The sequence below is a fragment of the Lactuca saligna genome, chromosome 4, assembly GCF_052625555.1.
Source record: "Lactuca saligna cultivar CGN05327 chromosome 4, ASM5262555v1, whole genome shotgun sequence".
Taxonomy (NCBI): domain Eukaryota; kingdom Viridiplantae; phylum Streptophyta; class Magnoliopsida; order Asterales; family Asteraceae; genus Lactuca; species Lactuca saligna.
In genome coordinates, this window is record NC_136420.1 from 264,388,983 (window position 1) to 264,533,161 (window position 144,179).

At 36.4% G+C, this 144,179-nt stretch overlaps 7 protein-coding genes and 1 long non-coding RNA gene across 8 annotated transcripts; 5 read left to right on the plus strand and 3 right to left on the minus strand.

The window, feature by feature from the left end:
- The first annotated feature begins 36,263 nt into the window (after positions 1-36,263).
- Positions 36,264-40,389, plus strand: MRL7-L (Thioredoxin superfamily protein). The gene is made up of 6 exons (XM_078992267.1): positions 36,264-36,452; positions 37,767-37,946; positions 38,210-38,706; positions 38,788-38,869; positions 38,977-39,088; positions 40,078-40,389. The coding sequence occupies exons 2-6, from the start codon at positions 37,821-37,823 to the stop codon at positions 40,206-40,208; spliced, it is 948 nt and encodes a 315-aa protein (XP_078848393.1). The 5' UTR covers positions 36,264-36,452; positions 37,767-37,820; the 3' UTR covers positions 40,209-40,389.
- Positions 40,390-42,918: 2,529 nt separating this feature from the next.
- AAT (aspartate aminotransferase) lies at positions 42,919-47,220 on the minus strand. The gene is made up of 10 exons (XM_078992268.1): positions 46,997-47,220; positions 46,072-46,309; positions 45,881-45,974; positions 45,686-45,789; positions 45,120-45,368; positions 44,845-44,958; positions 44,650-44,733; positions 43,861-44,031; positions 43,484-43,597; positions 42,919-43,275 (listed from the first exon to the last, which is right to left on the minus strand). Exons 1-10 carry the CDS (start codon positions 47,143-47,145, stop codon positions 43,147-43,149), a joined length of 1,446 nt encoding a protein of 481 aa, XP_078848394.1. The 5' UTR covers positions 47,146-47,220; the 3' UTR covers positions 42,919-43,146.
- Positions 47,221-48,944: 1,724 nt separating this feature from the next.
- LOC145043572 (Ribosomal L29 family protein) lies at positions 48,945-50,593 on the minus strand. Its single transcript, XM_078992269.1, has 2 exons — positions 50,205-50,593; positions 48,945-49,245 (listed from the first exon to the last, which is right to left on the minus strand). The coding sequence occupies exons 1-2, from the start codon at positions 50,529-50,531 to the stop codon at positions 49,066-49,068; spliced, it is 507 nt and encodes a 168-aa protein (XP_078848395.1). The 5' UTR covers positions 50,532-50,593; the 3' UTR covers positions 48,945-49,065.
- Positions 50,594-54,494: 3,901 nt separating this feature from the next.
- LOC145043574 (Eukaryotic aspartyl protease family protein) lies at positions 54,495-58,903 on the plus strand. The gene is made up of 10 exons (XM_078992270.1): positions 54,495-55,093; positions 55,714-55,831; positions 55,942-56,183; positions 56,328-56,555; positions 56,803-56,941; positions 57,033-57,103; positions 57,189-57,288; positions 57,777-57,840; positions 57,991-58,062; positions 58,459-58,903. The coding sequence occupies exons 1-10, from the start codon at positions 54,774-54,776 to the stop codon at positions 58,710-58,712; spliced, it is 1,608 nt and encodes a 535-aa protein (XP_078848396.1). The 5' UTR covers positions 54,495-54,773; the 3' UTR covers positions 58,713-58,903.
- A 3,942-nt stretch (positions 58,904-62,845) lies between these two features.
- Positions 62,846-69,812, minus strand: LOC145043575 (uncharacterized). The gene is made up of 5 exons (XM_078992271.1): positions 69,666-69,812; positions 68,828-69,560; positions 68,625-68,678; positions 68,362-68,546; positions 62,846-63,078 (listed from the first exon to the last, which is right to left on the minus strand). Exons 2-5 carry the CDS (start codon positions 69,444-69,446, stop codon positions 63,013-63,015), a joined length of 924 nt encoding a protein of 307 aa, XP_078848397.1. The 5' UTR covers positions 69,447-69,560; positions 69,666-69,812; the 3' UTR covers positions 62,846-63,012.
- A 14,398-nt stretch (positions 69,813-84,210) lies between these two features.
- Positions 84,211-86,425, plus strand: LOC145043576 (large ribosomal subunit protein uL4). The gene is made up of 2 exons (XM_078992272.1): positions 84,211-85,380; positions 86,122-86,425. Exons 1-2 carry the CDS (start codon positions 84,283-84,285, stop codon positions 86,233-86,235), a joined length of 1,212 nt encoding a protein of 403 aa, XP_078848398.1. The 5' UTR covers positions 84,211-84,282; the 3' UTR covers positions 86,236-86,425.
- Positions 86,426-90,177: 3,752 nt separating this feature from the next.
- Positions 90,178-92,802, plus strand: LOC145039116 (uncharacterized). The gene is made up of 3 exons (XR_013679740.1): positions 90,178-90,646; positions 90,760-90,848; positions 92,632-92,802. It is a non-coding gene; the product is annotated as an uncharacterized LOC145039116 (long non-coding RNA).
- Positions 92,803-115,082: 22,280 nt separating this feature from the next.
- On the plus strand, positions 115,083-119,418 carry ACX2 (acyl-CoA oxidase 2). The gene is made up of 7 exons (XM_078992274.1): positions 115,083-115,727; positions 116,166-116,281; positions 116,496-117,370; positions 118,246-118,425; positions 118,517-118,683; positions 118,773-118,896; positions 119,041-119,418. The coding sequence occupies exons 1-7, from the start codon at positions 115,273-115,275 to the stop codon at positions 119,200-119,202; spliced, it is 2,079 nt and encodes a 692-aa protein (XP_078848400.1). The 5' UTR covers positions 115,083-115,272; the 3' UTR covers positions 119,203-119,418.
- Positions 119,419-144,179: the final 24,761 nt, after the last annotated feature.

The window sequence follows — 144,179 nt, forward strand, 5'->3', positions numbered from 1 at the left end:
GCTGGTGAGTTCATAAGTATTTAGTGACAATGTTTATATGAAATAGAATGAAAATGGTTTGTACATGTTTAAAAGTTCCTAGAGAATCCTATATTTTCTACTATAGTAGATGGTAGTTTGATTGTTCCAAAACTATAATGCAATAGTTCTTTTCATGCTTAAAATAGTAGGTTTATGTATAAATTGTTTAAGGAAATTGAAAAACCCTGTAAATCAATGTGTTTTTAATACTCCATGTGAGTCTTGTAACCATACTATTTGACCAGGATGCCTATAACAATGTTCTTCAGGCGTTGGAAAGTTATGACGTTTGTCACCCCAGGCTTGTTGGCCTAGCTGTAGCTAACAGCTTAGGTATGGAATTGTCAATCCCATATAGATCTATACACAAGTATCACGCCCCCCTACAAGGGATTATGGTATATAATACATGACTTAAAATGCATACTCGAAAGTATGTGAAATGTCTCACAAAACTTAGTATAAAACAGAATTACGTATGAAAATATCCGTTTGTTCTTGCATATGAAAATATCTCTTTGATATAGTGTTTCTAGTATGTAAATGTTCATGATTTTCTCATAAACTATACCTATTATAACATTTAAACTGATATAAATGATCACATATACTTAAAGTATAAATAAAGTGTTTGATTCGTATATATATATATATATATATATATATATATATAAACATGTTTTATTTCCGAAAGACAAGATGTTATCGAGAATATATATTGCATACGAAAGTTCTCATGTAGTAGTTATGAATCACATATGATTACTAGATAAAAAGTTTATATAGTGAAACTTTAGGTTACACACAATAATAACCGTGTGTTTACTTGCATTCACCCCCCCCCCCCCCCGCCACCTTTAAAAGTATATAAAAAGCATTTATCAAACATTTAAAAGCGTAGTTTATAGGGGTATGAACTCACTTGATAGATCGAAGAAGGTGAGATGAAAACCGAGCAGAACTTTGACTTGAGAAAGTGGATTTTCTCGGGATTCTCGGGAATCTCGGGAGCGTAAACTTCCTTCGGGGCTTGGGTATGAAATTCGGAGCTTTGGGATATTACTTTCATGCAAAATGAAGTAAAAACGCAAGAAAAAGGTGAGAAAATGAGCAATTTACCCAGAACCCTCGCATCCCTTTATAGGGGCTGGGAACCGCCTCGGTACACTGGGCGTACGGGGCGTACCTGTGCATCATGCGTGACTGCATCATCGACTACTTGACTTCGGACGGTACAAGACATAGGGGAGTAGAGGGGTGAAGTGGAAGTTCCGAGGCCTAGTCCTCGTGTCCGTTGGGCGTAACTTGGATTGGCCCGGTGACTCCTCCTTCGGATTATACCGAACTTTTATTTAAATTTATATTTTAATTATTTAGTAAATTTAAAAATTCATATCTTCTTCATACGAACTCCGTTTTTGACGTTCCTTATATCCACACGTAGGTGAGACTACGCTCTACAACTTTCGTTTAGACTCCATCGGCAAATTTTGAAATTATTTTTATTATTTATTTTTAAAAGGTCGGGGTAGGAAAAGTTCGATAGAAATCCATAACTTCTTTATCCGATGTCTGTTTTTGCCAGACTTTTTACCGTTAAAATACCATTGTCGAGACATTCGATTCTTATTTAGGTCATTCCGGCCAAAAGTCGCTCGCTCTCTGTTTCGAGTTTTTAGTTGTCTACCGCTATACCGAACTTGGAAAAATCATAACTTCCTCATACGAAGTCCAATTTAGACGTTCTTTTTATGTACGCTCACGGTTTAATGATATCTAACATAGTAGGTGACCAAATAGAGACTTTTGTACATTTTATTTGCAAAGTTAATTTCATTATTTTTCAAAAGTGGTTACAATACTTGACTTTTTAGGTCATTACATAGAGTCAAAATTTCGGGTTGTCACAACAACCCACTCTCAACAACATCACACCCCCTTCCTGTTTCAAAGTCAAAGAATGTTTTGGACCATGATTTTGGACTCCTTCCCAAAAGATGCACATATGCAGCAGGGCTAATCATTTGAATCTCTTTCATTGCAGTGTTGAAAAGATGTTCAGTAGATTCCTTACAAGCCTTCCAAAACAATGCATCATATTGCTCCATAGGAAATTTCTTCTTAAAGTTGGAAAGAACATGCATGGCACGTTGCCTATGTTTTATGTCTGGGAATAAATCCTTAGCTGCCTCAGTTATCCCCTACAATTACATCATAAGGAGATTAAGAAAATAATCATAAAAACTAAATCATATCATAATGAACACAAACATACTTTATGTTCATCTGACATAAATGTCTTACCATACCCAGACTTAAGATGTAAATCGTCTTGTAGATTTTATAGAAACCATTTCTAATTGTCTTTATTTTCCACATATGCCATAGCCCAAGCTATTGGGTAGATATGATTGTTTCTATCCCTCCCAACAACAAATAATAACAAATCAGTACACATTCCTTTTAAAAAAACACACATCCAAGTTTATAATCCTTCTAGATCCACCTATCCAACCCTGCTTTACTGCATCAAAACACACACACACACGTATATATATATATATATATATATATATATATATATATATATATATCCTGCTAGAGTACGTTATCCCATCTGGCATAGAGATTATTAACAACTTGACTGTTGACCCTGGATTAGGCCTTCTTATCTCATCACCATAGGACCACAACTTTGCATAATTTTCAACTATGGTACCTACAATAATAGACATTGCATGTCGCTTAGCTCTCCTATATTGTCCCATACTAACCTCTATGCCAAATTTATTCTTTACTTCCTCTTTTAGCATTCTAACATTGAGTTTCTCATTCTCAAGAATTTCCTTTGTGAAATGACTACCAATCCATCTATAACTAACAATTAACCCTATCTTAAAATTTATTTGTAACACCCATGAATTTTACGCCAAATTTAAACTTTTCAAACACACATAAAACCAAATAGTAATTGTTTACAAAAGTGTTTTCAATTCATTATTCAACCAGAGTGTCCCAAAAGCCAGATCATAAGGATGAGGAGCTGTACGGTCACGTCTTCGCCTTGCCATGATCTCCTCCTGAAGTACCTGAAACAATAAACTAAAAACTGTAAGCCCGAGGGCTTAGTGAATTACCCCCAAAATACCAATACCACACTGAAATACCAAATCTTTATCCATAATTCAACAACATGAATACTAGGCCGTTGGCCTGACTGGACCGCCCTACAGGACCTACAGTCTACTGAATCTTCACCGAGCCTTCGGCATGACTGGACCGCCATGTGGGCCTACAGTCTTCCTGGACCGCTCATAAGGTATGTTGGCCTTCAGCACAAAGCAGGACCGTCTCAACCCAAATCAACGAGAAAACAATCATTTGCGCAAAACTAACATATACTGGCATATATATAAGCATCAAACATAGCTAACTCACTGATAAGCAATCATAGCAATCTCTCATGACTAGATTACAGACCTAGCAGGCCACCAACATTCTGATCCCTAAGGATCATAGAAGCATAACATATTTTCTATCTTGGTTCCAATCTATCAGATCATAGCAGGCCACTAACATTCTGATCCCTAAGGATCATAGAAGCATAACATATTGTCTATATTGGTTCCAATCTATCAGATCATAACCATATATATATATAAATATATATATATATATATATATATCATAACGATAACAACTAAAGGGTCGGCCTTGGTGCCTTACACCCTTTTGATATAGTGAGGATAACTCACCTCGCAGATGTCGACTCGGTAGATAAATCCCAACTCTCGGATCACTTGCCAAAGACTCCTCCACATATTACCATAGTACGAGCATACTCATAAATCCTCAACCTCACAAGTACTCCATAAAACAACCAGTCAACCCCCGGTCAAAGTCAAAGTCCTCTGTCAAGGTCAACAATCCATGTTGACCTTAACTCGTCGAGCACCCACAGCTACTCGTCGAGTTCCTTGAAGCACTGTCCAACCCGCCGAGTCATTGAGGTGACTCGTCGAGTTCATCCGATTCTGGATCACACTTTTAAGCCACCCGTTGAGTTTCCTTCTTGCAACTCAATGGATATACACGCATACATATCCTGGAGAAAACTCATCCAACTCGTCGAGTTGTTCATACAACTCGCCGAGTCTATGACAATCTTCATCGGACTCGCTGAGTTGCTCATCCAACTCGTCGAGTTCAAGGTCATCATCATACGACTCGCCGAGTCAACTTTGTGACTCACCGAGTTCCTTCAGTCCTTAAGCCATACAGACTCATTTAAGCCATGCAATGGCTCCAAATTACAGATTCAAGCTTCTAGAGCATGCTTTTCACGTAAAGTTGCAAACTTTACGTATATGCATGGCTAAAAAGGCTATTAATGGCAATTCTAAGATCTCAATGGGGTTTCATGCACAAGGACGGTTACAATCAACCCCACACCCACAACTTTATGACTCTAGGACTTAGGAAGGGTCCAGATCTGAAGTTACAACTTTAGATCTAGCCCATAGCTCCCCATATCAACTCAAAATACATAAAACCCTAAAACCCAACCAAAAGAAAAGAGATCTAGAAGGAAAGTGAAGTAAAGATTGCAATTTAATACCTCCAGAAGATGCTAACTAAGGTAAGTTCTGCTTCCCACACCTTCCTTGATTCAACTCCTTTGCTCTTCAAGCTTTTCCCTCCTAGACAACCTTCTTTCCAAGGCTTAAATCACACTAAGAAGAGTACCACAGGAATTAGGGTTTCACTGAGCTTCTCAAAGAATGTAAAGAGGCCAAAGGAGGCTGAGGCTCCTTTAAATAGGGTGCAAAACCCCATGATTTAGGGGTTCATCTGCCAGCTCCTACTCGTCGAGTCCCTTCATGGAATCGACGAGTAGGTCACTAAACATGCGATCCCACCCTGCTGCTACTCGACGCGTAGTACAACCAAATCGTCGAGTAGGACTTAAAACCAAAGAACCTTTTCCTTAATCAATACTGAGAATCGGGGCGTTATAATTCTCCCCCACTTGAATTAGACTTCGCCCTCGAAGTCCGTTGGGGCAAACAATGTCGGGTAATTGTAATGCCCTGTTCCTGGTACATATTTATTTTAATTAAATGTTTCTTTTGGAAGAGCCACTCGGCGAGTTGTAGCCCTAACTCGCCGAGTAGATGTCGAGTTAGATGCGGGCTTTAAGTGATCTACTCTGCGAGTCCATGCCTGGACTCGGCGAGTAGGCCATTCAGGAGGAAACCCTAATCCTTAGGGTTTGCAACCTATTTAAACATACTTATAGCTCTATCTCAGCCTCCATCACCCTTAGAGCTTTACTTATCGAAACCCTAGCCTCCATTGATAAGTTTGAGTGATTGTTGCCTTGTGAAGGGACTTTTGGTGCACATTGGAGCAAGTGGAAGAAGGGAGAGGTTAAATAGGTCAAGGAAGGGGACTTAGATCCAGAATACATTCGTTTGTGGCCATCCATTCTGGTAATAAAGTTTCCATCTTGATTATTGATCTATTAGATCTTATTTGTCCGTAAATTGTTGCTTTTAAGCCTTAAAACCCCAAATCCTTTGTAGAGAAACCTTATGGTTGGGTTATACTTCAGATATGGACTCTCATTACCTTCTAGAAGTGTTAAGTTTCAGTCATATTCGTGATTAAGGTCCCTCTTGAGCTTAGAACCCCATTAAGAGCTTAGTTTGGACATTTGAAGCCCCTAAAGCTATGCATGCACGTAACGTTTGCAACTTTACATGATAAGCATGCCCTAGAAGCCTAGATCTGTGGTTTGGAGCCGTTGCATGGCTCAAATCAAGTATGTATGGAAAAAGGACTTAATGAACTCGGTGATTAGAATGTTAGACTCGGCGAGTCCTATGAAGATAGTCGTGAACTCGGCGAGTTGGATGAGCAACTCGGTGAGTCCGATGAAGATTGCCTTAGACTCGACGAGTTGTTCTTCAACTCAGTGAGTCGGATGAACTTGGACTCAGTATGTGTGCATCGAAGAAGAACGCGTCGAGTCTTCTCTAAGCTCGACGAGTAGAAACGAGTATAAAACTAGAACAGATGGAAGGGACTTGGCGAGTTGGCGAGCCAACTCGGCAAGTCCGATCAACCAGGAAGTTGACTTTTACCGGGAAGTTGACTTTGAACAGGGGTAAAATAGTCATTTTACCCTAAGATTAGTTATCAGTATTTGACTTAGTGTTTATGGAAATTGTAGCCGGGGAGTTCCGGAGCAGCCGTCAGACAGTTTCAGATTTAGCATCTCGACGGTTAGCGTTATGAGGTGAGTTTCCTTCCAGTAGGAACGGGTCTAAGGCCACAATATCGGCCCGTTTAATTAGTAGTAGTTTCCGGACCTCGGTCCGATGCAGTAGTTAGAATGTTTGATGCCTTCGTGGCTCAGACAGGTTTTATGTGTTATGTGTTCCGGGCTACGACCCGATGTAGTATGCAATTTATGTGTTCATGCTAGTTGATATGTTTACGCTATACTATGTTATGCCCAGTTATTTTTCGAACTTCGGTCCGATGCAGTTAGTTCCGGACTTCGGTCTGATGCAGGCAACAAGGTCCCAGTCAGTTATGAACTTCGGTCTGATGCAGTTAGTCCTGGACTTAGGTCTGATGCAGAGGGCAAGGCCCTGGTTAGCTCTGGACTTCGGTCCGATGCAGTTTCCGGACTTCGGTCTAATGCAGTGGGCAAGGCACAGTATGTGTTATATGTTAATGTATGGTATGTGGTAGTTTGGGGGAGCTCACTAAGCTTTGTTCTTACAATTTCAGTTTTGGTTTCAGGTACTTCCGCAAGTAAAGGGAAGAGCTCGGGTTGATGGCATCGCACACACCACAGCTTCAGTTTATCCTGGGAGTTGTTTTAGCTTTTCATAGATGTGGTTTGATACAGTCTTGATACAGTTTCCTCGTGATACTTTACTATGGTTTTGAGATATTGACATATGAGTTTTATTTTATGATATTGACATGATCTTTTTAGTAATTATTAAACAAAAAATTTTGGGTCGTATTTTAGGATGTCACAGTAATGCTCGCGCATCTCCGCCTCAAGCTCCCATGTCCACTCGGATCCCTTCCGATGTTCCCACTGCACTTTCACCAAAGGTATTTCTTTGTTCCGCAAAATCTTCTTCTTCTTTTCTAATATGTCAACAAGCCTATCCACATAGTTCAGGCACTCATCGAACTGAATATCATCCAGCGATACCACTGCCTCGTAGTCCATAATACACTTCCACAATTGCAAAACATGGAATGTGCTATGGATCCAGCTAAGCTCCTACGGGAGCTCCAACCTAAAAGCCACCTTGCCAACCCTGGAAATGATCCTGAACAGCCAAATGAAGCGAGGACCCAATTTTCCCCTCTTCCTGAAACGGATCACACCCTTCCAGGGTGAGACTTTCAGAAATACCATGTCACCCACCTAAAATTCCAACTCAGATCGGACTGCAAAAGCTGTCTAATCTGTTGTATCTTTTCGGTAGTCTGTAGAACTACCTCTATCCGCCCTGTTACCCTGTGCCCAATCCCACCCCAGCAGAATGGGGTTCTACACTTCCGACTATACAACAACTCGAAAGGCGGGGTGTCGATACTGGAATGATAGTTGTTGTTGTAGGCGAACTCTACAAGTGGTAGGTGGGAATACCAACTCCCACCAAAATCAATAACGCACGCCCTCAACATATCTTCGAGGGTCTGGATGGTCCGCTTACTCTGCCCATCTATATATGGATGGAAAGTTGTACTAAAATGCAGTCGCGTACCTAGTTCCTCATGGAACTTCTGCCAAAAACGGGAAGTAAACCTGACATCCTGATCAGAAACGATAGAAACTGGAACCCCGTGGCGAGAGACAATCTCGCTGACATACATGTCGGCCAATTTCTCTGCCGACGAATTCTCCTGTATGGCCAAGAAATGGGCACTCTTGGTCAACCGACCCACGATGACCCAAATAGCATCAAACCCCTTCGTCGTCCTTGGCAACTTTGTAATGAAATCCATCATGATCTGCTCCCATTTCCACATGGGAATCTCCAGAGGCTGCAGCTTTCCATGCAGCCTCTGATGCTCGACCTTGACCATCCTACATGTCAAGCACCTCTCAACATACCCAATGATTTCTCGCTTCATTCAGGGCCACCAATAACTCAAACTCAAATCACGATACATCTTGGTGGCCCCCGGGTGAATAGAAAAACAAGACTTATGATCCTCCTCCATCACTGTCTGTCGAACCCCTCCAGACGTCGGAACCTATACCCGACCGCATCGGGTCAATAACCAGCGGCTATCCTGAAAAAACCAGGCGCTCTCTCCCTTAATTCTCTCCAACTTCCAGTTCTCAGGTCTCATGCTCTCAACCTGAGCATCCCTAATCAAGCTCACAAGCGGGGAATCCACCGCTATCCTCATACACCTTGTTGGGGTAGAAGACCCATCTGACTTGCGAATCAAGGCATCCGCAACCACATTCGCTTTACCAGGATGGTAAAGGATCTCACAATCATAGTCCTTGACCACATCTAACCACCTACGCTACCTCATATTCAGGTTCGGCTGATACATGATGTGTCTCAAACTCTTGTGATTCGTATATATAGTACATCAGACCCCGTACAGATAATGCCTACAAATCTTAAGAGCGAAAACCACCGCTCCCAACTCAATATTGTGTGTAGGGTATCTTGTCTCATGCGGCTTCAGCTGTCGCGATGCATAGGCTACCGCCCGTCTTTTCTGCATGAGGACTTCCCTTAAGCCCGTGATGGACACATCACAAAACACTACAAAGTCCTCGACTCCCTCGGGGAGTGTCAACACTGGCGCCTCACATAAGCACTGTCGGAGGGTCTCAAACGCCCTCTGCTACTCAGGGCCCCATCGGAAATCCACCCCCTTCCTCATAAGACGAGTGAGGGGTACTGCGATCTTGGAGAAATCTCGAATAAATCTCCAGTAGTACCCTGCTAAGCCCAAGCTACTCCTGATATCTGAGGGAGATCTCACAGTCTCCCACTGCATAACCGCCTCCACCTTGGCCGGATCGACCAAAATCCCCTCCTGATTAACGAGATGTTCGAGGAACTGAACCTCTTGTAACCAAAACTCACACTTAGAGAACTTGGCATACAGTTGTTCTCACCGCAAGACCTCCAGAAGCTCCTTGAGATGCTCCTCGTGCTGCTCTCGGGTCTTGGAATACACCAATATATCGTCTATGAACACAATGACCGAGCAATCGAGCATCGGTCTGCAGACCCGGTTTATCAAATCCATGAACACTTCCGACGTGTTGGTGAGCCCAAATGGCATCACCATGAACTCGTAATGACCATAATGAGTCTAAAACACGGTCTTCTCCACGTCTTCCTCCCTCACCCTGACTTGGTGATAACCTGAACTCAAATCAATCTTGGAATACCAAGATGCACCCTGCAGCTGAATGAAAAGATCATCTATCCTCGGGAGTGGATAACGGTTCTTCATCGTTAACTTGTTCAACTCCCTATATTCAATGCACATCCTGTACGAACCGTCATTCTTCCTGACAAAAAGGATCGGTGCTCCCCATGGTGAACTACTCGGACGAATAAACTGCTTACCCAGCAGCTCTTGCAACTGATATGATAGCTCCTGCATCTCAGGCAGTGCCAAACGGTTTGGCGCCCTAGCAATAGGGGCCGCACCCGGAACTAGATCAATCCTGAACTCAACCTGCCTCTCCGAAGGCAGTCCAGGTAACTCCTCCGGAAACACATAAGCAAACTCTCTAACTACCGGGACCTCTGAAACTGAGGGTTGATCCCTAACCCGCACATCCACCACATACGCTAAATAACCAACACACCCATGTTGTATATACTGTTGAGCCTTGGCCGCCGAACAAAACCCTGATCTCATCCTGGTGCCTTCAACATATACCACCAGTTCTCCCCCACTTGGAGTTCGAACTACCACTCGCTGCCCCTCACAGTCGATCATGGCACCAAATCGACTGAGCCAATCCATCCCTACGATCACGCACACTTCCCCCATGGGAATAGCAATCAAATCTATCAGGAAGGGCACCCCGAAAATCTCCAACTCGCATTCTCGGTGGACCGAAGAACTAGAAACCCCGTGCTCGTTGGCGATCGAAACTTGCAACGGGCACTCAAGGTCATCTACTAGCACACTAAACCCTCTAGTGAAAGTCTGAGATACGAACGACCAACTCTCCCCCGAGTCAAATAATACCAAATCAGGCAAAGAATTCACTAAAAATGTACCAAATCATAGGTACAACCAATGAGCGTATCAGAAATACAATAACTGAGACAGAGAACAGAAACGTACCAGCAACCACATCTGGTGCTGCCTTGGCCTCTTCGGTCGTGAGCTGGAAAGCGCAACCCTGAGCCTTCGGAGGCTCCGCCTTGACTGGCCTCCCACCTCCAATCCTCACAGTAGCTGGTGCGGGACCCTGCACCGTCTTGGCGGCGAGCTGCGAACAGTTGGTCTTCACATGACCAACCTGATGACAATGGTAACAAATCCTCATATCTGCTGGAGGGGCGGACTGACGATAGTCCCTGGCATAATGCCCCTCCTTGCCCCATTTGTGGCACCCACCTCCTGCTCGACAAACCCCATAATGACCCCTGCCACACTTTCCACAAGTGTGGCTCTGCTAACCCCCGGTCCGAGTATCAGCGGTCTTAGACCGCTTAGGCGTCGGCTGAGACTGTGTCGGTGCCTGATGCTGCTCCTTCAGCTACAGCTCTAACTCCAACTCACGCCGCCTCATGGCTTCCTAAAGATCCAAGAGGGTATCACAACACTATGTAGGCACGAACTGCCAAATATCAGTCTTGAGCATATTCAGAGAACGGGTCATCTGAGACTGCTCTGAAGCAAACTCCGGGCAAAACATCGCCCTCTTCGTGAACATACGAGTAATCTCCATCACAGACTCCCCATCCTGCCTCAAAGTCAAGAACTCCTAAGCAAGCTTCTCCCGCTCCACACGTGGAACGTAGTGGGTGCGGAACATATCCCGGAACTGCTCAAAAGTAATCGCAGCTCGTTGATCATCAATATACGACCCTGACGTAAATCTACACCAGTCTTTTGCCCCAAGCCTCAGTTGGTTCAGGGCACACCTGACCTTCTGGTCAACAGGACATGAACACGTGAAGAAACATCCTTCCACGTCAGATAACCACCTCATAGCGCTAATCACATCTTGTGTGCCATCAAACGTCGGGGGCTTTGTATTATCAAAGTCCCGATACTGGAAAGCCCTGTTGGCTCCTCCTCTAACCCCCGTCGTGGTTACAACCGAAGTGGATGCAGCGACAGCTCTCTCTGCTAGACCTGCATATCGCTCATCAAAGTACTCGACCATCGCGGTCTTAATCGATCCAAACATCTCTGGAAGCTGCCCTCGGAACGCTGCAGCAATCTCGTTGTGCAAATCTCCCGGATCCTGGCATCCAACTCCTTGGTCCCTATCTGTACCACGAGTTTAGGTGCTACCGGCACCTCCAACCCTCTGTCTCCCGACCCCGATCTGGATCCAGAAGCAACACGTCTTGACACCACCATACTGAAAAAAATATACAAGTCATCAGATAAATAACATAATATCGGGAGACTAAAACCCACAAATCCTAGGGGTTATGATTTCCTTGCTATGCGTATGGGTCCTATGCTTTCAGTAGTACGAACCCATACTACCTTCCACGCCTACCCATATTTGTCTCAAGTATCACCACAACGCCCTAACAATATTATCAACATAGAAATGCGCTCAACACTCACTTCTAGAGGAATATCAACTATCTCGCATCTAGTCTCACCACTTCTCATGACTCACACATCCATGAAACTTCCATCATCCCCTGCAGCGCTAGTGCATGCTAGCTGCACATAACGCTGGACCCAAAAGACTTTCGAATACCCAATCCTACTCGAAGGCCGAATCAACATTCTCATGCTACAAGGTCTTTATTATGCACAATTGTGATGCATACACTAAACATCTACAGTTATGATGTCAATTCCATATACAAGAAACCCTAGGCTAATATCTATCATGCGATTCCTGAAGATCCCTAACCTAGCACTAGCATGCTATTCTAACATATTAAAATATCAAATAACTGTATGGTATTTTGGGGTTCACTTACAAGCCCCGAGTGATCGTACCCTCTCCATCCTCCATCCTTTACTTTTGAAAACCATTTTAGAATTTATTTCAAAAATTTCCTTGATTTTGAGACTGGGTTCACACGTGTGTTTCCCCCAATTCACTTAAACCAAGGCTCTGATACCAACTTGTAACACCCATGAATTTTACACCAAATTTAAACTTTTCAAACATACATAAAACCAAATAGTAATTGTTTACAAAAGTGTTTTCAATTCATTATTCAATCAGAGTGTCGCAAAATCCAGATCATAAGGATGATGAGCGGTACGGTCATGCCTTTGCCTTGCCATGATCTCCTCCTGAAGTACCTGAAACAATAAACTACAAACTGTAAGCCCGATGGCTTAGTGAATTACCCCCAAAATACCAATACCACACTGAAATTCCAAATCTATAACCATAACTCAACAACATGCATACTGGGCCGTTGGCCTGACTGGACCGCACTACAGGGCCTACAATCTACTGAATCTTCACCGAGCCTTCGACATGACTGGACCGCCGCACAGGCCTACAGTCTTCCCGGACCGCTCATAAGGTATGTTGGCCTTCAGCAAAAAGCAGGACCGCCTCAACCCAAATCAACGAGCAAACAATCATGTGTGCAAAACTAACAAATACTGACATATATATATATATATATATATATATATATCATAACGATAACAACTAAAGGGTCGACCTTGGTGCCTTAGACCCTTTTGATATAGTGAGGATAACTCACTTCGCAGATGTCGACTCGGCAGATAAATCCCAACTCTCGGATCACTCGCCAAAGACTCCTCCACCTATTACCATAGTACGAGCATACTCATAAATCCTCAACCTTGCAAGTACTCCATAAAAAAACCAGTCACCTCTACGACAAAGTCAAAGTCCTCTGTCAAGGTCAACAATCCATGTTGACCTTAACTCGCCGAGCACCCTCAGCTACTCGCCGAGTTCCTTGAAGCACTATCCAACTCACCGAGTCATCAAGGTGACTCGTCGAGTTCCTCCGATTCTCGATCACACTTCTAAGCCACCCGTCGAGTTTCCTTCTTGCAACTCGACGGATACACACGCATACATATCCTGGAGAAAACTCATCCGACTTGCCGAGTTGTTCATACAACTCGTCGAGTCTATGAAAATCTTCATCAGACTCGCCGAGTTGCTCATCCAACTCGTTGAGTTCAAGGCCATCTTAATACGAATCGCCGAGTCAACTTTGCGACTCACCGAGTTCCTTCATCCCTTAAGCCATACAGACTCATTTTAGCCATGCAATGGCTCCAAATTACAGATCCAAGCTTCTAGAGCATGCTTTTCACGTAAAGTTGCAAACTTTACGTATATGCATGGCTAAAAAGGCTCTTAATCGCAATTCTAAGCTCTTAATGGGGTTTCATGCACAAGGAGGGTTTCAATCACCCCCACACCCGCAACTTTATGACTCTTGGACTTAGGATGGGTCCAGATCTGAAGTTACAACTTCAGGTTTAGCCCATAGCTCCCCATATCAACTCAAAATACCTAAAACTCAACCAAAAGAAAAGAGATCTAGAAGGATACGGAAGTAAAGATTGCAACTTGATACCTCCAGAAGATGCTAGCTGAGGTAAGTTTTGCTTCCCACACCTTCCTTGCTTCAATTCCTTTGCTCTTCAAGCTTTTCCCTCCTAGCCAGCCTTCTTTCCAATGCTTAAATCACACCAAGAAGAGTACCACACGAATTAGGGTTTCACTGAGCTTCTCAAAGACTGTAAAGGGGACAAAGGAGGCTGAGGCTCCTTTAAATAGGGTGCAAAACCCCGAAATTTAGGATTTCATCTGCTAGCTCCTACTCATCGAGTCCCTTCACGGACTTGGCTAGTAGTTCACTAAACATGCGATCCCACCCCGCTGCTATTCAACGATTAGCGCAACCAACTCGTTGAGTAGGACTTAAAACCAAAGAACCTTTATTTAATGAGTACATGAGAATCGGGGCGTTACATTATTGCACAATTATGCTCATTGATAAGGGACTTGATTTGGAATGAGTGCTCCTCGTGCATCTATGAAGCCTAGAGCCTAAAGCTGCATTCACCACCACAACACTTAACCAATAACCTTTTACTGTCATTCTTTTCATAATACAGTTGATACCGATTAATTATAACATAATTACAAAGCGTGAATTTCAATTGTTTAGGGTTGGTAAACCTCATACCTAGAATTGGCAACTGCTTCTTCCAAGGTATGTCTTCATTGAACACTGGTTTTCCTTTCACATCTGGGACGTTATCATCTTCATCATCTTGTGGGTTTTCACCTTCTGTCACATCCTCATTTTCATTTTGCTGACTTTCTCCTTCATAGTTTATTTCTTCCATGTTGCTCTACTGTGGACTCATGAACTCATTTGGTTCAATACCATCCTCCCTTTCCATTAACATGTTTGACATAACAGAACAATGATCCTCAATTTCATTTTCCTTGGTTGCGTGCAGAGTAGTACCAAAATGGTCCATGTAAACATGCAGTTGTACTCCACACTTATAAGCAATGTTTATAAACTCTTAATTTTGAAGTTCATTACAAATCAAGGTTAAACCTTTTGGGATTTCTAAATCAGGTTGACAATAATAAAGCTTCTCACACTTCTATTATGGGAAGCACTCAAGAAAAACCACAAATTCATTATAAGACATATCAACAAAATCGATATTCTTGAACACATGATGAATATAATTAGAGAATATGACATTTTACCCTAAATTGCCCCCATTTTATGTTCACACTGAATGGAGAAGGCTTAAGGCACACCGAAAATTCGGGTAAGAAGAGATCATCGAACAACATAGGGGCTTCGGGTAGCGGTTCACAAACAGAAAATGTGTCATACATCTGAATTTGATTTTTTTATAAATATAATTGTATACTACTTCTAAGTTTGAAGGTGATAAAATACTAACAAGAAAACTAAGGATAAGATCATTTACAACAATGTTAATAGGAAATTCGTCTCAGTTAGAGAGAAATTTTAGGGTAATTAACTAAACTAACTATGATGTAATGTGTATTTAAAAATAAATAACCATTTTTTTTGGCAAAATAACCGAGAAGACCAGAACGGATCCGAAATAAAGCATTCCAGACGAACAAAAAACACTTTTAATGAAAAAATCGTACTATTCAAATTTTGGAATAAAAAACTCTTTAACTTCAAGAACAAGTTTGAAATCCGATGAATAGCTCTGGAATTTCTGAAACATCCCAAAACTATAGTCCAAAATTTTAGTTTTAATTTTATAAATAAAACCATAGTAATCCATATCATCTCATAAAAACATAACTGATAATATCTCAAAACATCATATCAAAGCATTGTATCAAAATCACATGTCCAAATATCAAAGAAAATTATCCCAGGCTAAACGATGTGGTGTGTGCGATACAGTCATCCCGAGTTCTTCCCCTTACTAGCGGAAGTACCTGAAACCAAAACAGAAAACTGTAAGCATGAAGCTTAGTGAGTCTCCCCAAACTACGATATATCATGCACATAATCACATAATAACATACATTGGGCCTTGCCCGCTACATCGGGCCCCGCCCAACATCAGACCATAGTCCGGCATCGGGCCCCGCCCGACATCCGACCAAATTCCGGTATACATATAACATATCAACAAAGCATATAATATAAACACATAAAATAAGCATATAAACATTCCTCGGGCTTGACCTGACATCGGACCGAAGCCTGGAACATATAAACATAACATATAAACTAAACATTCATCGGACTTGCCCTGACATCGGACCGAAGCCCGGAACATATAAACAAACACATGCAAGAATCACGAAAACATCAAGCATACAATCATTCCTCAGGCTTTCCCCAACATCAAACCGAAGTTTGAAAACATATAACCTACATCGGACTATCCCCGACGAAGTTTGACATATGCTAACATACATAAACGAGCCGGCATTGGTGCCTTCGACCCGTTCCTACTAGAGAAAAACTCACCTCACAAAGCTGGCTATTAAACCTCTTGGTTGGGCCTATCGAAAAAACCCAAAACCCTTTCTACCCATCCGACCCATCCCGAATCCGGGTGGAATGGGACGGGTAGAACGGGTAACGGGTATGAACATTCGGGTAATAGGTTAAACCGATAATAATAAAGGTCGGGTTTTAGGTATGAATATTTATTTTCGGGTATACCCGAATTCGTTTTTTAGATAATACAAAATATCCAATACAGTTACGTACGTACACTTCAAATAAAACAAAACTCTTCATTTCCTTCTTATGAATGACAGCTCGACAGTCGACACAAACTTGCAAAGGGAATACGACGCTGAAGAAAAAGAAAAACTTCGAGCTTTTATTAAAAAACGTTGGTAGGATTTTTTTTGACCACCGATACTTGGACTTCTACACAACAATGAAGTTATATATGTCTCACCGCCTACTTTATAGAGAATGAATGGAAATTGAAAAAAAAAAGTGTTCAGTTTTTGTCCTCAAGAGAGTCACCGTGTGGTTGATATTGGATTAGTGCAAGTGCTAATGACATGGAAATTGAGTATATATGTACTTGTTAATTATATTGAGTATTTTCCTACCCAATTCTTTATTAAACCAACCAACATGTAAAAAAAATATCAATAAGTGTCATTTAAGAAATTTTCGGGTATACCCGATAATTACCCGATCCGACCTCAAACCCGAATACCTGAAACCTGAAAACCTAAATTACAATATAGGTCGAGTATCAGGTATTATTTTCTTAAGGAAATACCCGTTCTACCCGAAACCCGAAAATTTTACCCGTTCGACACACCTACTCTCGGTAAGGAATCTCTATCGGTTGCTCCCGCGACTCCTCGACTATCATTATCACAATAACACTTAGTCAAAATCAAATAATCCTTCTTAGGGTAAAATTACTATTTTAACCCTGGTCAAAGTCAACATTCTAGGTTGACTCAGCCCGTCGAGTTGACCCATCAACTCGCCGAGTTCCATAAATCAGAAGCCCTAAAATTGTGATCCAACTCGTCGAATCATTCTCCTGAATCGCTGAGTTCCCTTGCTACTCATAGTCATGATAACGCGAGTCAACTCGTCAACTCCCTCCTCAGACTCATCAAGTTCTACCTGGTACAAAATCAGGACAAATCAAATTAACTGGTCGAGTTCCTCTATGGACTCGACGAGTTCCTCAGTCTGTTTGGGCCATCTTAATGGATTAAGCCCCTACTCTTTAGATCTAAGCTTCATGCTTCTCACATACACTAAAAATGTCCTTTTTAAGGGTAAAATTTCCAACTTTACCCATTAATACCTTTACTTAATGGTTTTAGCTAAAACCCTAACTCTTTAGGACCTAAATCTTGACCCAAAAGCCATAATACTTCATACTAAAGCAATACAACTTAGATCTAGGCCCTAGACACCATATGAATACGTAAAGTCCCTGAATTTCCCTCCATGCATGGCCTTTTGGAGCTTAAAAGGCCAAAATGATGCCTTAAAGCTTTCATGGGGCTTCCATGGCCATAAAGTTTGCACCTTTATGTCATGAAACCCCTTTTAGACCCCATATCTGGAAGAGAGATCGCTTGGGACGTCCAAGTCTCAAAAGCTAGCAATCTTGGGCCAAAACATGGAGAAATCACTCCAAAACTAGATCTAAACATTAAATAGACAATATAGGAGCTTTTATACCTCTAATGAAACAGAAATGGAGCTCAACTTCTGGATCCACTCTTCTCCTTCACTTCCTTGCTCCTTCTTCAAGTCTCTTCTTCTTCAAAACCTCAAGAAAGCACCAAGAATGGCTCAAAACTATCAAAAACGCATTAGGTTTTTGTTCATAGGGTTTGAGAAGATAGAGGCTGCAAATGACACCAGCCTTTGGAGGTTAAGGTATTTAAATAGGGCGCCAAACCCTAAAAAGTAGGGTTTTATGGTAGCCCTACTCGTCGAGTTGAGGCTCTCAAGTCGTCGAGTAGGCTTCAAATCTCGCGTCCAAATTCCATTCCTACTCGACGCATTTTGTGACAATAGTCAATTTCGGGTCAAGTTAAAGTTAAACAAAGTCAACAAGTCAAACCGGATGACTCAATTAGCCCTTGTATATTAGGGTTTACATTGTGTATTTACTAAACAACCCGCTATTTTAATGAGAAAACATCAACTGGAAAATTCGTATGTTTGAATTTCTATAGCCATGATAATACTAAACATTGAACCAAAGCGATAAAACACTATTACACGCTCATCGGGAGTGTGTAGGACACTAAAACATGGCTTAATGGGGTCTACGGACCTTGCATTGCGAAGCCGGACACTCAAAAATGTTACAAACGAAAACTTCCACAATCGTATTCACTCTATCTCTCTCTATTTCAAATCTCTCCCAAATCTCTATCAAAAGTTCCTGTAACTTTTCATAGTCTTTCGGGCCATCCCGACCCTTAACCGGGTCAAAAATGGCTTGAAACGGGGTAAAAACAAGAAAAACAGCCTTAAGGAACCAAAACTCCTCTTAGGGCCGAACCCTCTTAGTAGCCGAAACCCTGGGACTGAGATCCTAGCAGCCGAAACCAAGACCTCTGGAGCCGAGAGCTAGCTGAAACCGAGACATGTTGAGGACCGAACCTACCGAGGACCGAAACCCGCCTGAACCGAACCTCGCGCCTTCAGCTCCCCCCTTCGTACCTTTGGTTCCTTATTTCCCTTCTCTCGATCCACCTTCTACTTTCGGTTCCCATACTCAACCGAACCACACTTTCGGTTCTAAGGTTCTCAAAAGCCGAGACCTCGCTATTTCGGCCAGAATTTTGGATTTTTGCCTTTTTGCCCAATTTTCAATATTTTTAGCATTTTAAGCCCGTTTTTCATCATTTTAAAGCAGGATTTTCACCCAAAACTTTATTTTAACATATTAAGACCCATATGTCTTAATTATTCACGTTATTAATGCAAATCTTATCCAAGATTTAGTGGTTGGAGTATTAAAGGTGGAGTGTTAACTTTTCTTTTAGCTTATGACACAAGCAACCCCTCACACCTACTCCTTGACCAACCACACTCCTTCTACCATGCCTAGGTCATGTCAATGTACTTTTTCATCATTTCCAACCTTTTCCCACATTATTAGAGCTGGAACATCACTCCACACTCATCACTTCACTCATTTCTCTCATTTTACCAAAAGATCAAACACAACTTTCCTCTCACTTTCTCTCTCTAAAAAAATTTGAGATTCAAGGCTGATCATCAAGCTTTCTTACACTCTTGGTAAGTTTAATTCATCCTCCTTGTTATAATTACACTTCATTTTACTCAAATCATCGATTGCTTACACAAACTCCTTCATTATTGTGTTAGATTCTTGAATCTGCAAAGTAATCCTTCAAGTGTTCTTGAGTTAAACACTTCTGTTCTCCAACATACATCCACCAAAATCATTCAATGTGAGTTCATAACCCTATATTTTCATATTTTATTAAGTTTTAAGGGGGTGTGGGTGGGGGAATACAAGTTAAATCACCAAGAACACAACTAAATGCTTCTAACAGCTTTCATCAGAAAAGTTGGACTCTATTCACGGACTGTTAGGTCAACTAAAACATTTTACTTTTCAAAACTGTATATTTTGCAAGTACTTCAAGTCCTTAGCTTTAAAATGGATACTTGCACATCTCCATACGATTTTTCTACAATTTATGGTGATATTTACAAAACTACCAATCATTTCAAGATCCAATCTGGACCAGTCTGTGTTTATGGATGTTTTCACCTAAGTTGGAGGTCACTACAAATCATGGGAAAATTTATGAACAAACTAGACTCATTTTCCAAAATCCAAGAATTTACAGATTCTGATTTGGATCTATTATGAATTTTTTATAAATTTTCTAAGAACAGTAATGGAATATGTTAATAACAGAAAAATACTAACAATTTCATTTCACCTTGTAACATGTCGAGCAAGGTGTACATCTTTATGTGAATATATGTTATTGTAAGTAAATGACATTTTGTCTTGGTATATAGACATACATTAGTTTATAAATAGATTTTGATACATATATAAAAGATAACAAATTGTTATAATCAAAGTACATCCATTTCATATGAACATTTGAATAAACTATGTTAAAGATAGTTTACGTACATTACCACTACTACCCTTGTTTTGATAAACTATAATAGGTATAGTTTATGATACATTACATAACACTTTCATACAAAAATGGTACATTTATACAAAAAGGGATTTTCATTACATTACACATAAATTCGTTAATGACTTTGTGAGACATTCGCTTCACATTTACCAATAAGTCATGTATTGTAACCAGAGTCTCTCCTGGAGGGAGAGTGTGATAGTTGTATATAGATCTATATTGGGATTGACAAACCCACACCTTAACTGCATGCAACAGTTATACTGGCAGGTCTGGGGTGACAAATGTCATAACATTTCTGACGCCTGAAGAACGTCGTTTCAGGCCAATTAGGTCATAGCATGGTTATAATAACTCACAGAAAGTATTAACAAACATACAAATTTACGGGAATTTCATTGAATTCAAACGCGTTTATGTCGACTTAAACTTACATTATTTTCTATAAGTAAGAAAGGTTACTTATACATTTCTGTCTTTGGATATAAGACTACATTACACATTATAAGGAAAATATCGGATTTTTCTGGAAAAAACATGACATTTACAAGAGAAAGGCTTTTATCAAGTTTTAAAACAAAAGCTTATGAACTCACCAACCTTTGTATTGACACTTTTCAAACAACGTGTATTCTCAAGAAATCATTAAACATGTATCAAAGTGCATTTTAAGGATGAGACGTTAAGGCGTCAACATTTCATATTTTGTCAACATATTGTAATTGATTTGGAAACATGTAATTCATACAATAATGTAACTCTTTCAATTATATATATATATATATATATATATATATATATATATATATATATATGTATGTATGTATATATATATATATATATATATATATGTTGGTTGTGTTTGCTTGAATTAATATTGTCATTGTGGTTATGATACTATACATGAAGTCCTCCACCCCCGGACGTTTCCACCATCCTTGGTTTGGGGGTGTGACAGCAACCAACATATATATATATATATATATATATATATATATATATATATATATATATATGAAAGAGTTATATCATTGTATGAATTACATGTTTCCAAATCAATTACAATATGTTGGTTGTGTTTGCTTGAATTACTATTGTCATTGTGGTTATGATACAATACATTAAGTCCTCCACCCCCGGACGTTTCCGCCATCCTTGGTTTGGGGGTGTGACAAGTTTGGGGCCTCCAACTTGTCGAGTTCCGGTACAAAAATGAATAAATTGATTTAAAATACATACCAGGAACCGGGCGTAACACTTTCGATATATATATATATATATATATATATATATATATATATATATATATATATATATATATATATATATATATATATATATGGTGGTTGTCGAGGCCAACAAAATTAATACCCTTAATATTACACACTAAAATAGTGTATAGTGGTAAAGGGATCGTATCCACGGAGATTAGTTCAATTTGTTACTTCTATGATAATCTTGGTGTACAAACACTTGTAAAACTAAAATAAAATAAAATTTGGGGATTTTGATCTTTTAAGATGTTTAAAATAAAACTAGAATTACATTAACATTTAAAAACACAATTCAACAAAAGAAAACTTTGATGTAAAATCAATAAGATAAAGATGGTTGACTTTAGACTTTCTTTAGTTGAACATTTGGTTAAATCATCATGAGAATACCAAGGTGCAATACTTGTGTTTATAATCTAACTTAGCTATAGCAATTTATAAGCATAACTTGCCTCAACTCTTCTTTTGTATTAAAATGACTAAAGAAGCTCATATCACATTTCCTAAATAAAAGTCACAAAACTAATGAAGCATGTAATTTTGTGAAAATCAATTAGCATTAGGTTTTAAGAGTCACCAAATCCAAAGAGTAATCTATTGCTTTCATTACCACTATGGAGAAAATATTTTCTTAGTCTAAATGTAATGAAAACAAACATTTAAACTAATTGTTGCTTGTTAAATTAAAGACCCATTACTTAGCCAATAATTTAACCAACAAAAATAACATTCATATATCAATATTCATGACTAGAGATATATAAACATGAAGGAAGTTTTTATAGAAAATATAATCATAGATGTTCAACACAAGTTCCTGGAGTTCTTCAAAATAACCAAAACATTTAAGCAATTACATCCAAGTCAACCAAATGAAAATCTAGCCAAGCATGGCTAAGATTAAACAAAAACAAGAGGGATTAGAGATACCAAACATTGTTCAAGATGAATGATGAAAGAAATCGACCAATCTTCTAATCTTCTAAGAGAGTAAAATGTGTGTATTTCTCCAAGTGTTCATAATGAAAAATCCTCTCAAAACTTCAGTAAAAGTGGTCAAAAATCGGATCCAAAAGTTGCCCAAAAGTATTCCACCAACTTTCCCCAAATAGAGGCAAAAGGCTAAAATTCGGATTCTTCACAGTGCGATCCACACGGACCATTTGTAAATCCACGTGGACCGCGTGGATTCTGCTGAATGGGCTTTTTGGCCCATTTGATTGGCCTTCTAGATTACTCTTCTTATCCATTATCCAGCCCTTTTGTGCAAGTTCTGATAGCCCAATTATGTCTTCCAAACTCTTCCAAGATGCTCCAATGCTCCTTTAATCTTCTATAGCTCGAATTCTCATCGTCCTGCCCGAAATTTAAGTCTGGCGCGCTTCTTGCTTATATTGACACCAAGCCCAATTGCACCACTTCAAGTCCATGAACAATTGCAAGCCTCCAATAGTCGCGCGTTCCTTCCAAAACCTCTAATGAAAAATAGTCTTCAATAAATCCTGCAAATAAGCTTAAAAGACTGGAAAGCACCCGGTAAAGGAGAAAAATAACAAAAAGAGAAAATATGCATGAAGATTAACTAAAATGAGATGGAATGTGCTAAAATAAACTATAAAAAGAAGTAATAAAAACGAAACTATCAAATCACCCCAAGCTTAAACCTTACTTGTCCTCAAGTAAGACAAGACTAAAATGAACTTAGGATGAACTATATCTAAAAAGAAAAAAGAATGAGCATCTTAAGCAGAAATTCACAACACGCCTTTAATATAAAAACATATAATCCATTTTTAGAGATAAGAATCACTTTGAGGGACGAGCATTTGTTACCTTTCTAGCAAGGGATACATGTTGATCGAGATGCAAAACGAGCATGCATACTTCACTAGTATGGTTTATGTGACATTGTTTCGTGGTCCGATCTAGCCCACTAGCCATAAGAAAGTGTCCTTCGGTTAGAATGTTCCGCACTCCTCACAACTTCAACCCAACGCCAAGAAATAAAACCTAGCAAAAAGATAAGTCGGGTAAAAAATGGCAAGAAATGAGCTATGTACAAAGGTTGGGAAATCATCATCATCTAGAAGAATAAGTGTTTCCACCAAAACAAGATCATGTAAAGCAAAGAATCGAGCACGTTATGAGAAAAGGCATCATCACAGTTGCCAACAAAAATGATATCTAACTAGAAGAACATCAAACTAGAAACTAATTACATGAGCTAGAGTCCGAAAAATGGCTAAACATCTACAAAAGCAAACAAATGGATACAACTTCGTGCCCCCCCCCCCTTTTTTTATTATTTTTTTTAGACAACAAAACCCCAAAGACATGTTACAAATACAACAACTTAATACACAAAGAGGAAAGCGCTAAAACAATATATAATTACATTCGCATTTTATGATTGCAATAATATCTGACTTTTTAAACTCATTTTTTTGTTTTTGTTTTTTTTTTTAATATATTATCTTCTAAAGACTAGAACCAACAAACATAAGGTTCAAATTTCACGAGAGATCCAAAATTTGACTTCTCCAAACAACTTGGATATATACGATATTTCACGCACACAAACTACAAACTAGACTTTATTAAAAAAAAATTCGAATAACACTTTTTTTTAAACAATTTACTTTTGACTCACAAAACAAAACTAGAAAAGGGGTAGTTGTCTCTTTTTTTTAGGCTCACTTTTTTGGTTTACCACAGGAGTTTTACAAGTATAGCCTGAAAGTAAAAATACAAAACTATATACAACTATAAGTAGAATCTAAGTCTAACCCAAACAAGAGGCCAAATGAGTAAAACTATACTAAGGTTAATTCGAGATCGAGCGGAAAAATGTGTCTAAATCATAGATATGATGTGAATTGTAGCTGTTAGACACTAAAGATCTCAAAATAGCAAAATCTATCTTTTATTCCTTTCTTTGGGGTTGGATTGTGGCTTGCAAGGAAAATTCGGGTGAGGGACTGGTCGGCACGGGGCTTGTTGTCCCCCTACTTATGCCACACTTGACATGGGTCGATTCATATGCACAACTACTTGCACTCTCTCCCCACGTATATATAAGAGAAGAAGAAACAACTGAAAGTCCCCAAGAGCGATTCTTATTTGTTGTAGCACCTGGTTCCTGGTATGTAAATCTTATTTGAGTATTTCCTATTTTAGCCTTGGACTCGGCGAGTCATAGGTCTGACTCGCCGAGTAGGGACGAGACCCAGGACACGTTTAAGTTGGCAACTCGGCGAGTCCATATCCTGGACTCGGCGAGTCACCACTGTTGGATGAAACCCTAAGTTTCAGGGGTTTGCACCCTATTTAAACCTCATATCCGCCCCTTGCCAGCCCCCATTCACCCCCAGAGCTCCCAACCCTCGTCCTAAGCTTGTTCCTTGAGAGTTTGAGGATCTTGTGTGTATTCTTGAAGGTTTTGAGGCAAGAAGGGGAAGAAGATCAAGAGGAAGGAGAGCCATCCAAGCATCATTGTGTTTTTCAGCTGTTTCATTGAGGTATATCTCATTTTCCCCCTGTTTCTATGCTTAAGATTTCATTTAAGACACTCTTGAGCAATTCCCCAAGCTTGTTTGTGCATAATGTTTTGTAATAAGTGGATTGGCCTTTAGATCTAGGCAAGATTGAGCTCCAGGAGCTCAGATCTGTTAGCTTTATGGACCCATGTGGCTTGTTCATCCTAGATCTACCCTTTTGAGGCATTTTGAACCCTAAAATCCATATTGGTGAATATCTACACATAAAGTTGGAAACTTTACGTGTGATTCGTGTCTTAGAAGCCCAGATCTATGAATGGCATGGACTGAAATCGAACAAATCGGTGTATTTAATGGATGCATGGCGACGACTCTACGAGTCGTTCATGTGACTCGGCGAGTCTGCTCGCGAGTCACCGAATTGGTCCCTTTATGCTGTATCGAGTTTGAGTAGTGAGTCACAAGGGGTGACTCGGTGAGTTGGAAGCTGAAATCACCCATGGTAGGACTCGGCGAGTCATGGCCTGGCTCGGCGAGTCTAAGCATGAGTGTTCATTGGATGAAGATGAACTCGACGAGTTGTTCATACAACTCGGCGAGTAGGACGAAGAACTTCAATGTCAGTTTAGAAGAAGAACTCGTCGAGTCATAGCCTAACTCGACGAGTAGAATCAGGGACTCAGGACAATCGTCTAGATAGGGACTCGGCGAGTTGGAGAGCCAACTCGGCGAGTCGGGTCAACTGAAAGTTGACTCTGATTTTGACTTAGGGCTAGACCAGGGGTAAAATGGTCATTTTACCCAAAGGACAGTTAGCAGTGTGTGATTGAGTATGTTGTGGGAATTGCAGTCGAAGGAGTTCCGGAGCAGCAGCAGCGGTCAGTTAGTTCCCGATCAGTTCAACAGCTACTTTGAGGTGAGTTGCCTTCCAGTAGCGGTGGGTCTAAGGCCACAATGTCGGCCCACTATTAGGAGAAGTGTGATTAGATGATTATCTTTGTGATATTCATCTAGGGTTGCTAGACTATGTGATATATGTGTTATGTGGTAGTAGTAGGGGGTGAAATAGTCCCCAGTATCCGGTCGAAAGGACCGAAGGGGAGGCCAGCACCCAGATATGCTAGGCAGTATCCAGTCGAAAGGGCCGAAGGGGAGGCCAGCACCCAGATATGCTAGGCAGTATCCGGTCGAGAGGACCGAAGGGGTAGGTCGGGCACCCAGATATGCCTGACAAATTTACGTATGTTATGTGATTATGTGGTATGTGGTACAGTGGGGGAACTCACTAAGCTTTGTGCTTACGTTTTACAGTTTTGTTTTCAAGTACCTCTTCTTCGAAGGGGGAGGAGCTGGCGCGGTAGCGGCACATCATGCACACACTCTGGTTTCCGCATTTACGAGATTCACTGGGAGTTGTACTCTAATATTTTGATGGGTTGTATGGTTTGGCTTTTAAACATGGTTTGCGTTGTGTTGTGGTTTGATCAAACAATGTTTCAATTATTAATGTTTTCTAAAGTAAGGTTTAAAACAAAATTTTTGGACATGAAAATTGGGTCGTTACATTTGTTATGTGAGTTTCCAAAAGAATTGTATTTAAGGTGTGTCGTGTCTTTCAAGTAAATATGTTCGGAGATGAGAATAAAGAGATAACAAAAGTGCATGAATGCTATAGCCTAGGCTAATTTTTATGCAAAAAAAAAAAATCTTTTTGGAGTTTTATATAATAAAAAAATGAATGCAATTTAAGGATAAAATGCGATGCAACCTAATTAAAATGCATGAGAAATCAAAAAGAAAATGGAATACCCCACCCCAAGCTTAGAAATAAGCATTATCCTCAATGCTTGGGGCGAGGTGAAAGTACCTAAACCGGGGGATCGAGAGGAGGATACGGGTATTGATTAATGGTATCTTGAGGGAGAAAGAATGCATAGAGAGAGAGGGAAACAACCGGCATGCTAATGAAGAAGAGGGGTTGCATGTTACTTAAGTTATTTGGTCAAAAAGTCAATAGAAATCAAAGCTGGTCAAAGCTGGTCAACGAATCCACGCAGACAACTTCTGAAGTACACACGGACCATTTGTAGTACATGCGGACAAGGCATCGGGTACACGCGGTCCGTTTGTATAAACACGCGGACGACCCCTCGAGTACACGCGACCATGTAAAATGTTATGTAAACCTCTAAATTTGAAGATGGACGCGGACGTTTTTGGGGACCACACACGGACCATTTGTTTATTAACGTGGGCTCATCCCCGAGTATGCGCGGACCGCGTGTGTCCTGCTGTAACTTCTCAATTTAACCCTTTGACCAAAACGAATAACGAGGCTTAAAATCTAACACTCTTTTACTGCAAGAAGGAAGAAGAAGAAATGTAAAATACAAAAAGGATTTATCTAATACATTTATTCGGAATTATAAAAGATGAAAACACAATGTTTTCCAAAAATGCCCTTCTTTAACGTCTTTGGCGAGACGTACTTCCCTCTCAATTTCGGTATACCAGGGCATCCAAATGGATGACATCTAGGACATTTGCATTAAAACCTTCATAGAAAGGTTTCAAACAATGCCCATTGACTTTGAAGATTTTCCCCATGTCGAAATTTTTTAATTCCCACACCTCCATTATGACTCTTTTCTTGTATTTGACTTTCTTTTTATGGGAGAACCATACCGGACTTAGACCTTTGATAATATAAATCATCCAACCGTATTCTTTCTTGTACTTGTTTAGTAAGGTGACCAACTCTTCCCTCTTTGACATGGTGGTTGAGTAGGTGACCGGTTGGGTGCCTTCTTTATCGGGATACGTATCCTTTGAAGGGTCCGACATCTTTAGCTTTACCAACTCTTGTGGTTGTTCTACCACTAGAGTTAGTTTCTCAATGGTACCAGTTGGCTCAACCTCTCTTTCATTAACACCCAACACTTCCTCTATAACTTCATTGTCAACTTTCTCAATGTCTTCTTCATCCTTGACAACCTCTTCCACTTCTACTTCTTCTTCCTCTTCTCCATATGAAACTCTTGATCCATCAAAACTTTTCTCATCTTTCAAAGGAATGGTACATGTGTTATGCCATTGGATCTCTTCAGATGGTAGTTTGTCTTGAGCTTCCATTATACTTATTGTTTGAGCGAGTTGTGTTATTTGTTGCTCCAAGCTCTTGAGGCTAGCTTGCGTTGTTTCCTGGAAATTTTGGGTAAAAGTGGCAATGCTCTTCACAATCTCCTCTAAGGACATGCTTGGCAGTTCAGGTTGTTGAGGAAGTGGAGGACATGGGTGTTGGAATTGTGGAGTTGGTTGGTCTTGGTCATTTCTCCAAGCCTCGTATGGGCTTTGGTATTGGTTGTATTCCCAAGCTTGGTTATGGTCCCACCATTGATCATGTTGAGGTTGATCATAACTCCATTGGTTTGAGCAGTAGTAGCTTCCCTTATCTTGTACTTCTTCCCATTCTCCTTGTAAATATGGAAACATGTCGGAATGATGTCCATTTTGGGCGCAATTATCGCGAGCAAGAGTTGTGGGTTGCACACTTTGGTCACTTCCAATCATCATAACTAAGTGAGCTAGCTCGAAAAGTTGGTCTTTAATACAAGGATTGTTCATTTCCAAACCATATATTTTTTTTTCAATTTTTGAGTTTTAAACTAGAGTACCTACACAATGAGATCTAGGCATAGAGAAACAAACTGATTAAATATAAACCAATCCCCAACAATGGTGCCAAAATGTGGTGGTTGTCGAGGCCAACAAAATTAATACCCTAAATATTACACACTAAAATAGTGTATAGTGGTAAAGGGATCGTATCCACGAAGATTAGTTCAATTTGTTACTTCTATGATAATCTTGGTGTACAAACACTTGTAAAACTAAAATAAAATAAAATTGGGGGATTTTGATCTTTTAAAATGTTTAAAATAAAACTAGAACTACATAAACATTTAAAAAGACAATTCAACAAAAGAAAACTTTGATGTAAAATCAATAAGATAAAAATGGTTGACTCTAGACTTTCTTTACTTGAATATTTGGTTAAATCATCATGAGAATACCAAGGTGCAATACTTGTGTTTATAATCTAACTTGGCTATAGCAATTTATAAGCATAACTTGCCTCAAATCTTCTTTTGTATTAAAATGACTAGAGAAGCTCATAGCACATTTCCTAAATCAAAGTCACAAAACTAATGAAGCATGTAATTTTGTGAAAATCAATTAGCATTAGGTTTTAAGGGTCACCAAATCCAAAGAGTAATCTATTGCTTTCATTACCACTATGGAGAAAATATTTTCTTAGTCTAAATGAAATGAAAACAAACATTTAAACTAATTGTTGCTTGTTAAATTGAAGACCCATTACTTAGCCAAGAATTTAACCAACAAAAATAACATTCATATATCAATATTCATGACTAGAGATATATAAACATGAAGGAAGTTTTCATAGAAAATATAATCATAGATGTTCAACACAAGTTCATGGAGTTCTTCAAAATAACCAAAACATTTAAGCAATTACATCCAAGTCAACCAAATGAAAATCTAGCCAAGCATGGCTAAGATTAAACAAAAACAAGAGGGATTAGAGATACCAAACATTGTTCAAGATGAAAGATGAAAGAAATCCACCAATCTTCTAATCTTCTAAGAGAGTAAAATGTGTGTATTTCTCCAAGTGTTCATAATGAAAAATCCTCTCAAAACTTCAGTAAAAGTGGTCAAAAATCAGATCCAAAAGTTGCCCAAAAGTATTCCACCAACTTTCCCCAAATAGAGGCAAAAGCTAAAATTCGGATTCTTCACAGTGCGATCCACACGAACCATTTGTAAATCCACGCGGGCCACGTGGATTCTGCTGAATGGGCTTTTTGGCCCATTTGATTGGCCTTCTAGATTACTCTTCTCATCCATTGTCCAGCCCGTTTGTGCAAGTTCTGATAGCCCAGTTATGTCTTCCAAACTCTTCCAAGATTCTCCAATGCTCCTTTAATCTTCTATAGCTCGAATTCTCGTCGTCCCGCCCGAAATTTAAGTCTGACGCGCTTCTTGCTTATATTGACACCAAGCCCAATTGCACCACTTCAAGTCCATGAACAAACTGCAAGCCTCCAATAGTCCCGCACTCCTTCCAAAACCTCCAATGAAAAATAGTCTTCGATAAATCCTGCAAATAAGCTCAACAAACTGGAAAGCACCCGGTAAAGGAGAAAAATAACAAAAAGAGAAAATAGGCATGAAGATTAACTAAAATGAGATGGAATGTGCTAAAATAAACTATAAAAAGAAGTAATAAAAACGAAACTATCAATATATATATATATATATATATATATATATATATATATATATATATATATATGTTTTTTGTTTTAGACTAAAATCTAACAAAAAGTTAAACAAATATAGTAAATAGAAAGTACTAGGGCTTAAAACCTATACATTTGTTTGAAAAATGGTGATATTAAACCATTCTAAATAGACATTTCAAACATAATTAAAGAGATTTATTTAAAAAAAATGTTTTGTACATAAAAAAAATCTAAAATTTAAAGAACTAACATGAAATAAGTTATTAGGAAGAAAACGATTAATTTTTAAAAACTGAAAAAGTAATTATTTCTTCAAAGAGTTGTTTAGTGAATTTTCCGAATTTTGAAGCCTTCAATATTATAGGGAGTATAAATTTTTTTTTAAAAATATATAGATTAAGCTAATGGTCTACCAAAGTTACATATAGAGTGTAAAATCACAGCTCATTTACTGAAACTGCATGTCACTACTGTAACATCTTGTTTAGAGAGGTTTCTTAGTTTGGGATTATGGATAATAAATGGATCAAGTAAAGACCTTGGTCTTTAAGGGAATACAGTTTAGACCCTATTAGATGTGGATAATGTGACCCAAGCTCTTGGTTTGTTTTTTGTAATCAAATGGTAAAATGGGAAAAGTGATGTTTTGGACTTCTTTCATGAATTAAGGATTTTCGTTCAATATGTTTTAAGTCAAAAGTAGTTAGATAAGCTTGTGGAACTCTTCAATACCTTTATGTGCATATAAAGAATGCCGAAAACAAAGTCGAAATGAAAAAAGTTATGGTTGTTTGAAGTTGAAGTGGGAATTGGGGATTTTTGTATTACGCAGGGTGTAACATGGGTTTAATCGCAGAGAGTCATTTATGATTATGCGGGGTGTAATCTGGGCAGATCAAAACCCTAAATATTCGACTTCGAGCCCTATTTAAGGGCTCGAACTTATGGGAAACCCTCTCATGTCCAGCCTCTATTACCTAAGATCATTCCTTAAGAAACCCTATGTGACAACCCGCAAAATTTCTATCCTGTACAGTCAAGCACTTCATTAAAAGTCAAACTCATTTTGTTATCTTTTAGCACAATTAGGAGTTTATTTGAGCGTTCTGAGCCTTGTACACTTAAGGGATAAGTGTCGGGGTTTATCTGCTGAAGTTATAGCTCAAAGATCCAACCTTAAACACCTTTACAAGGAGTTCACGACCACCACATTGGATTTTACGGCCGTAAACTCCATGTGGGCCGTAAAACCCACCCTTATATGATGATATGTGGCCATTGGTTCATTTCCTTCTTTCCCTTGGTTGATTTCCTCCCAAATCCTCTCAAGTATCATCTCGATCTTCATCCCCGATCTTCAAATCTTGTAAGTTCCTTGCCCTAACTAGTTGATATCTTACATAAACTAGTGATCTTACATGATTTCATCCATGAAATCATTCCATTTGTGTAGATCTTCAAGTTTCACCAAGAACACACACTAGTGTTCTTGGCCAAAAATGACCATTCAAACTCCTAGATCATAAGTACTCTTGTTCTAACTTGTTGTACACTAGGTTTAACATGTTTAGGCCTTAGAAAACACAAAGAAACACTAGATCAAAGGAGTTTACGGCCAAGACATGTTCTTGGGCCGTAAACCCCTATAAGTGGTGTAAATGGCACCCTAACACCTTACCAAGCATTGGAACTTAGTATAGAACCACACACCATTGAACTAGGGACTTCAAGAAACGAATTGGTACTTCATACCATGAGTTTACGGCCGTAAACTCATGGTGAAGTGGTCCCCAAGCCGTGAACACATGTAAGGGTCATTCTTGGACCTTAAACTCACCTAGCCTCTTGTTTAAGCCTTGGAACACTTAACCACTTAAGACATAATAGCTTTAAGCCTCAATTGGAGACCCATTTGAGAGTTTACGTCCAGGAGTAAACTCCCTTGGGCCGTAAACTCCAACAAGTATGTTCCATTGACCATAAACTCAAATACAAAGCCTTATACTCCTTTGTTGCAACTTAATAGCCTCCTAACACTTTGACCAAAGTGTTTTCCACACATTATAATGTTTATACTTGTCTAATTAGTGTTATAATCACTAATTGTATATATACATATGTATTTATATGTTATTAGGATCATTGTGTGGGTTTAAGTCTTCACTTGACACCAAGCACTTGTCCGACACTTCCATCCGATCCACTCACTGCAGGTGAGTTCATACCCCTTAATTAACCTTTTAAATGTTTTTAAATGTTTATAAATGCTTTATAAGAGGGGGGAATACAAGTTGAATCATGCTAGTTATTATATCAAGCACATGTGATTAATAACTAGCATACAAATGGATTTACTATACGTTTAGCTGTTTTACCAAACATATCACTTCAAATGACTTTCTCAAACGTTTTACATGCTTAAAACTCTTTATCAAACTGTCTTATCAAACAAACTACTTTCAAATCGTGTTATAAACTGACATCAAGTCATCATTTTCTTAGTTATTAAATCTTTCAAAGGTTTTACAAAACTTTTTTTATACTTATATATTTTCAAATGCATGCATATATATGTATAGTTATATATGTAATGTTTAAAGGACTCAGGACAGCTAGCTCGCTTTATTTCCTTTTCCTCGTTGGGATGTGGCCTTAGAGCACCGGTTATTCGTCCGAATGTCATCTAAATATTAGTTATATATCATGTATACATATATAGACATAAAAGTTTCATCAGTCAGTTAAGTACCTTTGGGTAGCAAAGACATACTTTCGGTTATACACGTACATTAATAGTAACTATAATAGGTATAGTTTGGAGATACTACTTACTATTCTAAGTACAAGGAATCACACAAGAGTCAGTTCATTCATGAGTCTATACTAATACATTACATACTATATGAATAGATATGATTACATACGTTTACATAAATACGTTTACATAAATATGTTTACATAAATACGCTTACATAGATACGTTTACATAGATACGCTTTCATGAATCCGTTTACATAAATACGTTTACATAAATACGCTTACATAGATACGTTTACATAGATACGCTTACATGAATACATTTACATTAATACGTTTAATAGATACTATTACATAGAATCTATTACAAACGTTTCGGGACTTACCATTCCACACCCAAAGCTGTTAGCTACAATAGGGAAAATGATCATCGACGGGTGTCTACGGTTGTACTGTTCGGCGAGTTTTCACGCCGTGAATATCCTAGTACAAAAGGATACAATTTTAGTTATTATATTATTTTCCTTCTTACGAGGTAGGATATGTTTGATATGGATAGACTATGTTCCCTATTGCCTTTATATTGTGACTCATACGCATAAACGATGAGGTAGACTATAGTTTTATAATAATAGTTAAACTGGGAAAAACCGTCACATTTACAGTGATGCTTACTTACAAAACAATTGGGTCTTGGTAGAAGACTACTTTCAAAACAGTCGGGTCTTGGTAGAAGACTACTTTTATACTAATAAGAAATATGGGATTTTCTAGGGTTGTCAAACGCTTATAGTTACTTACAAACATGTTAATTGATACAAACTTTTCTTCAAACATTTACAAGTTTTTCTTTACAGTTTTACAATTCAAAGACACATTAATACTTATGAATTCACCAGCTTTATTGCTGATCTATGCTTTCAAAATAACTTGTATTCTCATGTCACAAATAGATAGGTACGACGACCAGGTTTTGTGAAGACGGAGCAGTCAAGACTCGTCTTTTATTTTGAACATTCATTACGTTGTTTTATACTATGAAAGAGCACACATGTATTTAAAATTATACTATTAATGCAATGGATGATGTTGCTGCTTGTTTGCTACTTTACATTGTTGTAATACATTACATGACGTTCTCCGCCCCAGAACGTTTCCGCTGTTCTCGGCTTTAGGGTGTGACACCCTATTCTCATCTCACTTGTTTTGAGCCATGCCATCATTTATGAACTTATTTCTCCATTGGAAGGTTTAATCTTGAAAAGAAAGGTGGTGACAAAGATTATAGAAAAAGAGTTCAAGTATAGATCCAACAAGATTACATCATTCATGGACCATTGTGAGTAAAAAGCTTTTAACTTGCTCATTGGTTTTATAATTCTAGTTATTTGTCAAATTTGACACTTTTTGGTCATTTTAGTGCTTAAAGTTTTGATCTTGAAAATTTTTGACCTTATTATGGATAAATTTGAAAACTCTATCCATCTACACATCATATTGATTCAAATTTGAAGGTTGGAGACTTGGACTTAATGGATTAAATTGAGAAAAAAGCATTTTTTGTCCCTTTGAGACTTAAAGACTAGATCTTGGTTGTTTGGACCATCCTAATGGATAAAGTATAAGAATCAGATCTGAGCTTTGAGTGAAAGGTCTTAATGTATTAAGTGCTTAAAATGAAGTTTTGCATCTGGAGGCATACGTACGGCATACTTAAGGTTTCGCAACACATAGCCTAGTTGGACCCCGTATTTTGAAGTAAGGCTCTACACCATGAGCATAGTTGGAGTACGCAACACATAGGTTAACGAAAGTTGACCTTGACTTTTTGACATGTTGACTTTTGGTCAATTGTTAGGGTAGGTATTAAGAAGGGCAAAATGGTTTTTTCCTTAGAAGATTTAGTCTTAGTCTAAGCCTCTAAGGACTTGTCGGTTTGAAGTTTTTACGTTGGTTTTGACTTAAGGATGTTTTGGTGAATTGTAGTGTAAGGAGTTTGAGGGTCAGCAACTTTAGCTCGTGTTTTCTCTTTGATAGTTGATTGAGGTGAGTCTCTTCACTATACTCGGGGGGTCAAAGACACCAATGCCGACCTACTAGATTATGCTTGTAGGATGATAATTGTCTTTGTGAAACTTGTTGATATGTATGTATGTGTTTGTTGTCTTTGTGACTCTTGTTGATATGATTGTATGCTTAGATGTAGGAGGTGAAATAGACTAGTATCGGTTGAAAGATACCAAAGGAGTTAAAAGAGACTAATGGGTGAAATAGATCTGTACCAGTTGAAAGATACCGAAGGAGTTGAAATAGACTCAGAGGTGAAATAGGCATGTACAAGTTGAAAGATACCGAAGGAATTGGAATAGACTCGGGGGTGAAATAAACCCATACCGGTTGAAAGATACTGAAGGTGTTGGAATAGACTCAAGGGTGAAATAGACTCTTACCGGTTGAAAGATACATAAGGAGTTGGAATAGACTCGGGGGTGAAATAGACCCGTACTGGTTGAAAGATAGATACCAAATGAGTTTGAATAGACTCGGGGGTGAAATAGACCCAGTTAGCTTCGTGTTGATATGTATGTATGGCATGAAGTATTTTGAGGAACTTACTAAGTTTTATGTTTAAAATGTTTCATGTACTTCTGGTAAGGGTTCAGCCTGATCGCACTGCATCACATGAAGATTTATTTCACACTGAATGTTTACGAATTACTCGGATGCTTTGTGAATACTTGACTTTGATCGTTTGGAAAAATAAATGAATAGCTTTAGCTTATTTAAAATGAAATTTTTACTTGGTATTTTTGGAATGTTACAACGACCTATGATTTGGTTGATTAAAATTAAAATTTTGTTAATTTTTTATAAAAAAAATTAGGAAATATTACTATTTATTTAAAAAAAAAAAAAAAAAAAACCATTAAAATAGATCCGCAGATGTCAATTCCTTTCACCGCCTCTTCCTGCGTCTTTCTTCTGACGGAGGTAACGGCTGTTTCTTTCTTTTCGGGTTTTCTTTACCCTTTGCCATTGTTTACCCTCATAAATGATAAACCCTTATCGCCATAAATCTTGAAGCTTTCCATCTCCACGCCCAATAACCCACGCTCAACTCAAATAGCACACTAGTGACTTCCCTCTTCAGTTTACGCAGGTAAACATCGACCCACCTTTTCTTCCCCTTCGCTGCCTATCTACACTTTTAGGTTTTCTTTTCTTTAAATCTGTTTTTGCTAAGAATTCCCTTTTCTTTTGTCGTTCAACTTACAGTCGATACTGTTTGGGTTTAATTGTTAGTAGTACTTTTTTATTATTTACTTTTTAGTGCATTTTACAACCCATCGCTATAATTGGTTGGAATTTTTTCAAGTAGAATGTCTAATGAGAAATAGTTTACAAGTATAATGTTGTGTTAGGCATCAAAACCCTCAGAGCAATCATCAGACTCTACAATTTTACATAATTATCATAATCACATATCAAAAAGGGTTAATATTGGTATAAAATAACAGCATACTTTTCAACTTTTCTTATTTAGGCTACACACAAACTAACTGTACTTTCAAAAACTATACCAATACACAAATAAATAATTCTGACATCAAAGGAAAAAAACTTTTCAACTCAGGTGACAATGCAAACTCTCTCTATACAAATTAAAACAAGGTAAAGTAACCAAAAAAAAAAATGAAATCGTTACAACCTACAAGAATTTGAATGTATCTTATGAACATGACATCAAATGATGATACAACATGTCAATATCTTCAAACCATAATAGTATCAAACCAATATGGCAATATCCAAACCCTAATTGGCCAGAATTGGTTTTGCTTTTTCCTTGATAAGTTTTATATAATTAAGAATGAAATATATGAAAATGCACCTGAGAAACTTGCATAAATGTTAGGGCTGCAACATCCATGAATAGAAAACCATCTAAAATTTCTTTATTTAATTTATTTTCTTTGATTGATATGATGCTATACTTTCTTTTTGGGTAAATAATAATTTTTAGAGTTGCGTTTTTATATATTGATTTATGAAATTCAATAAGAAATTGAACAAAAAAAGGTCTTAGTAGGTCAACCCAATAATACATCTCTAACCCATAACCAAGTGCCCATTTGAACACTTGACCCATTTTCCATTTCATCAATTCAATCCAATCCAAACCCTCCATTTTGCCACATGTGCTAAAAAAGAGACGAAAACGACTATTTCAGGCCAAAAAAACATAATAAGTTCTTAATTAACTGAACTTGTAGATTAATGAATAGTTCAGGGACCAAATTTGTAATACTTGAAATAATAGTGAACATTTCACAATTCACAATCCAAATTATCGTTTCCTCTCGATTTTCTTGATTATAGATGAACTGTTCTCAACTCCGCTAGGGTTTCGGGCATGGTTTCCATTCAGATTATATAATTAACTAAATTTTATTTTCTTTGATTATTTCTCTAGGGTTTCAATTCAAAACACTGGAATCGGGAATTGGGAATTGGAAACATCGTGGAAATGTCTTTATTAACTATGCTTCCATTTTCTCAACCTTTATTTGCAAAGGAGAATGTATTAAAAGCTTCTATTTCATTCCACAAGATGCCTTTTACAACCATTCATTTGCCAAAGTCGGTGTTTCAGGTATAATTCTACTAGTTTTTTTTTTTTTTTTTTTTTTTTTTATTGAATTTACTTGTTAAGTGCTTAAATTATGCTAATAAACCCTACTATGATCTATTATATAGGGCAAAATGCAAGATATAATATCAACTTACGTTTTTATCTAGTTTGTTTATTATAGAACCCTATATTCATTAGCATCCTACTTTTGTTTCTTTCTATTAAGACACATCGATTTATTGCATTTAAACTTATAATAAATCACAAATGCCTTGCAATAACAGACACAAAGAAGTTTTTTAAGAGCTTCCAAAGTCGAAATTCTGGATTGTGATGATGATAAAAAGAAAGAATCCACAAAATCAAGCAAGATTGATGATGATGATGATGATAGTGATTTTGAAATGGATGAAGATGAAAGGATAGAATTCAGGAAAAAGATAAGACAAATGATCGAAATGAACCCTGAAGTCAAAGACGTTGACCCTGAAGAAAAGAAAAAAATGATGGAAAAACTTTTATCTGATTATCCACTTGTTGTAGATGAAGAGGATCCAGATTGGCCTGAAGATGCAGAAGGAAGGGGTTTTAATTTCAGTCAGTTTTTTGATAAAATGACAATTAAAAACGTGAAAAAAGATGATGAAGATTATGATAGTGATGGTGAAGTTAATTGGCAAGATATTAGGGCTATTAAAGACATTAAATCTGAAGAATGGGAGGACACTGTGTTTCAAGATCTTAGCCCCTTGATTGTTCTTGTTCATAATCGTTATAGAAGGTTACCTAATCTATCTAATTATAGCTTTTTTTAAAATCATTTTTATTTACCTTTTTAAATCATTTTTATCTTTTTTTTCAGACCAAAAGAAAATGAAATGGCCCGTGATCAGTTGGAAAAAGCAATACAAATTATATGGGATTGTAGAATACCTTCACCAAGGGTAACCAAAATTTCATCATTTTCACTGATATGTGTGTATATTAATTAACCTTTATTGTTTGTTTTAACTTTTAACTTTTAACTTTTTAACTTTTTAACTTTTAACAGTGTGTTGCGATCGATGCTGTTGTGGAGTGTGACTTAGTGTCAACACTTGGAGTTTCTGTTTTTCCTGAGCTCATATTTACAAAAGTTGGAAAGATTTTACACCGTGAAAAAGGTATAAAGATTTGTTGATTATAGCATCCTACTTTTATTTATTTTTTCTTGCATTTAGATGTGGGCCCATGCTAAAAACTGACTTTAATATAAAATCACAAAACAAGAATAGAATTAAACAAAGACTCACTGTATTTACCAAAGATACAAAAAATACCTTCTCCCTTCCCCTCTACCTCCTTAAGTACTACTCTGTTGCAACAAACTAAATAAGTAAGATACCTAAATTACCCCTCTACTGATAAGATGCTCATGATTTGCTGAGTTTCCTGTTTTACCCCTTTTTGATTACGTGGCTGAAGTAGATGCCCACAACACAAAGATATAAAGTATTGTAAATATGGGTTAAATGAAAAAATAGCCATGTATTTTCCTTTTTTTTTTAATAATAACATTTTACTTACATTTCTTCTTATTATATCATCGTGCTTTAAATTGTTAACTTTTACACTAGTTACCCTGTAAATTGCTATTTCTTGCGTTTAGAGTCCTTTAAGAAAATGACAAACAATTTCATGTCAGAGTAAATTACATTACTGGTCCCTAAGTCTAGTTGATTTTTGCTCATTTGGTCCCAATAAGTTTTCTCTTGCAGTTTTGGTCCTTATCTGAGTTTTTTGTAATGTTTTGGTACATGTTTTTAGTAAAGGTCCCTAAATATAGCCGATTTTTGCAAATTTAGTCCCAAAAATATTGTCACGTTACTTGGAACCGGAACCAAAATCGTTACAATTACAAAAGCCTCAAATAAGGACCAAAATTGCAAAAGAAAACTATCTAGGGACCAAAATCGCAAAAATTGGCTACACTCGGGGACCAAAAATGCAACTTACTCTATGTCAAATTAAATGTTGTGGTTTTGATGGGATATTAAACATGTCCAAAATTATTAGTTTTGGGCTGAAAAGCGAGATCAATGGACAAAAGATGCTTTTGACGAAAATTACAGATTTGCCCCTACTAATTTATTGTTGTTTTGTTAATTTTCAGAAATTCGAACAGCGGATGAATTGTCAAAAATGATGGCCTTCTTTTACTATGGAGCAGCAAAGCCCCCTTGCCTTGGTAATGACCTTGTGATGACCAATGACGCAATCCCTGGTTTCACTACCAAGAAATAGATGTACAATCATGCTACAATGACTTGTACTTCGTGCATGAAAAGTTGTATATTCTTCTAGATTTGTAATAGACCTAACAATATATAAGAAATTTTGGCAAAATAGATCTTATTAGCAAACTCTATTGTGTAACACTTCATTTTTCTTATTCAATTCATTAAGAGGGTATCATATATGTGCATTTCAAAAGTGATTATGTATGACAAAATTGATTATACTCATTTGATTCAGTGTTGTTGTATCATTCAGAATCTCTTAATCATTCAGAGGCTGTCAAACAAACCCAACTGTTCCCTTTCCAAACAAAACAAACCCAAGTGATATTCTTATATTTTGTAGAAGTATTTGTATGTTGCATATGACAATTTATTTTCTCTTAACTATAATTTTGTTATAAATCTCTAAGTAGTCCCATAATCAGTTAATAGAAATATAACTATTACCATTTTGACTTGGATCAATAAGTTCCTTGTGTTACTTATGAGTTAAAAGATTGTATTATACAAGGTAAAATTGTAACAATCTCAAAATTTTATCATGGTACAATGCAACAATCACAAAGTTCTATCACAACAATTACCTAAGAAAAATAGAATTTTCCATAAAAGTTACAAAATACCCATTATGAACATCACTTAGAGTATGTGAAAATGACAAGTTTACCCCTAACATGAGCACAAGGTGTGGGAGGGATGTTAAAGTAATTTAAGGTGAGATTTAAACCGATAGCAAGGATTTGAGCCACTGTGACAATTGATAAAGGTCTCACCATCAGGATTCATAGAGACAAAGTCACCGGAGTCAAGGATAGAGGAACTGCTCTAAGCCATCAGCATAAAACACTCAATTTTCATTCATTATCGTCTGTTGATTAAAATGATGAAAGCTGGCGAAAATTCTAGAAAAAAAAGGAAAATAAATAATTCGTTGTGGAAAACTGTTTTCAGTTTTCTTAGAAAAGTTTTCAACAAAAGGAGTTGGAGTTTTTAGTTTCAGTTTTCAGTGGAAAATTTTGAAAATGCATTTGATTAAAACATTTTTTTAGTTTTCCAACTTGTTTTCATTTATCTAGAAAACGATTTTAGAAAATAGAGTTAAGTTTTCATTTTCAGTTTTAGAAAACGTGTTTGGTCGAAACCGGTGAAGTTTTCATTTTCCATTTTAGAAATTTAGAAAACTTTGAAAATTATAAAAATCACTTTTCTAATTTACATACAATTTGGTAAGTAGAAAATTTTCATTTTCTTGGAATTTTTTTGAAAATTGAATCAGTCAAATGTGTTTTCAAAATTTTCATTTTCATTTGAAAATTTTCATGGAAAGTCGGAAAATTTTCCACAACCAAACAAAACCTTAAGGGTGCGTTTGGTTCTGGAAATTTTAACAAGAAAAACGGAAATTTTGAAAATGCGTTTGGTTCGTTCAGTTTTCCGAAGTTTTCTAAGAAAATGAAAATTTTCAGTTTTTCAAATTGTATGTAAATTAGAAAAGCGAGTTTCACAGTTTTCCAAATTTCTAAGATGGAAAATTAAAACTTCACCGCTTTCAACCAAACACATTTTCTAAAATTTTCATTGAAACTAAAAATGAAAACTTAACTCTATTTTCTGAAAACATTTTCTTAGAAAATGAAAATAGATTTCTACAACGAAACGCACCCTAAGTTTTATTTTCCATTTTAAAAAAATAAGAAAACGGTTTGGTTATGTATTACTCATCAGTTTTCATTTTCCAGTTTGTTATTTAAAATAGGGTTTAAATTGTTTTTTGAAAAAGAAATTAAAATAGGGTTTAAATTGTTTTTTGAAAAAGAAACAGTTTTCCAACAAACCCGAAAAAAAAAAGTAATAAAACGGTAACGAACTATGAATTTTATTTTTCTAGGCAGGTAACATTCAAATATTACACATTTTTAAAAACAATTTATAAAAAACCTTTAAAAAGGTTGTAAAATAGTATATTTGTAAAAAAACAATTTTGGGGTGTATTTATAAATTAAAACGTTTGGACCATATTAGTAACAAAATTTAACATTTAGACAAAATTTGTAACAAATTTTAAAATCTATGGCAAAAGTGTAAAATTAGAATGTGACCTGTATAGATAAACAATAACTCATAGTTATTACATTTTTTTTCGGGTTTGTTGGCAACTTAAGAAAATAGTTTCTTTTACAAAAACAATTTAAAATCTATTTAAAATAACAAACCGAAAAAATGAAAACCAATGGAATATACATAACCAAATACGTTTTTTTATTTTCTAAAATGAAAAATAAAAATTCTTGAGTAAGTTTTAACCAAACACATCTTTAAAAATTTTCGTCGAAAACTAAAAATAAAAAATTCAACTCCTTTTTTTAACTACTTTTCAAAAAGAACTGAAACAATTTTCCACATTCAAACACAGCTTAGAGTGCGTTTGGTTGTGGAAAAATTTCTCATTCTTCCATGAAAATTTCGAAAAGGTTTTTGTAGATTTAGATTTCAAAAAAATTCCAAGAAAATGAAATTTTTGTTTTCCAAAATTATATGTAAATTAGATAAGTGATTTTTACAGTTTTCCAAAGTTTTCTAAATTTCTAAAATAAAAAATGAAAACTCCACCGGTTTTAACCAAATGTATTTTCTAAAATTTTCATTGAAAACTCAACTCTATTTTTAGAAAATATTTTCTAGAAAAATGAAATCAATTTCTACAACCAAACGCATTTTACATTTTAAAACGAAATTATCAACTTTATTCTTTGTCGCTTGCAAGTTAATAGCTTATATTATACATGGTACAACGTAAAAATCACAAAATTTTATCATACCAATCACCTAAGAAAAATACAAATTTTCATGCAAATTACGAAAACACCCATTATGAATGCAAAAGCAACAAATTTGCCCCTGACTTGCAAATAAAGGCAAAGATTTAAACTGATAGCGGGGATTTAAGACTTGAGAGTGAGAACAGCCTTCTTGATTCTCTCAAAAGCTGCTTGTAAGGTGGAGAGAGATGCTGCATATGAGATCCTGATACACGTGTCATCCCCAAATGCATCTCCAGGGACAAGGGCAACCTGGGAAATTCAATATGTCCGTTTCACCTTAAAACTCAATTTAAATAATAATTTCAATTTATTGCAAACTGACTGGGACTGAGATTCATGTCAATAGATCAGGGACCTTTGATAGTGCAAAAGACATGAATGTCCTCATCCTCAAGTGTTGAAAATAGCCCTTAAGAAGGTGTTTTTGGTAAATTATTATTATTATTATTAATATTACCTGGCCCTTTTCAAGCAAATACCGACACAAAGATTCAGAATCATTAATCAAACCAAAGCCATCCACCTCATTACCATAGTAATAGCTGAAATCAAGAAACAAGTAGAAAGCACCCTGCAAAGTAATGTTATTGTTATGTACTTTTTACATGCTTAAAAAAAAAACAAACAAATTAGATGAGGAGATTTACAAATATTTCACAAAGATGAAGATGGATTAGTTGTTAATTTCTAAACAAAGCTTTTGAAAAGTTGTCAATGATTGGAGAGGATTTAAGTTAACAGCATTTTGTTTGATAAGGTCAGTGGAAAGATGACATGGCAAAACTAAAAAGATACACATTAAGTCAATGATTTGAGATGCTCTTAATCTTATACCTGAGGTTCAGATATTTTGACACCATTTAATTCCCCGAAAGCTTTGACCAAAAAATCTCTTCGTTCACGAAATGCTTTGACCATTTGTGAAACTGCTTCTCCACCTGCATGTCCCATTCCTAAAGCAGCCACAGCCGCTTTTTGAGCTATACTACTCGCACCTGAAGTTGACTGAGTCGACCAAGCAGAGGGGTAAAATGGTCATTTTCTCTTTCTCACATTCAGACAGTTCATTTGGTCCAGAAAAGAAACAGTCTTCGTTCATACATCATTTCCTCAAAATATAAGGGTAAAATGGTCATTCACTCTCTCGTTCAGACAAAAAGAAACAAATGTTCTTCGTTTATAGAATACTTCCTCCAGACACAAGGATAAAATGGTCATTTATTCTCATTGAGACAGTTCATTCGATCCAAAAAAAAAAATCTACTCTTTGTTCATACGTATAGCGCTTCCTCCAGACAGAAGGGTAAACCGGTCATTGACTCAGTTCATTCAGTCCAAACAAGAAACACTCTTTATTAATACAGCACTTCATCCAGACAGAAGGATAATATTGTCATTCACTCATAAAAAGTAAGTCCTTGTTCATACAGCACACAGTTCATTCGGTCCATTAAAAAAAAAAAAACTCTTTGTTCATACAGCATGTCCTCCAAACATAAGGGTGAAATCGTCATTTACTCTCATTCAGTCCAAAAAGAAACAGCTTTTGTTCTTACAACATTTCCTCTAGATAATCTTTGATTATGTTTCAGATTATAGAAATGGAAATGTATAAATATTTACCTGACTTTGAATTTTGTTACAAGCAGCAACAAAGTGTTTAGGACCAGCTATATATCCAAGCCTCCATCCAGTCATTGCAAAAGCCTACAACAAATAAATATGCACACTAAATGAGCCATACCTTATTTATCATATGCATATACATATATCAGTATATGTATATGTATATGTATATGTGTATATATATATATATACCTTAGAGAACCCATTGACTGTTAGTGTCCTTTCCCACATGCCAGGCAAAGATGCAAAGCTTGTGTGGACAGCTGGCGAGTATATTATATGCTCATATATTTCATCAGAGAGCACCTGAAAAGAAACCAATAAAAACTTAAGGTTCACAATATTTAAAATTAAACCTGTGTTTGTTACACACTAGGACTGATGTCAAGAGCCCTACAAAGCTTGTCTAGTGATATAGTCTAGTCCTGTGTAGCAAATTCAGGCTGAGGGTAATTTGGTCATTTTACCAGGAGTCTTGGATGCTTTGCAACAACTTGAGCAATCTGTTCAAGAAGTTTCTTAGGATAAACAGAGCCTGTTGGGTTAGATGGAGAGCAAAGAATAAGCAGTCTTGACTTCTCTGTAAGCTTGGATTCAAGAAGCTTTGGATCTAAGAGAAAATTTTCAGAGATGCTTGCAGGAAGAATGACAGGTGTCGCATCAGCCAACCTTGCCATTTCTGGGTAACTCACCCAAAAGGGAGCTGGAATTATAACCTGAAAAATTAGAAAGCTTGTAAGATAAAGGGGTAGATGCAAGAACATTCTAATTTGAAAAAACTATCCAATTATAGGAATCCAAAAATTGCTTTTATTTTGTATGACATTGGTATAATTGGTAGATTTTTCATAGTTCAATGTTGTAAATGCATTATGGAACAATAATATTCTACCCTTTGGATAAAATCCATTATGATTTATGAAACTATGCCTTTTAAGTTGTGTAAATAATCTCACAACGACTACAAACAAGTAGTTTATTTACATAATCTTATAAAAAAAAATTATATAGCAAAAAGTAAATAGCACTTAACCTCATCTCCTGGGGAACAAACAGCAAGGATTGCTTGTAGTATACTCTGTTTTGCCCCATTACTAACCACAACCTGATCAGGTGTGTAGGAAATATCATTCTCATCTGCAATAATAAATGAAGGAAAATACTTAAGAATTATGAAGTATATGTCCATATCCACCCTTAAGTTGTGTTTCTTACATTTAAAACTTACCCTTTAGTTTCTTGCATATTGCTGTTCGTAGTTCTAGGGTACCTGCATTTGGAGTATATCTTGTGTAACCTTCACGAATTGCATTTATTCCAGCCTATTTATAATGAAAAAGATATAAAGATTTAAACTTTATAGCAATGTAAGGAGTAGATTGGATAAATAATTGACAGATATATCATTGAGTGAGCTACCTCAGCAATAACAGCTGGAGTGTCAAAATCAGGTTCTCCAGCAGCTAAACGAATGACAGGAACACCAGCTTCAACAAGTGCAGTTGCTTGGTCAGTTATAGCCACTGTTTTTGAAGGCTTTACAGAGTTGACTCTAGGGCTCAGACTTGTATCAAGTTCCATTTGTTCAGAGTTGCTTTCTACTATTACTGCTGAACAGATTTTAGAGGTCTTATGCCTTCTTTTAGTCTCCAAAGATCTACTCAAAAATACAAATAGAACCAAAAAATATACAAATAAGTTGGAATAATATCGCCATCTGTTTATAGCATTAAGTTTAGCACCTAAATGAAGGTTTTCTATAGTAATTTATGCAACCTGAATCATGATTTTCGATAACAGCAATTCAAGCACAGTGATTGATATGTTTCTGGTTATAAATGTAAAATTTGAATCCTTCGAGAGAGCTAGTAGCAGATTAAGCAGTTTCCAGGAATCTGATCATCAGATTTGATGAATGATGCCTTAAACTATGTGTTTCGAGCAAAACGCTCATCCGTATACGGGATGTGGGACTACGACTACGAAATTGGAGCTTTAAAATCCAAATCAGAAGCATAAATTCAAGGTTTAAGATAGGTATTACAGCAGATTCGGAGCTTTGCATACATTAATGGGAGGTTTTTTAAAGCGATAAGCCCTGCTTCTCTATTGTATAGCAAACCGGAATGCCCTTTTGTTAAAGATAAAATGCAGTCTATTCAAATTATCCAAAAATATGCGATCAACTAACAAATTCGTTTCCCGAACAAACCAAAAATATGTATCCGAGTGATTAAACAACCTAACTGAGATACTTCCAATTGCAACACAAATTTTAGTACGTTAAAATGCCAATTCAAAGCAAAATTATAACAGTATCAAGTGAATACCAATAGCAACATACTTGATTGACAAATTGGTGTTCAGCTGAGAAGAAAACGAGATTGATGTTGATCTGTTGGAGCTCAGTGAATCAAACCCGAGTCTGAGAGAATGATCTTTGCAGGAGGCAGTAGAGCATGTGGAAGAAATGCCAGAAATTTGAGCAGACATGGTTGAGCCAAATTTGTGTTTGGGATCCGATGGCGACTCATCCAGGAAATTTATAAAGAAAGAGTTGATGGGGGGTTTGGTGATATAGGTGGTAGGTGGGTTGTTGCACTCTTAGGGGTTGTTGGAACTTGGAAATTACAATGCCTTTTTTCTTTTTTGTAACTTAACAATGTTTTTTGTATACGAAATTTATTATATGCAAAGTTAATAATTTTCTTTTCTTTTTACATGCTCTACTTTTTAATTTTATATTTTTTTTGTCCAAAATTTAAATTTTATTACGATTTTTTGGTTAAATAACTTACTATTTTTTATAACTACATAACTCATTTATGCATTTTCCTTTATGTCTCGTGATATCATTTATCTACTCATTTCAATATCACACTAACATGTTTCATTAGCTAAATATGTACCATCAAAGAAATATGTGCATTTTTTTCCATACTTTGATTATGTTTGAGGATCTTTTAAATCTTTAAAACCACTTTCTATTTTGATACTTCTTGAAATTTTTTATGTGGGCATCATACTTTTTGTAGGGTGTTTACTTGCATATTAGGACATCTTTCATGTAATTTTCATATCATAATATGTTTATAAGTTCATAAGAACGCTTAGATTGCCAAAAGTTTCATATTTTTATACTTTATATTCAATTTGGAAAATTATACAAACTATTTTTTTAGGTCTTAAATATGAAAAATCATACTTTAATGCCATTTCTTTATTACTTTTCATAGGTTCTTAACATGTTTCCTACTACATTTTATACTTTTTTTGAAGAGCACCAACTAGCTAGAAAACAAAACAATCCGAGGACATCTTTGAGCATTGGGTTTTGTAGCCACAAAGTCCAAATTATAATAACTTATTTTATACTACATTTATACTAACTTTAGGCCCATACTTTAAACTCATTTTATACCAAGTAAATATGTACATATAGTCATATAGAGCTAGTTTGATCCTTTTTCCATCTTAAATGATACCTTTACTTACAAGACCTAACTTTAATCATTCTTTCATTCTTGTGTATTTATATACTAATTTCTAATAAGCATGTTTTCATTATCATCTTATCATTTACATGTTGAATGTATTTCTAGCTCATGTTGACTTTAATAGAAAAATCAATCTTGTGGATTCTATATTACTTATCTTTCTACAATTCTTGTGATTTTTGACCTTCTTATGGTGTAATTTCTTGAATAAAACACAATTCAACATGCATTAACAATTTGAAATCCCTAACCTATCTAACCAAAACAGGAAAGAAGTTGTAGAATTCCATGTCTAATCAACTATCTTCATAATTTTTTTGACAACCGAAGTTCCTAAAATAAAATGAAATTTTGAAATAGAAATTGAATTTTTTGTATTTGGCAATCAAACACATCATAAAAATCATAAAATAGAATGGAATTTTGAATTCAAATGTCGAATTCTACTTATAAAAATCAAGATCTTGTAAAGTTGAAGCATTTTCCCATAAAAGTTTGAAACAAATAGTAGGGCATTCTAGAAAAAAAAAAAAATCTAAATTGATTACCGAATAATAAGTTTCAAATTCATTGCATTTTTTTAATGCCAAAACTTTAATATGCAAAGCTAACACGCCCTTCTTGTTTTTTCTATTTTTTCTTTTTTTTTTTAGCATTATTGGCAACTTACCCATACTTTGTCACATGAATACTTTTTTCGCAAAAAGATAAACTTGAATCTAAAATTTTATATTAGATTCGCAAGACAAGATTTTCTTTTCTTATCCCCTTTGTACTCATCATCAATATAGGCGCTAACACCAAAATATATCCACTTCAATTCCAAAAAAACTCATAAATTTTGAAATTCATAACAAAATTACACATTTATCAAATTAAAACTAAGGAAACACAATGAGATTTTAACTACTTAGGTTCATGCTGATGCAGACTCCTTAGCTTCTTCAGCTGCCTCTTCTTCCTGTAACTTGAGAAGAGATGGAGGTGGTCTTGGCACAATGCTTTTTCTCCATTGCCTGTCAAGCTTCCTTGACTGCCTCTTCCCAACACCATCATCAATTTCTCTTTCTCTTTTAACAGTCAGCATCCGAGCAACCTTCCACCATATAAATTTCAAATAAATAAACAAACAAATATACTTAAAAGCCACTTATTTAGTTTCGTCAATGACCACTTTAACCTGCTATACTATGTTATAGCAGGTTAAAGTGGTCATAATAGAAAATTTTGTCAAAATTTTCTATTATGGTCGACATAGAAAAATTTGCAAAACGTAGGTCTTTCATTGACGAAACTGAAATATAGTGGCTTCTAGCATTCTACTTTCATTTATTTTAATTACAACATTGTATTTTTATAGCAACGTCATTTAAATATAAATATTGATATTTCATTGCTATAATTGAATATAATTTTTTTTTAAGTATAATGTCCTAATAAGAAAAAATATATAAAGTACTAATGCTACAACTAGGTAACTTTTTCAAAGTACATTGTACATTGTTGTAACAGATACTGTATTACATTACACCAATAAATGAATGTATGATTGATATTTCTTGCATTTAACTCTTTGTTTTTTCCATTCATTTCTGGAAATGTGCTTCCATTTTTCCAAAAATAATTTTTAAACATCATTTATCCTGATATCGCTTTGGCCTCTTTTTTTCTTTTTCCTATTAAACAAAGTGTTGTTTGAATAAGTGAAGTTTAAAGAACCCGTTATTAACATCTGTAGATCCATTCATAAGGTAACAGGAGCATAAACAATCGGGTTATCCACGCCAAAATTCCAGGTTATGATCGGTCTTTTGGGAGAGAATACATGGGCATCAATTCAAATCGACCATTATAAACATTCTAACAATTCCCAATTCGTAAAAGAAAATCACAGTATAATAATTTCAAATTTTGACTTCAAACCATGAAATGTAGCTCTAATAATGGAACAAAACCCCAAGTTTGTTCAAACAATTGGTCAGGAATGAGAAGAAAATTCTCAGGTATTTAAAAAGAACCCTAAAATTCAATATACGAAGCTGAAAATTATCATACCCTTTTTCGCATCCGACGGAACTCGCTGGACTTGAACTCGTTCCTAGCAGACCTCTGAAGACGGAGCATAAACAGCTCTCCTTTAAGATCAACGATTTCGTCGTTGATTTCTTCAGTGGTTTTAGCTCTGATTTCTTTTAATTCTTCTTCTTTTTTGGCCATCATTACAACGGATTGGCGCGGAGTTGTTGTTGCTCGAACGGCAGTCGAGGGGAGAACGTGAGCAATTCGTATGCCATTGAAGGAAGATTTGGTTGAAGAAGTGAAGGTGGTTTTGGGAGTAGCTGTAATGGCGGAAGTAGAAGAAGCAATGGAGAGTGTGAGCATCTTGTTGCTGTGGTTATGGAACCAGTCTCCTTTGCACGATGGATTGTTGGAGATAAGGATATTGGGATATAGCAGTCCACTTATGGATCGGATCGGGTCGGGTCCATATACTTGGTTGTTTTTCCTTTTAGGTAATTTCATTTTCTATAATTTGATTATTTTAATTAAGAGATTTAGAAAATTATAACTCGTTTCATCAAAATTCATTAAAATAATCAAAATATAAAGTATTTTATTATGAAATGATTATGTTTTAAAAAGTATGTTTGAATAATTATATATTGTATAAAATTAATTTCACAAAATTACTTTAATGAGTAACCACCATTATAACAAAATATGATTACCTGCTTTTATAGCATTTATCAAAATGTTACTGTTGTTAGTCTTGTTATAGTTTTTTTTTTTTCCTTCCTTTTTTGGTCAATATAATTTTTAAGGAGAAAATGATTTTCTCAAAACAAAAAAACATAAAATTGACATATATATATATATATATATATATATATATATATATATATATACCCGGTTAAAAACAACTACGATGTAGATATGTCAAAATTTTGTGTTTATGATCCAAAGTCATTTTTCATGATGAGGTTATGTTTCAATGAATCATTTTCGATGTTCAAAATCTCATTTTCATTTCTTTTGTGTGATGTTAAAGAAATGTACTCATTCTAAGTCATTTCTTCCCGATAAATCTAGCTCTTTATATTTATGAAATGAAAATTTCATATGAACATTTGTTTTGATCTTTTGTTACTTAAAATGCTTCTAAAGCTTATTTGTTCTTGGCTATTATGGTCATACAAGTGTTTTCTTACAACTATTTATACTTATGTCAAGTTGCAAATTTGTATGAAAATGAAGCCACCTACAAAGCTTGTTAAAAGAGACCATTCGATATGAAACCTCTCATTTTCACAACAAAAAAATTTCATTTTTATTTAAATAAAACTTCCCAATTATAATTCCATTATAAAGAAAAACGTTTATTTCGGATACATTTATTAAAAATCAGAGTAATAGTAAAACGCGAGAATCTTCATGTTTGTGACGAAGAATGTGTATAGACATGCCTTCGCCTTCTCATGATGCCCGATGATACCTGAAACAATAATATTTTATATAAATTAAGTGCTGTCCGAGTGACGAGTCACCACCTAATCAGGTGAGTGTATGGTCTCTTTCATCTTACACATAGATATGAAGTATTTTATATAAGTTATGTGTTATGTGTGTATACTGTTTGAATACTTGTTGTTTGTGCTCGGTGAAAGATTTTTATACATGTTTTAAACTGTATATGTATTTTATATCTACAAAATGTGTTGGGTAAAACATGGGTAGATAAAATAGTTGATGCGAAATAAAATGATAAGAGATAGGTGATGATAATTAGGTGAGGATAGTTAGGTGATGATGAATCGGTGATGTAGGATGAAAGATACTATAACCTTGTCCGACAATTTCGAGAAGTAGTCATCTATCAGAGTATAGATGGCGACCACGGACTAATATAGACAACCCCGTGGAAACACCAGTAGGCTCATAACCTGTAGGTGATGAATTACGAGTTCAGACGATGTTGTAACTACACATTCATGTGATGATACTCTAACCCCTTACTATGAATTACGAGTTCAGGCGATGTTGTAACTACGTATTCATGCGATGATACCCTAACCCTTGTTGGGCACATATTGAGGGAGTAATCCCTGAATCAATATTGTCTATGCGATGTAGGCGATGATCCTTAGAGAGAGTCCTTAGGAACAAACATATAAGGAAATGCGATGTAAGGAGATGAGAGGTAAATATGATGTAGGAGACGACCCTTAGGATAAATCCTTAGGGAAGGTACTTAGGAATAAAGAAGATAATGGGGATGGGTAATTGGGTTAATTGTTTGATGATTGAAAATAATAATTATATTATTGTGGGTTGAAAACCCTATGTACTCACCAGGTTTCCCAACCTGACCTACTCCAGTTTATTTATATCACAGGTGTTGTTATGAAGTCACATTACACTGAGAGATTAAAGAGATGTAGATCACTAGTGTAAATAAATGTAAGTTCTGTTTATGCTTATGTTTTTGTATTGACAAAGACATCCCAAACGTTTTAAAATAAATAAAATACGTTTCTTCAAAAATGTTTTGATAACGTATTTAACATGTTTTTTTCTGGGAACAAATTCCGCAACATTTTTATGAAAAGAAGTACTCTGATTTTTACAAAGCATAAACAAAATCAGTTTTTTCTGGTCGTGAAAATGGGGATGTCACAATAATGGTCCCAACAAACAAGATGTAGTAGTCTTCAAGTTTCAAAGGGACCCAAAAAGTGCATCTTTTCAACTTAATCCATTAAGTTCGTCTCTTTAACTTTCAGATCTAAATCAAAGTGATGTTTAGATGGATAAAGTTTCTGACTTTATCCATAACAAGGTCACATACTTTCAAGATCTAAATTTTTATGCATTTAAAGTGACCAAAAGCTCATAACACCCAAATCTAGCTAGATCTAACAATTTCATCATAAAGATTCAAACTTTATGCCTCTAAAAGAAAGATCAAGGTGAATAAAGTCTAGATCTACAAGCTCCAATACAACCAACACTTCTTCAATGAGTTCCTTCTTCTCCAAGGTGCACCAAGAACACTCCAAAGCACTTAAAAACACCTTTTTTGCTCACAAGGGTCAATCTAGGGTTATGGTTTCATGGGAGGGTGTTGGAGAGGTGAAGGCTGAGAATGGAATGAATTTAAAGGAGTTAAGGAGCTAAAATGGGCCCAACCACGAAAATAGGGTTTGGGCACTGATCGTGTACGCCCATCATACTCCATTTATTCCCATCATACTAGGGATGCCCTAGTATGCCCGACGTATACGTTGAGTACGTCCAACGTACGTGGCTCAACCCAAACCGCCCTAACTTCAAACAACCATAACTTCTTCGTTCCAACTCCGTTTTCGACGTTCTTTACATCTACATAAAGGTGTTCAAGAGCTCTACAATATTATCTAAACATCTTGGACTAGAAACTTCTCGAACAAAAATCCATATTTCTCGTAAGAACCCAGCCTATGACTTTTTCCTTTCTACCTTTTGGCCTAGTACACAATTCATGGGTAAAATCTCTTAACTATCATTACCTCCTTCCACAAGGACTAAACTTTGCCTCCTTAAGGCCCAAAATCTCACAAAATCGACTTCCGGTCCATGGCTCAGAAATGGAAGGAAACAAGATGTTACATTTATTTTTTTGCCAGATTCGAGTTAGGAAGTGCAAATTCGAGTTGGAAGGAAACAATCACAAAGAATCTCGTTATCTGTTATGAAGATTGATGAAACTAAAACTGAAGCCGAATACATCTTCTGCTTGAAGAAAACGAGAACACCAATATTATTCGAACGATTCATGAATTAAGTTACTAATATACGTGAGGGGCGAGCCACGTTGGATGCCATGAGCAAAACCTAAAAAAACTTATCATAAAGATTGAATGTGTACAAAACATTAATGATTAAATGTGTACAAACTGAAAATAGAAGGTGCTACTATATATACCCCCTCAGTCACATAAATCATTAAATCATAGGAGTACATTAATACTATTACACTCACATAGGTTGTACATTAAGTAATTTATGGGTACATATAGAATTTTCCAAAAATACATTGTTAAATCATTTTTCCGATTTAACTTGAAATAACCGATTATAAAACTGAATGTATAAAAAACAAATTAAATGGTTAAATATAGAAAAACAAATTCAATGACTAAATATATAAAAAATAAAAAATATATTATTCAATTAAATTAGTTTTTTTTAATATGTTACACTCTATTAAATTAGTATTATTTTTTAAAAATATATTACTCTATTAAATAAACAATAAGTTATCAAAAAAGAGAAGACACATATTTAAATCGGACCGCAATCATGATATTTTTTCTCCTGGTGTGCGCATTGCGCCTCTCGTTTCATTCCAACTTTATTTTCGCTTTCTGTCACTACTGAACAGTGAACAGCCACAATCTCCACTGCTACGCTTGCTTCCATTCATATGTGCACATACATGTCTGCTTAGCGCTCTCTCTCTCTCTCTCTCTCAAACACACACATACTACTGTGCTCTACTGCTACAGCCCTAGATCTCATCCCTTCCGTTCGCTGCTGCATTGCATTTACTTCGATTCAACTTGCCTTACACTGATATACATCGCCATGGAAGTAGCTCGAGCTTTTTTGGTTGCTGTATCCATGGCGGTGGTGCTTCTGTTAGTGCAATGTAGCTTTTCGGCCCAAGCACATGTGATATACTCTTCCAGAATGATTCATCGGTATTCTGATGAAATGAAAGCTCTTAGGGTTTCGAGGGAAGGACATACGGTGGAGGATTGGCCGGAGAAGGGAAGCTTGGGTTACCTCCGCCGGCTTATTAAGAGAGATGTTGAAAGGCAGACGATGAACGTTGGGTCTCAGCATCAACTCCTGTTTCCATCTGCCGGCAGCAAGACAATGTCCGGCGGAAACGAACTTGGATGGTTAATTCTCTTACTTTTTCATGTTAATCTATTGAGCTACTTTCTGTACACTAGCTGCTGATAGCTGGATCAATTAATACAGTTAGAATCATGAGGGTTCACTCCGTAAAAAACTTTTCTTTGTCTGTCGCTATCTGCTCGTCCGCTTGTAAGAATTATTACACAAGTGGATTCAAGATATATATGTCTCAATCTATTTGTTTAACAAATAATTTCCTATTAGTTTGATAAAATTGCTTTTCCAAAAAGCGTTTCATTCTCTTTATGAGAATTGAATTTTGTGAATACAATAATACCAAACATGTAGGGTTAGCTCGAATTAGAAGTAGGCCAAGATCTTACAATAAATAAGATACTATAATTCCATGTCCCAGTCATTAAATCAGGGATATTATCAAGCCAATGGTCAAGAAAATCCATTTTGCCTAAAGAATTATACATTTTAGCGAATTGATTACATTTCCCATGTGTGAGCCCTAACTCAATCTCACTGATAACGATGATATAGAGATCACTTGTGAAGCTTATTTCATCCCAATGTTCTTTTGTTTAGTTCCTGTTATGGCATCATTCTGCCAGTTTTTTCTTGGCTATTTCCCCTGAGCTTGCATCTTTCACAGGTTGCATTATACTTGGATTGCTATAGGGATGCCTAGTGTTTCCTTCCTTGTTGCACTTGATACTGGAAGTGATCTTCTATGGCTTCCATGTGATTGCGTGCAGTGTGCTCCACTTTCAGTAAGATACTATGGTAGTCAGTAAATGACAAAACATGGCTACAGTTTAGCACTTATTCAAATTGATTGAATTGCAGGTGCTCCCTGGTATTTGGGGCATCTATTATGCAGGATTCAGATCAGAATGAATACAATCCATCTCACTCAAACACAAGCAAAAGCATAACATGCAGCCATCAATTGTGTGAATTGGGTCCAACTTGCCAAAATCCTAAGCAGCCATGTCCTTACACTGTTAAGTATGCCTCTACAGATACTTCCAGTTCTGGATCACTCGTTGAAGACATTTTGCATCTTGCATCAGATGGTGTTAATGCATCTAACACCTATGTTAGGGCTCCAGTTATTATAGGGTATGTTCTTTGACTCTTTGTTTCTTCTTCAACTTTCACATCATAGATTATAGATATAAATATCTTTACCAATTCCAAAAGGGTTAAATGGAAGAAACAGCAAATATACCATCAAGACTTAGTTTTGGTAGTTATTAAATGCAGATGTGGTAGGAGCCAAAGTGGTGGTTACTTGGACGGAATTGCCCCTGATGGTGTCCTTGGGCTTGGGCTTGGTGAAGTTTCAATTCCAACCCTCCTTTCCAAATCAGGAGTCACAAAAAATGCTTTCTCTTTATGTTTTGGTGAGACAGGTTCTGGGAATATATATTTTGGGGATCAAGGACCACCTACCCAAAAAACCACTCCATTTTTGCCCATTGATGGAAAATAGTAAGCCACTTTTTATCTTTTCTCTTTCAAATTTCAAAACTTATCTAATTCTATAAATGTAACACCCCAATCCCACAGTTGTTACAGATCATCTGAATCAACTTAAATCCATGGTGGAAGTTAGGGTTGTTTCTTTTTGACTTAATAAGCTTAATAGGTTAAGCACTTAATCAAGACAGTTATATATTGCTTTTTCTGTTTGACTTTAAAGTTGATGAATTTTGTTAAAAAAATTATATATATGCAGCATTGCTTACATCATTGGAGTAGAGAAGGTCTGTATCAGTGCTACATGTCTTGATGAAACAAACTTCAATGCTCAATTTGATAGTGGGACAACTTTCACATCCCTTCCAGATGATATATATAAAGCAGTTGTTAAAGAGGTAGGCTTTTGAATAACTCAATTATAAAGTTCAGTTGGAAATTTTTAATTTTAGTTTGTGACTTTTTTGTGTTTTTTATTTTTTTATATAGTTTGACAGACAAGCAAATGCCACAAGAGTTGATTTTGAAGACCTACCCTTTGAATACTGTTACAAGTCCAGGTATTTTCTGAAGAAAGAGAATACTTTTTTTTTTTTTTTTTTTTTTTTAAATTTTGTATTCATTTTGTTTTTGGTGTTAAAATAGTTCGCAGGAGTTGCCTGATACTCCATTGATGACTATTAAGTTTGCAGTCAACAATAGCTTTGTGGTTCGTGATCCACTTTTTCTTATAAATGATAGTCAGGTTGGTATTCCAAAAAGATAATTGTTGATTACTTTTTTTAAGGATGGAATGGAATCCGTGAATCCATGGTGTAATGGAATGAGTCAGTGAGTTGTTACATTCCATGATCATGTAGGGTTGACCTGTAGGAATGTAATGGATTTTCATATGTAGATATACAAGATATAACATTAATCTATATTCTACACATTATTTTTATGACAAAATTACACAAATGGTCCTTGTGGTTGGTAGAAAATACCACTGCATGTCTTTTTTGAGGGATTTTTAACATGATTGGTCCTTTTCATGTTTAAAATGCACCTGATGGGTTGTTTTCTGCCAACCACAAGGACTATTTGTGTAATTTTGAATAATTGCATCACTAGAACAATGGATAGTTATTCAGAAGCATATGAATCCCAAAATAATGTATATATGTAACGTAGAAATATTTATATTTTATATTTATATGTTGTAAAATATTTTTAATAACATTTGTTTTGCAGGGAGGAGTTGCAGGGTTTTGTTTAGCTATACAATCATCGCCTTATGAAATGGGACTTATTGGACGTAAGCATTCTGAATTTCTTTTTCACTTAATAGTAAAAAATGACTTAATAAAAAAAGTTTCGTGGCTTTTTTACAAATTTGCCCTCATTTCTTCATTTCGGTTTATATAATATTCTTTTTTTTTTAATCCATCCAATTCTGTGTGTGCAGAGAACTTCATGCAAGGATATCGGTTGGCTTTTAATAGGGAGAATCTTACACTTGGGTGGTCACGTTCAAAATGTGAGTACTCCAAATCCAAACTCCAACTACATTTTGAATTATAAATTATGAATTATATAAGCAAAAGTACATCACTTCACTTATATTAATTAATGGAAATTGAAAAACGGAATGCTAAATATTTATAAAGCAGATGAAATCGGAATTATAAGATTACAAAATATTTTAAACATAGAATACTAAACAAAAAAAGTATATATTTTAAACAAATGGAATAGTTTAATATTTAAATTTTAAATTATAAATTATAAACAAATGGAATACTAAATATCTACAGAAAACAAACAAAATTACAATATATTATTATAATACAGGCAAAATATGTTTTACTTAATTAATCCTCAAGTAGATAGATTATTACATGAATATATGAATTTTGGGTCATCTTATTCTTAGGTCAACCTCTAAAAGACGAGAAAGCTTCCGGAAGCAATGCCAATGCCACGTCACCAATTTCACTGCCAACAACCGAACAACAAAGGACCCCAAACGCCCAGGCAGTTGCCCCTGCTGTTGCCGGAAGAACACCTTCGAAATCATCAGCCACCTTAATTCTCTCAAATTCATCATGTTTTTTATGGAATTTACTGCCTCTTCTTCTTTTACTGCTATTTCATCAGTCACCTTCCCTTCACCTCTGTAAATACTAAACGTCACTCCTCCTTTTAGGTTTTTTTAGGAGTCTTATGTTGTTGTTAGATCAGTGGTGTTTCTGTGTAAGTGTGTGTGTGTGTCAATCATGGACTTTTGACTTGGTATGGCTCTTTTTGGACATGGGTATATTGTAATATGATGAGTAACTACTGGTTTATATAATCAACCAATTATGGCTTCTCATTTACATCCACATCCACATCATATGTACTCTATGAAATGCAACATTTTGCTTCCCAAACGTACTTGCATCTTCTCCAACTGTAAGTTAAAGTCAACAACTGGATTTAAATCAAGGTCCATCATGGTGTGCACATAGAATTCGTTATTTTCTGAGAAAGAATTATGAAAGTAGTAACAAACCTAAATTTCACCTACAAGAACTTCTTGAAATAGGATTAAATGACAGGCATAGAGAATCCTTCCAACCTTGTAATTTAACTGATTTGGCTGATTTTTGGTGGAATGAGAGCACTAACCCTATCAATGAACTTAATACATGCCTTGACCAATCGTTAGAATCTTGAAATCATGACTACAACTAACCTAACTGCCAAGATACGGACGGATGGAGAAAGAAGTGCTTTACCCTAATTGCCAGTCGGGTCTAATGGTCTTTCCATTTGCTTAAGTCTGTTTGGATTCGGGGTTTCTCCAGTTCGGTTTTGTTTTTCCCATTTTGATTTCACTCCTTTGGATTAGGTTGTAGGTATGAGTAAGTTGATTTTATAAAAGGTTGAGTTAGGTGATTACATAAATGCCCGATTTAGGTTAGAGTTGGGTGGTTCGTAAATGAGAGTCACCATTTTACCTATAAAAAGGTCATGGTTTGGTTAGTGTTATCACACACTCACACTTAAAAAGGGTTCTGAAAGTAATGGTTGCAGTCCCAAACGATGTAGTAGTTGTTTTGTCAAACCCTCGACATGCACGTGTCTGAAAAACTTTTTAAGTTGATTGAAATGGTTGATGGGCCATAGAAAGTGCATTGCAAAAAATGTGGCGACCCCATGCCTTTGGATCGGTTTTGGACCGTTTTTGAATATTTTTGGGACAACTTCATGGAAAGAACAATCATAATTAGGATTGGCTAAGGACCGACAATAGGCTGGAAATGATAAATGTACCCGAATCGTTGGTATGGACTGACTAAGGACTTACCGATTTGCTCCCTATGCAAAACAACGTGGACCGGTCAGGACCGATTCATTTGTGCACATCTAGTTTTACCGTTGGAGTTTTGAATGGATCGCTGAGATGGTTTTTATTTATAGATAAAAGATAAAGAATGTTAGAACTTTTTAAGCTTTATTTTAGGGTTGATAACATAAAAGACCCCACATATTATATAATTTTTTATGGATTAGACCTTAATCCCCCCCCCCCCCCCCCCCCCCCTCTCCCAAACAAACAAAACAAAACAAAACAAAAAAAAAACTTTGCATTTTTCTATTTTTTTTTCTCGATTTGACATTTTTAATAGGTTTACCAATTTTTTTTTTCTAGATAAATTTTTTTTTCAAAAAACCCTCACATTTGTGTAACATCCCAAAATACGACCCAAAAATTTCTTTTAAAACATTACTAAAACCATATTTATAAAAACCCGTATCATAAGTCATAACATAATTTTCGAGTATTAATTCAAAACATAATCTTATTATCAGAGTAAAACATTCTCAGACGAACTGACTATGGTGTGTGCACTGCAACCTCTTCGAGCTCCTCTTTTGAAAACTGAGTATCTAAAACCAAAGACTGAAACTGTAAGCACGAAGCTTAGTGAGCTCCCCCAAACTACCACATACCATAAAATAACATATAAACACATATTGGGCCTTGCCCACTGCATCGGACCGAAGTCCAGAAACTGCATCGGACCGAAGTCCGGAACTAACCAGGGCCTTGCCCTCTGCATCAAACCAAAGTCTGGAACTAAACAGGGCTTAGCCCTCTGCATCGGACCGAAGTCTGGAAACTGCATCGGACCGAAGTCCGAAACTGATTGGGACCTTGTCTCCTGCATCGAACCGAAGTCCGGAACTAACTACATCAGACCGAAATCCGGAACTGACTGGGACCTTGTCCCCTACATCGGACCGAAGTCCGGAAACTGACTGAGCATAACATAGCATAGCATAAACATATCAACTAGCATGAACACATAAACTGCATACTGCATCGAGCCGTAGCCCATAACACAAAACACATAAATGCTGTCTGAGCCACGAAGGCATCAAATATACTAACTACTGCATCGGACCGAAGTCCGAAAACTACTGCTAGCTAAACGGGCCGGCATTGTGGCCTTAGACCCGTTCCCACTGGAAGGAAACTCACCTGAACTATTGAGCTGTGCTGATAACCCTCTGGCTGCTAACCGACAACCCTCTGAGGCGCTGCTCCTCTAGCTCTCCGAGCTACCAATAACAATATAACACTTAGTCTGACAGTCCTCCAAAAGTCAACTAAGTCAACTCTTGACAAAGTCAACCTTCCAGGTCAACCCTACTCGCCGAGTCTGCCTACTGACTTGCCGAGTTCATACGCTCAAAATCCTTTCATTCGCGACTCGACTCGTCGAGTCTACCGATTTCCGAGTCCTGTCCAGTCCACCTCACTGATCCGAGTCTTAACTCGAAGGGTTTGGGGTTTCACGACTTGACTCGCCGTGTACAAGGCAGTCTTCAACAGACTCGCCGAGTTGTTCTTCCAACTCGTCGAGTTCCTGCCTATCTTCATCCAACTCGCCGAGTCCACCCATGTGACTCGCTGAGTTACTAAGCGATTTAAGTCTGGTATCTAGCCCGACTCGTTGAGTCTTCTCCCAGACTCGCCGAGTCCCTACGTGTATTCTCATAATCTCGAGTCACAGAGCTACTCCTTTGCTCCAAGCAATAGATCTGGGTTCCTAGAGTCCATTAGCAACTTAAAGTTGCTACCTTTACGTGCTTCTTGTCTCATAATACCAAAACCAAGCTAGAAAGGAACTTAACTCATGGGGAATGGCTTTTGCATAGCAACTAACAGGGCTTTCTGCATCTTTGATCCAAATAGAGCTCAAATCTGGAGTTTCAACTCCAGATCTAACTTGTGCACCAATTTCTCATCACATACTCTCAAAGAAACCCTAAAACTCCATGAAAGACAGATCTAGAAAGGAGAAAGCCAAGGATAACGATTCATTACCTCCAAATGCTCTAAAAAGTACCAACTCTGGATCCAAAGCCTCCTCTTGCACCACTATGAATCTCTTATCTTCCAAGCTTCAAATTACTTCACCAAGAGTAGATCTTGCTCCAAAAACGGTTATGGTGACTAGGGTTTGGGGTTCTGGACTATAGGGGCCGCAAATGAGCCCTAGGGAAGAGAATAAGATGCTTAAATAGGGTACCAAATCCCGGAATTAGGGTTTCCCAACCCAAACCAGACTCACCGAGTCCACTTTCCGACTCGCCGAGTCGGTCACTTACTTTACACCCAGATCCCGCTCCGACTCGCTGAGTTCTTCCTTGGACTTGACGAGTCGACCCCTTAAACTTATGGTTTTCCTTTCTTTTCTTTGCCTTTCTGATTTCGGGTGTTACAACTTGACTACTTTTTCTTTTGGATCACAACTTTCATGTTTTTCTTGTTTTTGTTGCTTATGGTGTCTTTGATAATTTTTAATATTAAAACTTAGTGAAATGTTAAATTTAAGAATATCAATAATAACTTGGATAATTCTAGAATCATGTTTTGTATATATACTTTCCAAACTGTGTGATTTCGACCTTGTGGTATCACAAAATCAGATTTTGGATAATCCAAGAGCAATCGATTTGAATTCAGGCTTTTTTTAAATCCGAAACACAAAACATAACGGTTGTATTGTGTTTTCGAAGAGATAGTTTGCATGCAAAGATAAGAATATGAATTCTAGTTATAAACTTGATAACCCTGCAAATACCATCTTCCATTTTATACTTGGAAGTGGGCACAAACATGGACTTTGTGTGTTTTTATCTTTATAAATGTAAGACAAAAATCTTCAAATGTTGATCGTATATGTTGAATCTTCATTTTTATTCCTCTTCATACAAATGTTAATTTTTATTCCTTTTCATGAAATGAGGAAAGCACAAAAGACTTATGAACATTTGTGAACCATTGATCCAATTCATATGAAGACATCCATAAATAAAAAAGTTTGGGAAACTAAACCACAAGGGACTTGCACAATCTTACCTTACAAATTGTTTTGAATACTAAAAACTATTACAACAATTCAAACAAGATTTGAACACACGAGGAGGACTAATGTTCCTCTGAATCACCCTTGCAATCATCTCTCAGTTCTCTAAGTATTGATAAGCTTGTTTCCTGCCATAATAAGTTCAAAACAAATACTACATATTAAAGGGATTTCACTCAAAAATCAGAATTTTAGGACTACATATTTCATGCATTTAGCCCTTCCTTATATTCTGCTATAAAAACTATTTATTTCCTTGGCAAAAAGTAAATGTGAACAAACACAATTTCCATATTAATGGTGAAGTTCCTTTTCTTGGAAACTAACATGAACCTTTTACCCATATTAATAATTACATATTTGTGAAGGAAGTGACTATGATCCACAAGAGTGAAGCTTATTTCAGAAATTTAACTAACAATCAAATATAGAGTATTTTACCAAACTATCTGGCAAGCGAAATAAATGTATGCAGTCTTTTGATCCCATCAAGATTATTATGTACACAGTATTTGTTATTATTCTTTCTTTTATCGTATTCCACTTGTTCATTACAAAAAATGACTTAAAATACATACGTATAACAAAAATTTTGAAATGGGTATGAATCTTCATTACAAGAATGAAATTAATGTGAAGATCGCTGTTTAGAATTTAGCTTATACAGGTTGCATTATTATGATGATTTTACATATTTGAAAACCTAACATGCATTAGATTGGTAGAATGGTTTAGAATGTGAAGGAATCATAATATGTCATGTGTTTGGTTGGCAGGAAATGGAATCGAATTCAATAAATAAACTGTATAATTTTGTTAATGTATTTTTATTTATTGTAGACATATATAATCGGCTTTCTGTATTCATTTAATTATGTTCGTATTTTAATCTTCTGCTTGGTTTTCTCATCTTTGCATCCATTGTTGCAGATACATATCAAGAAATATTAATTTTAGATTTGACTTCTTATATTCTGTTATGAGGTGTTTCATGTTATGATGTGTGGTTTCCCTGGATTCTACTGTTTCGATCATACCCTCAAATTGTGGCAACAAGGAAGTAATTTTTCTCATGTGAAACTTTTATGTAAGTTGTATCTTAAATTATTATCTAACCTAAACCAAATTAACAAGGAATGTTACCAAATTGCCCCCTTGCTAATTTTTTATTACATTTATGATACTTCTACTTATTTCTCTTAGAGCTACTAAGCACAAGCAAAGCCCTTGTAAATTTACTATTACAAATTATAGAATAAATTACTGAAATCGTCCCTATGGTTTGGTAAAAACTGCATGTTTGGTCCCTAACAATATTTTTGCACTCAGATTGTCCCTGGGGTTTGATTTTGTTGTGTTTTCCGTCCCTTACATACATAAAGTTAGGGACTAAACATGCAATTTTGACCAAACCACAGGGATGAAAAACGCAACAAAATCAAACCATAGGAATGATCCGAGTGCAAAAAAAAGGTTAGAGACCAAACGTGTAATTTCGATGAAACCATAACGACGATTTCAGTAATTTACTCTAAATTATAGTAATATGTTATTGTCAACTATTTAGTTAATTGATGTTTAATATTTTATTTTTTAATAAGATATATAATTTTTATATTTATTTTTAATTCACCCTCGGGCTTACGCCTCATGAGAAGTGAAAACACCTCGAGGCTCGATTATGTTCTTTTAAACCTTGATCAAGACTACTTTTATCTATAGTTAAAGTCCATTCAAGTGTCAAGAAAAAAGGGTTTCCTTTAAAAAGTTTGGACAAGATCCAACTTGTTTCGTTTGATAGATATGTTTGTTGATGATGTTCCTTGTTCTAATGACCAATACTTTGTCCCCAAGTATGATTATTTATGAGAAGCAAGAATAGGATGGTTGATGAGGTTACTAAGATGAACTTGAAGCCACCGGAGCCCATGGATTCTAAGGACAAGATAAAGAGGCTACCTCAAAGAATTTGGATGCTATACACCATTTTTAAATATTTTATCCACCTTGAGCACAAGATGTTCTTCAAGGACTGGATATTGCTATATATCCACTAAGTTGATGTTTTTTTTGCCAAAAGAGTTTCTTGACCTCTTATCGGGACCAATAGCAATCCAATCACAAAATCTGTCAATCCCGAATTGTTGAAATTTCGATCCTATGGAACGCGATTTCAATCAAATGAATCCAACGACCCACCAACTCTAAAGGAGGTGGAAAAGGTATATAAACTCTTTGTGCAATAAGGGATTTCAATCGAAGGATGATAAGCCCCTCGAAGTTGACATAGTTGGTGTATCAGAGAGTAAACACAAGGGGGTCAAAGAAATGGGTGTGTAAGCATTGCAACTAGATGTTTACCAACTCTTATACTATAACTCATGTACACTTTTTTAGTGCTGCAATAAGGAAAGCACCAGAAATCAAAAGGTGTCCTGCTATACTCAAGGATCGAGTTAAATATCAAAGCTTGTTAAACAAAGTAAAAGCTATCAAATCAAAAGGTTTTTCTAAACCTTTAAAAAACTCTATAATTAACAAAAAAAATATACCTCTAATTCTAAAAAGCACCCAACGATTCTTTTACTTGTAATGGAAAGAAACAAAGTTGATATAAAGTTCTACATAATCCTCAGTTTCAAGAGATGATCACAACCATAAACAAGGCACATATTAGCTACAAGGCTCCTTCATATGATAAGGCTCGAACCATTTTGCTTAACAAGTGTGTGAGAGATATGGAAAAGGGGCCGACTTCAATGAAGTGAAGGATACATGGTATACACAAGGGGTTTCTATTTTGTAGGATGGCTAGTCCAACGTTAAACATCGACAATTAATCAATGTTATTACTGTCAAGAGCCGTGGTGCCATGTTTATGTATGCAGATGACTTTTCTAGTGTAGAGAAGACAAGAACAGGAATTACAAACTTCTTGCTTGGAGCCATTGAAACCATAGGAAGTAATGTTCTTCAAGTTGTAACTAACAATGTAGCAAACTATAAGGTTGTTGGAAAAGAGATGGAAAAGGTATATAAACATCTGGTCTCCTTGTTGTGTCCTTACTTTGAATTTAGTTTTTAAAGATCTTGCAATTGAATGTTTTTCGCTAATGGACACATATAGGAAAGGGAAAAAAACTGTTAAGTATTTTCTTAATCACACCCATGCATTGACTATTTTTAGAGATAACTCACAAGTGGAATTGGTAAAAGTAGCTGAAACTAGATTTGCATCTCATTATATTTTGCTCAAAAGGTTATGGAATTTTAAAGTCTCTTGCTACTGCAATTGTCCTTAATTCATGGAAATAGTGGCTAAAAAATGGTGATGAAAACACTAGGAAAAATAGATTATTAGTTGTTGATACAGTTAAAAGTGAAAACTTTTGGGATAATGTGGAAAGTATTCTTGCTATTACAAAACCAATATACTTAATGGTTAAATTTTGTGATGGTGAGGGATCAAAGATGGGAGAAATTTACGAGAAAATGGATGCTAGGATAGATTAAGGATGTCATGGTGAATCATTGTTATGTTGAATATTATCCTCGAGTGGAGAAGAGCTCCAAATCTTGATAAGGAAGTTGTGATTGGTGTAATGGAATCTTTTAAGAGGATCACGGAAAGTGAAGAAGATGAGGGTGTTATACGTAAGCAATTTGTTACTTTTCACATGAAAAAAAGGCCTTTATTCAATGGCAGCAATTCACATGGATGCGGTGACCATGGATGCCAATGATTGGTGGTCAAGTTACATGTCAGAAACTCCCAAACTTGTTGTTATAGCAAAGAAAGTTTTATTGCAACCTATTAGTAGTTCCTTAACTGGGCCACACAAGAATCAAGATTCTCCGAAAGTTATGTTGATAAATTGGTGTTTATACATTCGAATATTCGTCTCGAATCAAGATTCTCTAAAAGTTACACATCCGGGCCACACAAGAAGTGGGATGTAAATCCCGAAAACACTAACTTAGAAGAGTCAAGTACACAGCTTAAAGAAATGAAATGGGAAGATCTAGAAGTATGTAGTATTTTAGCTTTATGTTTTGTACTTTTGTTAGTTTGACATTTGTGTTTTGCCATGAAGTATGTAGTATACTTTTTATATTTATAGTATTATATATTTTAGTAGTATATGGTATATCGTACAACATTACCCTCGTTCCGAATTTTATAGACTATCGATCCTCAATCCCGTTTTCGTTCCACGTACAAAAACAATCCCATTTTCATGTAGCTATGGTTTGTTTTTTTAGAAGAATGTAGACATAAAAAGGTCTACACATCCTCTTCTTAGAGGAAAAGGTCCAACCACTTGTCACCTCTTCATACCTCTTTTAAGCTTAAAAAACTCCTAGGTTGAAGGGAAAAAAACCCAGCTTAATTCTTCACATTTTAAAACCACAAATGACAAAAAAAAAAAAAAAGTTATACTTGGCTTTTGATTCTTAAAACTATACGGTACTTTTTAGTATAGGTTCTTCCAAAGTTTGGATCATTTTTTATTAAAGATGTAATATTTTAACTATTTTTCATATTGGATCCAAAAAAGTTTTACAATCGTTATTTTGCCATGTTATAAACTTTAAAAAATAATTTTGCAAATGTTTTTATATAAAATTTTGTAAGAAGTAAGATCCAAGTTTTATAATTTTTTTATAAGACCTTTTTACAAATAAACATTACCATTGCATGAATTATATTTCTCAATTATATTTTTGTGTTGCATAAAATTTCTAAAAAAAAATTGTATGAATTATATTTCAATGTTGTAAAACTAGAATTAGTTAAATTTTAGTGTTGAAAAACTCTTTTAGGTTTAAAAAATCAATTCATTTATATTTCAATTTATTTTAGCAATTTGCAAACTTTTAAAAAACAAACAATCTTCTTTAGCAGATGTCTGCAAATGTGGTCCGCAAACTACAAACGTTTTATCTCTTAAAAAACAAACACCTAAATAAAACATTTTAGAAAAAGGGTAAAAAGAGGAATTCAACAAAGAAAAAGCATTTTTGGTAGTGGAAGGGTAATTTAGGCACTTTAGGTTTTTATTTCTATTAGAACGGAAAACTAGTAATTTTTCCCCTTAGTTGTTTGTCTAGGAGTGGAAGGAGAGCTTAGCATCTACGAAAGATTTGGTATTTTATACCTTGGGAGAGATTAGGCTCTCGAAACTGTAGCAAATCATTAGGTTATCATTATGTTCTTTTGATATTTTGAAGTGTTTAATTCAATACATTAGAGCTTTTATTTCATGTTCTTGTTTTTTACTTCATTCTCCAAGTGAGTTCACATCGGTTTCCAATTCATCAAAGGAGCAATGCATAAGACCATTTGATTTCCAACTAATATGATAAAAAGTAAATAAAAACTAGAAACAAAATGGAGTTAGTTGTCTTACCAGTTGGCTTCCCTCACGAACAAATATCTCCTCCATATGAACAAAAAGTGACATCCATCGACCCGTGAGATCCGACTCCAAGTTTGAGAATTTTTCTGAATTCTCTTCCCCACATCTACCAATCACACCATCCTTGCTGTTTTGGTTAACCAAAATGCTCGCTTCTTTCTGACTCTTCTTTATTGCTACACACACACACACACAAAAAGGTATTCATCTGAAGTGCAAAATCTTAGAAAAATACAAAGTACACCCCAACTCACCAGCTATTCGGCCTTTGATATCTTGGTAGTGTAGATCTGACCAAAGGTAAGCAGCTGATTTTCATTAAAGAACACCAGAGTCTAATCAGATCATTGTAAGACTCTACAAAGTATCGAAATTTGTGCTTCTTACATGTGTATCAAGTCAACTAACAACATAGCAATGTGAGAATTATTTATAAAGTTTGAACTTTGAAACTCACCTTTCATGCAAAAGGAACATGGACAAGCTTTGATAGACTCTATACACATGCTTGAGAATCCATCGCCCTTAATCTCTAAACCGCATCTGGACTCCTGTGACTCGGGAAATTTTGAGCAATCAAGATAATCATCTTTGCTTGAATATAAATTATCAAGGCAGGCATCATCACCATCATCCATCCCCAAACTGTTTTCCAGCTTTTCTTTTGATGGATTTTGTGGTTCAAAAACAGAATCAGTTCTTTCATCTTCTTCAGCTTCTACTGTCACGTGAGAACCGTTTCTATCAGATGGGCTCACAACATCACCAGCTTTTAAACCAGAAGAGGTGATGCTTTTTCTACCATCTTGTGAGCAGGGTTCCTTAATTTCACATGAGATCTTAGATATACTGGCTATGGCTGAAATCTCTTTATGGAAGTTTTCTTTTTGGGAGTTATCAACTCTTAGACATTCTTTCTTTGCAAACTGAAATCCTTCATCTTTTTTACAACCATCTATAGATTGAACACCTGGAGTGGATACGAAAGAAAACCCCCTTTTCCCAACTTGATTTGTAACATCTCCTAACGCAGATCGGGGTTTGCAAGTCGCATCCGATGGTATCTCTTCGCTCATAGTTGAAGCAAGCAGACAATATTCAACTGGACTTACTCGACTAGCAAAACTCAAGAATGATACAAAACCCGCTTATCAAAGATGTCAGAATCGACGAAATATCAACTTGTTGCCCTAAAAAAAGCACGATTTTTACAATGTTACTCGAATTGGGAAACGATAAGCAGTAGAAAGTTGCAAACAATGAGAATCTAATTAATTGAGCGTTGAGATACTGACCTTGAGGAGGATCTAGACCCAATTTCTGTATGGAAAGTCTGAAACTTGGTTGACCAGGGATGAGAGTTACGAGGGATATATGGGTGCGATTTCCCAAAGCATCTCAAACTGAATTATTGAGGCGGGAGAGAGGAATGCAGCTGAGGTCTTCTCATTTGATTCTATTTTAAACTTCACGGGTCAAAAATTTTGGATGCGCGCCTTCAATATTTGGCTGCTATTATTCATTTATTTAGTCATTTTTTTTTCATTTCTATATTTTTTTAAGACAAAATTAAATGACTAGTACATACGATGATACGATTTATATTAATTAGTATGGTCATTTATAGAAAAAACATCATAAATGGACCTTGTGGCTTCCCAAAATATGAAGTTTAGTTTCCATGGTTTAAAAACCTCATAGATGGTCATTATGTTTTCAAAACTTTTGACGATTGGTTCTTATTGCTAACTCCATTAAGTTTATTCTGTTAACTAAAGGGCATTTTCGTTATTTCACTACCACAGGGACCATTTATGATGTTTTCTTTAATTTTTTTTGAAAAAAAAAAAGAAAAACTTAAATATAATTATTTAATTTGTAAAAGCTCTCTCTCTCTCTCTCTCTCTCTGGAACGCCATTAAGGATTTGAAGAACAAACCCACATTGATTTCTTTAACTCCTTCATCTGTTCTAAAACCTGCAACATAACCTTAGCGACGTTACCGATTAAACAACCTCACCGCCATAGTCTTGATCAGAATCGCGCTCCAGCACAACACAACCATTCATATTCGAAGCCAAAGGGTTTCCACAAGTTGTCGATTTCTTATGGGTCACTAGCAGAGGACCGATGGTGAGTGGTGAAGGAAAAAAGTACATGCGGTGAGCAAGGGAAGGTGCAGTGGCAGCACTGAAACGGGTACCATTAGAGGATATACAGGTTGATGGCAGTCTGAATTACATTGAGTGCCCAGTCGCAATCCTCGACCGGAAGTCGAAGGATCTGAGGAACAAGAGGGTGGAGTTAGTGAAGGTGTAGTGGCAGCACCGAAAGGGGTCCGAGTGGACTTGGGAGCCGGTGGAAGAAATGATGGAGCATTACCCCGAGCTGTTTCAGGATCGAGCAGCAGACTTCGAGGACGAAGTCTAAAATAAGTGGGGGAGATTTGTAGCACCTGGTTCCTGGTACGTAAAAATTTATCAAAGTAATTGTCATTTTAGCCTTGGACTCGGCGAGTTGTAGGTCCGACTCGCCGAGTAAGGACGCGATCCGGGGGCACGCTTAAGTTGGCGACTCGGCGAGTCATCGCTGTTTGATGAAACCCTAATTCCAAGGGTTTGCCCCATATTTAAGCTAGCTTATGCGACCCAAGCTCGCCCCCATTCACCCTCAGAGCCCTATATCTCGTCCAAGCTTTGTTTCCTTGTGAGTTTGAAACATTTGGTGTGTCCTCTTGAAGTTTTGGAGTGGGAAGAATAGTAGATCAAGAAGAAGAAGAGGAGGTCAAGCATCTTTGAGTTATCTCAGTGTGTTCCCTAAGGTATAACTCGTTTTCCCCCTTGTTTTCATGCTTATTGTCCCTTATAGCTCCATTAAAGTCCTTCTTGAACCATTTCCAAGCTTGGGTAGGTTTGAGGGTTCGTAATAAGCTGATTAACCTTTAGATCTAGGCATGGAGGAGCTCAGATCTATTGTCTTTTTGGAACCATATTACATGAAAGCCCTAGATCTACCCTTTTGGTGCATTTTGGACCCTAAAACCCTCATGGTTTCCTATTTACACGTAAAGTTTGAAACTTTACGTGTAAATCAAGCCCCAGGATCACGGATCTATGTATGGCATGAGCTGGATTCGAGCAGAATCGACCATATAGTAATTGCATGGTAACGACTCGGCGAGTCGTTCATCGGACTCGGCGAGTCGAGATGCGAGTCCCCGAGTTTTCCCCCTTTTCGTTATGGCGAGTAGTGTAGTGAGTTCGGGGTGGACTCGGTGAGTTGGAAGTCGAACTCATCCATGAAGGAACTCGGCGAGTCAATGCCCTGACTCGGCGAGTTCAAGACAATCTTCTTAGATCAACAACAGACTCGACGAGTTGTTCATACAACTCGGTGAGTCACAGCTTAGAGTGTTCTTCAGATGAAGGCGAACTCGGTGAGTTGTTCATACAACTCGGCGAGTAGGATGCATGACTATTAAGACTTGGGTATAGAGAAAGGGACTCGGCGAGTCTGGTCAACTGGCAGTTGACTATGACTTAACCCATGACTTGTTAAGGGTAAATGGGCAATTTACCCTGAGGGCGGTTAGCAGTATTTGACTAAGTGTTTGGTGGGAATTACAGTCGGAGGATTTCCGGAGCAGCAACAGCAGCAGACAGACTATTCCCACACAGATCAACAGCTACTACGAGGTAAGTTACCTTCCAGTAGCGGTGAGTCTACGGCCACAATGCCGGCCCACCAGTAGGAGTTGTATGATGGATGATTGTCTTTGTGATATTCATCTAAGGTTGCTACTACATGTGATATGTTTATGTGCTAGTATGATATGATGCTATGTGTTAGTGACAGTAGGGGGAGATAGTCCCCAGATTACCGGTCGATAGGACCGAAGGGGCGATCATGCCCAGCCATGCTAGATAGATTACGAGATATATGTGTTATGTGGTAGTAGTAGTAGTAGGGGTGAAATAGTCCCCAGTATCCGGTCGAGAGGACCGAAGAGGGAGACCAGCACCAAGATATGCTAGTCAGTATCCGGTCAAGAGGACCGAAGGGGAGGCAAGCTCCCAGTTATGCTAGACAGTATCCGGTCAAGAGGACCGAAGGGATAGGTCGGGGACCCATATATGCCTGACGATATATGCTTGTTATGTGATTGTATGGTATGTGGTAGGTTGGGGGAACTCACTAAGCTTCGTGCTTACAGTTTTCAGTTTTGGTTTCAGGTACCTCTTCTTCGAAGGGGAAGGAGTTGGCGCAGTAGCGGCCCATCACACACATGCTTCGTATTCCGCATCATGAGAACTTCCTGGGGATTTGTACTCTGACATTATTATGTTTATTGAAATGTTTTCCAGACATGCGATATATTATTAAAATACGTTGATCAGTAAATGTTTTAATTCGAATGTTTTGTTAAAGATATGTTTTCAAAAATGAAATTTTTGGCTCGTATTTTGGGGTGTTACAAGTTGGTATCAGAGCCCTGGTTTGAGGGATTCGGACACACCTTCGGGGGTGTTTGAACTCAAATCAAGGGATTAAAAGATTTTGGAAAGAGAAAATGTTTTCTAAAAGGCTAAGTAAAGGGTTTTAAGAAAGAACAAAGTGTGTGATGTGCGCGACCGGCCGAGCTCAAGTAAGTATTCCCCAATGTACCCATACAAGTTTATTTATGTTTATCAGTTTTTGTAGAACAACATGCTTGAATAGGACTAAGGAACTAGGAGTGATGCCTTATGTGTCTGCTTTATGTGCTTCAGTATATGAAAGAGTTGTATGCTAGAGTTGAGTAGATAGCAGTAGGGTATCCTGTTTAGGTTATTCCTGATAGTACGAGCTTAGCATTGTATGCTAGTTCAGTTCTCTCTACGAGGATAGAGTTGCTTGAGATTGTTTTCCTTATGTCCAAATGTTGTTTGATTTGTGCTATGTGGGCTTTGAAGTGATGGGAGTTAACTGTTAGGTCAATACGTTAAAGTCACATGTGATAAGGGTTGAATAATCTCAGAGTGTTGGATTTGACTCTATTGCGTAGCTCTTGTTTGAGTCCTAACCGTTGTAGAGATGAGTCCCTTACTCAAAGGATTATCCGAGCCTCATCACATGTGATTGTATTCAGGTAATAGTTAATTGGCATCACCAAGAGGCCTTCAGCAGCTGAGGACTGGGTTGGGTGGAGTCAGAGGTTTCCTAGGGTAAGCCTAGGATAAAGAGTAGCAGTGATCAGCGGTAGTGGAAGGGACCTGGTTGAGTCGAGGCGGTCTTTGGGGAAGGTACGGATAGATGTGGAAGGTAGTATGGGCCCGTACTACTGAAAGCAGAGGATCCGTACCCAAACCGAGGAAGGCTAAGATAAGACCAGGGAACCTGTAGTGGGTGTGATTCCTTAAGGGGTATCAGTATCACTAACAGTGGTTATTTCTTTTGCATTTCAGAATGGTGGTACTACGCCCGAGGCCAGCAATTGGCAGTTCAGGAGAGGGATCGGGTTCGGGATCAGGTTCCGAGCCAGTAGATGAGAGGCTGCGCGAGTTCATCGCGTCGGAGATCACCAGAGGTATCCTTGAGTCGACCCCCATTATCTTCGGGTTGATCAAAGAGGGGATATTGGAGATGATGGAGGATCGCCTCCGACCATTCAGGAGTGACATGGCATCTGGCCAGTCGGGATCTCACACACTGTCCTTCAAGGACTTTCGGGGCAGTGGTGCACCGGACTTTCATGGGGCGAAGGACACCATAGCTACCAGACGATGGATTGCAGACATTGAGTCTGCATAGTTGACTAGCTTCTGCCCTAAGGGGTCGAAGGTGAGATATGAAGCAGGATGTCTGAGAGATCGAGCTAGGGATTGGTGGGAGTCTTTCGGTGACTCATTGGGAGCCTCGGTTGTCGAGGCTATGACCTGGTCGGACTTCGTGACCAGGTTCAGGGCAGAGTTTGCGCCTGCTGTTGAGCTTCAGCAGCTGGCCAGGGAGTTCCTAGATATGAGACAAACGACGGAGACTGTGGCAGAGATCACCCCAAGTTACGGGAGAGGGCGTTGCTGGTGCCCCAATACGCGGGCGACGAGGATATGAGGAGGACCCGCTATCATGATATGCTACGAGCTAATATTCAGGAGCATGTTAGTTTTTCAGCTTGCCCTACCTTGGACTCCATGATTTCCAGGGCGAGGGAGAGGGAGATAGATTTGGAGCACATCCAGAAATGGAAAGTGGAGGAGGGACAGTCAGGAGGGTCTTCGGGGAAGAAGCCTAAGGGATCAGATGTGGGGGCCGAAAGGCCAACAGGGACGGGGTTGCTGCAGGAAATGCGGCAAGACGCACGAGGGGGCGTGCAGGTTAGGATCATCAGGCTGCTACAAGTGCGGCAAGTATGGGCACTATAGCAGGGATTGCACTGCTCCGGTAGCAGTTATTCAGACGTCTGAGTTGTTGTGTTTCCACTGCAACCAGAGGGGCCACAAGAAGGCCAATTGCCCCCAATTGACAGTTTCAGTGCCGGTAAAGGCGCCAACTCCAGGTAGGGGTGTCAATTTATGACACGACACGACAAAAATACACGACACGAAATGAAATCGGGACGAAATCATAATTCGAATTCGTTTTCGTGTCGTGTTCGTGTCAAGTTTAAAAAACACGATGTCGTGTCGTGTCGTGTTCGTGTTTGCAAATCCACTCGAAATTGACACGATTGAGCATGTATTTATCGTGTTTTCGTGTTTGTCGTTTTTATCGTGTTATATATGATTAAATATGAATTAAATAAAATAATAGTTATGTAATATTATCTTTGTCGTGTCGTGTCGTGTTGTCATTTTTTAATTGGTTCGTTTTCGTGTTAGTGAAAAAAAACACGAGATCGTGTCGTGTCGTGTCGTGTCAGACAAAAACACGACACGACAGCCCGATTTGACAGGCCTAGCTCCAGGGACCCTGCGGATCACAGATGGCCGGCAGGGCAAGGCAGAGGCTCCAGTGGTGAGGAGCCGGGCATTTCAGCTGTCCGCCGAGGAGGCACGCGCTGCACCCGATGTGGTGACGGGTATGATTCTTTCCTTCTCACTTATGTATATGATGTTATGATATTGATATGTACTCGGTTTATGTATATATATGTGTTAGGATCGTTCCATGTGAACGGTATCCCAGTTCAGGTTTTGTTCGACTCGGGTGCTACCCGATCGTGTGTTTCCCTTGCGCTTAGCAAGAAGTTCGCTGAGTCCTCGGGCATGTTGGATTGCCCTTTAAAGGTAGAGATTGTCGATGATCGATCGGTGCGAGCATCAGCAGTGTTCAGGGATTGTGTTTTGAGGTTATTTGAGGAGCGTTATCTGGTGAACCTCGTTCCCATTCCGTTGCGTGGGAACAAGGTGATTATAGGCATGGATTGGTTGAGCCCCAATGGGGTAGTGATAGATTGCGCACAGCAGCTGGTGCGAGTCAGGACCCCAGGTGAGGGAGAGTTAGTGATTCATGGCGAGAGGCCACAGTGTGGACCCTCAGTCTGTTCAGCAGCGAGGGCTAGACGATACCTTCAGCAGGGATGCACCGGTTATGTTGCGTATGTGATGGATACCCGGGAGGCAGGTAAGGTGACAGTGAGCGAGGTTCCGGTGGTGCGAGATTTCACAGATGTTTTTTCCAGAGGAGCTTCCTGGCATACCTCCGGAGCGACAGGTGGAGTTCAGGATTGACCTCGTTCCTGGTGCGGCTCCAATAGCCAAGGCACCGTATCGGTTGGCTCCTATTGAGATGCAGGAGTTGTCTACGCAGCTACAAGAGCTGTTAGACAAGGGATTCATTCGACCGAGCAGTTCACCCTAGGGAGCCCCGATTCTGTTCGTGAAAAAGGACGGGTCGCATCGGATGTGTATAGATTACCAGGAGCTGAACAAGGTAACGGTGACGAACCGATACCCACTCCCGAGGATTGATGATCTCTTTGACCAACTTCAGGGAGCGTTATGTTTTTTCAAGATCGATTTGCATTTAGGTTATCATCAGATGAGGGTCAGAGAGGAGGATGCACAGAAGATCGCGTTTCGGACGCGCTATGGCCATTATGAGTTCGTGGTGATGCCGTTTGGGCTCACTAATGCTCCTGATGCGTTCATGGACCTCATGAACCGTGTATGCAGACCGATGCTGGATCGGTCTGTGATAGTTTTCATTGACGACATCTTGGGTTATTCCAAGACACAGGAGGAGCATGAGGAGCATCTGAGAGAGGTTTTGGAGACCCTGAGGAGGGAGAGCTTGTATGCAAAGTTCTCCAAGTGCGAGTTTTGGTTGCGCGATGTGCAATTTCTCGGACACCTTGTCAACCAGAACGAGATTCTAGTCGACCCGGCCAAGGTCGAGGCCGTGATGAGATGGGAGGTTCTTAAGTCTCCATCCGAGATTCGGAGTTTCCTAGGATTAGCAGGCTACTATCGGAGGTTCATTCAGGATTTCTCCAAGATAGTCGTACCCCTGACACGGTTGACTAGGAAAGTCGTGGTCTTTCGATGGGGGCCTGAGCAGCAGGCAACGTTCGAGATTCTAAGGCAGAGATTGTGCGAGGCGCCGATCTTAGCCCTGCCCGAGGGCGTGGAGGATTTTGTGGTATATTGCGATGCGTCGGTCACGGGCTTAGGCGCAGTGTTGATGCAGAGGGGGCATGTCATTGCTTTATGCCTCGAGGCAGCTGAAGCCTCACGAGGCGAACTACTTGACACACGATTTGGAGTTGGGGGCGGTGGTCTTCGCCCTCAAGATATGGCGGCATTACATTTACGGGGTTCGTTGTACCATTTACACTGACCATAAGAGTTTGAGGTACCTCATAGATCAGTCGAATCTGAACATGAGGCAACGTCGGTGGTTGGACGTGGTAAAGGATTATGATTGCGAGATCCTTTACCACCCGGGGAAGGCTAATGTGGTGGCTGATGTGCTTAGCCGCAAGGCGGATCCGATCAGGGATGTTTGCATGAGGATGACCGTGGTGACTCCTTTGTTGGAGCAGATTTGAGAGGCTTAACATGAGGCTATGAAGGAGGAGCATCGGAAGAGTGAGCGAATAGTAGGTCAAGTCACCTCTTTCGATTATGATAGTCGGGGGTTATTGACACTACATCGTAGGGTGTGGGTGCCGTATCATGGAGGCGTGCGCCAGATCTTGATGGAGGAGGTGCAAAAATCCCGATTCTCTATTCATCCAGGGGCGAAGAAGATGTATCGGGATCTTCGCCTAGACTATTGGTGGCCCTGCATGAAGCGGGATGTGGCATGGTACATCGAGCGGTGCTTGACCTGCAGGAAGGTTAAGGCCGAACATTAGAGACCGCATGGAAAGATGCAGCCGTTGGACATTTCGTTGTGGAAATGGGAAGATATCACGATGGATTTTATCACGAAGCTTCCCAGGACCGCGCGTGGAGTAGATTCGATTTGGGTCATCGTAGATCGGTTGACCAAGAGTTCTAATTTTATTCCGATTCAGGAGAGCATTTCGGCCGAGAAATTGGCCGACATCTATATTAGGGAGATTGTGGCGCGGCACGGGGTGCCAATATCTGTTATCTCGGACAGGGATGTGCGTTTTACTTTCAGGTTTTGGAAGAGGTTTCATGACGAGTTGGGTACTCGTTTGCATTTTAGCACCGCCTTTCACCCGCATACAGATGGTCAGAGCGAGCGGACTATCCGGACTCTAGTGGATATGTTGCGGGCGTGCGTGCTAGACTTTGGTGGTAGCTGGGATACTTATCTTCCTTTAGCGGAGTTCTCGTACAACAACAACTACCACACGAGTATCGACCACCCTCCATTCGAGATGTTGTACGGACGGAGGTGCAGGACCCCGATATGCTGGGGAGAGGTTGGTCAGAGAGTTATGGGGAGCACCGAAAAGTTACGCCGACAAGCGTCGATCAGACCTGGAGTTCCAGGTCGGGGATATGGTTCTCCTGAAGGTGTCGCCTTGGAAAGGCGTCATTCCATTAAGGAAGCGGGGAAAGTTGGGCCCGAGATTCATTGGTTCGTTCAGGATTGTAGTCCGGGTGGGCAAGGTGGCATATAGGCTGGATCTGCCAGCCGAGCTCAGCCAGATCCACAACACCTTCCATATCTCCCAATTGCGGAAGTGTCTCGTGGATGATTCAACGGTGGTACCATTAGAGGATATACAGGTTGATGACAGCCTGAATTACATTGAGCGCCCAGTCGCAATCCTCGACCAGAAGTCGAAGGATCTGAGGAATAAGAGGGTGGAGTTAGTGAAGGTGCAGTGGCAGCACCGAAAGGGGTCCGAGTGGACTTGGGAGCCGGTGGAAGAAATGATGGAGCATTACCTCGAGCTGTTTCAGGATCGAGCAATAGACTTCGAGGACGAAGTCTAAAATAAGTGGGGGAGATTTGTAGCACCTGGTTCCTGGTACGTAAAAATTTATCTAAGTAATTGTCATTTTAGCCTTGGACTCGGCGAGTTGTAGGTCCGACTCGCCGAGTAGGGACGCGGTCCGGGGGCACGCTTAAGTTGGCGACTCGGCAAGTCCATATCCTGGACTCGGCGAGTCATCACTGTTTGATGAAACCCTAATTCCAAGGGTTTGCCCCTGTTTAAGCTAGCTTGTGCGACCCAAGCTCGCCCCCATTAACCCTCAGAGCCCTATATCTCGTCCAAGCTTTGTTTCCTTGTGAGTTTGAAGCATTTGGTGTGTCCTCTTGAAGTTTTGGAGTGGGAAGAAGAGTAGATCAAGAAGAAGAAGAGGAGGTCAAGCATCTTTGAGCTATCTCAGTGTGTTCCCTAAGGTATAACTCGTTTTCCCCCTTGTTTTCATGCTTATTGTCCCTTATAGCTCCATTAAAGTCCTTCTTGAACCATTTCCAAGCTTGGGTAGGTTTGAGGGTTCGTAATAAGCTGATTAACCTTTAGATCTAGGCATGGTTGAGCTCCAGGAGCTCAGATCTATTGTCTTTTTGGAACCATATTACATGAAAGCCCTAGATCTACCCTTTTGGTGCATTTTGGACCCTAAAACCCTCATGGTTGCCTATTTACACGTAAAGTTGGAAACTTTACGTGTAGATCAAGCCCCAGGATCACGGATCTATGTATGGCATGAGTTGGATTCGAGCAGAACCGACCATATATTAATTGCATGGTAACAACTTGGCGAATCGAGATGCGAGTCCCCGAGTTTTCCCCTTTTTCGTTATGGCGAGTAGTGTAGTGAGTCCGGGGTGGACTCAGTGAGTCCGGGGTGGACTCATCCATGAAGGAACTCGGTGAGTTCAAGACAATCTTCTTAGATCAAGAACAAACTCGATGAGTTGTTCATACAACTCGGCGAGTCATAGCGTAGAGTGTTCTTCGGATGAAGGCGAACTCGGTGAGTTGTTCATACAACTCGGCGAGTAGGATGCATGACTATTAAGACTTAGGTATAGAGAAAGGGACTCGGCGAGTCGGCAAGCCAACTCGACGAGTCTGGTCCACTGGCAGTTGACTATGACTTAACCCATGACTTGTTAAGGGTAAATGGGCAATTTACCTTGAGGGCGGTTAGCAGTATTTGACTAAGTGTTTGGTGAGAATTACAGCCAGAGGATTTCCGGAGCAGCAACAGCATCACACACATGCTTCGTATTCCGCATCATGAGAACTTCCTGGGGATTTGTACTCTGACATTATTATGTTTATTGAAATGTTTTCCAAACATGCGATATCTTATTAAAATACTTTGATCAGTAAATGTTTTAATTCGAATGTATTGTTAAAAATATGTTTTCAAAAATGAAATTTTTGGCTCGTATTTTGGGGTGTTACAATATGGGACTTTATGCCTTGTACTCGTCGAGTCCCAAGAACGGACTCGCCGAGTCCAATCTTGACCAATTTCATGCAGTCGATTTAAATGAGATATAACACACCAAAACCATAGATCTGGCCTCATAATGTTCACTTTATATGTAAAGTTCCAAACTTGATGCACATGCATGGAGTTTTTAGCTCAAAATCCATATAAAGTGTCCTACAATGTGCATGGGGCTATCATGGCCCTAAAGTTGGCACCTTTATGCCATGAGACTACTCTTAAGGTCGAAATCTGAAGTCAAAACCCACTCAACACTTCCAAATCCGAAATATAACTTAGAAATCCAAAGAGATCCCAAGTTAAAGATGAATAAACACATATATGAGTCAAGACAGGGGCATTATACCTTGAAGCTTCTGAAAATGAAGTAAATTCCCTGGATCTACTGGTCCCAACTCAAGTTCCAAGCTCCTTCCTTCCTTCTAAGCTTAACAACCACACAATAACACCAAAAAATGGCCTCAACAAAGCACAAACGGATAGGGTTTCAATGAGAAGTGTTTTAGGGAGCATAAGGGACAATATGACCGTCGTAACATTGCTTAAATAGGGTGCAAACCCTCGAATTAGGGTTTTTGTCCGAACAGTACCTACTCGCCGAGTCCGGGACACGACTTGCCGAGTCCATCACTTAAGTCCTATGTCTTATCCCGCTTCTACTCAGCGAGTTGGTACTTCAACTCGCCGAGTCCAAGGCCAAAAATTCAAATATTTAAAGAGTTAATTACAAAGAATACGTACCAAGAACCAGGTGCTACAGAACAACTCGTCGAGTTCGTCTTCAACCATAAGGAGATTGCCTTGGACTCGCCGAGTCTGTTCTAGCACTCGTCGAGTCCCATGAACTCCAGGTCTAAGGCTAAGTCCAACGCGTTGGGTCACTCCTTTGGACCTTCTACAACCCTTATACATCCAATTGAGTTCTTTTGACCCTCAATAGATATGGGACTTTATGCCTTGGACTCGTCGAGTCCCAAGAATGGACTCGCCGAGTCGATAACGTCCATGCCCTAAATCATCGATTTCTGATGTACGACCTTTGACCAAATGATAGATCCAAGCCCCTAAGCTCGATCTAGCTCGTAAAGTTTCGAACTTATGTGCATGCATGGGACTTTCGAGCAGAAAAGGCCCTAAAATGGCTCTCATGTTGCATGCAGCCTTCCTTGGGTGCAAAAGCAACCCAAATATGCCTTGTGACTCCTCCCAAGACTTAGATTCGAAGTCTTGACCCCCAACCATGTTTGCAATCATGTTGGCCACATTATATGGCTTAAAGAGCCCCAAATCTTCCCCAAAAAGGGATCTAACAAACAAGCAAGCAAGGTACAAACTTTATACCTTTCAAGGACTGTAAATGATGAACCAAACTCGAATCCTTCAGTCTCCTCTTGGTCCTTCTATGCTCTTCCTTCTTCCTTGAGGTCAAAACCCACAAAATCACTCAAAAGCCTTAGATCTTGCACCAAAACACTTAGGGTTTGCAATGGAGGCTTTATGGGAGCAATAGGGATGAGTGATGGCTGAAAGAGATGATTAAATATGGTGCAAACCCTCAAATTAGGGTTTTATCCGGGCAGCGCCTACTCGCCAAGTTCGGGCGCGGACTCGTCGAGTAGGTCATTAAACGTCTGTGTCCCATACGCTCCGACTCGACGAGTTGGACCTCAACTCACCGAGTCCAATGCCAAAATGCAAGATACTAGAATAAAATACATACCAGAAGCCAAGTGCTACAGTGTTGTATGCGTTCGTGTCTATTATATATATATATATATATATATATATATATATATATATATATATATATATATATATATATATATATATATATATATATATATATGGGGTGAAATTGACTCGGGGGTGAAATAGACCCAATACAGCCTTAAGTTGACATATGAGTTTAACTAGACTTGGGGTGAAATAGACTCGGGGTTGAAATATACTCGGTACGACTTTGGGTTGACGCATGAGTTGAAATAGACTCAATGATGAAATAGAACCGACACAACCTTTAGATGGCAGATATGTATGGTATACAATATTTTAGGGAACTTACTAAGTTTCGTGGTTACGATTTCAGTTTATGTTTAGGTATTTCCGGATCGAAGGGGAAGAGCTTTGGATGATCGCATCACACACACCATGACTTCACACTTATTTGACTCTTATGTGTTTTGGATGATTATGAATACATTATGATTTCCATTTGGTTTTTATTAAACACGTTTGGTTGATTTTTTAATTAATATGAAAACAAAAAAATTTTGTTTTGAATTTTGGGACGTTATAGTGTAAGTGCTTTTTGATATTGATTTTAAATTGTTTCTATTTTGTTTGCTTTACTCTAAGTAATTTCGCTAGTTAATTGTTTTAGTTGATGATTTAAGCTGTTGAATTGCAAAATCAGTAACCCCCTCCCATACAATTATATTCGTTAGTTTAATTAGTAGCAATGATTTTCCATTGAAATCATACTTATTCCCATAGAGACACCCTACTTACCTTTACCACTTTATTCTGCGACCGTGCATACTATCTATTTGTGTTTTAGCTGATTTGGATCTGAGAGGTCTTATAAATTTAAAACAAGTTCATTAAAAATACACATCAGTCACCAACATTACGGAAGCAACGTTTGTACGTAGATTCATCTTATTGTTTATTATAAGCGGTTATATCTTCTTTAAGAGGATACAGACGTTTCACATCAAGGACATACTATTTTCCCTCGTGCCTCAAGGCAATCCTTAAATTGCGAATAATCCAAATAGTTATGACTGACAAGTTTCTCCCTTGATATGATTAAGACGAGAGAGAAGTCTGAGTTTGGAGACGAAGGAAGAGGGTTGTTGTCGTTCGTCATCTACAATATGAAAGATGTTTGATTAGTTTGAATTTATCCTTAACATATTTTTAACCCTAAATGGGTTATTAACAATGCCAAGATCCATACTTGGCTTTGCGATGTGTAAATGGATCTCGTAAAACACAACAAAGTTATTTATGTAGGTAATGCAATTTGCCAATTTTAAACTTTTGAAATTTATAGATCATTTGAGATTCATTGATGTTCAATAGCATGTTAATCTCGATTGTGCTCATCTCAAATTTATTGATAGGGATACCACAAACCAATAAGTAGATGGTAAATCAACCATGCAAAACCGCTTGACCCTTGACATAAAATCATTCTCCTGTTGACATACCGGTTAAATACACACGCTCCATCAACAAAACAATTTCACAAGCAACTCATCATTTTAACTTATAGTATTGTATTGATATGTTGATTAACCACATACTTTTCATCATCAAAATATAACTAAAATATGTGTTTTCATGGATAGCACATGACTTATATTTTGTATATGTAAAATGAGAATTTTGTTTTATAACTCGATTAATAGTTTCAATATAGAAACAAAATTCGATAGGTCAATCCAAAAGGACCCTGCTAACATAGTTGAACCCCCCCCCCCCCCCCCCCCCCAAAAAAAAAAAAAAAAAAAAAAAAAACTCCCAAATGGCAACAATACAGGGATGATAGATTTAAGATATTCTTCTCTCCTCCGACGTAGTTGAAATTTCCCAAAACTTCCAAATGTCAAGTCTAAATGATTTAAGATTTTGGATATCCGATTATATTTGTATATATATATTTTTTCTTACATGATATACTTTTAATGGATTTTTTTACTGTTTTGATACGTTTTTTGCAATCTATCTAATTAAATGATCTGAAACTATTTTGTCGAACTGTTTTAAATAGCTATTTTAAACTATCTATACTTGTTTCATTTACGATGATTATCTTTACGTAGAAAAAAAATCATGTCTTGATAATTGATATAGGAACTTCACTCAACTACATGAGGTTTAAGCCCATATCTAAAAACCCAAATGCAACAAACCCATTTTCTTTCGGCCCTGCTCTTCATAGCATCTATATTTACTTCCACTCAAAAACCTATTTCTCCTTGCCCAAAACCCTAGCCTCCCCATTCCTCTCTGCACTCCGATCTCGCAGAAATGGCCGCCGCTCGTCCCCTCGTCACCGTTCAATCCCTGGAGTCCGACATGGCCACCGACAGTGCTGGGATTCCTCTTCCCCAAGTCATGAAGGCTTCTATCAGGCCCGATATCGTCAATTTCGTTCACTCCAATATCTCCAAAAACTCCCGTCAACCCTACGCCGTTTCCCGAAAGGCCGGCCACCAGACCTCCGCCGAGTCATGGGGTACTGGACGTGCAGTATCCCGTATTCCTCGTGTTCCTGGTGGCGGAACTCACCGTGCCGGACAAGGAGCTTTCGGTAACATGTGTCGTGGTGGACGCATGTTCGCACCGACCAGGATCTGGCGCCGCTGGCACAGGAAGATCAATGTCAACCAGAAGAGGTACGCTGTGGTTTCAGCCATCGCTGCTTCTGCTGTGCCGTCGCTCGTGATGGCTCGTGGTCACCGTATTGAGTCGGTGCCTGAGCTTCCTTTGGTTGTTAGCGACTCCGCAGAGGGCGTTGAGAAGACTCAGAACGCTATCAAGGTTTTGAAGCAGATCGGCGCTTATGCTGATGCGGAGAAAGCCAAGGATTCAGTTGGTATTCGTCCCGGAAAGGGAAAAATGAGGAACCGCAGGTACATTTCTCGTAAAGGACCATTGATTGTGTACGGCACTGAAGGTGCCAAGCTTGTGAAGGCTTTTAGGAACATTCCTGGAGTGGAAATCGCGAATGTTGAGAGGTTGAATTTGTTGAAGCTTGCTCCTGGTGGACATCTTGGAAGATTCATCATCTGGACAAAATCTGCTTTTGAAAAGTTGGATTCCATCTACGGATCATTTGATAAGACAAGTGAGAAGAAGAGGGGTTATGTTTTGCCGAGGGCAAAGATGGAGAATGCTGATCTAGCTCGGATAATCAATTCTGATGAAGTTCAGTCTGTGGTTAAGCCGATCAAGAAGGAGGTAAAGAGGGCTCCAATGAAGAAGAACCCATTGAAGAACTTGAATACTATGCTGAGGTTGAACCCCTACGCCAAGACTGCCAAGAGGATGGCTGTGCTTGCTGAGGAACAGAGGAAGAAGGCTAAGAAGGAAAAGCTTGACGCCAAGAGGCAACCCATTTCCAAGGTATATATTTATCATTCCCAATTTGGTTTAATTGAATGTTTATACTTCATCAAATATGTGCTTAACCTTGTTTGTTTTAGCTGTGTTCTATTGTCTATTAACCATTGTGCAAGATATACTAACCAATTTCCTTGATCACTTTATCTAATATTAGTTGAAATACCTTCTTAGTCCAATTGACATACAATAAATTTATAGTGACAATGTCGACATTACCTAGCTCTACTTTTATCGACCCTTTTTGTGATTTTAAATGAATGTTCTTCTTAACTTGGTGCTCTTCTAAACTTCTATCTTTAAAACTCGTTGCTCATTTAATGAAAAACATCAATTGTGGTTTCCAAGAACTGTTAAGATTGATTTACAATTTCACAAATGTCATCATAATAATCATGATTGCAATCTTACATTCCACAGCTAAATACAAGGAATATCAGTGTGCATCCATTGATATTTTGTTATAGCATCCTACTTTCATTATTTCATATTACAATTGTACTTTGAATCCTCTATCCATTTATAGAAACTTTCATCTAACCCCAAATCAATTTTTATTTCTATAACCAGGTAGTTCTTTTCTAAGTAATAATAGAAATGTAATTTTGTTATAGAAAAAAAATGAAAGCATGATGCTATACAGTGCAATGATTTAATAAAAAAAAAGTTGATATCACAATAAGAAGGCATCTGATTTGTTATATGTTGTATTTTGTATTAATTTTGTGAGTTGATTTTAAACAGGAGGAAACTGCCAAAATCAAGGCAGCTAGCAAATCATGGTACAAGACAATGATTTCAGACAGTGACTATGCTGAGTTTGATGTTTTCACCAAGTGGCTTGGAGTTTCACAGTAATCCTTCTTCTTCCCTCATATGTGTTAGGTTTTTAAGATAAGTTTATAAAGAACCATTTGTTTTGTGTTGTTTTTTTTGATAAGATTGGATTTTTATGGGTTTAATTTTGCAACAAGTTTTGTTGTGTGATGGAGTTATGGTTATGGTTGGAACTTTAATCTTAATCTATGTCATATTTATGTTTGGTTTACTCCTAAATGCTGCATTTGAACAAGATCTTTTTAACTGGATAGCTATGTATAATCGAAAAAGCATTTTCAATCTAATTTGTAAAACGTTTTGTTTTTATGAACGAAGCCTACTTTTTTAACTAATAAGAGGTGCACAAAGCCACTACGCTACTATATTGGGATTGCTTTGGCTAAACTTTAGCTTTTATTTTATTTTTAAAAAATAAACTTTAAGTTGAGAAGCTTTGGTGCGAATAATGCTTTTGAGTTCACCCCTTTATAATTGAGTGATAATGTGTTGATTAAGAGTTGTGTTAGGTAAGAGCTTGTATTATTTATAAAGAGCTTTTGGACCATTTTACAAAGATATATTTAGGTGATGGTTGGAAGAAGTGTGTAACAACAATTAAAAAGAGCTCAATTAATGCAAAGGATACCCAAACAATATTGTTTATCGGTTTTGCCTATTTAGTGCAAAAGGCTAACTGTAGTCAATTGAAGAGCTCTATTATTGTTGTCCTTGTAACCGATACCTTCTCATTTTCCTTTTGACGAATATGTGAATCAATGTGAAACTACTATTAATTGTTAAGCCACTGCCGACTGCTGAGTGTGTTGCCTTTAAACTATTATGGCACTTAAACGAGAAAAAATGAAAGAAGAGTTGGGCATTTAGGTCCGAGGATAGCCCAGGCTAAAGCCTGTTGGGCTTAATATGTTAACTCTTAGGTGGTGCATATGGGCTAAAATTGAATGGACGTTTGTGTACCTCTTCATAAATGGTTAACCAATAAAGACTTGGACTTAAAAATCAGAGCAATAAATTTATTATGGTCGGGAGACTTAGTCAGATTTTTAGCCTACTGATGATGTTATGGGGGATTACTTGGGTTGGCCAGACTGTCTTAAGTCGTCCCCTTTTCTTTAGAAGCTGTTAATTTCTTTCGTGCCTGCCTATCACGTAGGGAAAAGATGCCGAGGCTCCTTATGCTTTCCTTTTCAAGTCGAATGTGAGAATTAGGTAAGGTAGCTTATGTCAATTCATCTGGTGACTTCACAGTCGCCAAAGAAGCCCCAAGAAGCATCAAACATTTCCGATGAGCTAGCTGGCTTGAATTTGAAAGAAAGGCCGCTTCAAGAAGCTATGCCTTTGCCATTAGTGCCATCCTCCCCGCTAGCTGTATGGGCGGGTTGCCCCTCATTGCAAGCTCTCTTTTAGTCTGAGAAGTGTTGCCTATCGACCGTTAGGGCTAAGGCTCACGAGAATAAGTAGGAATGATCTACTAGAGTTTTTATTTGCAACGCTACCTGATTTTCCCCTTTCCTCCCGGAAGATCTGGACGATCAAATACATGCACTGACTTTAAAAAAGAGACAACCTACCTCTGGACGTCTGCTTCAACTTCAAGCCCAAATTTCACAACTAATCCGTTTGTGCACCTCTATGATGCCATACATGCAAGATATGTTCAAGTTCAACCAAAATCGGATATCTCAACTTAACCTAACATCTTTAATTAAATGGATAGTGATTTTTCAACATTCAACTTGTTAAAAAATGATTGATTTTGGGTTGACATATTTATTGTTCCTAACCCAACATGTTTAATAAACGGGTTCAACCGGTAGCCGTAATTAAATTTCAAAATTTCAATAAACTAAAAACCTCACACGTAATTAAATAAGTTACAGACTACAATAATTATTGATTTTTACAAGAATACAACAATGAATACAAATTAAATATTCTAATAATATTAGAAATGTAACTATAATAATTGGAAATTTTTACAAGAATACAACCATGAATACAATTTAAATATTCTAATAATATTCGAAATGTATGGCTTTTCAACTCTCATCTTGATTGTCTATCTTCTTTGTCATGATGGCTTCATAAAGCTCCGAACATTTTGAATCTTTTTTTGCTATAAAAATAAATAAATTAATGTAACATATTAATTATAACAAATTCATGGTTATATATAACACAAAATAGTCAAATAGAAGCTAGAACAAACCTACTCCATACACGAAATCCCTTGCATAGATAATAGTCTCAATCTAAGTCTCAACTGCTGAAAGCTTCACATAACTTTTATAAGCATCAATGACCTTTTTACAGGTGTTGAATGTTGGCGATTTTAGTGTCACCATGTCATTTTAAGTAATTGGAACTAGTATGTGAGCTAGGGGCTTCATAATTTGTATTATAATATATGTACAGAGTTGTACGAAGTGCACACATGTATAAGATCGAATTAGAAGTCGGTTCGATGACTAGTCGGGGTCCGGGGTTTCCAAAGGGGCAGCGCCCCTTTGGTGGGGTCTAGGGGCAGCGCCCCTAGCGGGGTCCAAGGGGCAGAGCCCCACGCTAGGAACACAGTGGGAAATTCAATTTCTTGAGGATGATTATGGTAAAACTAACGAAACTCGTTAGTTTTGGGAACCCTAAATCCTCATTAAATCCAGATTAACATTACTTGCTTCAAAAGCAACTAATGACGACCCAACCCAAATGAAACCCTAATCTTGTTTAATATATAAACAACTCTTCCTCTATACTTCCACATAATCCTCTAGCATATTGGCTTACGTTTTCTATGCCTAGAAACGTAAGTGTCCACTTTGATTATCCCAGATTGAATTTCTTGTAACCCAGACATAGGGTAGAAATATCAGTTCGGAAAGTGATATTATGATCCAAGTTGGTATCCAGATCTCCACCACAAACCCTAAATTTCCCTACATTGAAGTGTAACAATTGGTAAAAATAGGAATGATCGTACGGTACTATGTTTTGTTTATTAAGAAATATGAATATTTTATCAAAATTGGTTGAAGGAATTTATCATGTTTTAATTTGATAAGTACTTGTGAAAAATAAAACAAGTGAGTAATGATAAATTATGTTACGACGTATGACTATGAATCAACACCGGTTTGTGAAAATTAGCATATAACATCATTTGAACGCAATAAACTTAATTTATGTATCAACATGTCTTTAGTTGATAAGTAAGTTAAGTTTTATGTAAAACGTGTACTTAATAGTTGTGAATGATCTAAATTTGACAAATATACGAACCAAAGCGACAAAATGTGCTTAACGATATTGTTAACCGGTTCAATGTCACGAAATTATACCATGGTCAATAAATTTTATATTTAAATAAACAAAAATATAAAATGAATTATTATAAGTCATAATTACTTAATTAGAATGTATTTAAGTGTTTTTGAATAAAAAGAATAAAACATAAACATTTAAGTTCAAATACACAAAAACTACGTTGTTATTTTATACTAAAAATGCATGTATGTATTTGTACATATGTATTATTATCTAGTGGATGACTAGTTATGGGTTATGACTTAATAATGATTTTATGTAAGGAATATGTGTCTAAATCAATTAAGATAAGAGAAATGGTTGAGATAGGTGTCAAGTTAACTAATAAGTGCTTAATCACTTTAGACATTTTGCTAAGAATACTTCTTAATCCCTCTTCTAATTTTCGAGATTTCTAGCTTCCCTCCCCATAACTAGAGCATCTAACTAACTAACTAACTAACTAATAGTTAGTTAGTTAATTAACTAATTCTATCTTTAACCAACTAGGAGACCAAGTGGGCTAGGAGATCAAATCTCATCATTTACCCATCCCATCAATCTAGCTTAATTGATTCCATCTTATCCTCTTATCTTCTCTCCTCTTATTAATCTAGAAACCTCGCTCTCTCCTTTCTTCTTTCATTCCCCAACAAATAATCCAGGGAAATGTTCTCAAAGTTAATCCCATTTCAGCCACACAAATCTCCTTCCTAAGCCCTCAAAACCGTGAACCTTAAGGGGTTGCTGTCCCTTGATGTTTCAGCCACAATTTCACCCATCTACACTATCCTTTTGCTTGATATTTTCATCACCAAATACACCTAGAAGTTCGTTGTTATGATAATTTAAATTAAGGACTCAAAACAGTGGCTAAACTGTTCTTATCTTACCCTTTTGCTGTGAAATTTTCGTGACAGCAACATAGCCAAAACAGTGGCTGTTTTCGAGCATCAAACCAACACCCAAAAATCCTTCATCTTTCTGACCATTTTCGAGATTCAAAGTAGACCATATGTAGCTACTTTCAAACACTTAAACCCCTGAGAAATTTACCCTTTACCTCTCTAAAAGCTTGTGTTATTCCACCACCTTTTGGCAACATACTTTTGATCCAAGTTGAAGCTAGGTATATTCTTGATTTCTACTCTTTCTTTTTATCATCAAAACCACTGATTTTAAATGATTTATGACATGATAAAAGTCTAACATACATGTAAATATATGTCTTTATGTGTTAAGACATCCAAATGAATACTCAAATCACAAACTTGTGTGGAACCAGAAAACACATGAACCATTCTCAACTCGAATAACTCTATGCGACAAAAGTGAGTTTTCTACGGCCCCTATTTTATGTTTTACAAGTTTTGGGGGAGAATACACACTAAAAAAATTATAGTTGAAAGATTTACAGGCTTTGCTAAAAAAAATGCAAGTTATGTCACTAAACATAACTTAGCTTAAATTTCAGCTTTTCACAGAAAAGTAGTGGTCTGTTCACGAACTATTTTGCCCTTATTAAACTTAATGGATTTCAAAAATGTACAATATGAAAATCGTTCAGGTCTATACCTTTACAAGGACTACTCGCACGCGTTCATACGATTTTTCTACAATTTATAATGATTTTTACAAAACTGGCTATCATTTCAGAACATTTTCGGACCTGTCTGTAAAAATGAACATTTTCACTCAGGTTAGGAACCACTTAATATCATGGTAAAAATTATGGACAAAGTAGTCTCATTTTCTAAGCTCTGAGAGTTTACGGATTGCATTTTCGAATTATTATGATTTTTCTCTGATTTTCTAAATATCATGGACAAAATTGCCCTTTTGATAAACTTGCTGTTTGGTTTTTCAAATATAAATATAAAGTTTTGTGGTAAATGAGAAATACACAAATTATGAAATTGTTTAATTAACACATACTTTAAGAGTTACAAAAGTGTAAATTATACCAAGTATTACTAATATAATCATATTGACAACCTTATAACATAAGATGATTTGAACTATGTCGATGTCGCTCATAGCCGGTGTGCTGTATAAATTTAATTGGTCACTTACAGTCAGAGTGCTGTCTAAACAATTGTTATGGTCACTTATAGTCGGAGTACTGTCTAAACATGTAAATGGTCACTTACAGTCGACGTACTGTTTAAACTCGTATTGGGACACATACGACCGTTGTCCCGATCATATAAGGGACACATACGACCGTTGTCCCGATAGAACTTTGGTAGCTTTACATTATTAAGCATTACAACCAAAAATCTCAAACTCAAACAATTGGGAATTATAACAACATCACAGATACAAATATACCAATACAAACTATGATGAGTTTGTATGTAGTATAAATATTGTTTGTAGATTGTTAAACATATTGTTAGTGTCTATTTATACAAACACTAAATATTTTGCTTAACAAAAATATGTTAATATTTACTTTTATCATAAGTATTTTAACATGGATACTCGTATTGGATTTCAAGTATCCTGTCTCAGTAACATTGTTGATCATGTTTTGTCCAACTTATTTTGTTAAACATTCTATGTTTTATATGTAGTATAAATATTGTTTGTAGATTGTTAACCATATTGTTAGTGTCTATTTATACAAACACTAAATATTTTGCTTCACAAAAATATGTTAATATTTACTTTTATCATAAATATTTTAACATGAATAATCGTATTGGATTTCAAGTATCCGGTTTCAGTAACATTGTTGATCATGTTTTGCCCAACTTATTTTGTTAAACATTTCACGTTTTATAAAGAGAGTATGTAGTATAAATATTGTTTGTAGATTGTTAAACCGATTGGTAGTATTTATTTATATAAATACTTAAGATTTTGCTCCACAAAAAAATGTTAATGTTTACTTTTATAATAAGTATTTTTACATGGATACTCGTATCGGATTTCAAGTATCGGGTCTCACACAAGCTTATCGGTAACATTGTTGACCATGTTTTGCATAACTTATTTTGTTAAACATTTCACGTTTTATAAAGATTTCTTTTTTATAAAGCTCACGAAGTCAAAACCTGTGGAACTCACCAACATTTTTTGTTGACGCATTTTAAAAATGTGTATTCTCAGGTAACTAAGAAGTCGGAGGTAGGACATCGGTTCTAAGAAAATTATAGTTCCTTTTCTTTTGGGAATAGACTTAACTTTTTTACTGTTGTGTGTTTAATATGAAGATGTAATTTCAATTCTGAAACTTAAAGGTTTGTAAAATATTGATTCAAATATATTATGTATTCGATATATGTGGTTGACTGTGATCCAATTGTATAACGTCGCAACCCCGACGATTTCCGCCGTCGGTTGGGGTGTGACATGAAGGCATATCCAAACATGTGTTGAGATATGACTACTTGATATCCTTACACATTCGAGCTGAAGTTAGAATATCAAATCTCACAAGTTCTCCAACAATCCAAAATATTCAAATTGTTCACTCAATAATTGCTAACATTATCATCGTGCTAAGGTAGTGACTCACAAGGGATTGAAGGTCTTAGCTAGGGTGCGATTTTGTGAATCAACAAACTGAGCAATTGATTTTTTTTGTAAGGTTTATTTTATTTTATATTTTTAAATATAAAATGATTAGACGTTCATATTAAATAAATATAAACTATAAATAATCACTTTATTTAAACGGGTTGGCGGGTTGAAAATTTCAACCGTAACCCAACTTATTCATTTAAATTGCTTAAAGAGGTGGAATCTTTAACCGAACCCATTAATTTTGAGTTAACATGTTTGATCCTTTTTTTTTCGGCTCTAGTCACACTTAGACAAAATTGCCCCGTCATTGGCCTGAAATTCTATGATTTTAGGCTTTCAATTTCAACTAGTATACTTTTAAAACATCCTTTATTCGTTTTTTTTTCATGTAATTTGAATGAATCAATAACCCTTGTCAATGGAATGCTATACAGGATTGAGTATTTTAATACTTAGAGTTTAGCAAAACTCATAAGTTTGAATTTTGACTAAACTTATAAGAAGTAGCACTGAGAAGCCTTTCAAAACATTGGAATATATATATATATATATATTCTTCAAAAGTGTATACTTTCTTTACCATTATCTAAACATATATCAGATACTTCTATCTTATATCATAACTGAGTACATTAACAACATATTAGTCAACGATATCTCATGTGTATATCCCAATATATTTGTCAACAATATGTATCTCATGTATACATACCTTATCATTATGAACGATTGTCAATTCCATACATATATCTAACTGATAGAGATTCCTTTTTGTACCCGTCGATGCATTTAAGCATCAATAATAGATAGATCACTCCAGTAAAATCCATTCCATCATTTTTTGATTTTCATGGTATCAAAGATATACATTCTTAGTTATTTGTTCTAATTCTCCAGAGATACCCCAAAATAGATGGTTCCTATAACATACTTAAAATTTCGGCGATGATGTAATTGTGATTCTAAGGATAATGATTAAAGTTTGTGAAATGTTAGGAAGTATCACAGTTTTTGGAAAATGATGAAAACAATAAAATTGGTAAATAATAGAAAATTACGCTTTAAATGTCAACTGAATGTAAGAACTATGTTTGGACAAGTTATAATATATATTAGGATAAAAAGTATATGAAAGGATAAGCAATTAGGCAATAAATGGTGAAAAACACAAAGTACATTGTTATTATAGAATAAAGTGGGACAAAAAAGGAAATTCAAGTATTAATGATAAAGGAGAATAAATAAGTTGTGTAAATAACTTACGAACCTCATAGAAGGACTATGAGAACTTATGAAAACAAATATTTGAGAATATAAAAGTGAGTTCACGAGTGAACACTAAAAAATATAAGATAATAGTACAATTTGAAAGAAATTAGTAAGAAAATGTGCTTTATATGTAAAGTTAATGTTAAAATTGTACTTATACATGTTATGTTATTGCTGTAAATAGACAGAATGCAAACATGTATGTGTCAAGAAATAGATAAAAATCCAACATAGGTTGCTATTCTATAACAAAGTGGGGATAAGATGAATTGATGTTAAGACATCATGATCAAGTAACTAGGAATTATTTCAAGTACCTTTATGACTTGGAAGTATAGTAACCTAATATGTTGTATGGGGTTATTACTTATGAAAGATGACTTAATTTTGGGTCACCAACACTAGTATGTAAACTACATACACCTAAGGCCAAAATCTAAGCAGACAGAGTGACCAAACATCCCCTCACTGTTGTGGGATTAATGTTTGAAAACTATCATAACAGTAGAAACAACGAAAACATTATTTGTAACATGCGTACTTTTAAAACCTTTTAAAAAAACACGGTTGCACATTTATCATGATAAAAATATGATTTTACCGAACTTTCAAATATTTATCAGAGTTTATAAACATTTGGTGTTGCGAAACTAATATCACCATATTACAAGGGAAAGAATTGTACAACCGAAAGACCATGCAAAGTCTTCCATAAACATTAATAATAATGCTCTTCTAGTCATCAACTTCTAAACTTGAGTATGTAGCACATTTAGAAACAAAAATTAAGTCGATAGACTCATGAGATAAGTGGATTTAGACTAAAAAATATTAAATTTACTTTCAAAATATTTCATAAGAACTTTAACTTTTTGCAAGCATTCAATATTACAACCTTAAGAAACTTCATAAGTATGAAATGTACTTTCATAACCTCATAATTACTTCAACAAAACATGAAACATTCGATATCATAAACTTTTCGGATTACCTGTACATATACAGAGTCTATACCCTTCGCTAGTTAACTACTAACTTGTATCATATATGGGGAGTTCATACCTCTTGTCGGTTCACAACTATCTCCTTACTAACTACGATAAAGAAAATTCCGTTGTGGCCGTTGGGGAGTCTATACCCCTCGAAAACTGCTTTGCAATTGGAGGTACCATCCTAATAATGTCTCATTCGCCTCATTACGAGGACATGTTTGGACACTTCCTTCACCATGAATACATTCATAACATAAAATTTCAAACTAAAATCATGAATAAATTAACATCAATATATATATATATATATATATATATATATATATATATATATATATATATATATATTGTAACGCCCGCAGATCCGGGCTAGTCAATTAAGAGACGATAAAAATCAAAAATGACTTTTTAATGGAAGATTATTTAGAAGGATTAATCTTAACTAAGTTTTAGTATATGTCACAAGGTTTCCGTGCATATAAAGAACGCCAAAATCCGAGTTATAACGAAGAAGTTATGACCTGTCGAAGTTTCGCAACAGAACCGGCATGACCCAACGCGGCGTAAATAGTGAATTTAAGGTAGATAGATATCTATACTTAGTGATCTAAATGAGAGTCGAATATTTCTTCAATAGTAGTCCAACGGTAAAAAGACAGACAAAAACAGAGTTCAGATTAAGGAGTTATGAATTTCGAACGGAGTTTTCCTGTCCCGGCCTACTAAAGATATTATATAAGTAATATAACTATAATATATTAAAAATAAAGTCAAAATTAGCCAATGTATTCTAAATGAGAGTTGTAGAGCATAATCTCACCTTCGCGTCGATATAAAGTACGTTGAAAACGGAGTTCGTATGCGAAAGTTATGAATTTCTGAAGTTCGGGGCGTGAAACCCCAAAACTGTCAGAGACCACGACGTGGCAAGCAGTGCCATGACGTGGCAAGTCTCCTGACACCTCCGGGAGTCCACCAGATGCAAGTTGGGATGACGCATGCAGTGACGATCAAGCCCACGATGTGGCAAAAGGTTCCACAACGTGGCAAGGGCCAGTTTTGCCCTACAAATAGATTTGAAGGGTTAGCCGAGTTTGGTTGCTCATTCTCTCATCTCTCTCCCACATTACATCGATTTACGTGAAAAGAAGTATCCCCGAAGCCCCGATATCAACCCCGAGACCCGAATCAAGTCCCGAAGCCCGAAGATCCCGAGAAGAAAAGAGTTTCCGAGCCGAAGCTCTGCCTACGAGAAACCCGGTGTGTGAAGTGATCCCGGTTTCACCGAAGAATATCTACTTGAAGAGCCGCAGTGCTGTCCGATCATCTTTTGATCAAGTGAGTGTGTATTTACCTTCTTCTAACACATAAATATTAAGTATTGTTTGAATGTATTAAGTATATGTTTTGGGTGAGTGTGTAGTCACTTTCATCTTACACATTGATATGAAGTATTTTATAAAATACGTGCTACGTGTGTATATATTGTTGTTTATATGTGTGAGTGTGTGGTCACTTTCTTCTAACATATATATATGACAAAACTGCACAAATGGTCCCTGTGGTTTGTCGAAAATTGCCACTTTGGTCCAAAAAAGTTTGGACTAGCACCAGTGGTCCAAAACTTTCATTTTGTTGCGTCTTTGGTCCAATCTGTTTTGATTTTTTCAAAATGACGAATTTGCCCTTGTTAATATGATTTTTTCTTTTTTCTTATTTGTTTTTCTGATTTCTGATTTTTTTTAAAAAAAACTAGAAAATAAAAATAAAAATCTATCTCTCTCTCCTGATTTTCAGATTAAAAAAACAAAAAAATAAAAATAAAAATAAAACTCTCTCTCTCTCTCTCTCTCTCTCTCAACATAACCCAAAATACACCATAATTCAAAAGTTCTTCAAAAAAAAAATACACACTTACAAAACAAACAAACTCATAAATCTAAAATATTTCTAGAACTAAATCTGTAATCGATTTGTTGGTATGGGATAGATCAAGAAACATGAATATGAAATCGATTTATCTTCAAAATTATTTCTGGAACTAAAGAACCCAGAAAATGAATATGAAATCGTATGTCCCTCAAAATTATTTCTGAAATTAAAAAACCCAAAGAACAAATCTGTAATCGATTTGTGTGTATGGGATAGATCAAGAAACATCACCCATTTGATAGGATCCGCAAGACAACATTTGGTTTCTCCCTAGAAATATGATTGTAAGAAAGATCAGTAACCTTAATAGAAAACCCAATCGGTTTCAACACACCATTAAAATCGATTTACAGCCTAATCGAGCTCGTTGTAAAGGTGGAAACACTGGAAAAAACAACGATTAGATCTCGGCTACATGAAGAACTGGAACTCTTTATCACCACCGCTGGAAACCCTAGTTGCGCCACCTGTCCAAACCATAACACCGCCATCTTATGAGAATAGTTTCCATGAAACCCTAGCCGCCATGAACATCCCAGATCTGTGTTTGAGGGAGTAGCAGATGAAGAAGAAGGTAGATGAAGAAGCACGGTTCATCGGTAGATTTGAATAAGATGCACGAGAAGATGACTTCTAGTACCAGAGTAGATGACTTCAATAGAAAGAAGCTTTGAAGCGGTTGATCTAGTGACTAAAGCTACATATTTACTAGAGAGAGAGAGAGAGGGAGAGAGGGAGAAAGAGAGAGAGAATTTTATTTATTTATTTTTTTTAATCTGAAAATCAGGAGAGAGAGAGAGAGAGAGATTTTTATTTTTATTTTCTAGTTTTTTTTTTTTTAAAATCAGAAATCAGAAAAACAAATAAGAAAAAAGAAAAAATCATATTAACAAGGGCAAATCCGTCATTTTGAAAAAAATCAAAACAGATTGGACAAAAGACGCAACAAAATGAAAGTTTTGGACCACTGGTGCTAGTACAAACTTTTTTGGATCAAAGTGGCAATTTTCGACAAACCACAAGGACCATTTGTGCAGTTTTGTCATATATATATATATATATATATATATATATATATATATATATATATATATTAAGTATTTGCTATGAAATACGTGCTATGTGTTTATATATTGTTGTTTATTTGAGATCAGTGTGGAATGGATGTTTTATATAGGTGTTAAATGAGTTAATATGTATATGTATCTTATATCTACAAATATGTTGGGTAGAACTGATGGGTTTTGGTCATAAGACATCCTATGTGCTCATACAAACCCTAATGCTTGGATCTAGGTTTCTCTATTGTACATGCTTTGAATCCAAGACTATAAACCCTAATTCTAGCATACAAGTAATCATATTAATATGTAATTAGGTTTAAGATCATACCTTGATTGTTATATAGCAATAACAATCCCAAATCTCCTTGTATTGACTTTGGAAGGCTTAGAGTCACAAGTGTCACTCCTCTAATGGCTCACAAACACCATAAGCAAGAGGATGAAGAGGAGAGAGGTTGGAGGCTGCCAAAAACGTGTGTAAACCCTTACAAGAAGCTTAGCCACCTTTTTTGATCCTTAAGGGGTCTTTATATAGTTGGGCTATTAGGGTTATCTAACAAGGAAACCCTAATTTGGATGCTTAAGCCCCAAGCAACCCATAGACTCCTTTAAATAAGCCCATGGACGATTTCCTTATGGGTTTCCCATTAGAATTCGTCCATCCCTTAATACAAGGCAATCCATGGCCCAAATTGCAATTATCTTATAATTACAATTCCAGTCCCTTAAGTTTAATTAATCTATTTTAGTCACAAAACTAATTACCAATTAATTCTTGACTAATATTAATTAACCAATATGATTTCTCCTTTAATATATTATTCCCATAATATATTAATAAATCATATTTAATCCTTACTCTCCATAATTCATCCTATCAAGTTGCTTTGCTGAAGGCAACCCAAAAGGACCATGCACCATCGGGTCAAGTACATACCAAAATAGTTATGAACTTAGACACTAATCCAACAAGAACATGGGTAGATGAATTAGAGGATGTGTGATGATAATTAGGTGATGAGAAATAGGTGATGATAATTAGGTGATGAGGAATAGGTGATGATAATTAGGTGATGATAAATAGGTGATGTGAGATGAGAGGAGATACCATAACCTCGACCAACGATGTGACAATTTGGCGATGTAGTCATCTACCAGAGTATAGATGGCGACCACAGATTATTCTAGATGACCCCGTGGAAACACCAGCAGGCTCATAATCTGTAGGTGATGAATTACGAGTCCAGGCGATGTTGTGGCTACGTATTTATGCGATGATACTCTACCCCTTACTATGAATCACGAGTCCAGGCGATGTTGTGGCTACGTATTCATGCGATGATAGACTAACCCTTACTATGAATTACGAGTCCAGGCGATGTTGTGGCTACGTATTCATGCGATGATAGTCTAACCCATATTATGATTTACGAATCCAGGCGCTGTTGTGGCTGCGTAATCATGCGATGATACCCTAACCCTTAGTAGACATATATTGAGGGAGTGATCCCCGAATTAGTATTGTCTATGCAATGTAGGCGATGATCCTTAGGAAAAGTTCTTAGGAACAAGCATATAAGGATATAAGATGTAAGGAGATGAGCGGTAAATATGATTTAGGAGATGACCCTTAGGATAATATCTTTAGGGAAGATTAAAAGAATATAATGGGGAGGGGTAATTGGGTTGATTGTTTGATGATTGAATATAATAATTATATTATTGTGGGTTGAAAACCCTATATGCTAACCAGGCTCCCAAACCTGATCCACTCAGTTTAATTGTATCACAGGTATCGATACAAAGCTGCTTTGCATTGAGAGATTAAAGGAGATGTAAATCACTAGAGTAAATGAATGTATATTCTGTTTATGCTTATGTGTCTATATCGGAACATGCCATCCCGAGGTTTTATTATTTAATGAAAATACATTATCTTTGAGAAATGTTTTGATAATTTTTTATCATATCTTGTTTTGGGAGCAAATTCCGCAACCGTTTTCTTTAAACGATTACTCTGATTTTAAAAACAAGGCATATACAAATCGGTCTTTTCTGTCCGTGAAATTGGGGATGTCATAGTTGGTATCAGATCATTAGTTTAAGCGAACTAGGAATTTGTAGGAAATTTCTAGACTTAAACTTAGAATGCTAAGTAATGATTGTGAGGAGTGTGTCTAAAATATGTTAGGTAGTACACCTAAATTGACACAAACACTAGTTTATTTTAGGAATGATGCCTAAAATGCTTTTATGTGCAAAATGTTTTGTGTGATAGCTATATTGATGCTATTATTTGTTCGGATCTATGGTCTGTTGCCGACCGGATTTGGAAACCTTATGTGTTTAGGATTCTAAGTGCACGACTACGAAATTAGAACTAGCATGTAAATGTTTCGGGGTGATAAGGAGATTTATACGTTTATTGTAATTAAAAACTTTCTTATCATAAAAAAATTCTTGCTTGGTACACCAAATGTCTACTTGGATGTACAAGAGGTCATGGTGAAGACTCATAGATAAATTGAGTAAATGGAGGAAATGAAGAAGGCTTATGATAGTGGATGACACCTATCAAAAGATATCGTAAGAGTGGTATCTTGCCTTTAGAGTATGTCTTATGAAATAACAGTACGTTTAGAGGAGTACGGTATGTCTGAAGTACACTTTCGATTGGCAGGATGATGGAACGATTGATGAAATTCTTGAAGTTGTTTTATCGTTTGGAATTTCCATCACCAATCGAGTTGAAGTAGAGTTGATGATTGAAGATTGAGAAATGAAGAAGTCCTAGTAGAGTCTAGGGAAATTGTTTATGATTATTTGGACACATTCGTATGTGTTAAATTGTTTTGTGATTTTCTTGTATGGTGACTTGGTCGACTACGGGACAATACTTGGGATGAGTATGAGTAGGTGTGAAAGGTAATAGATGCATATACTACCGGAAGCACAGGACTCGCACTTGGATCGGGGAAAGTCGCAAGGTTACCAAGAAGCTAGTAATTGATTCTGTTTTATTCAAGTATGTCATTATCATTGTTTCGGTAATGACTAGTAAGATGGTTGTTATTCTGACCCTAGTGGTCATATCAAATTGAGTTCGACTATGATGAGAGGTCATTAGAACATGACCCATCGATCTATTGCAATAGATGAATGGAAGTACTTATCCTAAGAAGAAGAAGGAGTCACAATAAGGATTTATTTTGTAACTCGAAGGTTATGATTGAAAGTCCAATATAGTAAGAAGAGCAGATGAAGGACTGAGCATCACGGTTATTACTTAGGATGGAGAGATAGCGTATGGAGTCAGTGTTGGGTTTTGTACAAACAATCCTATGTGTGAATGCAACCCTAGAATTGGATCTATGTTTTCACTATTAGATACACAACATTATGAACACATAAAGAAACCCTAATACTAGCATATAAGTAATCATATTAACATAAGAATAGGTTTATAATATTACCTTGATTGTTATGTAGCAATAACAATCCCAAATCTCCTTGTATTGACTTTGGAAGGCTTAGAGTCACAAGTGTCACTCCTCTAATGGCTTACAAACACCAAGAGCAAATGGAGAAGGTATAAAGAGAGAGGTGAGAGGTTAGAATTCGTCCTTAGATGCTCTAGGGATCAAGTACACGAATTCTAAGGCCTTAGGGGTCTTTATATAGGGTTAGGATTAGGGTTTTAGTTCTTATCCTTATCTAGTTGCTTGTCCACCAAGCAACCATAAGATAAGTCTTAGAAACCCTTATCCTAGTCAAATTCTAAGGCATTATCACCTTAAATTCGTTCACCATATATTTAAGATAATCCTTACCTTATTTTATAACTATCACATAATTACAATTCAGCCCCTCTAGTTTAATTAATTACACTTGATCACAAAATTAATTCTTAATTAATTATTGACCAATAATAATTAAACAAATATGATTTCTCCTTTAATATATTATTCTTATAACATATTAATAAATCATATTATCCTCTCTCTCTATATATTTCTCCAATCAAGTTGCTTCGGTGAAGGCAACCCAAAAGGACCATGCACCATCGGGTCAAGTACATACCAAAATAGTTATGGACTTAGACACTTATCCAACAGTCTCCCACTTGGATAAGTCTAATAACTATTCTGCGTATGACTTTAGATCCTGATCTGCAATCGTAGCTTTCCAAAGCCACTGTCAACTCTGATCATATCAGATACGCGTGTCCTTAGATAAGGGATCATATATTCCTCCATTCTAGATATCATATGAGATATGATTTCTAATCATTCTCTTTGTACTACTTCTCGATTTCTAATTTATGACGACAGACTAATTGAACAAATCAAATTTGCCCTAGCCCGGCCGAGCATTTACGTATGTCATCACTAAACCATCGAGGGGCCCAAAGATATCGCTTTTATCCTACTTTGGATAAAAGGAACGGATAAACTTTGATACAATGCTCGCTTGCACTCACTCACCAAATTACACACAACAATATGTTTTATAACACCAAGTTACTAGTGCATTTACATATTATCAACGTGCAACCGATTCGCAAGATACAACTCACACATCTCGGTTTCAAGAATATAAGATGTTATCGTCTCACAAATCACTCGTGATACAATTCATGGAGCGATCCAAGTGAGCGTGGGTTTAATCCAATGCTCAAATCATATTCGTAAGCACTCATGAACGTTGCAGCAAACATTTGCTTATGTCTAATACTTTTCTAGACAATCCACACACCAATTCATGACAGTCTTCATTCATATCTACTTCCAACATATGAACGACTGTGGCCCGTTCGAATAATTCGATTATTCTTAATAAACTCAATTATTCTGGAAGTCAAAACATGCAAAGTGAAACACAAGAATAATACTAATCCCATATGGCCTCAAACTTTTGAGTATAAATAAAACTCCTTTTATTTATCACCATACTGATTACTCATTATTTGTCGTTTCGGGTAATCAACTTCTTACTTGAATTATTACACTTGTCCCATGCTCCTAGCATGCACACAATGTTTACCTATGGTTCTTACTTTTGTGAAATAGACAAATTGAGCACATTTCCAATCATTCTCATTTCACAACTCCAAATCCTTTTTCATAAGTGTAAGAATATCAAATTCTTGCTACTTACAGAATATGCTAGATTCTAACATTCTATGCAACGATCCTTTCGTAATGTCATTGCACCAAAGTCACAAAGACTATTGCCAATGATATTACAAAGTTCTCTAATGGAGATTGTTACAAGACAATTCCTTAGATATGATGTCTCTCACTCAAAGTACATTCCTTTGAACATCCTTTTGCATAAAAGTTTCTAATCTAGTCATAGATTTTCAATATTTACTTCCCAATATAGACACGCTTCCATATGTTCCATATGACAACTTATTCTTAATAGAATCTTTTCTATTCATAATAAGGTCGATATGGTCCATCCAATATGGAAACATTTCCACATTTTCCATATGACAACTCATTCTTAATAGAATCTTTTCTATTCATCATAATGTCAATATAGTCCATTAATACCATTCTTCCAACTACTCACAAGCAACCAATCCTCATCGAACTTTGGATTGTCCTTTGTTAGTTGTTTAATTATTTTAGTCAAAACCAATTCTAGTCCCTTTTTCCTCTAAATGCGCTAGACATTTGGAAAATTTTAGAATGGTCAAATATTAAAGCATTTGTAATCGATCCTATACCCGAAGCGTATGAGACACGACGCATAATGTTTTATTTGCTATGTTCTCAAAATTTGAATTATGAAGATGAATGCCGTAATCACAATCAAAATTTTAAGAACACACTATGTACCTTTGACTGAATTTATTAACATTTTTCAACCTAATCCTTTAGATTTGAAATGAAGCATAATATTCTCTCCCTTAATTATAGCAAAACAACTTTACAACCCTTACGACTTTGCAAGGTATAACTCTTGTTTTCTATAATTAATATTGCCAACTTGCAATACTTTCCATAATAATCATAAAATCATAACTTTTATGCTCCCACTATCATGATGATTACTATAAAACATAACACTTATGCTCCCACTAGCTTCAACATGTATTCAAAACATATTAACTTCCAGAAAAAACAATACATATTGAATTTCTTAAGTTCATATTTCTAATACTTAATGCTTTGATAATCATTTATCAAGGCTTCTTGAACTTATACACCTTTGCCTTAGATAGTTCATATGTGTGTCTAAACATTTAAGACTAATTGCCAAACCTCACAATTCAAATCATGGAAAGGGATACCGTAACCATAATTGAATTTGAGAATGAAATTTTACAATCACTATCTTCTTAAAATCTTTCTTAGTGAAAGCATTTCCTCACAATAATTTTCATGAAGTAGGAAATCTTATGACACTTAGATTTAAAGCTGTGTATTTGTTCCTATCCATGTGAATTTGTTAAAACCAAATTTTACGACAAATTTAAACTCATATGGACCGAACTTTCTTAATCTTGATTTCTTGCCTTATGGTAGCACAGCTGCTCACCATGTCTTCCAAGTAGTTAAGCAGCTCACCCTTTCCTATCAATGTACCTTTCATTGATTAAGGTGCTTTGCCTTTTATGCGTTCTAAATGAGAACTCATAGGACTCACATGCATAATTAACTCAATTGGAACAACACAGAAACAAATTAATGTCAACACGATAGGTTGTAAACCTCAACTCGTGTGCTAGTGATGATCGTTAAGGTTTATTTGATTTGTTCTTGAAACTTTTCAAGTCCATTAAAACTCCCACTGACTCCTTGACATATATAGGATTCTTTTGTCAATAACCATTTCTTGACAAACAAATATCCAAGAGTTAGTGTAGTTTTTATCAAAACACTTCATAAATTGGCTCTAGTTGGTCTTTGTCTTATTCAAGACATCATAACTTTCTACATTTGATGAATGTTATAAACCTTTAATACTTTTCACTCATTGTCACAATCTTAACTTTAAGACTTGTTATTGGGACGAAGTATGATTGACTTCTTGATTTAACCATTTCTTCAATCCTTGATTCCTCTTCTCAAACATACAATTGTACTAAGACTCACTTAGAGGATCAATTGAGATATGGTTCTTAATCATTAAGACCTATCATAAAGCATAAAAGCTACTCTCCCTTCTTCTTAGAATGGAGAAACTCTTATCTTTCTGCATACTTGATTCTTCTTATTCGTTTTGCTATTGATTTAAACCTTTTTAATCAATTCCGAATTACACTTAATCTCATAAGTATAATCACATTTACTAAACTTTTAGTAAATCATGACGAATATCTTGTTACTATTATGGTGGACTTTTACCAACACACAACTTTGTGTACTCGATCTCCTAGTCCTTCACTTGACACTTTGTCAACGAATTAGTCTAATTTCCAAATATGAAATTTCTCATTCATCATGCAACCAAGTTGCATGATTCCAAATTTCTGTCCAATTGAAACTTTGGGTGATGAGAAACTCTCCCTATTTGGTAAATTCTTGACATTTCCATAAATAACATAACTAAGAATCATATCCATTCGTTGTAGAAATATGCAAACATCAATTTTCATAACGATTTCATTGCAAGGAAATAAACAAATAAATAAATAAGTCAAACAAAAATTATTTTATTTATAAAAGCAGCGGAAATATTTGTCCTTACAATGCAAAATCCATTGAAAACTATGTAAAAAGAAAATTTCTAACAACTCTATCATAACTATCTAAGCTCAAAATCTAATCTTCAAGTCCATGCGATCGAGATCCATCTCTTGGTGATTAGATTCGTCTTGCTCTCTAAACAAGCTTCCTTTCTTTTCACCGATCCTGCAAAACATTCAAATGTAATCTTATCACATCATGTATTAAGAATCAATGAATAAGAACTTAATGGAGTTATATAGTGGATTTTACCTAAAGTACAGTCATACTTTTGACTCTCCCATCTCTTAGATCTCTTAGGTAATTAGGGCAACTTCGTCTCCAATGCCCCTTCTCTTGGCAATAAAAGCAAATTGACTCTTTTGGAACAACACATGGAACTACTTCAGACATCGCCTTTCTCTTATGATCAACCTTTCGATCATTGCATGTCTTTCATTGCCATTGTCTATATCCATAGAGGTCTTGAAGGCAGATTCACCAATCAACTTTGCTTTTCTATTGCGCCAAACCATTGCTGATTCAGCAGCAATAAGCATGTAGGTGAGATCTATAAGTGTCACATCGTGGTTCAACATATAGTACTCTCTTACGAACTCACTATACGAGTTGGGAAGTGACTGAAGAACCCAATAAACAACCATTTCCTCACTGACAACGGATCCTATCATTCTTAACCTATCAATGTGTGACTTCGTCCCTAGGACGTGTGCACACACCGACTTTCCTTCTTTATGTTTACTTGCCAAAAGGGCTTGAGTGATATTGAACCTTTCAATTTTACAATCTTGTGGGTTAGGGAGAATAATTGGAGGAGGAGGAGGATGTGAAGCATGATTTCTTGTTCCTCGATCGAATCGTGGAATATCATCTTCATGTGGAATACTTGTTCCACGGGATTCGGGAAGACCATAGTTGTCGAACTTTGACATCTATAAAACGGGAGAAAACGAAATTCAAGTTAGTTGATTGATTGAGTCCTTGGTAAATCACCCAAATGAAATTCCAAGGCTAGGACCCAACACAATACGCTACAACCTAGAAAAGGGATGCCGTAATCTAGTTGCAGAATATTAGAAGGTAAGTGAATGACGATTCACTAATTTCCACCGAAAAACGAAAAATTAATTTAAGTTTTAAATCTATGAAAACTCCTAGATCCTTTGAGATTCATTGAACATTTCAACGACATGTTTAAATCTCGATATGCCCCTCTAGTTTGTGACTGGGATGCCGAGGATCACAAAGCGGGTGTGAATAACCATGCAAACTTACATGGTGCCCTCACATGTTACAGTCACCTATTCGATGTGCCGGTAAACTACACACGCTCCATCGAACTATGACAAACATTGATTCACCCTTTGCTACCTTTGCTTAGAACCATTTAGTGTGCCGGTAAACCACACACGCTCCACTAACGTCTTCGCAAGGGCACAAAGTGTAATTTTATGGAATTGCATCAATTCACTTTGCCTAAGTAACTAAGATTGGGAATTTGAAGAACATTTAGTTACTTTTATACTTCATTATACTTATAATGGAAGGTTTCGTCCTATCCTACCCGTTCGGCTAACGACCCTCCACTAGTCAAGAGTGCGGTGGGTAAGAGTGGATACCCATTCAATCGCCATTTTATAGGCAATTTCCTTAAACACCCCTTATAGACCAGCTTCGTGAATGAGGCCTACTAACGGTAAGACTGACTTTTAGTTATACATATATATAATGTTAGACTTTTAATGTTATACATAGTATAAGGGTGTATTTTATGCTTTTAAAATACTAGGTGGTTTAATTTTACAAATTACACTTTTAATTTAATTAAATGTAAACCATAACATTATGGATTTATTAACTCTCTCTTAATTATACATTTAATCAATTTTAATAAAACCATAAGGGTGAAATTTGAACTTTTCAAAACTAGGGTTTTAGAATTTAACATTTTAAAATTAAACTTTTAATCTAAATTTAAATTCCAAAACTTGAGGGCAAGTTTTTGAAACTTTTCAAAACAATTAGGTTTCATTCTCACTTTAAAATTTTCGAAATTTAATACCATTAAAATTTCAAATATTAAAACTCTTGATTTAATAATTATCTTGAATTAAACTATTAATTTAAATTATTAAATCATAAGGGATTATCTAAATCATAAAGGATAATTACCAATTAAACAATTAAGATATCCTAATCCCTTAAATATCTCTATAGATTTCGAAAATCATGGGATAGGATAATTCATAATCTTTAATTACCATATATAACCATTAAAGGATAATTACAAGATATCGGATAATCCAAATCCCTAAAAATTAGGATCTTATCTTGGGGAGGAGGCTAATCTCGAAAATCAAGGGTTGGATAACCCTAGAATTCGAAAATTTTGGTGGCTAAGGAAAGGGTTTAGGAAATCCTAACGAATTTCGAAAATCAGGGTTCAAGAACCCTAATTTCGAAAATTCAAGCTTCCTAGGGTTTATTGGCCATAAACCCTAATTTTTCAAGTTCATACATTTGTATCATGCTAATTGAAAACAAAAAACCTGGCTCTGATACCACTGTTGGGTTTTGTACAAACAATCCTATGTGTGAATGCAACCCTAGAATTGGATCTATGTTTTCACTATTAGATACACAACATTATGAACGCATAAAGAAACCCTAATACTAGCATATAAGTAATCATATTAACATAAGAATAGGTTTATAATATTACCTTGATTGTTATGTAGCAATAACAATCCCAAATCTCCTTGTATTGACTTTGGAAGGCTTAGAGTCACAAGTGTCACTCCTCTAATGGCTTACAAACACCAAGAGAAAATGGAGAAGGTATAAAGAGAGAGGTAAGAGGTTAGAATTCGTCCTTAGATGCTCTAGGGACCAAGTACACGAATTCTAAGGCCTTAGGGGTCTTTATATAGGGTTAGGATTAGGGTTTTAGTTCTTATCCTTATCTAGTTGCTTGTCCACCAAGCAACCATAAGATAAGTCTTAGAAACCCTTATCCTAGTCAAATTCTAAGGCATTATCACCTTAAATTCGTTCACCATATATTTAAGATAATCCTTACCTTATTTTATAACTATCACATAATTACAATTCAGCCCCTCTAGTTTAATTAATTACACTTGATCACAAAATTAATTCTTAATTAATTATTGACCAATAATAATTAAACAAATATGATTTCTCCTTTAATATATTATTCTTATAACATATTAATAAATCATATTATCCTCTCTCTCTCTCTCTATATATATTTCTCCAATCAAGTTGCTTCGGTGAAGGCAACCCAAAAGGACCATGCACCATCGGGTCAAGTACATACCAAAATAGTTATGTACTTAGACACTAATCCAACAGTCAGTATACGAATCCTGTTTCATTGATGATTCCGGGACGTAATCATCCTAAGAGGGAGATAATTGTAACGCTCGTAGATCCGGGCTAGTCAATTTAGAGACGATAAGCATCAAAAATGACTTTTTGATGGAAGATTATTTAGAAGGATTAATCTTAATCAAGTTGTAGTATATTTCACAAGGTTTCCGTGCATATAAAGAACGCCAAAATCCGAGTTATAACGAAGAAGTTATGACCTGTCGAAGTTTCGCGACAGAACCGGCATGACCCAGCGCGACGTAAATAGTGAATTTAAGGTAGATAGATATCTATCCTTAATGATCTAAACGAGAGTCGAATATTTCTTCAATAGTAGTCCAACGATAAAAAGACAGATGAAAACGGAGTTCAGATGAAGGAGTTATGAATTTCGAACGGAGTTTTCCTATCCCGGCCTACTAAAGATATTATATAAGTAATATAATTATAATATATTAAAAATAAAGTCAAAATTAGCCAATGGAGTCTAAATGAGAGTTGTAGAGCATAATCTCACCTCCACGTAGATATAAAGAACGTCGAAAACGGAGTTCGTATACGAAAGTTATGAATTTCTGAAGTTCGGGGCGCGAAACCCCAAAACTTTCAGAGACCACGACGTGGCAAATCTCCTGACACCTCCGGGATTCCCCCAGATGCAACTTGGGATGACGCATTCAGTGACGATCAAGCCCACGATGTGGCAAAAGGTTCCACGACGTGGCAAGGGCCAGTTTTTCCCTATAAATAGATTTGAAGGGTTAGCCGAGTTTGGTTGCTCATTCTCTCATCTCTCTCCCATATTACATTGATTTACATGCAAAGAAGTACCCCCGAAGCCCCGGTATCAAACTCGAGACCTGAAGCAAGTCCCGAAGCCCGAAGATCCCGAGAAGAAAAGAGTTTCCGAGCCGAAGCTCTGCCCGCGAGAAACCCGGTGTGTGAAGTGATCCCGGTTTCACCGAAGAATATCTACTTGAAGAGCCGTAGTGTTGTCCGATCATCTTCTGATCAAGTGAGTGTGTATTTACCTTCTTCTAACACATAAATATTAAGTATTGTTTGAATGTATTAAGTATATGTTTTGGGTGAGTGTGTAGTCACTTTCATCTTACACATTGATATGAAGTATTTTATAAAATACATGTTATGTGTATATATATTGTTGTTTATACGTGTGAGTGTGTGGTCACTTTCTTCTAACACACACACACACACACACACATATATATATATATATATATATATTAAGTATTTGCTATGAAATACGTGCTATGTGTTTATATATTGTTGTTTATTTGAGATCAGTGTGGAATGGATGTTTTATATAGGTGTTAAATGAGTTAATATGTATATGTATCTTATATCTACAAATATGTTGGGTAGAACATGGGTAGATGAATTAGAGGATATGTGATGATAATTAGGTGATGATAAATAGGTGATGTGAGATGAGAGGAGATACCATAACCTCGACCGGCGATGTGGCAATTTGGCGATGTAGTCATCTACCAGAGTATAGATGGCGACCACAGACTATTCTAGATGACCCCGTGGAAACACCAGCAGGCTCATAACCTGTAGGTGATGAATTACGAGTCCAGGAGATGTTGTGGCTACGTATTCATGCGATGATACTCTAACCCTTACTATGAATCATGAGTCCAGGCGATGTTGTGGCTACGTATTCATGCGATGATAGACTAACCCTTACTATGAATTACGAGTCCAGGCGATGTTGTGGCTACGTATTCATGCGATTATAGTCTAACCCTTAGTATGATTTACGAGTCCAGGCGATGTTGTGGCTGCGTAATCATGCGATGATACCCTAACCCTTACTAGACATATATTGAGGGAGTGATCCCCAAATTAGTATTGTCTATGCAATGTAGGCGATGATCCTTAGGAAAAGTTCTTAGGAACAAACATATAAGGATATAAGATGTAAGGAGATGAGCGGTAAATATGATTTAGGAGATGACCCTTAGGATAATATCTTTAGGGAAGATTAAAAGAATATAATGGGGAGGGGTAATTGGGTTGAATGTTTGATGATTGAATATAATAATTATATTATTGTGGGTTGAAAACCCTATATACTCACCAGACTCCCAAGCCTGACCCACTTAGTTTAATTGTATCACAGGTATCAATACGAAGCTGCTTTGCATTAAGAGATTAAAGGAGATGTAAATCACTAGAGTAAATGAATGTATGTTCTGTTTATGCTTATGTGTATGTATCGGAACATGACATCCCGAGGTTTTATTATTTAATGAAAATACATTATCTTTGAGAAATGTTTTGATAATTTTTTTATCATATCTTGTTTTGGGAACAAATTCCGCAACCGTTTTCTTTAAATGATTACTCTGATTTTAAAAACAAAGCATAAACAAGTCGGTCTTTTCTGACCGTGAAATTAGGGATGTCACACACACACACACATATATATATATATATATATATATATATATATATATATATATATATATATATATAGCGATGGTTCGACCATTGCGCTATGGTTTGGACTTTTTTCCTATGGTTTGGTCATTTAGCTATGGTTCGGTCATTTCACGACGGTTCAGTCTTTTTCCTATGGTTCAACCATTTATGGTTTGCTCATTCCCAAGACAAAAGGTACTCCTATCACATTAGTTATAGCTCATATAATTACCTTCCCACTGCAAAACTGTAACCTACTCTCGAAGATAAAAAGGTACTCCCAAAACTATATATATATATATATATATATATATATATATATATATATATATATATATATATATACCTCTCAAGACACTTCCAATGGTACGCTCTATCTCTCTCTACATACTCATCACACATACAATCAGGTTCCTTCCACTCGAAGGACCCAACCCACCTTTCGTATCGATACTAACTTGTCGTTGGAGGTCGCTCCCAGGATGCAAATCCTGAGGCGACTCTAACGATTCTTGTTTATAAGTGTAACATGAATCAAATTAGGGCTTACTAGCGGCATCGAAGCAGATGTACAAGCTCTCGACTCGATCAACCTCATGACGATTTTCAGGGTTACATCTAGTATATAACTAAATGTAATCCTATAATTGCCTTTAAACTACAAAAAATCACAGAAAAACAAATAAAACCTATATAATTGCATAAATTATATAGGTTTTGACATACAATCTAAAGTAAAGATATATAATTATAAACTTATATATATATATATATATATATATATATATATATATATATATATATATATATATATATATATATATATATATCGAAGAAGACATTTGCAGTTGGATTGATAGTCTGAAATTACTGAGTTCGAAATGGTCTCCGGAATGTAGGTGCGAGCACAAGTGACGTTGAAATGAACTCCGAAATGGTAATTATATGGGGGGACCACAAAACCGGGTCGAATTCTATAACTGTTACCATTTACTAAATATGGATTCGAAATGACCCGTTCCAAACCTTGTGGTCATTTTGCAAAAAATAAAATAAAATATGGTTATTGTTTTTAAAATATCATTGTAAAGTGGTTAGATTACTTAATTTCTCAAATTTTATTAACTTGGGGAAAAATAAATTTATAATAAAATAATACAAATGCAATACTCATCATGATTAGCAACAACATTCTTTTATGGTTATTTATTGTTTGTATAAAACCAAACTTTTCAATTGGATTATTTGGTTCGTAATTCAGATTGATTTTCAACAAAACCGAATTATTATTTTGGAATTCAGATTATTTTTGTTTTATAAAATAAGAATCAAATAGTTCAAAAATTCCTAATAACAATATATTTTTGTTTCACATAATAAAGAAATTATTCATATGAATTTTCTTTCAAAAACTTTTATTTTAAAATATTAAACTATGAATATATTTTTAGTAGTTGTTTATAAATTTTGAACATCTAGATAACTTGTTTTTTTCTTTTATAAAATCGACTAACATTCTAATTAAATGTGATTTTAAAATATTCTGATTTTTGAAAACTAAATTATAAAAACCGATCCAATAGAATTGTAAATTAGTTTAATCAGATCAAATTTGAATTTAAATTGAACTATTGGCTTTAAAAATCTAAATTGAACTATTCGTTTTAAAAATCAAAATCAATTTGTAAATGAATTAGATGAAACGGATATATTAAAATGAACACCCTACAACACATTCCCCTATTCCTAAATTGACGTTTGCTAATCATAAAAGAAGGACTACAAGATAAATAAGGAAAGTAGAGGGGTACATTCTGAATCCACATGTGGCGTGGCGTCCTAATCCTGCATTGGAAGGCGTGCCGAACTATTCTACGTTATCTCTCCGGTTCATGTCAATTTGATAAAGACACGTGCTTATTCATATCATTTTATAACAGGTCTAAAATGTTTTTACTTCAACCATACCAATTTATAATATTGGGGCTAAATGCCTAAATGTTTTATATACATGAAGGAACTCAAATAGGTACAATAAATTGTCTTTTCACTTTAATCATATTATAAATGTTATATTATCTGAGAAGAATGATATTATATTATTCATTTCATATAAAAAAATGATTTTTTTTTAAATACTTAACTTAAAGATTAAAAAATTAGTTCATATAAAATATACCATTAACAAAATCTAATTGACAACTATTAAATTAGTCAAATATTAAATACAATATTGAAAATTTTAATTTCCATTAGCATATAGTACAGCTAGTCGGTGCTGTGCCCCCTTTAATCCCTACTAGTTTTTATTGTAATATTGCTATTTTGTACCAAGGATAAAGACAGCCTATTTAAAGCCCATCTACATCCCTTATGCTTACAAATCGGCTCTTTAAACATTCTGTAATTCAAAAATATATCATGGTTTTTAGCAATTTAACATATCGCATAAGTGATTTTACAAGGAAAAACTCATTATTCCACATTTAGCTTATAAATAATAAACTAAAATTTGAAGCTTATATTTCATGATGCAAATACTTTAGTTTAATATCACTATATATTAGTCGTATATGTTAAAAGTGTTAAATTAATTCACTAATTATAAATTTAGTTATTTAAAAAATAACTTCTTATAAAAATTTGATCATTGAGAAATTGTAACATGAAACCAATTAAAGTTTAAAAGTAAAAAATCTATTAGATTTTAGAATACGTAGTATTAGCATTTTAATGGATTATTATGAATCGGTGATTTGAGAATTGATATTTATAAATATTGATGTAACTACCATTCAGCTGACTGTTTTTTTGTCAACATTTCTCCAAATTTAAAATATTTATTAGATTATTAGTATAAAAATATACTTTAATATCTTATTTACCAATTACCATGTAAACCTTTTATTATAAAATCGGCTCTCTCATATTCATTAGCTATTTTTGACTAAAATAGAAAGTTAAAAAATAATTATTACAGTAATAACAACAGAGTCAATAATCTCATTTTTTTTTGACTAAAATAGAAAGTTCAGAAATAATTATGACAGTAATAACAGCAAAAGAGTCAATAATCTCAAAAAAAAAAAAAAAAAGAAAGAAAGAAAGATATGCATGTAACTGTGCAACGTTTTCTATGTTATCCAGAAATTGTTAATATTTGAAAATTATAAGGACTATTAATAAAACATTGTCAAAAGCTATTAGGAAATAGTCATTAACTCGATCATTTTAGTGTTAAAAGAAAGAGGAAGGAGGATTAGGATTTAGAGTGTGTCCATACATCGACCAGTTGACATTTTTCAAATAATAACCGATTATCCAAAACCCCCATACTTTCGATCTTTTCTTATACAACGGAATTTCATCGATTCAACTACACATATACAATCATCATCTCCATCTCTTTCTCGCATTTCATCAACCATGTCGTCTGCAATATCCAATTCCAATCACACCAACGTTAACGAGTATGTTGACGATGATCAGTCCACCACCCGAAGAATCCGCCTCCTTTCGCTCCACCTCAATCCGCCAATCCTCCACCATGATCACCAGCTTCAGCTCGAAGCTTGTTCTGGGCGTACCAAGATGAACGTAGACGCTGAAAAACTGACTAGTTATTTGAGGGGCAAACACAGGGATGTACAAGAAAAGATTTTCGAGTATTTTAATTCGAGGCCTGATCTTCAAACCCCGATTGAGATCTTGAAAGATGATTATCGGGAACTTTGTATGAGACAACTTGTGGGTCTTGTTAGAGAAGCTGGGATTAGACCTTTTAGGTATGTCGTTGAAGATCCTTTGATATATTTTGCAATGATTGAAGCTATTGGGAGTGTTGATATGTCTCTTGGGATCAAATTAGGCGTTCAGTACAGGTGATTCTTCTACTCTTCATTCTTTCTGTAAATTAATCTCATCGATTTACTAACTGGGTTTCTGGATTAGAATTCTTGCTCATGAAATATATAATTTAATCTATTAATCGTCATTTATGATGGATGATGATTGAAACACGATGCTTAATCGATGCTAATTTCCATCTTGTTCTTCGATTATTTACTAATTTATCTTCATTGTTCTTTGAATATGAATATGAAATCTGTAGATTAGGATGATGTTTCAGTTGATGTCTCCATCGTATCTGAATCATCTGCTTCTGCTGCTAATGCCATTGACAAAAATATCCGATTTCATGTAATTTGCATTAAGAACTCAATAAAGAAATCAAACAATTGGGGAAAACTAGAAACCGAATCCCCAAAAGATGGAATTTACTCCGGTTATATCTAATTTTGGATCTTGTTTGATTGCAGTTTATGGGGAGGATCTGTGCTAAATTTGGGTACCAAAAAACATCGTGATAAGTACTTCGAAGGCATCGACAATCTGGAGTATCTTGGCTGTTTTGCTATGACCGAGCTTCACCATGGTATTATTTTCTGTTTATTTCTAATGAAATGGAGTAACAAATGAATGGAATAGACAATTCCATGATCTGTGTCTTGCAGGAATGGAATTACATTCCATTATTTTCCTATTCCATCGTTTTCATTATTTCCTATTCCATCGTTTTCATTATTTCCTATTCCATCGTATCAAACACATCAACTAACGAGTTATCTATTGACCCCTTTATCTTCAAGGATCAAACGTTCAAGGCATTCAAACCATTGCCACTTTCGATCCTATAACCGATGAATTCATCATCACTACACCAAACGACGGAGCCATCAAATGGTGGATCGGAAACGCGGCGGTTCACGGCAAGTTCGCCACCGTTTTCGCGAAGCTCATGTTACCCACTAATGGCGTCGTTACCGATATGGGTGTCCACGCTTTCATTGTCCCAATTCGAGATCTCAAAACCCATAAAACACTCCCCGGCGTTGAAATCAACGATTGCGGCCATAAAGTCGGTCTCAACGGCGTCGATAACGGCGCCTTAAGATTTCGCGATGTCAGAATCCCTAGAGATAATCTTCTTAATCGATTCGGCGATGTGTCAAGAGACGGGACGTACACGAGTCCTCTTCCCACCGTTAATAAACGTTTCGCCGCCACGCTCGGCGAGCTTGTCGGCGGCCGTGTAGGGCTCGCTTATTCATCCGTCGGTGTGCTTAAAATCGCCGCCACAATTGCGATCCGATACTCGTTACTCAGGCAACAATTTGGGCCTCCAAAACAACCGGAAATTAGCATTCTTGATTACCAATCGCAGCAACACAAATTGATGCCGATGTTGGCCTCGACTTATGCGTTTCATTTTGCTACTGTGAATTTGGTTGAAAAGTATGCGCAGATGAAGAAGACCCACGATGAACAATTGATCGCTGATGTTCACGCATTATCAGCTGGGCTTAAATCTTATATAACTTCTTATACTGCTAAGTCGTTGAGTATTTGTAGAGAAGCTTGTGGAGGCCATGGATATGCAGCTGTTAATAGGTTTGGGAGCTTGAGAAATGATCATGATATTTTTCAAACGTTTGAAGGGGATAACACAGTGCTCTTACAGCAGGTTTGGTTTTTTTAAATCCATTTACCTTATAGAGTGTAGTACTGAATGATGGGCATTTGAAGGGTATTCCCGTCTTTTGTGAAAATGACTAAATGAGAGATTGAAAACGAGTGTCTGGGTGGGATAAAACATTGGTTAATAAGAGGACATTTATGTCTTTTGCACCTATGAGACATCCAGTGTGGGTCTCTGTCCCGCTTTTTCGCCCTTTTTATGGGATAAAAAGTTGCAAATTTTTTTTAAAAAATTTGTCCATATGCACACCAACATACACTGTGTAGCTTAAAAAATGGATAATGACATAAAAGCCCTTAAATTTTACAGAAATATTCGGTTTTACCTATTTGAATATTTTTGGTTCATTAATATCGTAAGTTTGCAATTTTTTCTTCATTTTTATCCTTTTTGCAAGTTTACCTGGTAAAACCGAACATATTTGCCAAATTTAAGGGCTTTAATGAACCGGAAAAAGGGTAAAACAGAACATTTCTCTTAAGCGTAAAAGCTTTAATGAACAAAAGGGTAAAATTGAAAAAAAAGTTGCAAATTTCCTACTTTAATGAACCCAAAATACGCAAAAGGGCAAAACCAAATATTTTGTGAAAACTTAAGGGCTTTTATGGTATTAACCCTAAAGTAAAAGGTCAAATGCAAGAAATAGCAACATATGTTTATTAATCTGTTTATATAGCCCCTTGTTTTTAATGCTTCCTATTATGAAAAATCTACCCAATTATAGCAATGTGATCTAAATACCAAGCAAATTTCAATGTTATAATTGGTTTAAATACCACAAAGTATAATCCCCTTATAAGAATTGAAAGTAGGATGCTATAATAATACAAAAATAAATAAAAGTACATTGTTATTTCCAGGTGGCGGGTGATCTATTGAAGCAATATCAACAGAAGTTCAGTGGTGGGACCCTTGCTGTTACATGGAACTACTTGAGAGAGTCAATGAACACATATCTTTCTCAACCCAACCCAGTCACTGCTAGGTGGGAAGGTGAAGATCATTTAAGAGATCCTAAATTCCAATTGGATGCTTTCAGGGTAATAATTCTTTTATTTTTCTTTACATTTTTATATATTGTGGAATTTATATTAAACTAAATATATATATTAACATCAATAATGTTTTTAGTATCGAACATCTCGGTTGCTTCAAAGTGCTGCAGTCCGATTACGGAAGCATTCAAAGACTCTTGGAAGTTTCGGTGCTTGGAATCGATGTTTAAATCATCTTTTGACTCTTGCGGAGTCCCACATTGAAACTGTCATCCTTGAAAATTTCATTGAAGCAATTAAAAGGTGAATTAACTTTTTCTCTCTCATATATTAATTGATGATCTAAGTATTAAGGTGTGTGTGTGTGTGTGTGTTTTTCTTATCTAATTCAGGTGTCCAGATGCAAATTCTAGGGCTTCTCTAAAGCTTGTTTGTGATCTTTATGCCTTGAATCGCATATGGAACGATATAGGAACTTATCGCAATGTGGACTATGTCGCCCCTAACAAAGCCAAGGTAATTAGTAATTAGTAATAACTAATAAATAAATAACCCTTACATTATCATTTATCAATTTGCTTTACTATTTTTTTTTATCGATGTAGGAAATTTTGTTTTTAGTTGTTACCTATAATAATATAAATATTGTATTTTTTATAGGCGATACACAAGCTAGCGGATTATTTGAGTTTTCAGGTGAAGAATGTTGCTAAAGAACTTGTGGATGCATTTGATTTACCTGATCATGTCACAAGAGCACCGATTGGTAAACAGACACCAGGTGAAGCTTATACGGAATACACTCATTATGTTGGGTTCTAGTTGGAGTAAAATACATTGCTATGTTCAAGTTTGAAAATAAGAATTCAACAAGTGTGAAATTGTTGTAAAATTGATACTTTTTTGGTTTCATAAGAGATTAGCTATGCTAGATTCCACAGTGTTTTTGATGGCAATTTGGTCTTAAATGTGACGCAATTATCAGATAAGTTTGATACTTTCACATATTTTCTATTTATGTTAGAATAGTTGTTCTCATTTTTTCTTGGATGATAAGGAAACCTCGGACCCGTATAATACCATATGATCTATCATTAAACAAAACTTGAAAATTTGTTACAATCTTAATTTTCCACAGATATATTCGGATGTATTAGGGGATAAGAGATTTAGATGGTTACCCAAAAAAATCTTTTCTAAACTTATAAGGTACATAAAAAAACTACATCTAAAATGGGAAAAGTTAAAATAATTATGAATAAGAGAACAAGGCAAAAACTCTCAAAACAATTTTTTTAGTATTTTGGGTTCTTAGGCAAGTTGACGTCGTCCTTAGCGGCTCAACCTCTCAACTCTTTCTCCGCCATTGACAACCTCTCTATCTTAATAATTATAGAAAGCAAATAATTGTGGAGTTTGAAGTGATATGTCAAAGTCTAGAAGGTATAGCCCTGTACTATTCCTTTGAATTTGATAGTACTATACCACATGAAGTAAACACGTCATTATTTGTTTCTATAGCTTCGTTGTGTCCAAATAAATCTTTTCCAACATTTAATGTAGTGGAACTACTCAAGAGGCCAAATTTTATTGTAATGAATTTCCAGTTATGACCTTTGAACACTTCAAGCAAATCTTCAAAATTATATTATGATGTATGTGGTGATGCAAAGTTTAATAACTTGAAAGGAATTGGGAACTTGGCAAAAGATGTTGGTTGAAACAAACAAACATACAATATATCTAATGGTATGCAGTCTACTAAAATTAGCATTAATATTACGTGTTGCAACATCCACCGTTATGTGCATTTTTCGGAATGAAGTTGATAAAGAACGATTTGTGTAACAAGATGAATGATTGTCTAATGTCGTATATTGAGAAATGTGTTATATATTTTATTTTTTAATTTATAAATATGACAACTCGTTGCCGTGAACAATTGTAATACATTTACGATAATTTTTTATATTATTTTGATTTTTGGTAATAAAGTTAGTCTCTGTTTGATAATTACTGAGTCAGGTCAGATATTTTTGTCTAACTCGATCAGTTAAAAGTTATTTGGTAAATCAGTTTGGAGCATCTGATTTGGAAAGTGAAATCTGATTAGGTTAGAAGAGAGCAATTGACTGACTGAGAAAGGAGAAGCGTATCCCACTTATGCCCTTGTCCTACCTCTCTTCTTTCAGTGCCTCCATACCCGACGGACGTTTCTTGTGTAGCTCTATCATTTATTGTCTGCAATGTTGTATGCCATATCTCTGTCGTTTTTTGTATGCGATATCTTGGGAGTATGTGCTTTGACGAAGGAAAGTTTAGGAAGAAAATGTGACGGCACTTGATTATTCAAAAGAAATTGTTAAAAATAAAGATATGTAAAAGTGCAAGTAGGTTAAATGGTATTTAGGCTTTTTTATTTGAAGTTTTCAAAACTAAATTTTATACCGTGACTCATAAATGTCTTTTATTATTATTAAAACATAATATAGTTATAAAATATTTTCAAAATAATATCTTTTGTTTCATATGTTATATTTTAAAATATCATAATTATGTTTTATTTTCTCTCAAAAAAATTAGATTATAATATAAAAATATATTATTTTTTTATAACTATATAAAAATAAAACTAAATTATAAAGGATAATAAAGATGATAAACTCTCTCAAATATATCATTGCACTTATTTTTATTTATTTATTTATTTATTTATTTATTTATTTTAATAATTATGATTAACGTTCAATTTACATTTTGAATGTCGATTTGTATGTTTTTATAATTAGTTAGCAATTTCATTTATTATTGTATAGTACAAGAGAGTAAAATTGTTATTTTTCATTAGTCAGCACATTTAGTCAGATGTACAATTAAACAACATGGTTTCTTACTCGGTCAAAATTTATTACCCAGACAGACATTTTTCAGTCAGCACTTTCTTAATCAGTATCTATCAAACGGAACCTTAATAAATAATTTGACTAGGATGGTATGATTGACAAATAAACCCGATAAGCAAATTTTTTGACCCATTTATTCTATCAGTTCATTTTAATTGGACACATGTGGTTGAATTATGGATTCATAACCGTTAACCATAGTTGTTGATAGCCTTTGTTGATAACCACAACCCACGTTTCCTGAAATGCTTTTTTGGTGGTGATGGGCTGCTCCCAACGTAAATCTGATAGCTGCATTTGTTTCGTCCAACAAGAACTACACAAGATTAATTGTCTTAGTACTAAAGGGCGTTTGCACCGAAGGATTCCGTAACATTTTGCGTTAATATATATCTATATATATATATATAAATGAAATATTTTTCTTTTCACCATATTAATTTGAAACTCTTATGGTTTTTCAGTTTCTTTTTAATAATAATTATAAGTTGGTTAATAAGGTTAAATAAATATTAAATCTAAACTATAATCATATATAAACTAAATTTCAATATTAGATTAATATCTTTACTTATATTTATAAAGTTATTATTATTATTATTATTATTATTATTATTATTATTATTTTAACTTTTAATATATTATACTTAATTTATTAGTTTTAATATATTGTTGGATGTAAACAATTATCATTTTAAATATATAATTTTGGAACAGTTTATATAAAATACTTAAATTATTAATTTAAATATAACATTGCAGGGTCAACTTATATATATATATATATATATATATATATATATATACATATATATATATATATATATATATATATATATATATATATATATTAGTTTAACTTAAACAACCCAAAAAATATTTTATAAATAGTTAAAAGTGATCATCAATAAATTAAATTTCAATTTTAAATAAATTAAATTTTAATTTTAAAATAATATATTTACTTATACATATAAAGTTATGTATTTAACTTTTAACATATTATACAATATTGTTGTATGTAAACCATTATCAGTTTAAAGCTATAACTTTTGAATAGTTTGGACAAAATACTTAAATTGTTAATTTAAATATAACATTACAGTGTCAAGTTAAATATAAATTTCAGTTCCACTTAAAAAACTAAATAATATTTTGTAAATAGTTAAAAGTGATAAATTGTAGTGATAAATACAAAAACTAAACTGTAATTTCAATTTAGTTAAAATATTTCATAAATATATTTTTATAATCGTTAAAAGTTTTCAAATAAATAGCTTAAAATAATTTACAATAATAATAATTAAAAAATAACTCTATATAAATGATTATAGTGTTACATTTAAAATCAAAAAACAATATTTGATGTTTTAAATAATTATAATGATAGAAATTAAAATATTAAGCAAATAAATTTTAAAAAATTAATTAAAAATAACAACAACTATAAATAACATTAAACCATATATAATATTTAATTTTATTCATGTGTAACTCGCAGGTAGAAGTCATTCAAACGATTGAGATTATGCAGTTATAATAGATTTTGTAACATACACGTTTTGAAATCGTATTTTGTAAATTTTAAAAGTGAATAATATTATGAAATATTATATAATTATGAGTATTAAGTTCTAACGGATAGTTTTTACTAGAAATGAAGTAAAATTATGTTTAGAATCACTTGGAAAATATTGGAAGTCTTATGAGATTCCAATCAAAAAGCAAATATTGAAATTTAACGAAAATATAAATTTGAAATAAGTAGAATTTTATATTGAAAGTTGTAGAGAATCTCGTTAGAAACATTTAGGCGAAAACCTCATCGAAATCCGAGTTGTAATGAAGAAGTTATGACCAATTGAAGATCCGCGACAAAATTGGCACGACGCCGAATGACGTAAAAAGTGAGCTTTTGATAAACTAATTTTTAGCCTTGGTGATCTAAATGAAACTCTTAGTATTTGATAAACTGATAATTTTCATAAAAAGAACGTGCTAATCTTACTTCGTATGAGGAAGTTATGATTTTTCTAATTTTCAGAATAGAAGTAGACAACTAAAAACTCGAAATAAAGATCAAGTGATTTTTAGCCGACACAACTCAAACGACAATAGAAGGTCTCGTCAATAGTAGTACAACGATAAAAAGACTAGCGAAAACGGACGTCAGATGAAGAAGTTATGAATTTTTAACGGATTTTCCTATCCCGATCTTTTAAAAATAATAATATGAAAAATAAAGTCAAAATTAGCCAACTAAGTCTAAATGAAAGTTGTAGAGCATACTTTCACTTACGTGTGCATATAAAGAACGTAAAAAACGGAGCTCTTATGCGAAAGTTATGGGTTTTTGAAGTTCGAGGCACAAAAACCGAGAAAATCACCAAAACCGAGGAATTTCGCATGACTAGTAATCGGCCACGTCACCCTCGCCCATGAAGCGCCGCATGTACGATATGATGAGTCATCCGAAGTGGAGGTCCAACCGGAGTCCGACGTGTGTCTCGCCCTCGCACCTGCCACCTGCCCGCTTCGCATGCTCGCCACCTGTCTCGCTTCGCTGCTGACGCCTGGCCTTCCCTCCCTTGCATGCGAGCCATGTGCTCGCTTCTCCTTGCTTCGGATATGAGGATCGCACCTATATATAGAGGCTGCGAAACCTCCCGGGTAACTTTGGAAATTTGGCATTTTTCACCCCTAAACTCGTATTTTTACTATTTCAACTTTCCCCGAAGCCCCAGGATCATTCCCAACACCTGAAACACGTACCGAAGTTCCCGAAAAGTCTGAGAATTTTATTTTTTCGGTTTGAAGCTCAACCCTCGCAGGACCAGGTTTTCAATAAAGCTCCTAGTTTTCAGCGAAGAAAGCTATCTTATTGATTGTATATCTTTGAATCAAATCATTGATTGATATGGAAAGCTTGTCACATGATTCACATATGCCTTTGTTGTTCCTTGTTCCTCTTTGCTTCTGCCATATTGAAGTATATATATATATATATATATATATATATATATATATATATATATATATATATATATATATATATGGCATAATGTTATATTGTATCTATTATTGAACTCACTGAGCGTCGCTGCTTACCCTCTCAATGTTTAACAATTGCAGGAGATAAGCAACCAATATAGTTATATATTGATAGAAGATTTTGAATAGTTTGAAACGATTGTATTTTGCACTCATGTGTCATAACTAGCATTTTGCTAGGAAATTCTACTCTCATGTAATCATTCACCTAGTGTAATAATTTGTACTCTAAGCAAATATCATACTTTATGCTCATCCAAATACATCTCATATGCTCAACTAAGGGTTGAAAACCTTGGAAACCCCGGTTCAAATTCTTTATGGACTAGGATTTTCTTACTAGGCCTAACGGACCAATAAGCATTTAATTCGACTAGAAGGGGCTTAGAACCCTTATATGGGCTCTAATTAAACCTACATTCATAAAACTTAACATTTTGGGCCTTAATGAGCCTAACATGGATTAGTTTACCCTAATGGGCCTTATTGGACCATAACAATTCCAATTAACCCTAATGGACCTAAAACCCATCCCTTTATCTTATGTTGGACTGTAAGTACTTATAAGGGTCCAATGGGCCGGAAATTTCTCTATGGACTTCATAATTTCGAACAAAAAAAAACGAATTGGGCCAAACTAATTCATCCTCCTTCCTCCTAGCCCAAATCTCAACCCATGCATAAAAAAAAAAAGAAAAAAAGAAAAAAGGGGTTTAAATTTGCAAGTGCCACCTCAATGTTGCATGGTGGTCACCCATACACCAAGAGCACCATACAACAAGGTAAGTTCTCATGTATCTTGGAAGTCTTCTTTCTCCCTCTCCTATCTTCAAAACTCACAGCCATTAAGGCCTTCACCACCACCATCATATTTCATCTTCCAACTCAAGAATTCTCTCCTATTTTTCCTCTCTAGAATAAAGAATTTTCCCCTTCCATCTTCCTAATATTTGAGAATATCAAGAGCACATCAAGAACTCATCTTCAAAGTTCATCACATTTGAACCATCTAAGTTCAAGATCTACTCAAGAAAGCTTGCTAGGATCAAAAATTTTCTCCACTTCTTCATAAAAACCGATCCACCACCCAAGTTGAGTTCATACCCCCTTGTTTTTAGTTTTCATATGATTTTTGAAGGAGAATACAAGAAAAATGTGTAAATCTATGTGATATATGCATGCTTTGTGTGATTTCTTAACTTATTTGGTAAAAATATGTTAGATCTTTGTAGATCTCGAAATTTTAAGTAATATTAAACAAAGATCTATGAACTATGACATTATATATATATCACATTCTCAAACCATAAGTGATTACATGTCTAAAATACAAAAGATTTCAACAAAAACCTTGTTAAAGGTCAAAATTATCAAGAAAACAAAAGATAAGGGTGAAAAGTGTCATTTAAGTTTTCATAAGGGCCAAACGGATCCTACATGTATATAAAGGTATATTATGTTCAACATACTTTAAAAAGGGTAAAATTGAAAATTTAAGTTTAATGGGCCAACATTTGGGCCTCACGGTTATTGGGGCCTAAATTGCAAAAAGAAATGGAGTTTTGGGTTAGAAATGATATTTTTCAAATTTTGGGATCATAAATGAAGATAAATCAAATTTAAGGGTAAAAATAACATTTATTTTCTAATTGGACCAAAAATGTAAATTTTTCCAAAATTGGGCCGAAAGTGTAAATTTTTACAAAAAAGGGTTTAAATGCACTTTTCTGTAAAACAGGGTTCTAAAAGTGAAAATAAAACTTTTTGGGCTAAAACCGTAAATTTTTAGTCATTTGAGACAAAATTGCAAACTTTTATAATTTATGGACTAAAGTGTTATTTTTACAAACCTTGGGCCTTAATTAAGCATTGGAAGGTTATTGGCCAAAAATGTCGTTTTTACAAAGAAATGGTATTTTTATTATAAATCTAATAAACCTCGTGCTAAAAACAAACAACGGAATAAAACAAACGAACGAAACACGTCGATAACTATTTATTGGAGCTACTATTCACGATCTTGGCCATTGGGCCCTAAGGGCCCAATTAAATGTATATTGAGCCCAATTTTTTCCATGACATGTTTAGTGGGCCTTACGACCCACTTACATGTTAATTTGGGCCTAATTTATGGGTTAAATGCTTATTGGGCCTTTGTGGCCCATTTTCATGCCTATTGGGCCTAAATTACCCTTTTACTATGTTATTAGACCTTTGTGGCCCATTTACATGTTAATTGGGCTTGCAATGAAAATTCACATACTTTGTAGTTCGTAAATATACCTCTATATAGTTTATGAATTTGTAACCTTACCTTTGGAATGGAAAAATCTATAACCTACGCGTAAAACATTAAACATGTGGAAAATCTTATCAAACGGGAAAGGTTGAGAATCTAGTGAGACTGCTCGGTTGGCACCTCTGAGTGTACAATCGTAGCAGGTAGTTATAATCAGAGTTTCCTGGATGGAAAGCGGTGTCACACCCCAAAACCGGAACGTCGGAAACGTTCGGGGTGGAGGACATCATGTAAAGTATCATAAGTCATTTAAAGTTAGTAAAACACTTATTCTAGTGTTTGTGCATCTATTCATCCATTCATTTATGTATTTTGTTTAGATTTTCCAAAACACCAAGAACACCAATAACACATACTAAGTGTTCTTGGCCTTTTAGCTCAAATCAAGCCTTCTAATAGTAAGTGCTTCCATCCTTGAGTGATTGTAAACTAGTATTACATTTAAACACCAAGAAAATATGTCAAGAACACAAGACAAGAGGTGTTCACGGTCAAAGGAGATGATTGGGCCGTAAACACCATAAAGTGCACCAAAGTGTGCCTAAGTCCTTATCTAAGCCCAAGTTTGATGTATAAACCATCCTTGACATGTTTAAACCTTCCTTTATTGTGTTTAAGCCTTTAAAAACATCAAATACCCACAAATATAGGTGTTTACGGTTTGGGGATCTCCCAAGATCATAAACACCCTAAAGTATGTTTAAATGGGTCATTTTCCTTCCTTAGGCCTATAAACTAGCTTATACACTTACCTAATTGTGTTAGGGACTTGAAACCATGGCTATACACTCCTCCATATGGGTTTACGGTTTTAAACCCAAAGGAAAATGCCATGAGGCCGTAAACTCCTCAAAGGAGGTGTTTTGTTGCCCTAGTCCATTCCAAAGGCCAAACCACTTAGTAGAAATGCTTCAAAGGACATGTTAAACCACAAAACAAAACTTGGACATTAAGACTAGAGATTACGACCGTAAACTCTAGAGTTTACTGCCGTAAACTCCCTAAGTCTTGACCATCAAAACCGTAAACTCCAAGGGAGTTTACCCTTGGACTCCAAACACACTAGTTTTGCACTACCAACACTTGGATGCAATCCTTGTGATCTTTAACACTTGAAACAAAGTGTTTTCATGTTATAGAGTGTCCTAACTTAATTTATTAGTTATAAATTGGCTAATAAGTTATATATATATATATATATATATATATATATATATATATATATATATATATATATATATATATATATATGTTCATTATATGATAACTAGGCTCGTGCGTGTGTACAAGTCTTTATTTGTCACCTAGCACCGTACCCGACACTTTAATCCAATCCACTCACCACAAGTGAGTTCATACCCCTTTAATTAACCTTTGAAATACTTTTAAATGTTTTAAATGCTTTTATGGGGGGGGGGGGGGGGGGGGAATACAAGTTGAATACTTATAATTATTACATCAATCACATGTGATTCATAATTACAAAACCAATGATTTTACTATTATTCAAACTGTTTATCAAAGCTGTTTTACTTCTAACTATTTTACAAACTCTTTTACTTATCAAATAGTTTTACTTAAACTTTGTTATACTTATTATAAATTGCATGCCCGTATATGTATAGTTATATAAGAAATGTTTAAAAGGCTTAGGAAGGCCGCACACCCTATTTCCTTTTCCTCGATTTGGATGTGGTCTGGTGGGATATTGGGTAGCCGTCCGAAGGTCGTTGAACTATTAATTATATATCATGTGTACATATATAGTCATAAAAGTTCTTCCATGTTCATACATACTAGTTACATCATTTGTAAGTTACCATCGGGGTAACACAGGATCATACTTATACTATTGTTAGATCAATGAGTCAGTTCATTCATGAGTCAATACTTATTACTATGAGAACATATACAACTATACTAGAAAGAGAACATATACAACTATACTAGAAAGAGAGCATATACAACTATACTAGAAGGAGAACATATACAACTATACTAGAAAGAGAACATATACAACTATAATAGAAGGAGAACATATACAACTATACTAGAAAGAGAACGTATACAACTATACTAGAAGGAGAACATATACAACTATACTAGAAAGAGAACATATACAACGATACTAGTACGAGTAACATTACATTACATATACATGAATACATTAACCATTGTGATCCGTATCGGAGCATGACTTCAATGTCATGGACCGTGTTGTAGCTAGAGTCTCTGGAAGGGAGAGCGTGAGTTTGCGTATAGATCTATACTGGATTGACTATCCTACACCTTGCTGCTAGCTACAGCCGGACCTGCAGGTCTGCGGGTGCCAAACGTCATCTCATTTTATGACCTACATTTGTCATTGTTTATCCAGTCGATAGTATGGTACAATTAATCACATGATACCTTAATATAAATCCGGTTTAAGGTAGTTAGTACAGTAGCAGTTCCTATAATACAACACTATAGTACTACATTAATTTACCCTTACATATTTAGTGATCTTTTCACTTAAACAATAATGTACAAACTATATTTTGAGAATGATAATTACACTTGGGAAAATTACACACTTTTACAGTAAACGAACATACAAAACAGTTACGCCTTGGTAGAAGGCTACTTTTAATAGAAAATATAGGTTTTTCTAAGAGATTCAAACTTTTACAAACACTTACAAACATTCACGTACTTATATTACCAATGTTTACAAACTCGTGTTTATAACTACGTTCAAACATTTTGATACAACCACCGACACTAAAATACTTATGAACTCACCAGCTTTAATGCTGATAAAATCTTTCAAAATAACTTGTATTCTCAGGTCATCAGTAGACAGGTTCCGAGGCCAACTTTTGAGAAGATGGAGCGCATTCAAGACTCATCTTATTATTTTGATTTACATTTTTGGTGTCTATAATTGTACAGAACACGCTTGTATTAAAATTATATATTTAATGCAATTGATGATGTTTTTTTCTTGTTTACTGTTATACTGTGTTGTGATACTATACATGACGTCCTCCGCCCCAGAACGTTTCCGCCGTTCTTGGTTTTGGGGTGTGACAAAATTCCTTCTTCTTCAAATGATTATATGTTCTTACCTCTCAACCGTAGTTGAATCAATATCTCTATCTCTCTTGTGTGTATTCTCTCAATATCTCTCGCGCTTTCCTATTTACAGCCAGAGTGTAAGAGTGAAAAGAAAAAAGAAGAAAGAAAAGATGTACCTATTCTTCCTCTTTTTTCCTCTGGTTCGATCAAAACCCTTCTTCTCCCTTCTTATTAATTTTTTTTTCCGATTTGCAGGTGAGGGTGTGAGGTGGCGTTCGACGGTTGTCAAGGGGTTGTGAGGAGATAATGGCTAGCTGGTGATTGTTTGTCTTCATTTGTATTCCCAGGTAAATTGTCATTCCCCTTAAATTTAGGGTTCTAGGTTCATAAATGCACTGGCAGTCCAACTTTTTTTTCCCTAACCTTATAGTCCCTTAGAGAAAGATTGGTAGATTAGCTCTATTGGAGATCCTTTCTCATCAAATTCATAGCAGAATGAAAATTAGGCTTCCAAGTTTTTCAATTTCAGATGTATTTATGGCAGTACAACAGTAGAGGAGAGACCCCTCAACTGCTATAGTATTAAGGACGAGGCATTCTTACGGGCTATGCATTTCCATCCACATTCTGCTCAACTTTTGTTAACTATTGTGGTGACATTTTTTTCCATGGGTTTGTAATTAGGGTTAATAGCAACTATGGTTGTGGTTTCAAAAAGCTACCCAGTTATAACAATTTCATCCCAATACAAAGAAAATTCCATTACTATAATTGAGTAGATAGAATTTCCTAATAAAAAAATGAAAGTACATTGCTATAGCCCTTCCCTTGTTTTAAATGGTTTACAAGTGAACAATCTTGACTCCTCAGATTCTTCAATGGCACCAGCAACATCTCTAGGTTATCTGCATTATCCCCCTCGTGCTGTATATATGGGCAATATGCATAGAATAGACCGTTTGAGTTTAGCAGCATAATTACCATTAATGCCCTTGCCTCTCTTCTCCTCTCCTTCAACCACAAGACTTGATTCAAGAAAGCCACAATCCTCTTCTGATCAACATCTGTTCCATGCAAATGCAACAGTAACACAACAACAAGTGATGGATTCTTCTTCATCTTCTATCCACACCAGCAACAAGCATAATGATAATGATAATACTGTAAATAATAACCAAGTCGAAAACATGAATATTTTTGATGTTGAAAGTGTTCCAGTGTTGAGAGAGCGTGTACGTTGGGAGTTACCCTTCATGTAAGGATGGTTGATAAGTCATAACCAAGCTGCCACTGCCACTGCCACATCATCAAGTTTCCCTCTGAGATCAGGGGAAAACCCTCTAGACGCTTTATACAACATGAATCAAAATGGTGGTCTAGTGGCAGTTAATGAGTCGATAACAAACAAAGGAGTAGGATAGCCTGTCCCTATGATTGGTCAAGTACAGTCTCAACTGTCTGCAACACTTACTGCCACAATTGCTGCTGAGTTGCCTTGCACTGTAAGCTAAGAATTTGGTCTCATGATTCAAACAATCCATGTGCCTCTCTCAACCTTGAATGATGTCGCTTAACAATACTGCATGCTGTCCTTTACAGGTAACCATTTAAAAAATTAATAAATAAATAAGGAGCTTGGCAGGGGTTGATGTTTGTAATGTATGCTGTTGCAGTGAAATGGGAGCTCATTTTTCAGCATGTGGGAGATATCTTGCTGCGTGTGTTGCATGTATGCTTCCTCAGTTTACAGGTGATTCAATTTCTAAGGTACAATCACAACTTCATCATCAAGAGGGTAGGAGGCCTGGAACATCTCCTACATGTCATCCTATCTCTGCACGCCAAGTCATCTATGAACTCAGAATATATTCACTTGAGGAGGCAACGTAAGAGGATTATGCCTCTGTGTTAATCCCTTCCGTTTTTGTATTGTTATCATTAAAAAAAGCATGACAATTATTGATTGTACTTGTGTAGGTTTGGTTTGGTACTTATCTCAAGGCTAATCAGAGATGCCCATTGTTTGATATTAATCCAGGTGACATAACATGTAGTATATATTTAGTACATTTAGTATTTACAATTACAATGTTGATTGATGATTTGATGGTTCAGTTTTCACCAACTTCTGAGCACATTTTGCTTGCTTATGGGAGGCATCATATCTCTCTTCTGAAGACGAGAAAATTCAGTTATTCATGGAGGGCTGCAGCACAAAATCCACAATTTCATTGTCAATCAGGATGTTCTGTCATTCGATAAAGTTGTTGAGTATGCTCGAAGGCGCGAACATGACTTAGAAATATGTGGTGCCACTTTTACTGTTCCGAAGCATCCACGTACTGAAAGAATTGTTGTTGTTCCCTCTATTCCACCAGCTCAATCCGTTCGATATGAACCTAAAAAGCAAGTGCAATCTCAGAGTGCATTTCGTGGTTATGGTAGATCACAATCTTTTTCTATTCAATCGCCTTCATGTCGTGTTTGTGGAAGGAATCATCCAGGCTAATGAAAAATAGACAAGGAATCCGTTGTCTGTTATGGATGTGGAGAAATGGGTCACATAAAGCCAACTTGTCCAAGAAAGGATGTTACTTGCTATGCATGTGGTATTACTGGTGACAAGAAGCGTTTTTGTCCTACTCTTACTAGTCAGATGACGGGAAGTCAAGCTTCTGTTAAAAAACCGGAGAGAATTCAAGCTCCTGTTAACAATCAAAGGTACTCCAACTAAAAAGGAGGAGGTTCCAAAAGCCAAAGGTTGTGCATTCCATATTACCACAGAGGAGGCACGCGAGGACCTGAATGTTGTGATGGGTACATTTCTTGTCAACTCTAGACCTTCTCATATCTTATTCGATTCTGGTGCCTCAGATTCTTTTGTGTCTTATGAATTTGCACATTCTTTTCAAATTGCTTGCTATGCACTCGCGCAATCATTTCATGTACATACTACATGAAGTATATCATTACTTGTTGATAAAATCCATAGGGATTGTATCATAGAAATTGAAGGCTGCAATTTTCTTGCTAATCTGATTCCTATCTCCTTGCCCAACTTTGATATTATTCTCGACATGGGTTTGTTGTCAAAGAATTACGCAAAACTTTTGTGTTACGAAAAGATGGTACGCATTCCTATAGTATAATTTAATGGGCCAAAAATGTCTCTATTACATAAATTCAACCTTTTTGTGTGCAAAAACAAAAACGAAATAACAACAAATGGACGAAAGACATCAATAACATGTTATTGGGCCTGATACTCTCGTTACATGGTTAATGGGCCTTAGGGGTCCATTTAAGTGTATATTGGGCCTAATATTTCCATGACATGTTTATTAGGCCTTTGTGGTCCATTTATATGTTAATTTGGGCCTGAGCTATGGATCACATGTATATTGAGTCTTAGTGGTTCATTTACATGTCTATTGGGCCTGGATTAACCTTTTAGATGTTTATTGAGCTGTCGTGGTCCTTCCACATGCTAATTGGGCTTGGATTAAAAATCATATGTTCAGTGGGTCTTAAATGTCCCTTACATATCTATTGGACTTCATACAATCACTTACATACTTTGGATTTGAAAACTTAAAACATATACGTAAACCTTATACATAGTGTGATACAGTACTCGTAAACAAGTTAAGGATCTAGTGAGACTTGTCGGTTGACACCTTTGAGTGTATAATTATAGTTTGTAATTATAACCAGAGTCTCCTAGAGGGAGAGCAAGAGTTTGTGTAGATCTATACGGGGGTGACACCCCCACGCCTTAGATGTTCGCTACAACTAGACTAGGCCAGTGTAGGGCCACAAACCTTACCTTAATCAAACCAGCGCTTGAAAACACCAAGACAGGCAAACTAGTCGTTATCAAGCATGGTTGTAACGACTCACTTAGAGACTAACTCCATCAAATATTTCAGTATACTTATACAAATCTTGATAGAACTAAAAACATACATTCATCGACACTCGGTCTTGGAATTTACGATTACAATACTCTTAAAAGCAGAAAATATTGGATTTTCTTGGATAAATATATTTATACATTACTTTTACTTACGGCAGAAAACACAGGATTTTCTGGGCTGCATTTCATGTATATTTCCAAAAACGGAAAACATACGTGAATTAATACTTGATTTTGACACATCACGTTTAAACCATTTTCAGAATAATATTAGATTTTATGGTGTTTACAAACAATTTAAAAGTTTTCATTTAAATATGCTTATAAACTCACCAACATTGTTATGTTGACCGTTTTTTAAAATAATTTGTATTCTCAGGGAATCGTTAAGAAGAAAGGTCAGCAGGAAACAATGGAATTTATTGTAATTTTGTTATCATCATACATTGAACTTTCTTTTTTGTCATGTAACTTATGATATTATACTTGATGTAAACAATGTTTGTTGTATTTTGATATGTATGATGATGGTGTTGTCTTGTTTCAATTATATACATTGTGATGATATTACAAGATGAAGTCACGCGCAAGCCCCCAGACGTTTCCGCCTTTTGGTTCGGGGGTGTGACAGATTGGTATCAGAGCATTGTTTATAATGAATGGGCATATCTAATCATACTTGATATGCAACTATAAATAAAATGGGACTAAAACACTCTGAATAAATGCATACCTAAATATACATTAAAACAATAACACTAAAATCCTTTTAGAGGAAATTGAACACTATGATTAAACCCGGACATTTATGTAGTCATATTGGGTATAAATATAGCCTGATAAACTATATTTATTCAAAATATGACCAACATGTGTTTGGGAGTAATCATAGCGGGAAATGGATCTAGAAGCTTACCTCATTTCAAATAACCGTAAGGAACTTAAACTTAAATAATTAAAAATACTATAGGAGTAGTCCATGTGTAATTTATTCTTAGTATGTATCACTTTCGTGCAGACGCTATGGCCAGAGTCCATCACCCAGGAGATCCCTATTTCCCCAATCAGGGAAATAATGGATGGATGGAAGAGCCGGAGGAGGAACCTAGATATGACCCTGCATTGGGTCAGGAGGCAGGACCCGGAGTGGAGCTGGAAGGGTATATGGAGACAACTTATGAGTTTGGAGAGTCCGATGAAATTATGGAGGAAGAGGGAAACACTGATGAAGTTTCCAGTGAGCCTCCCACTCCGAAGACAGTACAGGAGCACATTGTGATACCATAGGATCCCATCGATAGGACTCACACCCTAGAGGAGGAGGTTGCCACTCTTTGGCAATAGTTACTGGTAGCATAGGCACGAGCCATACAGGCTGAACACGAGACGGACAAAATTACCAGAGAGATAACCGAGATGGAAAACCATGTGGCACAAAATTTAGGCATATGATTACGCCACCTGTGACAACCCGGAATTTCCATTCTGTATAAACAATATCACTTCAATAGAAGTTATATGAGTCACAGTAAACTTTCAGACTTTTCCGTATAAGTTTGAGTAATTTAGGGTTTACACTTCAGGAAATATCAGGAGAGTGGATGCACTAGGGTTTTGTGCAACACTGTTATTCCAACACTCTATTATACTAGAGATCATTTCGGGAATAAAATATTTTCTACCAAAAATCTCAGGACTATAAATAAAATTCTGAACCAAATTCATTCATTATTCGCATTTCCAACTAGAGAAAAGCCATTTTCTCTCTCACGGATCTTCGGGTTTTTATCCCAAAACGTGAGTAACTCTCTCTAGTAGTGTTAGAAAGCTTATTATGTGTTCATAACATGATTTAGATAGCTAAATAACTAGATTTAGGAGTTTACTCCCCAAGGTGTTCTTCGGCGGTAAACTCCCGAAACAAAGCCTAGCCTTTCCCCCGTGATATGCTACTACCTTGGACTCGTATATGGGTATATTTGGGACATGAAAACAACAAAGAATCACCAAGTTTTGGGTGTTCACGGACCAAGAAGATCTTGGACCGTGAACTCCAAAATCATGGACAAAATGGTGCTTTTGAGGCACCTAAAGCCTTAGACATTTACATGGAATCATTCCCACTTAAACCAAGGACCTTAAACACATCAAAACACCCCTCAAAGTGAGTTCACGACCCTAATAAGGTTCTTGGGCCGTGAACATGAAACAAAGGCACCAAAGTGTGCCTAAGGCCTTCATATGCTTGGGATAAAAGTCTAAGATCCATACCACATGTGCAAGAGAATTAAAAGCATCAAAAATACCATTCCAAGGGAGTTTATGATAGTAAACTCCAAAGGAAATGGCCTTAGGGCCGTAAACTCCTCAAAGGAGTGTTTCTATGCCTTAAACCCTTCCAGGAATTAAACCACCAAGTTGGAATACTTCTAGGGATCATTTAACACCTCAAAACAACCAAGAACATTACGTCTTGGAGTTTAAGGCCGTAAACTTAAGAGTTTACAACCGTAAACTCCATGTGTGAGGTAATATGGAGAGTAAACTCCATGTGTGAGGTTATATGGAGAGTAAACTCCAATATAGGGTCCTTTGGAACCCCAAACCCAAGTGCCTTGTCCCACAATAGCTTAGATGCAATCCTTAGGGCTTATAACACTTATATAAAGTGTTTATTATGTTCTAGGATGTCTTAACATTATCAATTAGTAATTTAAGACTAATTGAGTGCATATATGTGTGATTATATGTCCATTAGGATCGTAGTGTGTGCACAAGTCGTCACTTGACACTTAACAATCCTACACCGTCCAGTTCATCCAAACCACCATCTACAGGTGAGTTCATACCCCTAATCAATGTTTTAAATGATTTTAAATGCTTTAATGGGGGGGGGGGGGATACAAGTAGAAAACAATATGTTATTAAATCATCTATATGTATTTTATAACTGTGTTTTCATTCAACATATTTCACATACTACAAAATGTGATGCATGAAATGGTTTTCTATCTTTAAAATACTTTGTTATCAAATGTATTACTTTTGAAATGTTTATCAAAATGACATCAATTCACTTTTATATTTGTTCAAAACCCTTATATGTCTTACAAAACCATTTTTCATTCTTGAACTAAACTATGCATATACACTTATATTCTTATATATGTATTGATGTTATAGTTTACATATTTCATTTAGTTTCCCACACCCTTGAGTAGTAAGAGTGTATAAACCTACTTGAAAAACCAATTACCTTTCAGTTAACTATCATAGGGATAGTTAGAAGATATCAAACATTATTCCTGTTACAAGGAATCACACAAGAGTTAGTTCATTCATGAGTCTTTACGAGTACATTACCTGATACATGAGTACCTTTACATATTCTTACATGATACATGAATACCTTTACATAGATACATCTACCTGTGTATACTTACATGAATACTTGAAACTCGATTCGTAAAGATGATTTATTAGTACCTTCAGTAAATCATCCAGCCCATCCCAGTTCAACGGGAGTCAGTTACGCGACTAACCATTCCTGGAACCACTGTTCGCTACAGAGGTTAATGGACATCTATGGATGCCTAAGGTTATTACTTTTATTAGGAGTCAGTTACGGGATTAACCATTCCTGGAACCTACTGTTCGCTACAGAGGTTAATTGGATAATCTTCGGATGTTCATTAGGTTATCTATTTCGCTTACAGCGATGTAGAGTCAGTTACGGGACTAACCATTCCTGGAACCTATTGTTCGCTAGAGAGGTTAATTGGACAATCTTCGGATGTTCATTTGGTTATACCTTTCGTTTCGGCGATGTCATGTTAGTCTTGGTAGTCTAGGGATAATACTTACATGATTATACTTTTTCCTGTTTATTTTATTTTGTGATACTTTCACATAAACGATGAGCTAGACTAAGTACTTTAGTACTAGTCTATAGAAGGAAAAACTATCATTTTACTTACAAAACATTCGGGTCTTAGTAGAAGACTACATTTCATACTAGTAGGAAATAAGGGATTTCTTAGGGTTTTTCATACTTATATCAACTGTCTTACTTAAAGGTTTTACATGACATTCATAACAGTTTAGCAAAGCAAGACAATGACACTTAAATACTTATGAATTACCCAGCTTTAAAGCTGATACTCTCTTTCAAAATAACTTGTATTCTCAGGTCATCAGTAGACAGGTACGGTGGCCAGGTTTTGAGAAGACGAAGCAGACAAGTCTCGTCTTTTATTTTGATTATATATTTTTGGTGTCTTATTACAATGAACACACATGTATTAAAACTTTACTTATAATGCAATGGATGATGTTGTTTCTTGTTTACTATTTTACACTGTTGTGATACTGTACATGACGTCCTCCACCCCTGAACGTTTTCGCCGTTCGTGGTTTTGGGGTGTGACACCACCCGACACATCTTTAGGATCAACCGTATCTCTTACTAGTATTATGTATTTTTTATATATTACTCTATGTATTATCAACCATATGTTTAAGTGATTACACTACTCATAGGGTTGTCATGATGACGGATCATATGTTTCCTATGTACTGAATGCCTTTTGGCAAATTTTCATGTATTAAAAACGATTATCATTGACGGAAATACTCTATGTTTTGTCGTGATGTTGTTATCTGCTATGTGTTTTATTTCTTTGTTTTATCCAACCGCCACCCCTATCTCCACTATTTCCGGCCAACACCTCCTAGCCACCAGTGTCGCCCATCAAAGCCAACCAATAGTGACGTCGTTTCGGTGAGTCGCTGGACCGTATAGCGCCACAACCTTTGTATCTACCTCAGCTGATGCTGCTGCTTCTCTCGCTCCTGCAACGCCTTGCCATTCGACTGCCACCATTCTATGTTTCTTTCCGGTATGGGCGTCCGTGCTACTTCATTTTCAGGGCCTCCTCAACCGCTTTCTTACCAATAGACGACCGGAGCCACCACCCCACTATAGAGGTCATAATCTCCAACCATTGTTGCCGAAGGTACTACTGATGAAGATGAGGACCACCGACGGGTCCGTTCTTCTTCCGTTGTTGCTGTCGTTCAAAGCAACCATCAACGTGGGGGTGTTCTGCCGCCAAGGGGCGCCATTGATGCTATTTTCTTGAGCTACTGTCGTTGCCACCCACTTCACTGGGTGTTGGGTTTATTTTTCCGGGCATGTATGTGCGTTAACAACTATTGTATGGTGGCAATTTTGTGTCGTGTGTGTGGGTGGCTGCCACTGTGGGAAGGGTGTATTTTAGTGGGTATATGTGGGTAGATTTGATATTTTCATTGTAATTTGTAACAAAAAATGAAATAATAGAAAGAATGTCAAAACCACCACCGTGAGATGCTGGCTGCCGCCTCCTGCCGCCACCGGCCGCCGTGTTGGGTGGCAGTGTGCTTTGTTAGTGTTTTGGACTCGTTTGGGATGCATGAAACCCTAATGGGCCCAATGAAACTCTAATGGGCCCAATGAAACCCTAATTGACCTAAAAGCCCAAACATGTGACTAATGGGCCTAATGAACCTTAATTGATCAAAGGACCTAGTTATTAGGCTGATTGGGCTAAGATGGGATTGGAAACCATAATTTGGGTTTAGAAAACCCTAATATTGGATTTATGGGCTTTGGATTTCGGGACCCACATTTGGGCTTTTGGAATTGGACTATGTATTAAGCCCAATCACACCATATGATTTATTTAGAGGAGTGATGGACTTAATGGATTAAGTTCTTAATGGGTTAAGTGAGAAACACTTAACCCTAATTGTCTTTTTATGTGGAACCCTAATTTTGGGAATTGATCGGGACACGCATGGGAATTATTTTATAAACTTAAAATGTTAATTAATAATCATTTGCAACTAATCTAAGGAAATATTGGAGTTAATGAATTAAGTCCTTTATGAGTTAAATAGGGACACTTAACCCTAATCGTCATTTCATGTGAAAACCCTATTTCACTTGGGCCTTGAGTTGGGCCTTTCCACTGGGCTTTGGTAATTAAATTATTAATGGGCCATCCAAGAATAATCATATGGACTAGAATATGTTGACGGATTTAAGGTAAGGCCCATATAAGGGTGTGGGCCCAATTTGGAAAATTAGGCCGTGGATGGGCCATAGTTTTGACCTTGGGCTTGGAACCCAATTATTAATTGGGGCGTTGTTTGTTGTTGGAAGTTCGGGAACCTGTCAACCAGTAGCCGGAGTTTCATCTGCGGGACTTTAGCAGTGCCAACGGAGTTATCCTCACTATATCAATAGGATCTAAGGCACCAAGGTCGGCCCTTTATGGATTTGTATCTAGATTATGGCATGATATGTTTGTTGATTACATCCGAGTTGTTAGTTTGGTGATATTCTTATGCTTAGTGACCTGGTTAGGATAGTGTCATGGTTATACGATGATGCTATGTTAGTGACCGGTTAGGTCTGTACCCCGGTTATTGGGATGTTGCTATGATTGGTGATCTGTTAAGATCGGTTTGACTGTTATATGATATGAGCTAGTGTATGATATTTATGTGCACATGTATGTTTGATTGGGGGTTGGGTTGAGGCGGTCCTGCTTTGTGCTATAGACCAATATATCCGGTGAGCGGTCAGGATAGGTTGTAGGCCCTGTGAGGTGGTCCAGTCATGCCGAAGGCTTGGGAGTGGTCCAGATAGGCTGTAGGCCCTGCGAGAAGGCAAAGGCGTGATAGTTGTTGATTATGTTTCAAGTACTTCTGATGATATAGTTATATTTGTATGACGTTGGTATTTTGGGGCAACTCACTAAGCTTCGGGCTTATAGTTGTTGATTATGTTTCAAGTACTTCTGATGATCACGGGAAGGCGAAGGCGTGATCATACAGCTCCTCATATCTCATGATTTTATGATTGGATTCTTGGGATACTCTTGTAACATCCCAAAAATACGGGCAAAAAATTCCATTTTTAATTAGTGATTTGCAAACCGTTTGTAACAAAATATCATACGAAAATAACTTTTAATAAAACATGTCTCGTGACCGTAAACCAAAACGTAAAACATAATAATTTTAGAGTACAAAATCCTAGAATGACTCATGGTGCGGAAAACAAAAGCATGTGTGTTATGCGCCGCTACCGCACCAGCTCCTTCCCCTTGATAGAAGAGGTACCTGAAACAAAAACTGAAAACTGTAAGCACGAAGCTTAGTGAGTTCCCCCACTGTACCACATACCATATACCCACATAACATACATATATTGTCAGGCATATCTGGGTGCCCGACCTACCCCTTCGGTCCTCTCGACCAGGTACTGACTAGCATATCTAGGTGGTGGCCTCCCCTTCGGTCCTCTCGACCGGATACTGACTAGCATATCTGGGTACTGGCCTCCCCTTCGGTCCTCTCGACCGGATACTAAGTACTATTTTACCCCCTACTACTACCACATAACACATATCACATAATCTACCTAGCATGGCTGGGCATGACCGCCCCTGTAATCTGGGGACTATCTTCCCTACTGTCACTAGCACATAGCATCATATCATACTAGCACATAAACATAGCATATGTAGTAGTAACCCTAGATGAATATCACAGAGACAATCATCTAACATACAACTCCTACTGGTGGGCCGACATTGTAGCCGTAGACCCACCGCTACTGGAAGGTAACTCACCTCGTAGTAGCTGCTGATCTGCGTGGGAACTGTCTGTCTGCTGCTGCTGCTGCTCCGAAAATCCTCTGGCTTTAATTTCCCACAAAATACTCAATCAAACACTGCTAACTGCCCTTGGGGTAAAATGACCATTTTACCCCTGACCAAGTCAAAGTCAAAGTCAACTACTTGACTGGTCGAGTTGGCTCGCCAAATCGCCGAGTCCCTATCCTTCCCATTTGTCCTCCTACCTGGCTCTACTCGTCGAGTTAGGCAATGACTCCATGAGTTATCCTTCTAAACTGATGACCAATGATCCTCCATCCGACTCGTCGAGTTGTATGAAGAACTCGTCGAGTTTGTCTTCATCCGAAGAACATTCTAGCCTGTGACTCGCCGAGTTGTATGAACAACTCATTGAGTCTATTCTTGAGGTAAGAAGATTGCCTTGGACTCACCGAGTCCCTCTATAGATGAGTCTGGCTTCCGACTCACTGGGTCCACCCATGACTAACAACTCCACTCAGCAAACACGAAAAAGGGGAAAACTCGGGGACTCGCGACTCGACTCGCCTAGTCCGATGAACGACTCGACGAGTCATTCACATGTAATTACTACATACTCGATTTTGCTTGAATCCAGCTCATGCCATACATAGATCTGAGTTCTTAGGGTAGAAACTTTACGTGTATACATGCATAGAATGGGGATTTAAGGCCAAATAAGGGCTAAAATGGTAGATCTAGAACATTCAAGCAATATGCTTCGATAAAGGCCCTGAATCTGAGATTCTGGAGCTCAAACATGCCTAGATCTAGAGGTTACACAACTCATTACAAACCCTAATCCATAATCAAGCTTGGAAATAGTTCAAGAAGGGCTTTAATGGTGCTCTAAGGGTCTTTAAGCATAAAAACAGAAGGAACTGAGTTATACCTCAATGAATCACAGAAATGTCACCAAGATATTCGGCCTCCTTCTTCTCCTCTTGATCTACTCTTCTTCTTCTCTCAAAATCTTCAAGAAATCACACCAGAACACTTCAATCTCACAAGAAAAAGGGGTTAGGACAATATAGGGAGCTTTGAGGGTGAAGGAGTCGGGCTTGGGGCACATAAGGTTGGTTTAAATAGGGTGCAAACCCTTGAAATTAGGGTTTCATCCAGACAGCTGGGACTCGCCGAGTCCAGAATGTAGACTCACCGAGTCGCCAACTTAAACGTGATCAATGTCCCGACACTACTCGGCGAGTCGGGCCTACAACTCGCCGAGTCCAAGGCTAAAAATTTAAATCACTTAGATAGATTATACGTACCAGGAACCAGGTGCTACAACTGTAATGGTTAAACTATTTTGAAAACAAACTGTAATAACTTAATGGTTTAAAATGTTATAAATTGGCTTGAATTTTTGGGATGCTACTACATTCTAATATGGGAATGCGATATATACTGTCATAAATATGCCTCAAATACCAAATCGTGGGAACAACGCGACACCGACGCCACCAGAAATAAACTCAGTTGCATTCCTAGCAACAGTGTCCGCTGTGGTCACTCCAGCACTTGCGCAGATTCGCAATGAGAACAACGGAGAAGGCAACGAGTAAGGAACCGGAAGCACAAATCAGGGAAAAAACGATGGAACCACAAGAACCTACACTTACAAGGACTTCACCAACGCCAAACCTCGAACCTTCAACGGGACGGGAGGCATAAAAACCCTAAAATGATGGATAGAGAGGGTGGAATCAATGTTTGAAATCTTCGGATGTCCAGATGAGTGCAAGGTCAAGTTTGCGGTATACACATTCATTGATCAAGCTCTCTCCTGGTGGCATGGTCACATAGAGGCCATGACACTCCCGATGGTGAACACGATGCCATGGGAGGAACTTAAGGAGATGTTGTTGGCTGAGTACTATCCAACGGGAGAAATCCAAAAATTGGAACAAGAGTTGTGGAACCTCACGGTTAAAAACTCTGACATCGATGCGTACATAACAAGCTTTTGTGAGATGTCTCCCTTGTATCTCGGAATGATCACATCAGAAGGGAAGAAGATCAAGAGGTTTATTTGGGGATTGACTGCGTCAATCCAAAGGAATGTAATTGCAGCAAACCCGACCACGTATGATAGCGCAAAGAGGCTAGCCAAGAAATTATATGATCATGGCAACAAAAAAGGTGCCAAAACAGGAGAAGCGGAAGTTAAGAAAGAAGGGGAGAACAAGAAGGGGAAAAACAACATGCGGAAAGGAAAACAAAATTCTGAATCATCAAAGAAACAACAAACTACGACTGTCCATGCTGCTACTCAAGCTATCACCACACCACATGCTCTAGCCTCATCCACACCAAATAACCCAAAGCAATACTTAGGGACCCTACCCATGTGCAACAAATGCAATTTCCACCATCACGGAGAATGTAGAGAGATGCACTATACGAGCTACAATCGAAAGGGTCACACTACAAGATACTGTAGAACTCATCCACAACAAAACCAACAGTCGAACAAGAACAACAACAATCTCAACAACAATAACAACAACAACACCGGGGCCAATTATACCTGCTATGGGTGTGGAGAAACCGGCCACCTCCGGTGCAACTGCCCTAAAGCAAACAATCAGGGGGTAGGAGCAGCAGGAAGAGTGTTGACCATGGGTCAAGGTGAAGCAGTGCAGGACCCCACAGTTGTTACTAGTACGTTCCTACTTAACAACTCGTACACGTGCATCTTATTTGATAGTGGCGCGGAGCAAAGTTTCGTTAGTAATAAATTCAAACACTTACTAAATCAACAACCCCAAAAGCTCAATGAAGCCTTCATGGTGGAAATGGTTAATGGGAAAACGGAAACAACTAAAGATATCTATGTAGGGTGCAAATTAACACTAAACAAT

Excerpts from the sequence above, each read along its gene's own strand:
- AAT (XM_078992268.1), bottom strand. The coding sequence starts at position 47,145 with ATGTCTGCTCAAATTTCTGGCATTTCTTCCACATGCTCTACTGCCTCC. Across the intron at positions 45,975-46,071 it reads CTCCAGCTGTTATTGCTGAG|GCTGGAATAAATGCAATTCG; the intron begins GTAGCTCACTCA and ends CATTATAAATAG. Across the intron at positions 44,734-44,844 it reads CAGTCAATGGGTTCTCTAAG|GCTTTTGCAATGACTGGATG; the intron begins GTATATATATAT and ends TATTTGTTGTAG.
- LOC145043572 (XM_078992269.1), bottom strand. The coding sequence starts at position 50,531 with ATGCTCACACTCTCCATTGCTTCTTCTACTTCCGCCATTACAGCTACT. Across the intron at positions 49,246-50,204 it reads TCCGTCGGATGCGAAAAAGG|GTTGCTCGGATGCTGACTGT; the intron begins GTATGATAATTT and ends ATATGGTGGAAG.
- LOC145043574 (XM_078992270.1), top strand. The coding sequence starts at position 54,774 with ATGGAAGTAGCTCGAGCTTTTTTGGTTGCTGTATCCATGGCGGTGGTG. Across the intron at positions 55,094-55,713 it reads GGCGGAAACGAACTTGGATG|GTTGCATTATACTTGGATTG; the intron begins GTTAATTCTCTT and ends CATCTTTCACAG. Across the intron at positions 58,063-58,458 it reads TGGGTGGTCACGTTCAAAAT|GTCAACCTCTAAAAGACGAG; the intron begins GTGAGTACTCCA and ends TCTTATTCTTAG.
- LOC145043576 (XM_078992272.1), top strand. The coding sequence starts at position 84,283 with ATGGCCGCCGCTCGTCCCCTCGTCACCGTTCAATCCCTGGAGTCCGAC. Across the intron at positions 85,381-86,121 it reads AGAGGCAACCCATTTCCAAG|GAGGAAACTGCCAAAATCAA; the intron begins GTATATATTTAT and ends GATTTTAAACAG.
- ACX2 (XM_078992274.1), top strand. The coding sequence starts at position 115,273 with ATGTCGTCTGCAATATCCAATTCCAATCACACCAACGTTAACGAGTAT. Across the intron at positions 118,426-118,516 it reads TCCAATTGGATGCTTTCAGG|TATCGAACATCTCGGTTGCT; the intron begins GTAATAATTCTT and ends TAATGTTTTTAG. Across the intron at positions 118,897-119,040 it reads TCGCCCCTAACAAAGCCAAG|GCGATACACAAGCTAGCGGA; the intron begins GTAATTAGTAAT and ends TATTTTTTATAG.
- LOC145043575 (XM_078992271.1), bottom strand. The coding sequence starts at position 69,446 with ATGAGCGAAGAGATACCATCGGATGCGACTTGCAAACCCCGATCTGCG. Across the intron at positions 68,679-68,827 it reads ATGTTCCTTTTGCATGAAAG|CTGCTTACCTTTGGTCAGAT; the intron begins GTGAGTTTCAAA and ends AATGAAAATCAG. Across the intron at positions 68,547-68,624 it reads TATCAAAGGCCGAATAGCTG|CAATAAAGAAGAGTCAGAAA; the intron begins GTGAGTTGGGGT and ends GTGTGTGTGTAG.
- MRL7-L (XM_078992267.1), top strand. The coding sequence starts at position 37,821 with ATGTCTTTATTAACTATGCTTCCATTTTCTCAACCTTTATTTGCAAAG. Across the intron at positions 37,947-38,209 it reads TGCCAAAGTCGGTGTTTCAG|ACACAAAGAAGTTTTTTAAG; the intron begins GTATAATTCTAC and ends TTGCAATAACAG. Across the intron at positions 38,870-38,976 it reads GTAGAATACCTTCACCAAGG|TGTGTTGCGATCGATGCTGT; the intron begins GTAACCAAAATT and ends AACTTTTAACAG.